The 144,179-nt window shown below is 38.4% G+C and overlaps 1 protein-coding gene across 1 annotated transcript; it reads left to right on the top strand.

Moving 5' to 3' along the window:
- Positions 1-42,348: 42,348 nt before the first annotated feature.
- Positions 42,349-105,735, top strand: galnt14 (UDP-N-acetyl-alpha-D-galactosamine:polypeptide N-acetylgalactosaminyltransferase 14 (GalNAc-T14)). The gene is made up of 16 exons (XM_079831260.1): positions 42,349-42,663; positions 60,836-61,005; positions 75,052-75,150; positions 83,927-83,994; positions 84,118-84,183; positions 88,815-88,936; positions 89,820-89,907; positions 90,182-90,266; positions 95,787-95,890; positions 96,768-96,894; positions 98,632-98,724; positions 98,832-98,915; positions 99,437-99,581; positions 101,227-101,346; positions 101,733-102,048; positions 105,511-105,735. Exons 1-15 carry the CDS (start codon positions 42,529-42,531, stop codon positions 101,889-101,891), a joined length of 1,665 nt encoding a protein of 554 aa, XP_079687386.1. The 5' UTR covers positions 42,349-42,528; the 3' UTR covers positions 101,892-102,048; positions 105,511-105,735.
- Positions 105,736-144,179: the final 38,444 nt, after the last annotated feature.

The raw sequence follows: 144,179 nt of genomic DNA, 5'->3' as shown, positions 1-144,179 counted from the left end.
TTTACATATCATCTCCTATTTGGTATTCAGAAAATTTGTGGGGGTGTTGCTTATAATTTCATACGTGAAAAGGTTAGCCAATCATAATAAACATAACTTACACTACTGTCCACAAGTTTGGGGATGGTACGATTAAAAAAAAAAAAGTTTTTGAAAGTCTCTTTTGCTTACCAAAACTGCATTTATTTGATTAAAAAAAAATACAATAAAAACAGTAATATTGTGAAATATTACAATTTAAAATTCTATTTGAATACATTTTAAAATGTAATTTATTCCTATGATGTCAAAGCTGAATTGTTAGCAGCCATTACTCCAGTCTTCAGTGTCACATGATCCTTCCAAAATCATTCTATGAAACATTTCTTAATATTATCAATGTTGAAAACGCATGTGCGGCTTAAGATAACCAATACATTATTCAGGATTATTTGATGAATAATATGTGTGTCAGAACAGCAATTATTTGAAATAGAAACATTTTTGTAACATTATTTGTTTAATTTTTTTTTACTGTTTTTACTGTATGATAACACAAGTGACAGTGTTTACTGTCACTTTAGATCAATTTAATGCGTCCTTAATATGAATATCAATAAATAAATGTGAAAATTCTCACAAAAAGTGTTTATACAGATGTACTAATAACTATTTCACAGTTTTTTTTTTAAAGGCAGCATAGATGGAATCCTCTAGGATTGCATTAAGACTTGACTATATATTAGATTTATTCATTTATTTTAAAATACTACTGTCAAAACTGATACATAATTTTGTTTGGTTTATGTCAGCAGTGTTTTGTGAGCCAGTCATGATATGACGCATAAACTGCTATTACAAGATGGAGCAGTGCCAAATATTGGATCTGCCAGCAATCCTATGACCTGTAAGTAACCAGTTTCATTTTAATGTTTCATCAGATGACACATTACAAATATAAAAGTCATTTTAGGCTGACAGACATCCGAGTAACTGACACAATGACCCAAACTGTTACAGTCACTCATCAGCACAGTGAACCCAGCAAATAATGCAAAATGCCAGTCACAGACACTTTAACTTATCTGGAGAAACTTAATAACAAGGCTTCACAGGAATAAGCTCTTAGTGCTGTCAGCGCGGTATCACAATAGGCTGATGAAATGGCTTAATCAGCCTCCCTCTAACCATTCATCTGAAACCTTCAATATTATCCCACCTCAGCAGGAATTACGCTACAATTCCATGCAAGAGACAGACACAGAAAGAGAGAGATGATTAGCGTCTTATCCTGCCAGAACACTAGCTTTTACCCAGACTGCCTTGCTCTTCCTGTTGACACGTGTGGTGTAGTCATTCATCCTCCTGTTGGGCACGCTCAAGTGATTCAGTGAGCTGCCATATCCAATATGACTGTGATCTCTTGTTGTAAAACATATTTGTATGCAATTTATTTTCTGTGGCACTAGAATGTCTTGTTTTTATCAGCATATACGGATATATATTTTTGTGTTACACTGTCTTGTAGATCCCTCTTGAATGGGAATATATGAACATCCATCAACTGATGAGCCGAGCTGTTATGTTTGTGCGTGTGTGTGTGTGTGTGTGTGTGTGTATATTGATAGGTGCGGATTCTGAAATCCACTGCCGCTTCAATATATATATATATATATTATATATTGATTCAATATATATATATATATATATATTGAAGCGGCAGTGGATTTATATCTATATCCAAGTTATAATCAAAGCATTAATCAATATTTATCCTCCTATATTATTATAATGATTTTTAATGATTCTATCCAGGTTATTGTTTCTTCATATGTTTTTTAAAGTTTGCATTTGGTCTCTGAGGAGTGACTGAGGGTCTGGCCCATGCCAGGAGTGTCTTTCATTTTATATTATCTCCTTTTACTGAAACACTGAAGAATTATGGTGAATATTGTCTGTACCTCTTACTGAGAGAAAGCACATGTTATCAGTATGTTTTGGGAAACTTTCTGGTCAGAGCTGGGGCTCCACTAACTCCAACCTTGGAGAAACTGTTTATGTGTGCCAGTATTCTGTGTTGCATATCAGTATTGGAAGTGGAGTATATGGGCATCCTAGGAAATGGGTGGACTTGTTTTCTGGGCAAGCTGGTGCCTGCTCCAGACCTGGAAGTTCACTACGTGCCTAATTCCGGGGGTGAAATCATCAACAAGTGATTTATGAAGACGTGCATCTGATTAACTGACAATGTGTGGAAATGTACTATGACTATCTATTTTCTCTTAGCCAATCAGAATCATTCATCGTAATGATGTAGCTAGACCTTGAAAAGAGTATACCTGTTGAGAAATTGTATGTACGAAAGACTGGTAGAGAGTCCTAAACTATATATATAATATTAGTGCTGGGCAAATGATTAATTGTGATTGATCACATCTAAAATAAAAGTGTGTACTGTGTATGATTATTATGTGTGTATATATAAATACACACATATGCATGTATATATTTAAGAAATATTTGCATGTATACTGTATCTATATTTATATAATTTATCTTATATAAATATAAATATTTTATATATATATATATATATATATATATATATATATATATATATATATATATATATATATATATATATATATATATATAAATATAACGCATTTTTCTGAAATATGTATTTACAGTGTATCCGTAAAGTATTCACAGCGCTTCACTTTTCCCACATTTTGTTAAATTACATCTAATACAACATGTCAGAGCACAAACCAAACCATGAAGTCCAAGGAATTATCTGTAGACCTCTGAGACAGGATTGTATCGAGGCACAGATCTGGGGAAGGGTACATAAAAAATTCTGCAGCATTGAAGGTCCCAATGAGCACAGTGGCTTCTATCATCCATACATGGAAGAAGTTTGGAACCACCAGGACTCTTCCTAACTTCCAAACTTGGCGATCAGGTGAGAAGGGCCTTAATCAGGGAGATGACCAAGAACCCAATGGTCACTCTGTTAGAGCTCCAGTGTTTCTCTGTGGAGAAAGGAGAACCTTCCAGAAGAACAACCATCTCTTCAGCACTCCACCAATCAGGCCTGTATGGTAGAGTGGCCAGACGGAAGCCACTCCTCAGTAAAAGGCACATGACCGCCTGCCTGGAGTTTGCCAAAAGGCACCTAAAGGACTCTCAGACCACGAGAAACAAAATTCTCTGGTCTGATGAAACAAAGATTGAACTCTTTGGCCCGAATGGCAAGCGTCATGTCTGGAGGAAACCAGACACCGCTCATCACCTGGGCAATACCATCCTTATAGTGAAGCATGGTGGTGGCAGCATCATGCTGTGGGGATGTTTTTCAGCGGCAGGAATTGGGAGACTAGTCAGGATCAAGGGAAAGATGAATGCAGCAACGTACAGAGGCATCCTTGATGAAAACCTGCTCCAGAGCACTCTGGACCTCAGACTGGGGCAAAAGTTAATCTTCCAACAGGGCAATGAGCCTAAGCACACAGCCAAGATCACAAAGGAGTGGCTACAGGACAACTCTGTGAATGTCCTTGAGTGGCCCAGCCAGAGCCCAAACTTGAGTCCGGTTGAATGTCTCTGGAGAGATCTGAAAATGGCTGTGCACCGACGCTCCCCATCCAAACTGATGGAACTTGAGAGGTCCTACAAAGAAGAATGTGAAAAACTGCTAAAAAATAGGTGTGCCAAGCTTGTAACATCATACTCAAAAAGACTTGAGGTTGTAATTGGTGCCAAAGGTGCTTGAACAAAGTATCGAGCAAAGGCTGAAAAAATACTTTTTTTCATGATATTGTTTTTAATACATTTGATTGCCCATTTTCCCTGCTTCTAATACATCAAATTTGAAGACAAAATGTTCACTTGCTGCCTAATATATCCCACCCACTAACAGGTGCCACGATGAAGAGATAATCAGTGATATTCACTTCACCTGTCATAATGTTATGCCTGATCATTGTATATATATATGTGTATATGGGTGGTTGACGTGACGCTACATTTTTGTGTTCATGGTGACAAATATAAATAAAAATATATAATATTTCATTCAAATATCGGTTGTTATATACAGTTTAATCTTCCAGAACTAATACATCTGTAATTAATGAGTATTATAATTCAAATATGTAAATATTTTGTTTTAAACATGACATTTGTCCACTGGTGTGACTGTCCGGGGTAGCGTTGCTTATCTTAAAACTACTGTAATTAAATGAAAAATAAGTCTAAATACATTAAAATACTTGAATAGATGTTATAGCGGTGTTAACTTAATGAAACTAAAGGTTATAAGTCATAAGGTCCCCATTTAGAATAATTGTGACACATTACATTTTGTCCGCAAAACTGGTGTCCACCTGGTGTGACACCATTCTGTAGATTTAAACGGGCATTCATTTGGGCACCCTATTACTGAGAGGGGGTCTTCTTCAATCCAGGAAGTACAGTAGACCTCACTGGAGCACATGGACTGCCCAGAAGGTAAGTTCTGTTTAAAATATTTTCACAATATTGCTATTTCCGTGCACTGTTGGAAATGGGATCCATTATGCAGTCCTTTGGTGTGACATAATTTAAGTATTGATCTGAAAATTTCCATCAATTTAAATTGATTAACTATTGAAAATAATGTAAACCTTAACACTGTTAGTCAGGATTGAAGACTGTCTCTCATATAGCTAGGCCACAAACTGGCCTTTATCTTGAAAATGTCCACTGGTGTGACAGCACTGTCCTATAGTGTGACATGAAATCAGTGTCACACTGGTGGAAATGGCTGTCACACCAGTGGACGTAAACATTCTTTGTTCAGTGATGTCCGGTTCGTGAACGAATCGTAACCACAGACTGTTAACAATTGTTTTTAATTAGTAGGCTATTTAAACATTATGATAAACATTTTTTGTAAAAAATATTTTAATAACACGGTTTGGCGGTTAGAGTTCTAATGACGGTGTTCAACTATAACCATCGGTCTCACGGTTATATCCTATTCCCTTCGTAACTTCCCTCCCAACCTATAGTAGCTAATTGTAGTAGTGATGTTTGCATTTTCTTACTCTCAGAATTGAAGGACACAACCTTCCTTCTCTGTTTTGTTATGGCTAGTTTGAAATCCACATTGAAAGTGAGAGGCTGAGATGACAAGCAAGGAAAGGACCAGGAAGTATAGGGAGAGGCTGAATAAAGATCCTCAGAGGAGAGAGAACATCCTGAAAGAGAGATGCAGAAAGTAAATTTGACAAGCTACCAAAAGTTATTTAGGCATAAGAATTGAAGCGTTTCATGACATGATTAATGCTTCATCGTATCACAATAGTCATGGTTGGTTTCATAATTTTCCCCACAGATATCAGGAGAAGAAAGCATGTGGGAAAATTGTTCAGCTCAGTGTAAAGTCTATGTTGCCAGCAACAAGGAAGAAGCTACAAGAAAAATGGAGAGAGTCAAAGAGGAGATGTAGGGCCAGGGAAAAAGCCACTAAGGCTATCCTTGATCTAACGCCACAATCACCTCAGGATCAGGATCATGACCAGCCATTCAATCGTGAAGAGATCAATGAGGCCCCAGTGCCAGTGCCTGTTTTGTGTAGCACACCAACACAATCACCTAAAGAGATGTCCACCAGAGACCAAAGGACACCCAAAAGAGTACGAAAAAGATCTGTCAACAAACAACTAAGGAAGCTAAGAATGCAAAATGAGAAGTTAAGGAAGCAACTTAAAGCTGAAAAAAGAAGATCGGATAGGTTTAGAAAAAAGAATAAACGCCTTGTGCAAAGACGGAAGGTGGATAAAAATGCACACACAAACACACAAGCAAAACAGTCAAAACGAAGAAACATTGCTCAAGAAAGGAAGAAACAAGTGGAGTCCTTCCTATTGAGAGACGAGAGCAGCAGGCTTCTTCCGGGGAAAAAGGACACTGTTGGGAGGAAAGAAAAAATGCAAAGGAGAGTACTTGTAAAGTCTTTGGTGGACTTGCACAAGGAATTCTCCCAGACAGCTGCACTAAACCATAGAATGTCTTACAGGCAGTTTCTACGCTATAAGCCATTTTATGTAACAGAAGCCAAGGCAAATGATCGTAATACATGCGCCTGCTACCAACATGAGAACATGCGTCTCCTTATTGATGCCTTGTCACAACGTGGTGTCCTACCTTCAAAAAGCCTATCATATCTTCTTTCCAGCATAACCTGTAATATGGACAACATGAAATGCATGGAGCGCACATGCACTGAGTGCTGCAATGATGAAGTCCAGATTGCCATATTTAATCTAGATGATCGGGCTAGATGGGAACACTGGGTAAAGGAAGATGTGGTTGTAGGAGACAAAACATACAAAAACTGGGTGAAGAAAACTGAAAATGGTACAATCGGAAAACTGGTTGAGGAGTTCAACAAAGAATTGGACGGTATTGCTATCCATCAATTCAACTGGCTTCACCAGGCCCAGAAATTCAGGCATCTTAAAGAAAATCTAAAAGACAACGAAATGGTTCTGCATGTGGACTTTTCAGAGAACTATGCCTGCAAACTGAACACGGAAATCCAGGCATTTCATTTTGGAGGAAACCGGCAGCAGGCATCCATCCATACTGCAGTGGCTTACACATCCACAGGCTCACAGTCCTATGCCACAATCTCTGACTCTGTCAGCCACAACGAACGTGCTGTGTGGGCCCACCTCAAACCAGTGGTACAGGAAATTATAGCAAACTCTGGCCACAAGATTGACACGCTTCATGTGTTGAGTGATGGTCCAGTCACCCAATACAGAAACAAGGCAAACTGTTACCTTTTGAGTAGTGTACCCTACACATGGAGGCTGAAGCGAATCACCTGGAATTACTCCGAGAGAGCCCATGGGAAAGGTGCACCCGATGGAGTTGGGGGATCAGTGAAACGCATGGCAGACAACCATGTCCATGGGGGGCAAGACATACAAAGCCCTAAGGACCTCTATGAGTTCCTAGCCCGAAAAGAGGTCCCAAACATAAAATTCAAATGGATCGATGAGGCAGATATCCAGGTGTTCAACGAGATGTTGCCACCTTCTGTCCCGAAAGTACCTGGCATCTTAAACACGCGCCAAATACTTTCCTTCTCTGCTGGAGAGATCTTCTATAGGTCTCTAAGCTGTTTCTGCCGCTACCCAGAGATGTGCGATTGCTTCTCTCCAAGCAAGATGAGGCCAGACAATCGGTCAAAAGATTCAGAGGAACCACTTGCCTGTGAAGTCCAAAAGACCCAACCTGAGAGTCCCAGAGGTGGAGAGGAAGAGTTTGACGACAAGTACACTGTAGGGAAATTCGTCATCGTCCGCTATGACAAGAAGCCATTTGTTGGCCAGATCACACAACTAAATGCTGAGCACATTGAGGTCAATTGCATGATGCAAATTGGCTGGAAAAACACATTCAAGTGGCCTGCTAGGCGAGACTGCATTATGTACAGCAAGGACCAACTTGTCAGTGTCATCTCTGAGCCAGAGCCCCACCAGCGTGCAGCCCAGCTCACCAAATATGACTGGCTGATGTTCAATGTGGTGTGAAAGGAGTAGGATGAGTCCTTAAACTCTAAAACTACTGTTTTTTTTTTATTTGTTTGTATTTCATGGTGTACTCTGTTGTACAGCACAGTTCCAAAAGAAAATAATCAGTTAACTATGAATTATTATTTGTAAGAACTACAGGATGTTTTGCTGTTTTATATAGGTCAATTCCTTTTAATTATTTATTCCATTATTTGTTTACATGTTCATGTTATGTTGCTAAATGTTATGATAGCTCCCAGGTTTTTTTTATAGGAATGTTGGTTTCTTCTTCTTTATTGTACAAAAAACATTTGAGCTTTAAGCTGTAACTTTATTTGAATGATTTTTTATAATTATTTGAACAAAAAATAATAAATGTGACTTTGTACAAAACAGGGGCATACTGGTACTTTTTGTTGTCCAATGATGTGACGAAATGTCCTGTGCTGTGACAAAGTGAATTATAAGTGGAAAAGGCACTTAAATGCACAAATTTATGTAAAAGGTGTTGAATAGTATAATAATGATATCATCACTATGCACATATAAGGATGGAATGAAGCTTCATTAGGTTTTATACTAATTATAATTAATATAATCCAGACATTTGGGTAAAGTCCCTATGTGTACATCTTATAGTGGGATAATAACATGATTGTGAATTTTTATTGGCTACTTCTGATGTGGGAATGTAATTAGGACAAATTGATAAGGATTGTGCATATTTGTCTTATCGTTCACACAATCTCTGAATTAAATATTAACATAAAAAATTGTCACACCGGTGGACAATATTTGGGACTACCACACAAAAAAGTTAATAAAATGCAAAATAAATAAGGAATTAGAAAGGGACACATTCAGTTTTGAATTATTCACATATTAAGCAATATAATTATAAGACATTTGACATACATTTTAGATTTTTTTTTTTCCCACTTTGGATTTGAGTTCACGTCAACCACCCATATATATATATATATATTCATGCATATATATATATATATATATATATATATATATATATATATATATATATATATATATATATATATATATATATATATATATATATATATATATATATATATGCATGAATATATATATATATATATATATATATATATATATATATATATATATATATATATATATATATATATATATATATATATATATATATATATATATGCATGAATATATATATATATATATATATATATATATATATATATATATATATATATATATATATATATATATATATATGCATGAATATATATATATATGCATGAATATATATATATATATATGCATGAATATATATATATGCATGAATATATATATATGCATGAATATATATATATATATATATATATATATATATATATATATATATATATATATATATATATATATATATGCATGAATATATATATATATATATATATATATATATATATATATATATATATATATATATATATATATATATATATATATATATATATATATTATATATGCATGAATATATATATGAATATATATATATATATATGCATGAATATATATATGAATATATATATATATATATATATATGAATATGAATATGAATATGAATGATATTGTGTGTGTGTGTGTGTGTGTGTGTGTGTGTGTGTGTGTGTGTGTGTGTGTGTGTGTGTGTGTGTGTGTGTGTGTGTGTGTGTGTGTGTGTGTGTGTGTGTGTGTGTGTGTGTGTGTGTGTGTGTGTGTGTGTGTGTGTGTGTGTGTGTGTGTGTGTGTGTGTGTGTGTGTGTGTGTGTGTGTGTGTGTGTGTGTGTGTGTGTGTATATGTATACATGTAATATTTCAGCACTTTAAAAATATGAAAAACCATAAAAATAAAATATTTATTAAGGTACTAGTGTATTTTTTCTTCTTTAAAATTATCCTACATGATAGAAATGGTGTCTTAATTGAAGAATCACTCACATACATTCATTGGTGTATAAATGGATTATGTTTGGACCGACTTTAGAAAACTGCAGACATACGCAGCCTAAGCGGTGTGCTTTATCAGCTTGACAAGTGTGTGAAGCACAGGTAATGTTCCCTGCAATATCTTATTATCCTACTCTAAATTGAAGTTTCATTAAAAAAGGCCCAATGGGTACTCGCTCCAGTGGTCGCAGATTTAGAAGTCTGCCCACCTACCACCAGGCATTTTAATCAAAGTTAAATCAAGGAAAAATGAAATCTCATCAGTGCACGTCGGCTCATTTCTCCGTCTACCCTTCCTTAAATCAGTCAGGGATCCCAGGGCATCATGACTTTGTTCTGTACTGGAGGTTTGTACAAGTTTTAATTTCAGCGACAGCAGACTTTCTCAGCTTTTGTAAGAAAGAAAAGGTTTATTACTGCCTGTGGTATTAGATGTAAGCTGGATTTCTGGGTGAAAAGAATAGGCACAAAGACAAAAACAAGCACAAAGTTAAATAATTACTTATTGTGTTACTTGCTTGGTGGTAGGTGGGCAGAGTTTTAAATCTGCGACACTGAAGCGAGTACAACACCTTGTCACTGGGGCAGTACCCTTCAAAAACCCTCGTTTACCTTATTTACTCCTAAAAGGTTCCTAGTAGTACCTTGAGGTACATTGCGACTCTAATACGCACCTGTTAGGGGTAAAAAAGGTTAAAAGATGTGTTTTTAAGTAGACTGTAAACTCAGCCCGATCTGCCGGCGATTTGATTTCACCCTGCAGCTCAGGCTGGAAACCTGTTACAAATTTGCGGGAACCAATCACGAACCGGCTTATCCACCTGGGGCGCTATTGGCCGGTTTAACACAATGATGGATAGAGAAGCGATGGATCATTGGTCTGATTGGTTGAAGGACTATCCAATTTCGTACAAAGTCATTTGAACTATGCTCGTTGATCATGCCTCTTGTGCAGTAAAAAAAACAATCTTGTTCATTCTTAAAAGATTGAGCTTGAGTTTTTAAGGGTACTGCCCCACAAACACAAGAGTGTAAAGAAAATGTTGTGTTCCAGGTAATTAATACCTACAATTTTAACATGAGGATGAATAAATAATGTCAGAATTTTCAAGTTTAGGTTTACTATTTTTTTAAGGCTGCATTTTCAGGTAAAATGTCTTCAGGGAAAAGACAAAAAATTTTCTGTACAAATGCCTCACTCAAACATCTACTGTACCTATTACAGTACAAATAAGATTCCAGGTGGGAACACTGTCTTCCACAAAACCTGTTCATTTAATATATTGCACTGTCCGGAATATTGAAGAAATGTGTTCCAAGCCTTGGGTTCATCATCTTCTTCAGCTGTCTATAAAGCTATAAACATCAGCATTATGGCCTCAGGCCCACATTAGACCTTTATCACAGATCATACCTATCAGATCAAGCCCTGATTCAAGGCCTGAGTCTCTGATTGGTTTGAATGACCTTGAGAGCACCAATAACCAGGCCATTTCCTGCATATCTGTAAAGGAATTTCATTCACCAGTAGTTTTTTTGTTTTTGTTTTAGCTATTATGTATTTATTTTATTTTGTTTGCTTGCTATTCATTGCCTTCAAAGTATACAGTACACTGTAAAAAAACGTCCACCTATTTCAACTTATAAACTTAAATTCAGTTGCTGCTTTAAATTGAAGTAGAATCAACTTGAGATCATGAGTTATATGAGATTCAACTACATTTTTTAAGTCAGTTTAATATAATTTAATTTGAAATGGCTTGTACAACTCAAGGCATTTCAACTTAAATAATATTAAACGGACTTAAAAAATCGAGTTGAATCTCATAATGCATGAATCTCATATAAATAATTTATTTTAAAAAGTAGAAATTGTTTAAATTATTTTGATGTGTTAGAGTAACGTAAAAACGTACGGATTTTATGATTTTTACAGTGTATGTCATTTAGAACTGGTAGCTTTATAATTATGTTTATACATTTTAATATGCTCTATCATTTGTACAGTCAGTTGATATGACTATAAAAAATGTAAGAGCAAAAAGTTGTGATCAGTGGTTTTTATTACAATGCTGAATTTCTAAAGCCCACCTTCACTCTCAGATTTCCCTTTTAATAATGAAAGGGATTAAGACACCACACAGGTAATCATTGATTCCCGCTTCCAATTCACCCATGCAAACAAAGTCGATACGGACATCTGATTTCTTGACTCGTCTCCCCATCCTCATCAAAATATCTTTCAAAGCCCTGTTGTCCCCAGAGGCTCTTGGTTATTTTTTGTCTCCTGCTTGCAATCTCAAATTTATAACCTCTTATTTCTCTCTACTCAGGTCTGCCTAGACAGAGGAAGGAAAGGTAAGAAGTCTCCTTTCATTTTCTCTTCCCATATTGTTTTTCCGAGTCTAAATGCATATGATGCTCTTCAATATGATCACCTAGGTATCTGCAATAAAGGCGGTACAGTGGCAGAGAAATAACAGCTTTAGTTTGCATTATGACCTGTGCGCCAGAATGATGAAACCTGTTATTGCATGTCACGACCTCTGCAGTGCAAAAGGTAATGGAAGATAGAATGTTATTTTTAAGCCAAGCAGGCCGAGCATTTATGTAACACAATGCATTCAGCACAAGAACTTAGAGAATTGCGGTTGAAAGAAAGGGTTGAATAGCTGTGATTTGGGTAAACACAATTTGATGTGTAACATTTGTCAGATGCTAAGTCAGAATAAAAATAGATGAATGCTCATTTCTGCTTCAAAATGAAGTTTTTCTGCTGTCTGAGCAACCTGAATATGCGTTCAAGGAACAGTTCACTCAAAAATGAAAGTTCTGTCATCGTTTACTCGCCCTCGTGTTGCTTTAAACTTGTAGGATGTCTTCTTCCATAGAACGTGAACAGAATAATTTGGACATATTTTTAATGCAATTGGAAGTTCTTAAAGGCAGGGTAGTCGATTTGTTCCAGAAACATTTTTGTTATGCTGGTTGAAAGTCTCTTCACATCCTGATAGCAATCACTAAGTTAAGTGGTCTAAATGTATATACAGGGAGTGCAGAATTATTAGGCACGTTGATTTTCTGATCATATTTTTTTTCCAGGCACATTTGACCAATTCCAAACCACAGTAATCCTAATAACTACTATTGATTTAGTATTTAATAATGTATAAGTGATATATAATTGTTCATGAAGGCTGGAAATGAAAATCACCTTATATTCAGGTGTGCAGAATTATTAGGCATGTTTTCTTTTACAGATAAATTGAGCCAAAAAAGAGATTTAACTCAGACTGAAAAGTCAAAAAGTATTAAATGCCCATGAGAAGGATGCAATACTAATGCAATACTAGACATTGCAGTTAAGGCATGACCATTGGACAGTGAAATGCTCGTTGGGTCAGCAGGATCTGACAAAAACAGGTGGTGAAGAAAAGACACCTGTTAACTGCAAAAGAATTAAGAATTAAGGTGAAGAATTAAGGGTGAAACCATCAGGAACCCTTTAGTCTCCAGCGCCACCATTTTCCTCTAGTACCACTGTTTGAAGAATTCATCTTCCAGAATCTGGCAGTACGTTTTGGGAGTTCATTTTTAGTCCATCTCTGCAAAACGGACTTCAGGATGGAGGATACTAGAGGATGTGGTGCTGGTCCTTCAAGAGTCACTCTCAACCTATCTGTCCATAAAGCCTATAAAAAAACCTTCTTAATGTATTTTACAACACTTCAGCTTGTGATTCTTATCTAGTGGGGGTCATTTTTTAGGATTCTTTACCTAACTGAAGTCTCTGAGATCCTGACACCTTGCACTTCTGGAGACTCCAGGTAGGTTGCAGCTTTGGAAAATGGTGGCGCTGGAGACTAAAGGGTTCCTGATGGTTTCACCCTTAATTCTTCACCTTAATTCTTAATTCTTTTGCAGTTAACAGGTGTCTTTTCTTCACCACCTGTTTTTGTCAGATCCTGCTGACCCAACGAGCATTTCACTGTCCAATGGTCACGCCTTAACTGCAATGTCTAGGATTGCATTAGTATTGCATCCTTCTCATGGGCATTTAATACTTTTTGACTTTTCAGTCTGAGTTAAATCTCTTTTTTGGCTCAATTTATCTGTAAAAGAAAACATGCCTAATAATTCTGCACACCTGAATATAAGGTGATTTTCATTTCCAGCCTTCATGAACAAATATATATCACTTATACATTATTAAATACTAAATCAATAGTAGTTATTAGGATTACTGTGGTTTGGAATTGGTCAAATGTGCCTGGAAAAAAAATATGATCAGAAAATCAACGTGCCTAATAATTCTGTACTCCCTGTATATATATAGATGGAAACATGCGACCGTCATGCGCGGTTCTGAGTGAGAGTGTGTGTGAGGTAAACCCATAGACTGTAAACCGCGCGTCTACGCATTCATTCGCACAGAGACACGCATGATTCTTATTTAAATGGTCTTTTTTGCGGTTTAATATTCACAGACACTAGTCTATATCACAATATGCGTTCTTAGGTACCGAAATTTGGTACCGATTGATTTAATGGGAATCGGTAGTACCAACGTAATTTGGTCGGTGCCCTTAAAAGTACCGAGTTCGGTACCCAACCCAAATAGTTACATCGTGTACTAAGACCGACGGAAAATTTAAAGTTATGCTTGGTGCAGCGGCGCAATGATATTGAAAATAGTCCCAAGCACACTCTCTGTGCAAGCAGGTTATCATGTTGGTTATGTTGACGGAAGTTAGCCTATTTTCAGGCGCTGCGTAATATCATTGCGCCGCTGCACCCATAGTACGGCAGCAAAGTTCCTCGATTATTACGCAGGAAGAGTATAGTTCCTAGCCATATCGGTCTAGAAAATCGCAACTTTTCATTTTCCATTAGTCTTAGTACACAATGTAACTTTACACATCACAACATGTAAATAGGAAAATGTTGGCGTTATTTTGTCACTTATTGAGCAGTAGGCTAGATGGAGCTGTTTACCTCCAAAACTCCAGCGTTGAGCTAAGCTAGGCTAGCGGTGGGTGCGTCAGACAGAGTTATGGCACGCGCAGAGATGAGAATGTATGGACTTATCTAACTCTGGGGGATACGGTCAATAAGCTAACGTCCCAGAAAGTTGCTGTGTTCCTTTAAGAGAATGATTCACTCATGAATCAGACATTGTAGTGTTAAAATTCCTTTATTGCTTTTGCATGGAAGAAATAATCTCATACGGGTTTGAAATGACTTGATATTGATAATTATCCCTTTAAAGATGAATAGACACAATACTACTGTCAAATATGTACACTAGGCTGACCATTGCTACTTTCATGTTTTATTTTCTTAGCAGTGATGCATTTTCAAAACACATCTCCCACTGAACTTGTTGGAAAAAACAGAAAGTGAACCGATTTAGGTAAAAAAAATACGATGCATTAAAACAAACGTTTGAATACAAACCAAAAAAGTTAATTTGATTTTAATTGGTTTTCCTTCTGAATGCACCAACAAGTGATTGTCTGTCAGTAATTGGACCGAAAGACTGATCCTGACTTTTTGGACTGTCGACCATCATATCTCTCAACCACTCAAAAAGGCGCCTTGCTCTGCCCAGGGTCTGCTGCGACGCCAAATTCAGAGCTTGAGTACCGCAGCTGTGTAGTGCAGATAGCTTGCTGTCAAAAGCTGTTTCTCAGGCGAAGGACAATTATGCTCAATCAGAGATGATGCTTTACTGAGTGTTTTCCTCCCTCTCATGCGCCTCTGATTTGGTTTACGAGAGAATGTGACTGATGGCGATCTTCCAGAGATGTTGAGCGAGTGGGGTTTTAAAATTGCAACAGCAGCCAATTATGGAACAGACAGAGCACATGCTCATTAAATTTGCACAAGAATCTCAGCATTTCGAAACCATTAGCTCTGAGACCTCATTCTCAATTTCAGATGTTTCTCTGGGAGCATACTGATAATAGAAGTAGTGGTGTAAAGCATTATGGAAATTGTGTGTACCAGCAGATGTGAACCGTTGAGAGTGCAGTGATCATGTTGATACACCAGCAATTGAGGCTGAAATTCAGTTTGTTTGTTTTATATGCCGCATGGTGCCCATTGACAGCACTCTGAAGTGCACTAGTTCATGTTTAAATAGAACCTTTAAAGGGAAAGTCATCCAATTCAGCAATCATTTACTCATCTTGGTATGGGAATTGTGAATGATTTAAAGAGATAGCTGACCAAAAAAATTTACATTTTGTCCTCGTTTTCATGTTGTTCCAAACCCATAAGACTTTCGTTCATCTTCGAAACACAAATTAAGATATTTTTAATGAAATCTGAGAGATTTATGTCTCTCTATTGAAAGTCTATTCAACCAAAACTCTTGATGGTTCAAAACAACAAAGATAAATTGAATGAAAGTCTGGGTTTGGAACGACACGAGGGTAAGTAATACTAATTGATAACAGACTTTTCATTTTTGGGTGAACTATCACTTTAGCAATTCAAGTTCCAATTGCTTTTAGTGATTCTTGTTCCTTAACAATCCCATTAATGATGTAAATGATATTGCCGAATTATATGATTGAAGACTTTTCATCTATTTTCAGAGGTAGCTTAAATGCAATGCAATAATTTACCTTAATATAAAAGAAGTTCTGTCATGTCACACCGGATCCAGTATCACTCTTAAAAATAAAGGTTCCTTTAACATCCATGGAACCTCTTCACTGCACAAAAAGTTCTTTATAGTGATAAAAGGTTCTTTAGATTATTAAAATATTTTTGACACTAAGAAAATAACTGTTCACTGAAAGGTTATTTGTGGAACCCCAAAATAGTTATTTTATAGCACTTCTGCGAAAAGAAAAAAAAACCTTTCTTTAAGGGTGTGTTCATACTTGTGTTTGGTATGTTTGGTTAGATTAAAACGAACCCTGGTGCATAGTGTGGTTCAGAATAAGTGTGAATGCTGCCATCTGAACCCTGGTGCACACCAAACAAGTGCGCTTCCAAACTCTGGTGTGGTTCAAATTATATACATTATATTACTTAAAGTTTTAGGACGCCTGCCTTTACATGCACATTAACTTTTATGACATCCCATTCTTAATCCATAAGGTTTAATATGGAGTTGGCCCACCCTTGCAGCTATAACAGCTTCAACTCTTATGGGAAGGCTTTCCACAAGGTTTAGAAGTGTGTTTATAGGAATTTTTGACCATTCTTCTAGAAGTGCATTTGTGAGGTCAGGCACTGATACTGAACGAGAAGGCCTGGCTCGCAGTCTCCGCTCTAATTCATCCCAAAGGTGTCCTATCGGCTGGAGGTCAGGACTCTGTGCAGGCCAGTCAAGTTCCTCCACAACCAAACTCGCTCATCCATGTCTTTATGGACCTTGCTTTGTGCACTAGTGCCCAGTCATGTTGGAACAGGAAGGGGTCATCCCCAAACTGTTCCCACAAACAGCATTAAGAGTTCCTTTCACTGAAACTAAGGGGCCAAGCCCAACCCCTGAAAAACAACCCCACACCATAATCTCCCCTCCACCAAACTTTACACTTGGCACAATGCAGTCAGGCAAGTACCGTTCTCCTGGCAAACCAAACCCAGACTCGTCCATCAGATTGCCAGACAGAGAAGCGTGATTCGTCACTCCAGAGAACAGTGACGGCGTGCTTTACACCACTGCATCCGACGCTTTGCATTGCACTTGATGATGTAAGGCTTGGATGTAGCTGCTATAATACCACTAACTGTTAACCGTAGAATATTTAGTAGTGAGAAATTTTCACGAATGGACTTATTGCACAGGTGGCAACCTATCACGGTACCACATTTGAATTCACTGAGCTCCTGAGAGTGACCCATTCGTTCACAAATGTTTGTAGAAGCGTCTGCATGCCTAGGTGCTTGATTGTATACACCTGTGGCCATGGAAGTGATTGGAACACCTGAATTCAATGATTTGGAGGGGTGTCTCAATACTTTTGGCAATATAGTGTATGAACGCAACATGGACCAAAGACATGTAAATGAACCAAAAACAGGAAAATTAGACCCTAAAAAGTACAGAATGCTCAAGCATATACTGGTCACGATTTTGCCCATCACAGTTCATTACAGGCATCAGAACCACGTCTCGCAGCAGATCTTCGTTTGTGTGTGTGACGGAGGGATACCTGCCACAGTTTTGACACCTTTACACATTTTATAAGCCGTTCACGAGTTCTCAGTTGGTCAAAATATCATCAAATGCAGGCTACGCACATACAATCATTATCTCAACACATACGTCATAAAAGCTGACCAATCAGGTTGTGAACGAATGCCTTTAGGTTCGGTATCTTTTGGTTTGGTGATAAAAATGGCAATCTGAACGCTAAGCAGACCAGGACTGAATGGTTTTTTTTTTTTGGTCCGGACCTAGCCTGGATGCCAGCCGAACTTAGCCCCACCCACAACATTTGAGGTCGGGCAGTTTGGTCTGGACTTGATCCGTTGTGGAGCAACTATGCCCGAACAGAAGCTGTTCGGACCAATCAAATTGTCAGGGCGGGCTTTAGATTATGATAAACAGTAACGTAAGCATCCACGTCACCAAAGAGCGCTTGGGTTGAATTAGTTCTAATCCTAAATGGAGAACTTGTTCCTATATGCATTCACCTTTACTATTTCTCTCAGAAATGATGATCGTGTTGGTAAGTACTCCGTGCATCCTTAAATTATTTTTTACAACACCGGCAAAGATCGTTTACACTCATCTCCTTTTTCTACTTCTTCCAGCGTGCATGCAGTGCAGTTGAGTTCTGTCGACATTTGACAAGTAACGTTATGCGTCGCTCCGTTGCTCTGATTGGTTGTAGGTCTATCCAATTAAGGTCTTTCCTGGTTCGGCTGAAACACGCCCCATAATCACAGCCCAACGGAGCAGTATCAGACTCATATTCTGACTAGAATTGAGTATGACAACGTCAGGCTAGTCCGGACCAAACAAACCAAACTACTAGTGTGAACACACCCTAATAGTGTAGACAGCATCATTGATTATAATGGTTTCTATTGCCTTTTGTCGCAATGTAATGTGGCGTGCCACTCATGTCCGGTGTGTGAGGACTCCGCTATTCTCTTTATATTTATAGTTATTGTTATATTTATCATTCTTGGTGTGAACGGGCCTTTACAATTGTAAGTTGTAGGCTTATAGGCCTATGTTTGTTAAGTAATGAACTGCTTTTACTGTTGTGATTATCTTTGGCTCACTATTTGAGTGATGCATGCTATGCAGAGCGTCACTTATGCTTCCATTTCAGTCAGGATGCTGTCAGCAGCTATGTAGGTAGCGAAGCAGCTCATTAGGTTTTGGATTCTCTTTAGCATATAAAAAATGTCCAAGAACGTCCTTTTTTGTGCAAAAACATCAGCATTTTCTAGCACAAGTTTCAAGAAAAAGTGAGTTTTTCCCTTGCTCAGCAGCGAAAAGGAGGTTTAATATGCGCTCCAATGTGACAGTGACTGTAGATAAGCAGTATCACACTCACCTCGCAGAGAACCGCATGTTTCAATTTTAGATTTTGATTTAATCCTAAAATCCTTGTTCCAAAATCTGTATTTTCAAACTCCACAGTAAAGCAGTGCATTTTAATTAAGATCTTCAAGCAGAGCCAGAGATGAAGATTGATGATACAATCAGTTATAGCATGTCTGTGAAGAATGAGATGTTTTTCTAGTACGCACACTAGGTGAATTATTAAGACTGTGTTTCTGCATTCATAATAATGTTCCATCACACGTTACAGTCATCCAGCCTCATTCGATGCAAATTATTATTGCTGTAATATATTAGCACAAACATCAACACGTTTTTTTTTTGGCTTATTTATTATTTGTGACCCAGCAGAGTAACGTGTACAATTTCACTTCCCGTTGTGAGTCGGAAGAACATCATATTAGATCAATAACAGACAGCCATGGGTGTGTGTGTGTGTGTGTGCTCACAAAACTACCCGTTGCCCTACCCATTGTGAAAGTAGGAGGCGAGACCCCTCAAAGACTCATCTGTCTCTGGCTCCACTACACTGTCATCTGTATTCCTCTCTTTAAGGAATACCGTCATATGCCAGGATCAAATGGCATTCTGTCAGCATTCTGCCATGCATTTCCAGCTTCCCAAAAATCATTGTTATTCTCCACAGCAGGATTTGAAAGAAAAAATAACAGAAAAAGAGTAGAGACTTATTCACGTATAAGCTATTAAACTGCAAAATGTCCGTTGTAAAGGTGATAATTGCATTTTACACCTTCTGTGGTTGGAACAATACCTCAATTATATTATTTCTATTTATATTGTGGTAATTGTCTCTCGAGGAACTGTTATTTTGTTTTACCAGATTGTGTTTCTATGTTTTGTGTGCCAAACTCTGCAAGGATCTCGTGATTTTGAACTCCCACTTCAGAGTGTGAACTCAGCGCACTGCCGTTTTGCATAGTTTCTCTTATAAAGCACAGCGTCACTGAATCTTTTGTCGGAGCCGTAGTCTGCATCCTTTGTACTAGTACAATCAATGCGGTATTTCTGCTTTTCCCTCACATCATTTCATGTTTTTGGCTTTGATTCGAACAGAACAATGGTAAAAAAATATATATAACTGAGCCGTCTCATAACAGACAAGCATTCAAAACAAGATTCATCCACCCACTTGGATTATGTCAGGTTGAAACAGAAGGCTGGAGAGGGATTGCTTTGTTCCTGTGTAGGGGTTTTCCTGACTCGGGTATTACCGGATCTCAAGCAGCGGATCCCAGAGAGAGTGGACTTGAGAGTGCACGACTGAGAGTGATACAATTTCTCATCTTCTTGGTGATAGTGAGAAAGCAAAGAGATACAAAAGTGATTCTGCTCCATTTAACAAATCTAAGCTAAAAATCAGGATGCACGTAGTGCTCACCCTTGCTTCTCTTGAATAGGTTTGTGATTAATGAGTAGCATCTGAAACACAGTATGATGAGATATAAATTAGGTTGTTACCAATCCGCGTAGTGATTGCGACTGCTAGAACCGGAAAAATCCATTAGTTAGGTAAAACACTTCAACAAACATCCAGCTGAAAACCTATGGAGGCATTTCTGAGGAGAGTATTGATTGAGATGTTTTTTGTGCTCAGCAGGTTTTTGCCTTCAGAGGTCTCTTAATATACGAGCGTGTGCCGTTTAATGAAAACCGTGTGCGATGCCTCCCATGCTGTGATTGCTCAGCAGGTTTGCTCTTTTCACGACTCAAAGCCCTCCTAAGAGTTAATGTACGGTCAGAAATGTCCCTGCTTTGTGTTCTTTGGTCCACCCAAGCTTTTACTGCTATTCTGAGATACAGATAATTACTGGATGACTGAATTAGATTTCCTAATGTATTTAGAAAAATGGCATATACTTTTTCGTTTTGTGTAATCTCTAAAAAAAAAAATGCAATTATAAATCATGTATTATATATAATACTACTACCATACAAAACTTTTGGGTCGGAAAGAATTTGAAATATTTTTGAAGTGATGGCGCTCAAGGCTGTTGGACATAGTGGTGTATTAGAGGTAGGGATGGGCGATATTGCCTAAAATCCATATTGCGATATACATTGCAGCCTCTTGCGATAACGATATATATCACAATATATACATTATAATAGAACCATTTCAGAACAGATTACATAGACCCTAAGGAAAGCCAAACCTTAAGGAAACATATTTCAAACAAAGTTTCTTACCTGCAGCCTAATGTAACTTATTTGGTTTTAAACATTTTGTTCTCTTAATGAAATGAAAACTGGTGTCTTGTTAATAAAGGAACGGATACTATGAATTAGGGAATAGGGATGTCGCGATACCAAAATTCCAGTAGTCGGTACCAATACCATAAAAATGTAACGGTACTCGTTACCACAGCAAAATGTTTTATTTTTTTATTTTTTTTTAACTATTAAAAAAAAATCACAATGTTTATTATTTATGATGATAATCATTTTAAGTAAATAATACATAAACATTTAAAGGCTGTATGCTGTTTTAAAGTAAACATTGTTTATAAAAAAGATCAAATGAAAAATAAGCAACCATCTAGGGATAATTATTATTAGTAGTAGAGACAAATTATTATTACACGTATAAAGACGTAGCTAAATCTACTGTAGGCGAGGCTACAAAAGTAGCCTAATATATTCTGTCAATTTCTTCACGTTAAACCAAAATTTTATTTTGACGGGTTGCCGTGAAGATCTTTGAGTGTCTGTGTTCGTTTCATGGTATGACAGTTTTCTCAAATTAAAAGGTAAATTCTCATGAAGTGACGGTTTATGCGTTTATGTCCTCATAGTAACACACGGCAGAGACTACAAAGACAGCGAGCAAGTGTCACGCACGTGTGTGTTTGCTTGTCGGATGGCTTAAATCCGAACCAAGTCCAAATAATGGATGTTGCACTGGTCTTTTTCACCAGCTCCTCCGTTTTGCTTTCAGCCATGTTTACTCAGATGACGAATACGATGATGCGTTGCAGCCAGTTGCAGCTTGTAGCTCAAAATTTCCTGTGTAGATTGCGTCATCAATATGTATTATCGCTATCATAGGCCAATTTTGTGTGGTTATATATTGCATATCGTTTATATCACCCATTACTAATTAGAGGTAAAAAATTATATAAATACTGTACGGTTTCTCGCTCAAACCGTTCGTGTCTTAAGCCATCAATGCGTCGTCACGAGCCGCAGGATTTAATTTGGATTTGTCTGTGCATGTTTACTCTCATAGATTTTGTTACCATTCACATGCATTATACGACTGACAGACTGCAACGGTTGGAGTTAAGAATCTTCATTTGTGTTCTACTGAAGAAACTGAAGATATAAATCACCTATATCTTGGATGCCCTGGGGGTAAGCAGATAAACATAACATTTTCATTTTTGGGTGAACGTTCCAGATCGGGGCAACATTCCATCACCCTCTCAACCTCCCGGACACCACTGGACTAAACTGGAGAGAAGCTGTCATCCGGTGTCTGGAGATCATCGCTTCCCGATCTGGAACACAGCCAGACCCAGAGCCCATATCTACACTCTCGACCGCGGAATACTCGTGTGTCCACCGCAGACGGAGAGCTACCACTCGCCACAACGTGTCAGCCAAAGCCAGAGGAGAAGAGTACAGGGCTGACCTTCACTTCGGAAGTGCAGCTCCATTGCAAGTCTGACTAGGGGTGTGAGCCAGCGACATCAGCAGACGAGGGAGTCATGATGACGGAGAAGGAGGACTGGCTGATCGATTTCAGTGAGGATTCACTAACTTCCACCATGTCCCACCTTATATCTTCATCCTCATCAATGGTTCTGAATTATACTAATGACTGTATGGACTATGTCTCACTCAACAGCATTCCGTCGAGTTCCTCACCACCTTCATCACCCCAGAGCACAGCCAGTCCTCCAGCCACACCGCTGCCGGATGTTCACAGCCCTGCGCTGTCTCCGTGGGAGCCCTGCTATGACATCGAGCCGCAGGTCGGGTTACCATTAGTAGCGTCAGCGTTAAAGGATCCTGCCGCTCCGCCTTCGGCCTCGGAACTCTTCGCTTCATCTCGACCTATCGGCTCTGTCTTGGCTCCTCCCAGCGCCGGCTTCATCGGAGACCCTCGGACTTGCGGTTCTCCCAGGTTCCCTCGTCTCGCAAGCTCACCCTGGGTCAGTCGTCATACCACTTCCGCCACGGACTTGCAGACTTGCGACCCCTATGCCTGCAGCGAGTTCCTCCTTCCCCATGGAGTCGCCTCTGTCCTCGAGGACACCGGCTTCACCTCAACCCTCGGGTACTCTGGCTCCTCGTTCGTCAGGCGTTGCTGTGGCATCGCCTGGGTCTCCAGTAGCAGCGATGCCGCTCATTCCCATCGGCTCTAAGAAATCAACCTTCTTAGTTTTCCTCAATCAATTCATTATAAGAATGTTTACAATGAATGAAAATTTTTACCATAAATTTTTTGTAAAAAATTATATAGGGTCTCTAACTACCCAGGGCATGTTACAGTGCAAGTATATTTTTTCTGCACAACAATAATTGAATCTTTGATTACTGAAGTGCAATTCACCTTTATTCTGTCTGATACACACAGCATTCAGAAAACAAAAGGGGAAGTATCATCAGCAAAACTGCGATTTACAACTGAGCGTAATCAAATATTAGTCACTGTCACTTGATGATGGATCTGCTGAAGAAGCTGTCAGTGATCAAAATATTGAAGAATTTTGAAGATGTTGAAAATGATAGTTTTGAGGATATGTTTGAGATTGCGAATATGAGCCAGATGCTGAATGTACTGGGAAATGAGCTCTGACGAGGACAGTGATGATGGTATAAAACATCTGCTCAAACTGAACCCTTCCAAGCTCCAAAAGGTAACAAAATATGCTTTATTTTATAGCCTACTTCTGTTAATTGTTGGTCTTAAATTAGGAGAGTTTTATATTATTGCGACAGTTAGAGTTCCATCCATGTTAGATATAGAAACAGGTTGCTAAAGACCTGAATATGTATTAATGATTGGCAAAACATTTATGCATTTGAGAGTTAAAATAACCCTCAAATGCCTTTTCTTTTCTTTTTTGATATATTTTAAAATGTATTTATTCTATGATGGCAAAACTGATTTTTTTCTGAATTTTCAGAAATCATACTAATATGCTGAGTTGCTGCTCAAGAAATGTTTTTATCAATGTTTAAAACAGTTTTGCTTCTTAAAGTAACCTGATCCATTTTTTTCTGAATTATTTGATGAATAGCAAGTTAAAAAAAATAGCATTCATTTGGAGTAGATTTTTATGTAAAAATATTTTTGTTTTTAAATGTAATATCATATATTTATTCTTATTTAGTCAATGACACAACATACGGACATAAAGCAGGGGGCCTACATTATTTTATATTGACAACTTTGTTGATATTTGTTTGCAAGGAAACATTATTTTAGTTTCAACACTGGTGAATGTTTTTGTGTAACTAACTGAATGAGACATCTCGGCTCACAAAACTGTTAAAGGTTAACCATGTTTAAACTCAACTGTCATCCTAATTCCCACACAGAGTATTCCCTGTTCTGCTATGTTGGTTCCATTAATTTTAGCTGAAGATAATCGCTTCTGCTTTCTCTTTACCCAGCTGGCCAGCTCCGATAGAAGAACTCAAGCCTCATTTGAACAGTCAGTATGCACCTACTCCATAGACAGTGTAAACCAGAGGAGGCTGAGTTCACCCATCCAGAATAAAGCGTTATTGAGGATGAAATGGGATTTTTAATTGGCTAGGGTTACAGTGCCATGGAAGGGCTCCGACAGGTCCGGTCTTGTCACAACGACACTGACCTACAATACAATGCTGTGGCATTTGGCTGTCCCAAGCACAAATGCGTGTCTCTTCACATTACATGGAATGATGGCATTATAGGACAGTGTTTCGTGGAGCAGAATGCAGGCCTTTCATAAATTACACCCTCACGATAGTGTATTTGCATGTTAGACAGGTTTAGATTACTAGCACAGCAATATCTCATTTGTTTTTATTAAACACTGGAGACGAGATGTTCTGGATTGCATTATGTTCTGTCAGACTTTTTTTCTGCGTTGCGTTGCATTGCATTGCATTAACTTTGCCTCTGAATTTATGATTAATGCAGGACTCCAGGGCTCACCTATCATGCTACAAAGCCTGTTGTTTTTGGGAAATCAATATCTGAAAGGTGCAAGGTGGATTTCTCCCAGCGCTTCATGCATCGCTGGCTACTCATTCAGCACGTGTATGTATTTCTAAATGTATTGCTTATCGACCAGTGTAAGAGCAGATGCAAAAGACACGTAGTATTCATAATGCATCACACCAATTTATTAAGCTGTTCGTTTACCACAGGGATTGAATCTGTTGTAAACAGAAGTTGTCATTATTGAACTCAAACTTTAAGAACCATACGTTTGAGAAGTTGGACATTTTGTGTGATTCAAGGACGTCTTGTATACAAAGCAGCGATGCTTAAAGGTTTATGTGAAGGTTATTGCCAGCATAAGCAGTGGGCAGATGGGATCTAGCCATTAATGAACCATTATACTGATTAAAGCCATTGCCAGCAGAAATTATTGCTTCAATTATTGACAGCCTTTACACTAAAAATTAATTAAGGCAGAGAGAGGGATTCCTGTTAGCCGGTCCTTAACACACTAAATGCTGTCCAGATGCAATTCTGATTATATCTGTGAATATTATTTGAGATTCCAAATCGTAGGGAGTGTATATGTTCAGTACAAAGGGCACGTCAGATGGCATAGGGAACAAGTGGTATTTCGCTTGCCTAACCGAGATATTAATTTGGAATGATATGATGAAATAACAGCTGACTAACTTAATAAATAAATTAATATGTACACTGATCAGGCATAACATTATGACCTTTCCATTCCTAATATTGTGTGGTCCCCCTTTTGCTGCCAGAACAGACTCCACTAGACCCCTGAAGGTGTGCTGTGGTATCTGGCACCAAGATGTTAGCAGCAGATCCTTTAAGTCCTGTAAGTTGCGAGGTGGGGGCTCCATGGATCAGACTTGTTTGTTCAGCACATCTTGCAGATGCTCGATTGGATTGAGATCTGGGGAATTTGGAGGCCAAGTCAACACCTCAAACTCGTCGTTGTGCTCCTCTAACCAATCCTGAACCATTTTTGCTTTGTGGCAGGGCGTATTATCCTGCTGAAAGAGACCACAGCCACCAGGGAATACCGTTTCCATGAAAGGGTGTACATGGTCTGCAACAATGTTTAGGTAGGTGGTACGTGTCAAAGTAACATCCACATGGATGGCAGGACCCAAGGTTTCCCAGCAGAACATTGCCCAAAGTATCACACTGCCTTCGCCGGCTTGCCTTCTTCCCATAGTTCATCCTGGTGCCATGTGTTCCCCAGGTAAGTGACGCACACGCACCCGGTCATCCACGTGATGTAAAAGAAAAGGTGATTCATCAGTCCAGGCCACCTTCTTCCATTGCTCCGTGGTCCAGTTTTGGTGCTCACGTGCCCACTGTTGGCGCTTTTTGCGGTGGACCGGGGTCAGCATGGGCACCCTGACTGGTCTGCGGCTATGCAGCCCCATATGCAACAAACTGCGATGCACTGTGTATTCTGACACCTTTCTATCAGAACCAGAATTAACTTCTTGAGGAATTTAGCTACAGTAGCTCGTCTGTTTGATCAGATCACACGGGCCAGCCTTCGCTCCCCACGTGCATCAATGAGCCTGGTGACCACCTTCACCAGTGGTCATAATGTTATGCCTGATCGGTGTGTGTGTATATATATATTGTAAGAATGTAAAGAACCAGGCCAAATTGTCTGGATGAGGAATTTTCATAAAGACTGTCTGAAAAGAAATGAAAGAGATTAACCTCTGAATCCACTCATACAATTATCACTCTCATCTGAGACAACGTCCCATTGAGTGAATCAACTGAGAATGGCTTCATTTGCATGTATTTACCTTGTCCCAAACTTCCCCCAAACTCCTGATCCCCTCCTGGGAGATCTCACAATATTTCAATGTCAATTTTCACTGTACAATATTATATGTGTTTGGTATCGTTTGAAATGTCTCAGTGCGAATGGTACAAAAATCTCATAAGCACAGAAATATGCAAGAAGTTAATACGAGTTTTTAGAGCTTAGGGGTATTTTACTTATGAAGGTGGGTGTGGCTGTTGGAGCCTTTTGGTTTCCTTTCAATCGAGCCAAATGGGAATCCGACTCAATTTAAATTCCCTTTGTTTTCATGTGTTTCTATTCTATTGTCTTGGTCTGAGCAATATAAAGAAGTGGAACAGAAAGATCGGGGCCTGACACTCTGCGCTGTGTAATATTCAGAAGTCAGGTATCGATATTTTATTCTTTGCTACAGAGTATTTGATGTTATGTACGAATTATCTTTGAATTGATTATGGAAGTGGCATTATACATTTACCTGACTGTTAATAAAATTGTTACATTTTGATCCTTTCTGAATTACTCTGTAATTATTAACTATCTCCAGAACGGAGCTGCAACAAAAGGTTAAACGGAATGATTAAATGTATGATTAACTATCAAATATAAATGACCAAACAACCCATTGGCATTCTCTTCTAAATTCGAAAACTATGATAAATGGAGTCAGATAAAGAATATTATAATTAAATCCCTTTTGCCCAGCTGAAACACTGAACGCGCAAGCGGCCTTCGAGTCGCTATCGCTACCGATCCTTGGAGCGATTTCAGCGGCCTTACAATATATATATATATATTGGTATGATATAAATATACATATAAAATATACATATAATTATACGCTAAATAGCACATAATACATTCATATTAATACTACGTTCATGAGTATTTATATAAAACACATAGTTACATATTTAAAATTATATATATATATATATATATATATATATATATATATATATATATATATATATATATATATATATATATATATATATATATATATATATATATATATATATATATATATATACTTCAGTGGAGAGGGAAATTTACTCACCAGCCATTATGCAATTGCACCACTTGAATATTATACACAGTTCATATTCATATCCATATACAGTTATCATCTCCAAAAAAATCATAAGGACACTGTGGGTTGGAACACAGCTTCTATCGCTCTTTCTCTCTTTCTTGCAGGTTTAACCAGATTCAATTGGAAGCACATGGTTGCCGAGAAATGAGCTGAGAGAGATGACCCCTTTAACGGCTAAAGTTTCAAAAAGTAAGAAAAGGCAGGAAAGTGTAATCTGGTTGGCATGAGGAGATAGTGAGTGTGTGTGTGTGTGTGTTTGTGTGTGTATGTGTGTGTGTCGGATTGGTGTGGTGGGTGAAAATGGAAAGGTGTTGGTCAGTCAAGTGGGAAAAGGCCTTAGTTTTCCATTTCATCAAGCAATAAAACCCCAAAGCCCTTGTGGCCTTTATCTGTGCTGTGATCTAAGCACATTATAAGGCTGAAACTCAATGTTGAGAAAGCAGCTGGAGGAACTGATGATTACTACAGAAAGTCCTGGCAAAGTAATGAGAAAGTAGCACCGGATAACATCAAAACCAATTAAGTCCATCCAGGTTCAATTCAACCTTGAACATTTTCAACCTGGTTTCATTTATCTATTTTGAATCCTGTCTAAATTTACGGATTAATCTGCTATAAAATACATGGGGGATTTTTTTGGAGAATAAAGATGCAGTGTGCCCACTGATTGTTTATTTGCATAGTGTCTGCATTGTTCTAGTGCCCAATTCACTAAAGGAATTATGCAAATCTCGGCAACAGAGCAAACATGCTCCCAAAAATGTGTATTTTTTTAATTGCCAGTGCACAGTTGTGGAGAATGCAGCAGTCTATCACAATCTGGCATACTTTTTTGAAACTGTAGCATTGTTCCATCAATGCAGCCTCTTTAAAAGGCCCAAATGTGCTTGCTTTCTGAAAATATCCCTGGTTATTACACTCTTCTCCATCATTTGATCTTTTTTTGATTCATTAATTCTGCCACGAACAACATAAAAAGTAAACAAACATATCTTTTTAATAAATATCTGTTTACCTTCTGCTGTCTGTGGGCGGTAATAGCCCTGAGTTTTGTAAATAAGGCACGATCTATAAATAATAAGCCTAATTTACATAGAAAGAGGCATATTTGTGCTGTAAAGAATGACAGTGACTTGAACTGATTTTACAGCTGATACTGCTTGGTTAAACTAGATAGCATCGGGTTAGTGAAATGAAATGCCATGCAGCTATAGTGTATAGTCTCATTTAATTCTGAATGCTATCTTACAAACCCAGGACTTGTGATGTGACAGCGATAACTAATGTGGATTTTTGTCAGTTAGATGAGCTGGAGGATGACTCAAAGGGAGCATGTGATAAAGAGATGCTCTGACAAAAAGCGTGACACACATGCAGTGGATTCATACCAAGTTGCGCTCTATTTTCAGTGAATGACACCTTTAATTGATGCAGCGACTGAGGACTCATCCGCAAAGTCAGATGGGTGTGAAAAGACAGAGGGACAGAGAAAGAGAGAGAAGTATTGCTGCTGTTTTCCCTAAGCATGAAAAATGAGACTGAGTCCATCTCAACCATATTATCCCTCTCTCAAAGTGCTTTGTGGACAGCCATTCATCTTTTTGCGTCTCGCCCCCTTTATCTGTCACTCCTGTCTCATCTCTACTCACCTCCTCCACCTGAAAACAATTTGCTGAAACTTTACCAAAGCAACTCAAGGCCTGTAACTCATCTTCATTGGCTCAGATCACTGGCCGTCATGTCACACATCTCCATTGTCTTATCATCACTGTTACCTTCAGATTCATAATAGCTCTGGCAGACTTTTTACAAATGTAGTGTTTAATGACAAACAGTAATCAGGAGGGAATTGGTGACTCATTTAATCTCTGGTTTTACAGCTTTGTCCATGGATGATTTTATCCCCCGAGGCAGATTCTTACGAGCTCACCTACTCAGTCTGACAGAAAGCATGATAAAAAAAAGCACTGCACTGGGGAAGAGGGGGAAAAAAAATCACAATTCGGCATTGTATCTTAAATAAAACCACCAGGCAGATTTTTCTTTGATGGCAACTCATTACTTTTTCATGTTTAAGTTAAATGATTGAATAAAAATGAACATTAGAAAGTGGATAAATGGAGTCTCAATTGGAACTTTCCTCTGTAACTCGTTAAAATGTTAATTCTAACAAGTAAAGGCATGCGGTTGGTACAGCATGGAAATCATTAATGGCCTAAAGCAGCACATCGATAACAGTAAAAATCAGGGTAACACTTTAGTTTAGGGTCCATTTCTCACTATTAAGTAGTTGTTTAATAGCATGCATATGGGCTTTTTATTAGTACTTATAAAGCACATATCAATGCCTTATTCGGCATGACCATATTCCACATCCCTTAATCCATACCCAATACCTAAACTTAACAACCACCTTACTAACTATTAAAGGGGTCATAACACACACAATTTCTGCCAATCTCATGTTCATCTTGAGTACCTATAAAGTATTGCATCCTTCATATCTCCGAAGAGTCTCAAAGGGTTAGTTCACCCAAAAATGAAAATTCTGTCATTAATTACGTACCCTCATGTCGTTCGACACCCGTCAGACCTCCGTTCATCTTCGGAACAGAAATGAAGATATTTTAGTTGAAATCTGATGGCTCTGAAAGGCCTCCATTGGCACAATGCACGGTTCACTCTCAAGACCCTTAAAAGGTACTAAAGACGTCGTTACAAAGTCCATCTCACTACAGTGGTTCTAAAATAACTTTATGAATCGGCGATAATAGTTTTTGTGCGCAAAAAACCCCTAAATAACGACTTACATAGTGATGACGATTTCAAAACACGGCCTCATGAAGCTTCGAAGCGTTATGAATCAATGAGCCGAATCATGATTCGGATCGCGTGTCAAGCCGCCAAACTGCTGAAATTTGGCGATTCAAACCGCTGAATCGACTCGCTGATTCATAACGCTTCGAAGCTTCATGATGCCTTGTTTTGAAATGTGGAGGATTTGAACTGTGACGATGATTGACAGGGCACTTTAAACGGTGACAGGATGCATGTAACTAAGCAACAGAGTTCGTTAAAGATGACGAAATAGTATGTCCCAAAGCTTGCATACTCCTCTGCTACACACTCAAAAGTATGTACTTTTTCTTCACAAAAAGAGTACATAATTTTAGGTCGTAGTATAAGTAGACTAATTGGGATGCAGCATTGGTGCATCCCAATTCGCATACTATCTGTCCTAAATAGTATTCGAAAATAGAATTAGTGTTCCAAATCGTAGTATGTTGAATTGAGTATTCCAAAGGTACCCGGATGGTCTACTATTTCAGGTCAGAATCTGAAGTGCAGATCGATGCCACAACCCATTGTGCGATAGGATGAGGATTCGATTAGAACTAAAGCACAAGTAAAAAGTGTTAAAAACTACAGACATGGAGGTTGTGCTAGTCCGGAGGCTATGTAGAGAGGTTTAGATAAAGGGTTTTGATTATAAAGTGATTAATTATCAGTATCTAACCTGACGAAAAGATATTCAATGTTTTCCACATTATGTTTCATCTGCAGCAGCGCTGTGAACTTTTGTAACGATACGTTTGGCCATTACCTTTTAAATTCATCATTACACTCAAATTGCAAACGCATGAGGAGAGTCTCTGCATGAAAGACGACTGACAGTTACAACATTATTCTCCGAAACGGTAGGAAATGAAATTAGATTGAATGTGGAAGATTTTAACTGTGACGATGATTGACAGGACAGTTTAAACGGAGACAGGATGCCCGTAACTAAGCGACAGAGCTGTCCGTTAAAGATGACGAAGTAGTATGTCCCAAAGCTTGCCTACTTTTCTGCTACACACTCAAAAGTATGTACTTTTTCTTCACAAAAAGAGTAGGTGCATACTTTTAGGGCGTAGTATAAGCAGGCGAATTAGGACACAGCATCATTCCACATAAGCCCTGTTTATTCAGTCACTCATTGCGAAGTCTTGTATATGTCACGCTGCATTTCTGAGCGCTCCCTCTTTTTTGTCTCCTGTGTTTTGGTTCCGACCTTCTGCCCAATTTCCTGGATTCCCCTGTTTGCCTGTGCTTTCTACCCTGTTGTTTCTTTTGGATTGTCTTCCCTGTGGTTTTGACCCTTGCCTGTCATATGGATTACAATTGTGGATTAATAAAAGCTGCGTTTGGATCCTCAACCCAAGTCTCAGAGCAGTTTCATGACTCGTTTATATTCCATTATAAAAAATAAAATATTATCTGAATATACTGTTTATAGGCCTATTTGTTTCATTATTATATTGCACTACCACTATACAGAGGAACAGGGTTTCACTGTAGGCCTGTTATTTATGCCGCTCAATTTATGTGTAGTCATCAGTGAATTTTAAGCATATTTGTTTTTTGGTGGGCATTTGTGGATGCTTGTGTTTGAGGGTGTACATTATTGATAAGAAAAAGGAAATGGAGGATATATTAGAAAATATTCCTCTGTTATTTTGTTTCGTCATTCTTCACCACTCTTATCTGAATTTGTGGCAGGCAAAGGCGCTGCAAGTGTCTCCTGTTCACATCCGTCAAGTTGTATTTGGACAACACCCATCCAAGAGAGCAAGACTGTGTGTGTGTGTGTGTGTGTGTGTGTGAGTACATATCTGAGAAACACATCTCACGATATTACATTCAGAGAGATGAATGTCTCTTCTTTGTTGTTTTACCAACCATGATTATTTGGTGTAGACGGTGGTCTCAAAGAGGATATTTGCTGATAAGTGTGCTAGAGGGAACAGCAGTCTTATTTGCAAGGACGCTAACCCAAAGACCTTTTAAAGTTCCACGCTAATGTGGGATTTTTTAGTTTGATTTATTTATTATTTTATTTATTTATTTTATTAAATCCAACAATCAATTTACCTTATTTATTATTATTATTATTTTATTTATTTTCTATATTATTTAGCATTTTATTTAATATTTATTCATTTTTTTATTATTATTACCAACAATCTTCCAACTACATTTACCATATTTAGCGGTTGAAATCTAAAATGCATTTTAGTCTTTTGCTCAAATCATCATCTTATTTGTATTTGTATTTTATATTTTATTTTATTTATTGTTTATTTTATATTATTTTTAATAATTTTTTTTATATTAATTTATTTAATATTTGTATATATATATATATATATATATATATATATATATATATATATATATATATATATATATATATATATATATATATATATATATATATATATATATATATATATATATATATATATATATTGTATTATATTATTATTATTATTATTATTGTTATTATTATTATTACCAACAATCTTCCAACTATAAATGGTGTAAATTCAGTGCAATTCTTTCTCTTATAGTCACACTTTGCCTGCTTTGCTGTTGATCTTTGCTGACTTTGTAGGGAAGGCTGGCTTGAAAGCCTCCCATCTTCTGGCAGCTCCTCCATTACCTACAAAGTGCTTCATCTTTCTCCGCTGAGGCTGGGGTCTACTGTGCTACTTCTGATTAATGACTGTGCCATTCCAGCTCAATTTATTACCATACATTTCACCAAGCAATATAATCCAGCACTGTATGGAGGCATTAACATTGTGCTGTGATACTTGACACTATAATAGTGAAAATTATAAGAACTTATTTGTCTGGCATTTGAGACAAATCCATTAGGTTGACTTGAATAATAGCTGAGCTGACGCTAAGGTACAACCTACTGACCCTCTGTGCATATATGAACACATTTAATAGTCAAAAGAGCATTATATAATAATAAATCCTTTGAGGGTCAAAAAATAGCTGACAGCACTGAATAGAAACGATCAAACTGTGATATATCATACATTACCTGTATTATACAATACTATGGGTGTAGAATATAGAGGATAAGCATTCTCTTTTGAGAGAAAAGTCATGTTTGTCAGCAGTTTTATGCCTCACGGGATCAGCGTTAATTGTTGGAACTCTGGGTAGCTTATCAGGCCGATTGTGATGGTGTGAAAGTATGTCCTCCTTATTAAGCTCTCCACATCCACTGTGTCTGAACAAACATGCTTGGACTTCTCACCCTCAACCATTTATTCTGTTAAAGTCAGCTTTTTTCCGATCTTCACAGTTCGCTAGACAAGATTCATCTTGCACTTGTGGAATCTGACTAAGCCTCTGCTCCCACAGTCCTGCCTCCGCTTTCCCTTTCCAACATCTAAACACGCAGAACTGCCTCATCACCTGTTGTTCTGCTTTTACTTTCTAGCACATTCACTGCCAAGAACTTTTACCCATTTTTTTATTATTATTATCTGTGCCCACTCGGATAAAGCACTGTGAATAATGTAACCGAATCAGTCTCCCTACACTTTCTGTAAACTTTTGCAGGATGGCATACTCAACTAACTCAGTTTTCAACTAAAAGTTATGTGCATTACATTACATTAATTATATTATATTAAATCCTTTACAATAAGGTTTCATTAGTTAACTACTTTAGTTAACAAGAATGAAGAGTTAACCCTCTGGGGCTCTTCAGTCATTTCTGACCCGAATTTTTAAAAATTAAAAAAATCGTAGCTTCATCGCAATGGTCCGAAACTTGGTGACTTTATTGGTACTTGGTATATGAACACCCAAAAAAATTGGGGACAGGATTTGAAAAGTCTAAGTGGTCGTAAAAAAAATTGTCACACTCAGGACCTTCGGGTCAAAAAGGACCCCCATTGGAAATGAATGGGAAATTGGCAAAAATATTGAGGGTTTTTTTTGTGCATACAATCTACAAATCAGACAGGATGCAGAAAAAAAGTGCTCAACAGTGAAGGGGTGAATCTCTAAAACATGAGTGCAAAACAGACAAAAAACCTCTCACACACATACACAAAAACACAATTAGCTTTTGGAATGGCACGCGTTAATTTGTGTGTGCGTGTGTTTTTGTGTTTATAAGTGTGTGTGTGTGTGTGTGTGTGTGTGTGTGTGTGTGTGTGTGTGTGTGTGTGTGCGTGCGTGCGTGCGTGCGTGCGTGCGTGCGTGCGTGCGTGCGTGCGTGCGTGCGTGTGTGTGTGTGTTTTTGTCTGTTTTGCACTCTTGATGTTTGAGAGATTCACCCCTTCACTGTTGAGCCCTTTTTTTCTGCATCCTGGCTGATTGCACAAAAAAACTAATTTCCCATTAATTTCCTATGGGGGTCATTTTTGATCCGAAGGTCCTGAGTGTGACCATTTTTTTTTTACAACCACTTAGACTTTTAAAATCCTCTCCCCAATTGTTTTGGGTGTTCATATACCAAGTACCAATAAAGTCACCAAGTTTCGGACCATTCCGATGAAGCTACGATTTTTAAAAATCTTTTAAGATCCACTATAGTGGAAAAAATGTGCTATTGCATGATAAAAATGCTCAATGTGTCCACCGGAAGCAGCGATCTCATTAAAAAAAATTGCTTTCATGAGGCCTAGGCTTGACTCTAAAATGAAATACAGCTTTAATAAAAAAAAAAAAAAAAAAAAAAAAATATATATATATATATATATATATATATATATATATATATATATATATATATATATATATATATATATATATATATATATATATATATATAATTTTTTTATGGGAAAAAATGGGTCATAATTATTGCACAAATATTAATTATAAATCATAAAATTATCTCAAAACACCATAAAAGAAAAGAAAAAATATTATTAAACAAAAATATATTTCATTGATTTTACTCAAATCTTTTTTATCTTAATCCCGCCCTCCGGGTCATTTTTGACCCGAAGGCCCTAAGTGTGACCCATAAATGAAGAACCCCAGGGGGTTAACTATCTTTCTATAGCATTTATTGTTCGCACTGCGAACTAGCATGAACAACCAATGAACAGCTGTATTTTTATTAACTAACAGTAACAAAGATGAATAAATACAGTAATAAATGTATTGCTCATTGTTAGCAAATGAGACCTTATTGTAAGGTGTTACCATAATCATTTAACCATGCATTTATATATATAGTATATGTCTTTGGAAGGCTTTTATCTTTCAAATACATTAAAATGCACAAATTCACGCCATTTTGTATTTCTGTAATGCAGGGATTCTCAGAATAATTTTTGTCAGCCCAACCTCTTTGACATAATATAGAGAATGGAATGGAATATTTTTCTCTTTGTATTTTTATATCAATATGGGACAAGATTATCATATTCACAAATCAATGTGATAAATGAGTTAGGTCAAAAGTAATCAAAAAGTAGTTAGATCATATTGCCTGAAATGTGATGCACAATGTATTGGACCACTTTTGATAGATACTGACCACTGCAGATGGGGAACACCCCACAAGAGCTGCAGTTTTGGAGATGCTATGACACAGTCGTCTAGCCATCGCAATTTGGCCCTTGTCAAACTCGCCAAAATCCTTATGCTTGCCCATTTTTCCTGCTTCCTTTCGTCATAATGTTATGCCTGATCGTTGTATATGTATATGCATGCATATTTATCTATTTAAATCCGGTACTACAATAGATCATTTTCTCTCTTAGTTTACTGGCTTCAAATGGAATACAGAGTGTGCTTTTATTTGGGTTATTATTTTTTTACTTTACAGTGCGCTAGTTCAGATACTTAAAGGACTAGCCGTCCTAAATTATGCTCTCGGATGTTGTTTCTCTCTTCACGCTCCTGTTGGCTTCTTTTTGTCCATCCACTGTTATCGACCCATTAGACAAAGCAAAATGGAATTTCTAGCTATCTGCACCCTCTTAGTCTATTGTTTCCCTTTCAGTCACGCTAAGGTAATTCGTTTTTCAGGGGCCGCGTTTCGCTCCCCTTTCACTGCTGGCTGATTGCCTTGTAGAACAGACCTGTCCATGTAACATTATCCTTGGTCTATGCTCTTTACTTCTAAATTATCTGTCTAGTAAATGCCAGGATAACCAGGGCCTCTGACATATACGCATCCTTCTAAAATGCCATGTTCTGTTTGGCTCCTTTTGTTAGTCAGTGGAGCTTTTTTAATAAGAAAGATCATTTTTAAAATCTGTAAAGAGTCAATATCAGGAAACAATAGTTTATGACTGTCTTATACATGTTTAAACAAAAGGGACAACCTTCTGGGCTTGTCTTCTCAGAAACATAAAAGGTACTTGATTGATAAGAACACTTGAGTTGTGATATAACCACTGCAAGTACACAACAACACCTATGTTTCCAAAGAAATTTTTTAATTTTAGTTTGACAAGCATAACAGTTTTATAATTGTATCAATTTCATTTAAACGGCATTTGATCAAATTGAGTTGGACCAACTCAATTACATTTCATTGCATGAATTAGTTGGGGCTACACATATTTATAGGTTGTTTGCACGTGACGTCACTACATGTGCACGAAATGCAGATGGAGGGCAGGAAGCGATTTTCTACGTAGGAATCGCGGACCCACTTTATATTAGGTGGCCTGCATTTACCTGCATCTAATTACATCTGTAATTAATTTCTGTAGTTACATTTATAATTACACAGTTGACACTTCCCTTACACCTAACCCTACCCTTAAACTTACCCATACCAACAAACCTGTCCCTAACTCTACCCGTATCCCACCTCAATATCAGCAAAGGTGTTTTGCAATACAATTTGAACACAGTAAGTACATTGTCATTATTTTTTGATGTAAGTACATAGTAGTTAAGGCCACCTAATATAAAGTGGGGCCGGAATCGCTAACACAAACTCAAAATGCATATGTTTTGCATCGTTTATTGTTGTTCAAATCGATCAAACCGAGAAACCACAAAGAGACTTCATCATTTAAGTAACTTTTATCACTTTTTAACTTTAAAAGTTGTCACCTTTAAGCGTCTGCTGATACTGAACTTAATACGGATATTGGCTTAACTTTGTTTCTGACAATTTTTTCTTGGTATCGTTTGCAGGGAAGAGAAGATATTTAATTGCATGGCATGTTCATTTGATGTTTTCACTGAAGTTTTGAATAATTCGGTTCTCAATGTTGATCTAGTTACCGTGAAAACAGTGTCACACACTGTGCACTCGCTGCTGCTTCAGCCATCATAAGAAATGTAACTGGAGCTTATTGTTGTCATTGTAAATATTCACTTTCCCACGTTGGGCCACGCAGGAGAATCGGAGAGGGTCACATTCAGCAGACAGACACAGACACACTATTTATTTTTTTGTATTCATTTCAACAAATGACAACCAAAATCAAATCCATGGGGGAAGCTTGTAAATAGTTTGGAAGTACTTGCCCTTGCAAGTTCTGCTAATTCACAAGCCAAGTGAAAATCATACATGCAAATGTAATGTTAATTATTAAACCAAGCAAAATACAGAAATTTCAAAAACACTCAGCGATGTGATTATTTTATTGGATGATAGGCAGTTGGTTTAATCAGTGACATTATTACTAGATTTGCTTTCCAGCGTCTTACCGTCACCTCCTCAACATGTGTTTTTACACATAGAAGAGGCAGAAAAGTGTATTACACAAATTATGTGAGTTCCTATGGCAATTCTCGATGTAGCATGAATGACCTACAATGGTGACATTTTTCACAATTACAACAGAAAATCAAAACACTACCCTAAACTCACTAACAGAAATACTATATAAACTAAACCAGACCAGGGGCCAGTTGCATAAACTAAGCCATTATGTTAAGACAGTGTCTTAAGATCTAGTATGAGCCACTAGCAGTTAGGCAAGTGGCATTCAGTCTTACTTTTCGTATCAAATTAGGCCAGTCTATGTTTTTATATAACTGATTTTAAAAAGTTATGAACAGTCTTGAAGAAAAAAATGAATGTCTAACTTGTAAGACTAGTCTTAACGGTGTATGCAACCAGCCCCAGAACTCAACACAGTGTGACAGCAGCTTCACATTCTCATATCTACCGTCTAGATGGCAGGCAAGTCTTCAAAGTTGGTAAAAAAAATAGCTCCTTTTCATAACATAAGTATCACGTCCAACATATGTTGTGATTTTCTGTTTATAGCTTTCTAAACCAGCACAGTACGGACTTTACTCCATCTCGTCCAATCGGAATTTTGCGCGTCATCAGAACCACGTGACTGCAAACAACCTATTGGATGGAAATCCTGCCCTCAATTAAATTGAGTTTGTCCGACACTCTCAGAAAAAAGGTATAGTGGAGGTACAATTTTGTTCCTCGGGGAACAAAACGTATAACTGTACCTTTAAAGGTACACAATTGGTCCTTAGGGTACAATTGAACCATTGGCAGGCAAGTTCGGTCCTAGTGAGTCGCTGTCCTGCACTTTGGCTTCAACCCTGAAAGACATATAGAAGCTCTTATTGAGAATTAACAGAGGATTCAGATGTTGGTTTTATTGAAAATGTTTGGTCACCATTATGGTTATCAGTGTTTCATTTAGTTGGGCAGTTCGACTCTTGACTTTTTATGCAAGTTTGTGGTTTTTGTTACAGTGTTGACAAACACATCATCTGTTTAAAGCCATAAACAAAAAATTTCATGAAGAAAAATGTTTGATTAAACTCATCACTGACTAAAAATATTAATAAATATACGTTCTTGCCACAGATCAGACATTCTGAATTTTCTGAACATTCTAGGGAGAAAAAAGTTCAGATTCACACAGATATCAAGAATCAGCATATGAATCTCAACAATGGTGACATACTTAATGCTGCAATGCATACTGGGAGCCATGAGTTTTATACTGTGGTGGCTTAGGGTTGGAGCTAAACTCTGCAGGACATCAGCTGTCTAGGACCGAACTTGCCTACCCCTGACTAAGAGGTAGAAAAATGTACCCTTAAGGGTACCACCCCAGTGACGGCCACTTGTACCTTAAAAGGTACAATTTTGTACTCTTTTTTTTTTTTTGAGAGTGGGTGAGTTATTTTTCTCTCTCAGTGTACTCCTTTGTCTCTGTTTTATCAGAACCAGGAGACGAGTACAAACATTTCGATCTCGTCTGAAAGAGTGATTTTCCAGTGATTCTGAGGATTCCGGTTGCACAAGTTATTTGGATAATTGTGGAAATATATTGGGTTGAGTTTTATGAGCAGAACTGTATATTCAGCTTTTCGTTCTGAGTTACATGAAATAACCTGCTACATTTTTCTGTTTTCTATATAGATAATCATTGGTCTGTGAAGACTGCCGTGCTGTCTACATCAAATTAAGGGCAATTCGGCCCTTAATAAAAGAAAAAGAAAAAAAATAGTTGTGCATTCCTATTCCTAATACCATGACTGAAATGCAGTGCACACTCAAATGCATAATATTGTGGGGAAAAAATTGGGTTCTCAAAGAGCAGTTCACATTGACTTTAACAGGTTTAAGAGATGAATTGCCAAACGGAGAAACAAAAAGTATAGGCTCATGGTTTTCAACAGGCATATAGCATTAGCAACACTGACATACAAGTGTGTCACGAACACTATTCACAGTAGAGAATATGCTCAAATTTGAGAGTGGGTAGCATAACTAAAGGAGTTTTTCAGGTTTCTGTGAAAATATTCCCTGAGCTGCATATTCAACCTTTGGCATATGGCATAAGAACTAATTAGAACTATGCTAATGTGCTCCCTCAGGCCCAGCGACTGAAGAGGAAACCAACTATGTGCTTTGATATATCTGTCATGCTTCAGCAGGCACTAACAAGGATGAATCTGAAACACTAGACCCGGCATAATATAGGTCTGTATTGTTCAAACTTATTCTTTACAGGTGGTCTTGTCAGTTTTATTTGTGACTTTTAGGCCCAATTTCACAGACAGGGCTTAAATTAAGCCAGGATTGGGTAATATACGTAGATTTTATAAGCGTGCTTTTGAAAAAAAAACACTGGTGCGCATCTTGAGACAAAACAATGGCACGGACATATTTTAAGATATGCCAATGCAAGTTGCTTTCAGTTAGAACAGCTCAAACATACATAGCTTAAACCTTGACTGTGAAACTGGGGGTTACTTTTAACTTCTGCACATCATGTGGGAAAATACTTGTTTTCTAAGAAGCTTAATATTTAAATACAGCTGTTATGATTGCATTGATTTACGGTCATCGATGGTCCTTATGTTCTTTATTGCACGGCAAAGCTGAATTAATAATTTGTCGTTTAGCTGTCACTTTTGTCCTCACTGTCTAACACTGCACTTTTTTCAGGGATAGTCCTCCGGAGGTTACAGTTTCAAGGATAAAATGGTGATGGATCAACTTAATCTCAGCCTCAGACGGCACGTCCACTGACCGCCCACTGTCTGTAGGCTATACTGGCTGTCTGATGCATGTTTTTGTGCCAAAAACAAAAAAATGTCAAGAGCCATGCTGAAATCGTTTGTTCCAATCTGATTGACTGGCACTATGCAACATCCGGGAGTCAGGGGAAAATGTGCACCTGGAAATTAAATGTTTACGAGCTATACACGTGTGTCAGGTTACTGGCATCAAATACATTTTCTTTGAGGCACTTGTAGCAAGTAAACTAGATACTCACAAGCAAAATTGCCAGTTCTGCTTTGTTTGTTGTGGACTGATCTGATTTCAATTCTGGTTTATTATTGTGGACATCTTATATTCTGATATAATGCAATATTTCATATTACTTTAATTCAGATTAAGTGAGTCCTTAACAAACTGTGTTTGCACTTTTCATGCATAGCCTATAATCAGACCTTTCCTGGGAATGAATTTCCATTAATTTTCCAGCCATTCATGATTACAACAATTTTTTTATAGATTGCACACACAACAAACATTTTCTAACCTGTAATATTTAGGTGAATGTGCTTTAACTTTAATTATATTCATTACCTATAGAAATTCATGATTTTCCATGTAGGTTTTTATGCATTTGCATGGCTTTTCCAGTGCTAGAAGAAATCTCTAATCATAAAATCCTCTGATATTTTCAGGCTTTCCATGGCAGTGGGACCCCCTGCTTATTGTAGGCTAAGCCCATTTCACAAATAACGGAGAGAAATTCAGAGCGAGTCGATATTAGAAGCGCATCAGGAACAGGCAGGTCCGTGAAAGCGCCGTTCCGCGGTAGGTGGTGCTAAACTCATTCACATTTTGTCGGTGCCTCGGTGGGTACACAGGATGATTTTAATCTCCCTGGACAGCGTCCAGCGTCACTCACAGTCTCAGCAAGTCAGCGCGCTGCGCACGAGAGCAACAACCTCATTCCTGGATATTAGGCACTACGGGCAAGTGCGCGAGCGCAGCGCGCGGACACAATTCGCCTTTCGCTCGCTGAGAGAGGAGCGCGCGAACGGTTTTCAAACTGAAATGAATCGTTAACGGACGTTTGAAAATGAAGAGGCTTTCTCGAAAGCTGACTTTAGCTCTCGCAGCGCTTTTTTGGATAGGCGCTTTACTCTATTTCATATTGCTGAATAGCCGGAAAATACTACCTGACCAAAGAAACGAGCAACCGAAAGTAAAAGAGGTGAGTGATACATCATACATATTTAAGCTCAAAGACTAAAGAGCTTGAATTGGTTGGTTTATTGATTTCTAAGATCTGCCAGTAACTCTTTAATCTGTGTCTGTTTCTAAGAGAAATATGTGTATAGTTGCGTCACTTAATAAAGGACAAAACTGTCCAATATGTAGCATCTTTTATATTGTTGGGGGTGTAAAATTCAGAAATCCCTTTCTGAACGTATTCTGAAATAGGAGAAATTTTACCTAACATGCTACTTTCCCCTCGGGAGACGAAATAATATGCCTTGCGATAACCTTTCACAATTTGTTTGTTGACAGATTTAATTCTGTAATAGCATTTTTCTCTCTTTTCCTATTCAAACATGAATTCCTATCAGTCAGAATGATGGACGCATGGAAACAGCTTTCATATAAAAGTGCGTACACGAGGGAGCAGATATTCAATCTAGATTATTGAGTGGAAAGTAAATATTTAAATAGTCTGTGCAAAATGCTCGTAATTAAGGCTATAAATGAACCAAGATCATTTTTACCTATGGCATTTGCTCTAGAAACTGTTCAGCCACTTTCTGACTCCCCACAGGAAAGAAAAACACATCTCTGTACTGTCAATTGTTTCTCAGACGAGTTTATTAGGCTTTATTTCACAAGTCTACTGGTTTTGCATGTGTTCCTCTATTCTGGAGTTTCAGAGGAGTCTCAAACGGTTTGCAAAAAAAGATACCAGTCTGAGAAATTCCTCACAAATCAAATTATTTGAGCTAGCCTATATGCCATCCACATTCATTTTATATCTCTATATTCTTACTACATATAAACAGCTGTCTGATTTGCATCTATTTTATTCATCCCAAGAAACATTTGCGACAAAACTGATACTTAAAGAACTCCATTAAGTCTATCAAAGAGCAAACTGAGCAATGAAACCCTTCTTTGAGCCTGGATGTTTGAACTTTTACATACTTCTTTCTGTATAATTCCCCGTAAGACTAATTCAAGATTATGTTTCAAACACTGTGTATTGTATAAAGCTATCTAAATAGTGACTAAGCAATTGATAGTTCTCTTGTTCTGAAGATGTAGTGATTTTACCAGGAAGCACCAATCAATAAATAATTCCACTATTTTGTTCAATATATCTATCACGACTAAGATAGAAAGTAATGGGAACAGAAGGTCAAGGATATTCACAAACAAAATGAGGTGATGGTCATATCTGTTGCATTAATAAAAAATAAAAAGAGCCTAGTTGCTGTATTCTTGCTGTATAGGATGCGTAAATCTGCAGCAAAGTCTGGTAAGTCAGTTTTTCATTGAAACAGCGGCTGGTATATGACAATAAAGTATCACTGAGGGTAATGGTGTATGAAACATGATATATGGTGCAATATATCACAACACTGAACAACACTCTATAGGAACGGAAATATGAAAACGGTTAGCATGTGCTCCTTACATCTGAATGGAGACGATGATAGAATTTGTATGGTATAATGACTGGATTTATCGCAGAAGAAGCAGGAAGAAAATCTTAGCTGGTGAATGCTTGAGTAGTGATGGATTTGACTTTTTTAATCTCAGCTTTTTGTACGCCCTTGTGCGAGTGTGTAAAACTAAAAATAAGTAAACCGTTAATGTGGCCTTGAAAACCGCAGTGTGATAGATTTCGCAGACATCCTCCCTTAAAAATACAACTAAGCGCTGGGAGAGAAATGTCTACTTTAGTATTCTGTGTTGAACAACATGTTTCCATTTGCTGTTTGCTTCAATATCTATTTTCTGTAATAACCCTGACAGGGAAGGCCGAACCTGCAATAGCTGTTATTGGCGAGGAGGAATATGAAATACAGGGTTGGCACAGCGGCTGTTGAGGTGAATGCGGTGTGTGTCACGGTGGCCAGTGTGTTCAAACCATTCATCAAATGGTGGTGACATCTCACTCAGATTCGATGGGAAGATACTCCCCCATCAGCCGAGTGATGCATTATCTTTATAATGGTACGGGAGGACTAAGATATCACCCATGACATCTGCTATTACCATGATTCATGGCAGATATGTCCCACAATACAGATTACACAAGCAGACAGTGTTGTTGTGTGGTATATTGACGGTGGCTTCGTGTCACTGGTTTTGAGGTGTTAGACCGGACAGATGGAGTTTGATGGACTCATCATTTGCTTGCACATGAATTCTGACAGAACATCAGAATGAATCATTTTAATGCAGTACCGCAGACCAGTTTTACAGTCATGCATGACTTCTGTACCTGCGGAGAGTGTGCTGCGGCCCTTAAAAGGGAGCAGGAATTCAAAAGAAGCCTTATGAAAGTTCAGATGTGTGGTTTTGTGCATTGCAAGAGGGCAGAGGCTTTGGTGGTGTAGAACGCGCTATAAAAAGGACCCACACAACCACACGTACAGAGTACAGACGACAGGACAGGGAGGATCCAATTACCACTTCCTCAGTCTGTCCTCCTCCTCTCATTAGAAGGCTGAGCTCTGTGGGAGCTTGGGGAACACTGAGCCCCAAACGTGGCACAGCTCAAAATGCCCTGATCAGTGACTGTGGAGCATCAAGGAGCTAATGATTTCAGCGGGGTGCGCGAACTCTGCCTTTTGAAGGCGAATAAAATTGTTAAGCAGATAGGAAATTTGACACATTGATTCAGGACCTGTCATCTTTCTTTTCACGTGCTAATTAAATTCTGTTTCTATTACTGAGTATGCTTAATCATTTTGCAGAGAGTCATTGTGCCCTTAATCCAAAGTGTCTAGATTAACAACAACGTTACATTTTTACTTGCGCTCTCACCTTTTGTCGTTTAAACATTAGCTCAGCCTGTAGGCTTGACATGTAGCTTTAAAGTTGCTATGCCTGTTTTAGACAAATTCAGAATTGATACATTTCCTGTGTTGTGGGTAGTAAAAACTAGAGCTGGATTAACAATATCTATTTATCGATTCTTATTTTGATAAACTGATATTGATTCGTGAAGGCACAATCTGTGAGTTTTCACCGCTAGAGGTCGCATTTTCAAAACAATAATGAAGGAGATGAAACGATGGGAGATGTTGTTTTCACCATTCAGAGAATTCACGAATCATGTTCACGGATGAGGTAACTAATAGGGATGCACAATATATCAGCCACCATATCGGTATCGATTCTTTTTTTTAATGTTATCGTTATCGGCCCAATAAGAAAATTTGCTCGATATTAAAGCAGATAAATAAATGATTATTTATGAGAAGATTAATACACTTCAGATGCACACTGTTCGTCATGATGGTTTTGAATTGCTTGAAATATGATTGGAATCACTTCAAAAAGGAAACCACAGTTAAGTGCAACATGTGCAGCGCAAGTCTGTCATATAGGCTACATAAAATTATAATGAGAACATCATAATTGTGTGCTTGGGACATGGCTTTCAATTGTGAGACTTTTATTTTGTAATCAGGTTGTCAAAAAAGGATATTATATAAAAATTTGGATTTATATTTATCGGTCAATATATCGGTTATCAGCTTTCAAATGAAAAGGGTTATCGGTATCGGCCGAAATGTTCATATCGGTACGTCCCTAGTAACAAATTAGTTTTTGTACTACCTGTACGATTGATCACATTATTTTATGTCATTGTTAATGCTGCGCAGTTTTACGTGTTTAAAACAATCGTACTAAAAGTACATTTGAACAAACCCACAGTATTTGCAAGTAATGGATAAATATTTTTATGCAATGCGTACTGTATTTAATTTCACCATCATAGACTTGATAAAAAGCATTACTGAAGTTGTAGAAGAGGACTGGCTTCTTTGATTCAGAGAGTGTGAGGATCGTTAAGTAGAGCTCACAGCGGGTGATCGGTCAGAATCACGCAAGATTTTCTTCATTGGAAGTATTTATTGAATGCACAACTGCATGGCTGAATATGTACAGTGAGGAGTGGTTCTGAACAAATAAAAAAATAAAACAAACATAATTAGTTGGATGCAAATGAATGGTTCTCATGCAACAAACCTCTATTTGTATTAACTGCATCCTATTCTAATAATGTAACAGAAATAAATACAATTATATTTTAACATGGCCAAAACTAGCATTAAAGAATGAAAAGGGCTGTACTGTAGGTCTAAGCAGCTACAACTATAACAATGAGTAATTATGAACCATTCGCTATACAATGGCTCCATCTGCTGGTCATATAAATAACTGCATCAGGCCGCTCAGAGAGGTGTCACGTGACGACCAGCGTACATGCGGGAGGTGCGTGCCCTATAACCAATTAACTAGATTGAAGGCGAATATCACCGCAAACTATGCGCAGAGGGTGCTTAACTGGTATTCTACAATGTGTAACCAAAGAATAATGCCCGAGTGGCAACCTATACATTGATAGAAAGAAGTATCACGATACGAGGACTAACCGGGCAGGAAAGCCTGAGCTTACAGTTAGCAACACTAAACAGACAAAACACTACCAATCTATCCTTAGCAATGACAGTAAAAGATCAACAAAATACTGATTCTTACTTGTAAAGACGCACACAGAATAAAGCAGTTGTATCAAGGCGGGTTGCAAGTCCGTGCGGTTAATTTAAACTACTGGCAAAGTCTCGGACAGAATGCTACCAGCGTGCAGCGATCCTGAGTCACTTGTGATTGGCTAATAGTCCAGGTGAAGCGAGGCGTCTTCTAGTAGGAGGGAGAGAGAGTCACAGTAAAGTGTCTGATGCTTAGCGGCCACAAGGGGGCCTTTTTTACAGCCGCCCCCAGATTACTGAAGGGAATCTGCAGAAGAAGAAAAGGCGCCCACTCGTCCAGTAGTGGTCAGTCTGACAACTCTGGAAGCTGGATGAGTCGAGCCACAGGGCGGGTGTACGCCCGGTCTCCCACCTTCACTTCAGCAGATCGTACTTTACCGTCGAGGCCGGGGAAGACGCTGGTCACTGTACCCACTGGCCACAGTGAGCGAGGGAGCTGAGGGTCAATGATGAGGACCGTCTTGCCGATGTGCAGGTCTGGGTTTTCAGCATTCCACTTCTGTCGGGCCTGGAGGCTGGGCAGATAGAAACGGATAAAATGTTTCCAGAAGTGGTCAGCCAACAGCTGGCTATGGCGCCAACGCCTACTGCTCAGGAGCTCGGAGTCAGGATACACCACCTGCGGGAGAGAGGCATCTGGCCGCCCAATGAGCAGTGAGTTGGGAGTTATTGGATCAGGGTCGGCAACATCCGCAGATGTGTAACCTAATGGTTTGGAGTTGAGAATCCCTTCAATCTCAACTAGTAGGGTTCTCAACACTTCATCTGTAACAAGCTGGGCTCCAAGGGTTACTTGCAGGGCTTGTTTTACTGAGCGTATCTCGCGCTCCCAGCAGCCGCCAAAGTGGGGGGCGTTAGGTGGATTAAACTTCCAGTCGATTTGCTGAGAGGCGAGTTGAGCTTTGATGTCTGGAGCAAGGTCAGCGAATGCTTCCCGGAGTTCTCGATTACCACCTCTGAAGTTAGTCCCCTGGTCTGAAATCAGCTCGAACGGCTTTCCTCTGCGGGCGATGAACCGTCTCAGGGCCATGAGGAATGAGTCGGTATTCAAACTGGAGAGCAGGTCGATATGCACGGCTCGGGTGGTCATGCATTTAAAGATTATTCCCCAGCGCTTTTCACTCCTCCTTCCAATCGCCACAGAGTATGGCCCGAAGCAGTCTACTCCTGCTGAGTAAAATGCTGGCTTGAAAAGTCGGACTCTGGATGGAGGCAGGTCTGCCATTTTAGGGATTTGTGGCTTTCCACGCCATTTCTGACACTCTTGGCACTTGCGCTGAAAGCGGCGGATAGCCTCTCGCCCTCCTGGTAGCCAATACTTGCGGCGCATCTCTGCGAAGACCCTCTCTGGGCCTGAATGGTGCAGCTGATAATCATACTCTTGGATGAGCAGCTGCGTGACTGGGTGTTTGGCATCCAGCACCACCGGGTGAACAGTTTCCGGTTCCAGCTGATTACTATGGCGCAGACGTCCACCAACACGGATGAGCTTGTCACTGTGGTCGAACTCTGGTGCAAGCTTGAGAAGTCTGCTGCTTTTGGCGACTGGTTTCCCTGACTGCAGCTGGGCATAGTCAATAGGAAAACTGTCTTGTTGGACCTGTTGTAGCAGAGCCAGCTGGGCTTGGCTGTAGCTTGTGACGTTGCCTGAGGCCGCCCCATGTAGAGTCTTTGTTGTGGCAGTCAGGAGGTCTCTGAAGGACGAGAACTGCTTAGCGTCCGGGAGATGACTTGGCGCGGTAGTGGTGAGGCCGCAGAAATGAGGTTTCTTGAGCTCTTCACCCTGCTCTGCCTCTTTCTGGATCTGAGGACTTTGTGGCCATTTGTCGGGGGCACAACACAAGAAGGTTGGGCCCTGCCCCCAGCGGCTGTCTGGTGTCAATGTGTCGAGAGGTTTGCCGCGTGTTATGTCGTCGGCAGGGTTCTGCGCAGAATCCACATACCGCCATGTATCGCCCTCAGTGAGATCCTGGATCTCTGCCACGCGTGTACCAACAAACACTTTGAATCGGCATGACTCCGACTGTAGCCACTGGAGCACGGTGGTAGAGTCCGACCAGAGCACCACCCGCTTGATGTGCAGTGTGAGTTCAGATTTGAGGATCTGAGCCATTTGTGCTCCGGTCAGAGCAGCGCATAACTCCAGGCGTGGGATTGACTGCTGCCTTTTTGGAGCAACTCTGGATCTTGCAGTGACGAAAGCTACTTGGACGACTCCATGAGGATTCTCGGTTCGGAGGTATGCCACAGAGCCATAGGCTCGCTCTGAGGCATCACAGAACACGTGGATCTCACGTTCACAGGTGGGAGAGTCTAACTCATGGCCAGTGTAACACCTCGGAAGTGCTATGCTCTGTAGATGAGGTAACTCGTCCTCCCACTCTCTCCATGCAGCTAGCAGGTGATCTGGCAGAGCAGGGTCGTCCCAGTCCCGCTTTTTGTCCCACAGGTGTTGGATGACAACTTTGGCTCTGGTGGTGTAAGGTACTAGAAAGCCAAGGGGGTCATATTGGCTTGCCACCACTTTATAGATGGAGCGCATAGTGACGACTTCTTCAGTGGCTAAAGCCTCTCGACACTTGAAGGACAGAGTGTCCTCTCGACAGTCCCACTGCAGGCCCAGGGCTGATTCTTCTTGGCCTGGGTGACCTTGGGCGATCCACTTTTCAGCACTAGCTGATCTTGCCTCAGCAGGGAGGTGACGGATGGTGTCTGGATGTGTACTGGCCCACTGGCGTAGCTCAAAGCCTCCCTCGGCAAGGAGAGTCTGCAGCTTGTCAATGATGGGCTTGGCATCTTCAACTGTAGGCACGCTTTGTAGACAGTTATCCACGTAGAAATGTCTTAACACAGAGTCTCTCACTGCATCAGCTGGCTGAGTATGGTCGGTGACGTGTTTCTGTAGGGCATATGTAGCACAGCAGGGGCTACAGGTAGTGCCGAAGGGAAGCACCTTCCACTGGTAGACTGTAGGTTGTTCATCACGCTTGAGCTCCCTCCAGAGGAAGCGGAGGAGAGGCTCATCCTCTGGAAGGAGCCTGACCTGGTGAAACATCCCCCGTATGTCACTGCTGAAGGCCACACAATGTTCTCTGAATCGCAGGAGAACTGAAAGGAGTGATGGACCTAGGGTTGGACCAGGGAGCAGGAGTTTGTTCAAGTCAGCGGCGCTGTACTGGAAAGAGCAATTAAAAACCACTCTGTGCTTGCCATTGTGCTCGACAATGTGGTGAGGGATGTACCAGCTGCTTGAGGTGTTCTCTGTGCCAGGGGGTAGTTGTGCTACATAACCAGCCTGTTCAAGTCTCTGGATCTCTGCGTTATAAACTTGGGCCATCTCAGGGTTCTTCGCCAGCCGCCTTTCCGTGTTCCGAAGCTGAGGAAGTACTGCCTCCTTTGGTGCGCAGAGCTGGGGAAAGTTCTTCACGCGGAGGAGAGGAGTAGCATAGCGGTGGACACCATTAACCTGTACTCGCACCGTCTGTTTATCCAAGCATTCAATGGCCTCCTTGTCCTGCCGTGACCTCGTACTGGCCTTTTCGCTGCGCCATGGAAGGACGTCCAGCTGCCACAGCCTCTCAACATGCTGGTAGATGTCAGCCGGAGGTGCCCCAAAGGTGGTGAAAAGACAGCGTTGTTCGATTAGGTACTGCTTTAGATTATTGGTTGGACCTTGCAGCGTCCATCCGAGACGGGTGCGGACAGCAACCGGTGCACCAGGGGGACCAAAGATGACTGGCTCAACTGGAGTCACCAAATGAGGGTGGTCTGAGCCAATGAGCAGTAGTGGGACAATGTCCTTGAATGAAGGGATAGAAAGTTTCTTCAAATGTCTGTATTTACTCTGCAGTGCTTTGAAGGGATACGTGTGCTGGCCTAGCCCGAGCTTGGGTGCGGTAAAGGCTCCTTGGATGTTGTATACCATGGCTGGAGAACAGGCTGGAGAAATGCTAAATGAAACAGCCGCCCCATGAAGCGTCTGCAGCTCCTGTCTAACTGTACGCAGGGGCAAGTCCTCGGGCTGGCCTTCAAGTCCCAGTTGTTGGACAGCCGGTTGGAGGAGCAGGGTGCGCTCGGAGCCGTCGTCTAGCACAGCGTATGTCTCTAGAGTTTGGTCACCATGGCGGAGGATAACTTTACTGACCTTGAGAAGCACACGATGGCCCTGCGGTGGCTTGCCAATGTATAACACTTGGTCTGCACTTGGTATGGACAAAGGTTTGCTTTCACTAGACTTCACCTGGTCAGGCCTTCTCTCGCTGACATCGTGCAGAGCAAGCAGGTGTCTGCTGTTGCATGTTTTACAACACATCTTCAGATCACATTCAGCTGATCTGTGTTCTCGGCCGCATCGCCAACATCGGTTGTTGTCCTGAATCCAGTTACGTTTCTGGGTGGCGCTGAGCAGTTTGAAATTTGCGCAATTATTCAGAGTGTGCTTGTAGTTCTCACAGAATGGGCAGAACTTCTTTGCATCTAGAATGGTTGGAGGGGTGAATTTGGCCGACTCCCTAATCGATTTAGGTTCAGCCCCCAGCATGAGGACTGAGGCCTTAGGTGACGACTTGACAGTACTCCTGATATCTTTGGGCTTAGATCCAGTGTCCTTTCTCAAGCGATACTGTGCTATATCCTCCTGGATCTGGAGCTCGTATTCCAACCAATCTGCCAGGTCCAGAAGAGTGGGGATAGGAATACGGAGCGGGTGGATGTAGCGCCTGAAACTGGACCTCAGGTCGTGCGGTAGCTTGCCCAGTAGACGGGTGACATGAGAACCACAGTCCAGCTCAACTTGCCCCTTTAAACCGAGCTGCTCCAACATGCTCACCAGTGATCTGACGTTCAGGGCGAACAACCTAAATGACTTGATGTCTCCACTCTGAATGTTGGGGCCGTCCATCAATTCAGCAATACGCTGAAGGGCGAGTTGGTGTGGTTGCCCGTACTGCTGGTTTAAAGCTGCCATAGTGTCAGTGAAGGGGTAGTCTGAATTGCTATAGGAATCTGCCACCAACAATGCTTCCTCCAGCTTCAGATGATCCACTAATATCTGGAACTTGAAACGTTCAGTGGCATCCCTTGGAAGGAGATTGTCTAGGGCAATACGGAGTCTTGCAAAGTCTCTTGGGTTAGGACGGTTGAAGTTTGGGATTGTAGGAGTGGGCCCTCTGTAGGTTCTTTCCTGTCCACCAGGGGGAGTCACTGAGCGTCGGCGTCTGGGCTCGTGCCGAGGTGAAGGGGGTCTACGTCTCTCACGCTGGTCTGGAGAGTAGCTGTAACGGTGTGCAGGAGAGTAGTCACCTCGGCATGATGGTTCTCTGTATTCTCTGGAGGAATAACAAGAGTCTCTGTAGCTGGCGTAGCGCTCAGGTGAGCGGCGGTGGCTGCACTGCTCATAATTATAATGAGAACTGTAGCGCCCTTCTCTGGACTCATCGCTTCGTCGCGAGGCCTGGTGCTTGGTGCGTATTGGATCGGGAGAGCGCTTAGGTGAAGGAGAGTCATACCTGGTTGATTCCCTGTAGTCCTTTGTCTCTCTACTGTGGCCATGACGCCTGTCAGAGGACCGTTGTGGTGGTGTCTCCCTGTCCCGGAAGTAGACTGATTTATACTGGGTTGAAGCACCTCCATAATCCAGCCCTTCTCGGCAAAGTCTATCTCTGGCAGCTACAGTACGTAGCTCTGAACGGGACTTGCTGGGCTCCGCTCTGGCTTTGAGCTGTTCGTTCTGTAATTTTAATTCCTTCATTGATGCCAGAAGATCTTCCCTTTCTCGCTCTAGTAAGCGGCACTCCCTTCTCCACTCATCTGCAGAAGATTCCCCTTTATCAGTGACTGACCATCGCACTGGGCTGTGGTGCAGCTGACCTTCTGGGGTTGCAGAGCGTGAATCAGATCTACTGTGGTCCTCTTCGTCTAGCCGCTCTCTGGACGGTGACTCAGAAGGCTTCTTGGTTTGAGATCTGGTCGGGAGATCAGATAAGTCATAATCTTGCAAGTAGTTAGGGAGGGACCGCTGCCTCCTGCATCGAGCACTAGACTCTTTATCCGAGGTGGTAGACATCTTGCTCCGCTGCAGGCTCTGGCTCCGGCTCGAAGGACCACTTTTGTAGAAGAGGACTGGCTTCTTTGATTCAGAGAGTGTGAGGATCGTTAAGTAGAGCTCACAGCGGGTGATCGGTCAGAATCACGCAAGATTTTCTTCATTGGAAGTATTTATTGAATGCACAACTGCATGGCTGAATATGTACAGTGAGGAGTGGTTCTGAACAAATAAAAAAATAAAACAAACATAATTAGTTGGATGCAAATGAATGGTTCTCATGCAACAAACCTCTATTTGTATTAACTGCATCCTATTCTAATAATGTAACAGAAATAAATACAATTATATTTTAACATGGCCAAAACTAGCATTAAAGAATGAAAAGGGCTGTACTGTAGGTCTAAGCAGCTACAACTATAACAATGAGTAATTATGAACCATTCGCTATACAATGGCTCCATCTGCTGGTCATATAAATAACTGCATCAGGCCGCTCAGAGAGGTGTCACGTGACGACCAGCGTACATGCGGGAGGTGCGTGCCCTATAACCAATTAACTAGATTGAAGGCGAATATCACCGCAAACTATGCAGAAGGTGCTTAACTGGTATTCTACAATGTGTAACCAAAGAATAATGCCCGAGTGGCAACCTATACATTGATAGAAAGAAGTATCACGATACGAGGACTAACCGGGCAGGAAAGCCTGAGCTTACAGTTAGCAACACTAAACAGACAAAACACTACCAATCTATCCTTAGCAATGACAGTAAAAGATCAACAAAATACTGATTCTTACTTGTAAAGACGCACACAGAATAAAGCAGTTGTATCAAGGCGGGTTGCAAGTCCGTGCGGTTAATTTAAACTACTGGCAAAGTCTCGGACAGAATGCTACCAGCGTGCAGCGATCCTGAGTCACTTGTGATTGGCTAATAGTCCAGGTGAAGCGAGGCGTCTTCTAGTAGGAGGGAGAGAGAGTCACAGTAAAGTGTCTGATGCTTAGCGGCCACAAGGGGGCCTTTTTTACAGAAGTACAAACAAAGTGCAATATAACTGTACGTGTAATTTCATCTGCATAACCCACACAGAATCATATACAATAAATATTTGCTTATACCTGTCTATTAAAAAACATGCGAGAGCGGAGTTTCTGTCAAGTCGAAGTTTATCGCGAAGCTCTCTCCCTCTCAAAAACGCCACGCTGATATTGATCCTTGTTTTATTTCTCCATTTGTCACAAAGCCTGCTTGTCTCAAGGCCAAAGTACACTTCAGCCGTCCGCTTCCGTACAACAGCGAGTGAAATGAGTGCTTGAAAACAAATGTCCACAAGATAGTGCGCAAGCGCAGAACGCGTCTATCCGCGCTCACGGTCAAAGAAGTATACTTTGAAAGGCTCACGCACACACACATCTATGGAAAGTGAAGTATATTGGGGCTTCAGTTGATCTATGTTTACATTTTTTGGGGATTTTCTGTACTCTCCATTGTATAATCGTGATCCATGATGACTGAACGACACAACAGCAGCGTGCTTAAGCATTTGTCCATGTGTGTTGCCATGGTTTCTACCAAAAAAAACTTGGATATTACATAATTTATAGCGACAATGACAAGGGACGAGCCATAATTTAAAATAAGAATTATCGAATTTATAAATCCTTGGTAACTTTTGGGATACACTTTGTTGGTTTTGGGATATTTTATTACAAAAATCTTACACATTGTGCCTTCAAATCCCAAGAATCAATTTATTAGCCTATGCTGTTTTTTATTGATCCATGAACAAAATTTCACTAAATATTATTTGTAGTGTGCCTATCATCCAATAAATCGCAATATTCTTTCAAATTTTCTCACAAAATGTGGCGTGACAGATCGCGGTAGCCGCCTCCCTTCAAGCGCAGAGCGCATGTGAATTGTTTATCTTGTGTGCAGTTTAAATGTTTGTACACACATTTTTTATTTGAGTGTTAATTATTATATCTTAAAATAAATAGCAACTGAATGTGGACTTTTTTGATAATTTTTAACCTTTAACTAAGAACTAAGGATTGTATAGTTGATTCATCCACTGCAGATTATTTCAAGTGTTTCAGGTTATTCAAGTGTTCTATTAGTATACTTCTTTTAAACTAAAAAATAAGAAAGTATACTTTCAGTCTACTTTTTATGTACTTCTCAGAAATATACTTAAAGGTCCTGTTCTTAGTGATCCCATTTTTCAAACTTTAGTTAGTGTCAGAGCCATAGAGAGAGAGAGTTGCGACAACGGAAGTTCAAAACGCTTGATAGTCACGTGATTCATGTAGACCTCGAATAGTTCCAGGAAGTGCTTTGACGGGCAATTCGAATTGATAGTCACAGTGACAGAACTGCGCTTTTTGGTAATTGATAGTCAATAAATGCATTGATTTTCAATAATTTTATTACACATCGACATGTGTATGTAGCATGAGTATGTAGTTACAGCGATGTTGTTTTTAAAATATATATTTTTTTAATGATGAATAATCTACACAAGCAGGCTTTAATGTACAAGTTATTTTGATTAAAATGTGCTGATCATTTAAAATCTTACTGATTAAACGTCTTACCTTTTAAAAGTGCATCACAAACGGTCTGTTCTGCTGTAACTCTATGGCGCGGCTGCTACTTCCGGGAACTATTGAGAGTCTCCGCGAGCCGCCATTGCTGTAAAAAAAACCGTTCCATTGGAGTCTATGGAGTTGTCGCAACTCTCTCTCTCTATGGCTCTGGTTATTGTGTAATGTTGCTGTTAGAGCATAAATAATACCTGTAAAATTATAAAGCTCAAAGTTCAATGCCAAGCGAGATATTTTATTTAACAGAATTTCCCTTTCAAAGCCTACAGCGAACGGCCGGTTTGGACTACATCCCTGTACTTCCTGCTTTAATGACGTCAGTAGAACAGTTTGTTGACTAACCTCCGCCCACAAAAATACGCAAAAAAGGGGGCGTGGTCTTGTTGCTCTCCCACGTGGAGAAGAGGAAGTGTTGCGTTCGGTTGCGTTTGTAGTTTGTTTGTCGCCATGTCGTCGAGACGCTGTTATTTTCATCCCGGAGTCAAATCACCTTAGTTTGGCCTTCAGGGACGCTGTACTTTGAGCACATGCATCTCCCCGTTATGGTAAGAGGCGTGACCTTTCCGGGGCAGGTAATACTTGTACTCAATCTTTTGATCGAGATATACTTAAAAATACTTAAAAGTATAATTAAGTATTCAAAGTATACCTGGCTTGTAATTGTGTTTAATCTTTTGATCTAGTAGCCTATTAATTATACTTTTTTACATAGTTTTACAAACAGTCTTACTAAACTTACATTGTTTGAAAATATTGATTCAAATATTGATATAAAACAGATATGTTCCTAATTCTGCATATCTGAATTTTTGTGTAGGCTAGTCCACTGGTAGTGTACATAGGAATTTACTTAAAATGTACTCTTTCCCTCAGCTATCCATGTTTTCACTGTTATACGGTATACGCTATGATGCATCTTCTAGTCCAGAATCTCCAGATTAAAATACAGGAGAAGAAGAAGCTGAAACAAGTGATACAAGATTGCTCACACAAATGTAAAATAACGCAATCATCAAAAATTAAATGGCATGTAAATCAAAATTGCCTAATGTTATCAAATTAAATGTTGAACCCATGAAGAGGAAACGACTGTGAAGCTTTGGAGGTGCTGATGGACTCGATCTACTCCATCTGTGTTTTGATCATCATTCTGAATCTGATCCGGACAAAGTCTTTGACAAAAATAAAATTTTCTTAGCTTTTTGTTAAAAATGTTGCCTTTCTTTATGAAACCTACCCACATTTAAATGTTGATAAACAAGATGCATGAAGCTATAATAAAATGAGTAAAAATGAGAAACCTAGTTGTGCACTTAAAGTTTACTACTGTTACACTTATTTTACACTTACGTATACTTTTATATACTAAAAGTGTGTGTGATTTTTTTTATTTTTATGGTAGATTTTTACCATTATAGGGTGGTTGTGTACACACACTACCAACACACATTTATGTCCAGACACCATGTAAAAGTGAATTTTGCATATTAGGACACCTTTAAATCGCCTACTTTAAAATTGAATTTGTTCCCATTATTATGTTTTGTGCAATAAAGGTTATAGATATTCAGCCTATACAGTATTTGCTGATATCTGCAGGCTTCTGTTGAAGAAGAGCTTCGCGTTTTTGGATTCAGATTGCATTTCTAAACCAGCAAATCATGTAAAAAAACACGTTCAGCTTTGTAAAAACTGTCTGTGTTCTGTTCTATTCTGTAGTACTCTGTCCAGTTGTGTTTGAACACAAAAAGGACTCCTGTGTGAACACCTCCTGAGAGACTCATTTGATTGAGGTCCCTAATTATTCACATGATCCCCCCCCCCCCCAAACTATTTCAGTGCAAACTCCTTCCCGCATCCGATCCTAAAGATTGAATTGGTCATGTCAATCACAGTACTGATTGCTTACACCAGGGCTGCATCTGAAATCGCATACTTCCCGACTAGTAGACGGAAAACAGTTTGTGACAAAAGAAGTACAGTATTCATAAAAGAGTAGACAAAAAGTACCCGGATGACCTACTTCCAACAAGATTTTGAAGTGTGCATACGATGGACATGAGGCCACGGGATTGGATTTGTGAATGGCGGTGAAACGGCGCAACTGATGCTGATAGATAACTTGATATTGACAGCATGGCGTAAGTACGTCCGGATTATATTCATATTATACAAATTCATACTATATTGAACATACATTATTAGCGGTCGTGAAGTAATTACTTATTAAAAATAAGTACCTACTCAAGAGTGTATACGATTTCGGATGCAGCCCAGGTGTTTTCAAACCTGTGCTGGATCATTCCCATTACTGTACATTTTGTATGGCTTCTTTATCTGACACACCCACTTCAGGTCTTGCAGTCTCTACTAATGAGCTGATGAGTTGAATCATGTGTGTTAAATGAGGAAGACAAAATATGCAGTGCTGGGGGTGCTCCTGGACAGGTTTGAAAACTCCGTGCCTACTCAACATCAAATACTAAAACCTAGGTGTTTCTCAATCAGCTCTTTAGTTCAGTATCAGGGCACTGATCAGGGAGTCAGCCATTTTAAGGGCTATCTCAATCGGAAAATCCTACCAGTGCACTGAAACGTTTGCTCTCTAAAAAGTCCCACAATTGGCTGTGAAAACCAGGGAGCATCGATGCTAACTAAGTTCCCTTAACATAACTTGTGAAGCGTGAAACATAAATCACGTGAACCAACTCACTACACATAATGACACGCACTATATGGTTTTTTTTTTTTATACAAAACATTATTTAATTATTTCAGAATATTTTGAATACATACTCTGCTAAAAGACGTCTAATAGCCATCCAAACACAGCCCTGACGTCTAGGCTAAAACATGGCAAAACTTGGGCTTTCAGTGAAAATTTAATAGACGTCTAACCATAGCCAAAGAATAGACTCGTCGTTTAAAACATGAACATGTCAAAGAAATGAAACCAAACACTTTGTAATCACTGTTGACTCTGCTTACATGATAGAATATCATATATCTCGCAAGTTACTTTGGCAAAAATTACATGTTACCAAATTCAAGGTTATTTTGGCTGGAAGTGGGTTACTCATAACCGGATCTATAGTAAATATAGAAGATATAAAATATAGAAAATATAGAAAATCTATAGACGGCTATTTCTTGCTGGGACAGGTTGTGAACATAATCTAACATTTATAATTTAACATTTATAATTTATTTACGGCTTAAATGTATCACATATATGTAACATGCAAAGTATTTACCATAATGTACTTTAAATAATATTTTAAAGAGAGATATCAGAAAGATATTAGTTCTTCTTTTGGTCATAAATACCTGTAGTGATGTTGCATAATGAGGACATTGTCATGTCGCCGGAAATAGTCATCAGTGTGTATGAGCCAGGGTCCCTGACTGTACCCTACACCCTACTTTATCCAGTGAAATTGGCTGCAGGACAGGATTGTGCTGAACTGGTTTGAGGGGATTTTTTTTTTGCAGGTTCCTAATGAGAACATTTGCATATTATTTGTATTATCAGAATGTGTCTCTACATTTTAATATCAGCCTGACTTTAAGACAAACAGAAACCAACAGTTTCTGAGAGAAAAAAAAACGTCAATATTATCTGAAACCAATATGGCTGGGAAACTGAATTGGCGAGCTGAATTAAAAGCCCAGCCATTATCATGCTAAGCAGTCTAAAGAAACAGATCTGTGCAATTATACACCACTATTACTGGCTGTAAAGATGCTGTTGTGGCTGTTGTAAAGCAGCGGGCCATGACATTCCGACCACACACCGACACACGCAATACTGTGAAAAGGCGTGTGAGCTTTTTTTACAATGCCCTGAAGCCCACTTGGTCCAGAAGTACAATGTTATAGCTTAATATTAATGTTGTTTTATTGCAGAAAAAGTGCATTTCTTAACATTACTCCAAGTGACAGGATTGTGGTTGATGTCTTTTCAGGTATTTACATTTTTTGGGTACTTTGTTACATTACAGATTACTTTTTCTAATTATATTTGTTAGATTTTTTACATGTCTGTACACAAGCCTCACTAAGGCTTATATTTTTAGAAAATCTAGGCTTTTTAAAAAAAAAAAATTCTCTCTACCCCCTTAGTCCTAAATTAGCAATACCTCTGAAACATGAGCATGACGTGCGTATGGGTTATTGATTTATGATGTGTGTTTTCAGAGTAACAACCCTCTCTATTGTTTTAAGCAGAATCTCTACACAAATATGAATGCTAGTAGCAATTATTTCCATGGAGGGCAGTAGCTGCATTTGGAAACGCAGGAGAGAAGGAAGTATCATCATCAGTCAGCATTCATACAGGCGTCTGGGGAGAAACTAGCAACCTGCTGGCATGGGTAATCACTAGCCCCAACCATAACCAACAGCCTCCAGTCCCCTTAATGGTCTAACATCAGCAAAAAAAGCTCAAGGAAATAATAAGTGGGAAAACATGGAAACTCTCAAGCTGCTGTCGGTGCAAAATGTGGAGGTTTATTAAATTATGATTGATATGGCCTTATGGATTCCAAGACGTAGCGTGTTCCACCCTCAAAATGTGTGACTACAGCTTGCCATGTGCTTTATATTTCAAGGGGTTTGGTGCTGCAGAATGCTGAAATATTAATGACTTTCTTATGATAATTGGGAATATTGCCTACAGCCACTTTATTTACTTTCCCCACTTTTTAACAGAACGTTTCTTTTCACAGAATGAACATGCCCAGATTCTTGGATTTTGCAGTGGATTGTTATTTATTTGTTTGTTGCCGATTTTAGATTCGAAACTCAAAGATGCTAGGCTTTTTGTTTGGTCAGACCTGTAGGGTTAACTTATGCAACTGATGTGTCTTTGACTTCCAGTATTTCTGTGGAACAAGACAACAGACAGTGAAAAATGAATAGACTAAATGATTACAATACATCTGACTGCTGCGTTTCCATTATGTTGTAGATTTCAGATGCTGAGTGGGATGACCTGCTGGAAGAGTTTGAAGAGAAAAGCTACCTCAATGCTCACAAATGGAAGCCAGGCCAGGACCCCTACAGTCTGTATGCCTTCAATCAAAGAGAGAGCGAGAGAATCCCCAGCAACAGAGCACTTAGAGACACCCGACATTACAGGTAAGCCGTGTGTGTGTGTGTGTGTGTGTGTGTGTGTGTGTGTGTGTGTGTGTGTGTGTGTGTGTGTGTGTGTGTGTGTGTGTGTGTGTGTGTGTGTGTGTGTGTGTGTGTGTGTGTGTGTGTGTGTGTGTGTGTGTGTGTGTGTGTGTGTGTGTGTGTGTGTGTGTGTGATCTATATATAATATCCACACGGTTCATATTAAATTAATGAAGGTGCATCTGTGAGTTCTTGAAAACTTTTAGAAACTGATGAAAGGTGTACTGAGATAAAAAAGAATAAGGATTTTTTCATGAGTGGTTCATGGCTGGGTAGTGAGTGATTCTCAGGTTCTTTAAGGTCGGCATGCTATACTTGATGCATTTATACTACAGTTCAAAAGTTTGGGGTCGATAATATTTTCAATGTTTTTGAAAGAAGTCTCTTATGCTCACACAGACTGCATTTATTTGATCACAATTATAGTAAAACAGTAATAATATATTATTACAGTTTAAAATAACTGTTCTCTATATTAATGTATTGTAAAATATATTTTATTCCTTTAGTGTCTTTAGTGTCACATGATCCATCATTCTAATATGATGATTTGGTTCTCAAGAAATGTTTCTTATTATTATTAATGTTGAAAAGAGTTGTGCTACACATTTTGTGGAAACTGTTACTTTTTTCAGGATTATTTGATCAGAAAAATATTTTTCTTATATAGAAATCTTTTGTATCCTTTATAAAGGTCTCTTTTGATCAATTTAATGGTAATAGAATAGTAATTTCTTTAAAAAGAATGATACTGACGCTGACCACAAACTTTTGAACAGTAGAATAAGATTTTGGCAGGATCATTTAATTGTTTTGGTATTGTGTTGCTGTTCCATCAGCCACAACCACATTTTGCTCACCCTCTGCCATATGCAATGCTAACAAATTTATAATTTAAACAAAACAGATATGGTTTGTGCTCTTTCAGATATTCAGCAGATACAATTCATTTAAGTGTTAACATGCTTTCTCTTGCACTGGTTATTGTATATAAGCTTCTTAATGAGACAGATGTCTGTGATATTTGGCAGCTCTTGGTGGCAACATGACCTCATGGTATTTGTAGCTCATGAAATGAGACCGCTCTTGGCCACAGTACATTTTCACCCTCTGCAGTGCTGTGGGAGGTCGCTCACTCATTAGTGCATGTCACTTCAGTCAGGCAGAGGGCCCTATTTAATTTTTCAGCTATTTCTGGATTCTTTTCATGTTTACCCTGTTTACACCTGGTATTAACATCCATCTTGGGTAATTAGTTTGCAATGATCAGCTTTGACAGATTTTCTCATATGTGCACCTCATGTTACCACTTGTGATAATATTCATTGAGGGGAAGGTGTCATGTTGAAGAATGAAAGCCAACACACTGTTGCTTCCAAGTATACTTGCATTTTTAAGGGTTACTTCAGCGGTTTAGCATTAAGCTTTGTATCAATAGAAACTAGGGGTGTAACGGTACACAAAACTGACGGTTCGGTACGTACCTCGGTTTTGAAGTCACGGTTTGGTACGGGTTCGGTACAGCAGTTTTAAAAAATTCCTTTTTAATTATTTTTTATTAAACAGTGGTTTACTGGAAAAAAGTGTCTGTCCTCAAATTAATTAAATTATAACTAAAAGTTTATTGAAGATATTGCTGTAAACTATATAGGGAGCCCTTACTTGCACATTAATATTAAAGTTTAACAACAGAGCCCAAACTATTAGCCTAAATTCAGTTGCTATTTATTTTTAGGTATAATAATCAACACTCAAATAACAGTACACAAACATGAAAACTTGAAAATGAAAGCAGTTTTTGCAATAACTTCTAAATCTAATTATAAAAGTTTTTTTCTCCAATTCGTTGTTGAAATATAATCATTTATACACAGTGTCTGTCATTTTCATGACAGGTTTATTTAAACATACATGAAATAATCAAGACATCACTAACAGGTTAAGTAGAATATAATATAATGTATATATAGGCTAATATATAGTGCATATACAGTATTTAATGAAAGAGTTGATTTTCCTAGTGAATCAAATTCTGTGGACACTGAATGACTGCCTGAGTTAAATGTGATGCTACATTACATTGTTTACAAGCAGTTATATTTAGGTCTTTCCGCCGTTGAATACTGATTGAGCGATTACACCACATATGATATGTGACTGTAAGTTGTATTGTATCCTCAACATACCTTCAGATGTTTGTTCATGTTTATTCTTTAGGAAGAGATGATCGATCGCGTTCACACTTGAACTGTGATCAGTGATCAGTCACGCCACATTAAAGAGCGTCAAAACTGCATTTATCGTTTGAATTTCGTGATAAAATGAACTGAATACTTAATATGTCCGTGTGGGAACTCGGATTGAAGTGTGTTCCGCGCTTAAAACAAGCCTGTTAACTGTTAAAGATTGCATCCGGATACCGTTCACCGTGCACCAAACCGAAAGCCCTGTACCAAAACGGTTCGGTACCAATACGTGTACCGTTACACCCCTTGTAGAAACCCGGTAGTATATTTGAATTATCATACTTTCCCCCCTCATGTCCCCCTGAGACGAGAGAACTTTGCATTTTATTTCTGGAAAAAATCTTTAGATGACTTAAATATCGTCATTTTGCATCATCTGAGGATTTTTTGGCCAGAGGCTAGAGACTACAGCCAGTAGAAGGAGCTAGTTCCGCATGTTATCAACCCGCCCATAGGGGTAGGATCTCACTCACAGAATGCGCGCTGCCGGTCAGCTCGGGCATTCATAACGGGCGGTGCGGAGCAAAGTGAGTGTTTCAACTTTTCAATGAATTCTTATGAAAGTTAAGCTTCCAAATGTGATCTGAATACGCGCCAGACTGGACACGCGTCATGAAGGACTGCCGCGCTCACCTCAGCTCTTCGCTCTCGTGATGAATGAAATCTGACTCCTGCTGCGTTTGTGCCGTGACTTTCGTTCGGCTCACTCACACTTTATTGAAAAGACACGTTCAGTTTTTAATTGTAGTGTCTATTCTCTAACTGAACTAAATAATTGTATTACTATGAAAATCAAAACAACGGTGGGGGCGGTGTAATGGTGGGAATGTGATAACCAGTAGCCGTGGCTTTGGGAGTGGCCTCGTTGGGCAGCGAAGCAAGTGCATTCTGGGAGTTGTTGTCTTACATCCACATGAGACAAAAATACATTTTCTGCCTTTTCTCAGTCTAGAGGGCACCAAATTCAAAAATAATTTCACATTTCTACTACATAAAGGACCCAGTTTAAATACACATTCATCTTCCCAGCACTGAAGTACCCCTTTAAGCTCACTACAAATGTTATGCTTACAGGGATTCCCAGGAATTTGCATGTATTGTATTTATTTTAAAGCTACACTTAAGAGTAGCTTTAAACAAGTTTAAAACTCTTTGTTTTATTGCAGTGGATGATTGATAGATGAGTAAGCTGTCTTTCACTGTTGTCTCACATCAGGACGCACAATCATTTACACTATATGGTCACGTGTTTCTGACTCTAAATGTGTATCAGAGATCAGTGCTGTCCACATATGATTATATATTAAATCCAGGTCTAAACAGGGTCAAAGTCTCGTGTAAACATCTGAAGAATCTTTTATTTGCATTCTTTGAATAAACAAGAACTTCGATCATAACATTCTCAACATCATGGCTTGGGTTCAAAATACGAAAATGAGTCATTTATTTTTACATAAAGTTTTGTACGATTTTGTTCAAGTTTGTGCTCAGATTAAATCTGTAGATTTTTTTTTTGCCTTTCTGCAAGTTCTTAGTTTTAATCACTTTTTCATTTTTATTGGATTAAAAGTAATATACATATTAATTCCATTATATATTTCAATGTTTACTATTAATACAATTTTATGAATGTATTATTTATGTATGTATTACCTTAGTAGCAGACTAGGCTTAGATTACAGATAAATTACAGCTTGTACCAATAACAAATAACTAAAAAAAACTTAATTAGGGTTTTCTGAGAATTGCAGACATATTTCATAACATGAGCCACAGACCCACAACAGAAAAGGTTTTGTCAACATAAAATTATTGATGAATGTGCCTTGTCAACTAAAACCATGGGCTATACTCAGTTACATGTCTCCAAAAATATGTAGGCTAGGTATGTCAGGTTTATAAGAAATCATCTAGAGAGCTGTTGGGGCCTCTATAGTGGTGCAATATTATTCTCTATAAAATAATTCATGCAGGGGCTGGGAGACAGTAGAGAGAATCTCCGATAAAAGGTGAGGAGGCGGCTCATTATGCAGGCTCCAATGCTATACTCTCTCTCTCTCTCTCTCTCTCTCTCTCTCTCTCTCTCTTTTTTTTCTTCCCCGGTGTCGACTATTTTCTATGTAGCCCTCGTTTCTTCCTTCCTCTTACATGACTCAAATGCCTTTGTAATTACAGTAAGAACACCACAGTCATTGTTCATGCCGTTGTTGACCAGTAGCACAATATTGAAATTTCCTGGGAAATGCAATCAAAGTGCCAACGTTACCTCTTAATTAACTTAAGCTGAAATTGGACAAACAAAGGATAAGTCTAGTGTTCCAGCAAGAGCCAGTGTTTGATTGTGGCTTTGGACTTCAGTATACATGCAAGGTTTTTGTGTTAGTGTTGTGTTGACTATATTTAGTCAATAAATAAATATAACCTTGCTGGATTTATATGTTCTCTTTTAACAAGCTTCTGTTGAATCTTGGTGCATTTTCAATACAGCATGATCAGATTAAAGTACATTAAGCAACCTAACATGGTGTCTTATAAAGTTATATTGTTTGAAAATATTGATTTATAAAGAAAAAAGAATTACACATTCCTTCAGGTGTTTTCAGGCAAGCTTAGTCCTATCAATATGGGGAAGGCAAAAATGCTACGTCTTAGTATAAACTGGCAGAGCATTCAATCAAATGCAGAATGAAACTTTGACAGCCATCTGTGGCAAGACCCTGGTCCTTTCACTTAGCCTGGTGCCTGAACCTCATTTTGCTTCAGAGAAAAGAGCCACCACCAGAGGAAATTAACATGAACCTCAATTCAGAAGGACTTCCATTCCTCAAGGGCTAATAACAGATAAGCTCAGGCACCAGGAGCTTTGCAAATGTTGTTCATTAAAGCTGCCATTTATTCAATTCAAAAAGAGGCTTCCGAGTTGGCTTGATGAAACACCAGGGAGGGGGTGGAAATATAACCATGGCAAAGATGGCCTGTAGTTTTTAAGATTATTAAAAAACTGCAGACTGACTTGATGATTTTCTTTGAAAAATTCTGTAAAGGACACTGTCTATGTTGCACCTTCTTCCAGAAAGCAGGACATTATCAGGATTTCCTGTTTTAAATTGTTACATTTTATACAGCAGTTAGTTTCAGGCCTTGAATCCTCAAATGATTGGTCAAATAGAGTGCTGATGACAGTCCAACAGCACTGGAACTTAAGCCTTGTTCAGACTATCTGTCCAAATCCAATTCTTGTGCATATACGCTTGGAATCCGTTCATATTTTGCAAGTGCGAACGGCAAAAAATCACATGAAATCAGATTTTTACAAATCTGTTTCAAGCTACATTCAAATGTGGTTTGAAATCTCTCTGATCGGATTTCATGTAGCTTACATGTGCACTTTCTCACGCCATGTGAAACGTAAACACATCAGACGTCATTGCAGAAACAAGGTTACATTGTGTTGTTGTCAATGTGCAGGTCATGCAGAAAATTAGAATATAATGGAGACATCTCTGTGGACCAGTGATGAGGTGTCTTCACTTCTTTCACTGTGCGGCAGAGACGGCAGCACGGAATAAAGCTGCTCATGGCAACCTCTGTTTCTGTCTCTGCTTCATTAGTACCCTTACAAAAAATAAGTATTCTTCAAATTGGCCCACTTTTTAGTGTATACAAGTTTTTGTTTGTACTACAACTATACGACAAGTGAACTTATAGGTATACTGATAGTTACTAGTCAAATACTATAAGTATTTTTTCAGTAAACTAGTAGTTATATACTGCAAGTATCATACATAAAGTATATTTCTGAGAATTACATAAAAAGTAGACTGAAAGTATACTTTCTAATTTTTAGTTTAAAAGAAGTATAATAATAGCACTCTTGAATAATCTTCTTTTTCGTAAGGGTAGCACTGCAGCTACATTGTCATATTCTAAGACAACATTGCAAAGCACCCCATGTTTTTTTTTTTATGTAGTCCTACCACCTTAACGTCATTGCCATGGAAACCAACGCAGATATTCCACAAAACGAAAGAGAGCCACATGAAACACAAATCAGATCTGAACAGTTGCGATACACAGTGTGGACAGTTTATCATGTAGATCAGATTCCAATCGGATAAAGGAATAATGGGATTTGGACTGACAGTGTGAACAAGGCTTTAGTGGTAGGGATTTTTCAGCGACTCTTTCTGCTGATTAAATTCTGGTCTTTATCAGTGAGTAATTGAATCATTAATTTAGTTTTTGTTCAAAACACTGATTCTTTCAATTCTGAATCAAGAAACTGTCTTTGTGAGTTATTGAATCATTTAACCGATTCATTCAAAACCTTATAATAAAAAATGTAACCTTAGAATAAAACAAGTGACTGTCTTTATCAGTGAGTCATTGAGTGAGATGAATACATTTCAATATGTGACTGTCTACATTTTGTAAACTCCTCCCAATATAATTCAGATAAAAACATTTTTATTCTAACGAAGCAATTCTAGCTCCATTATAACACCATAAGTGCATCCCAGTGGACAAAATTTATGATATGACCCATTTAAACTTCAGATTTGGTCTATGGTTATTCTAATGGCCATTCTTAGACATCACATTTGGCAGAGATTCGACATTTATTGTTGTAAATCTACCTTCATTTCTAGATGAATGCAGTCAGGGACTGGACCCTTTTATAGCCAGTTATGAGTGAAATGTTACTGTAATTCAGTTGTATTGTGAGTTATGGCTGCTGTATAATGGAATTCAAATAGCCTACATGGCAATGGTGAAACTATGAATTTGTAAATCAATACAGTGTTAGCAACTGCAATCGATAGATCCCCGCAATGATAGGAAACCATTATGCTGAGCACCCCAGACATTTTTAACATTGCAAGGACACTGTCATGAAAAATCGAATACATGTAATTTATTCAGGTGTATGTCATATGACAGTCACTGAAAATTTACTCACACATAACAGGAAACTGAAATTCTTGTATTTCCTAACTGATATTTGTAGTGAAACAGTTGCAGTGTTTATTTTCTGCCTTCCAGAAACAGTTGACAATATTTCTTTGATGTTTTTATGATTTGCGTTTTAGGCTTTAAATCAGACTAGTGTCATTTTTTCCTCTAATTAGAGTCAACCACTCCGTTTCTCCTCCCACTGTTTAGTAATGATGGGCATGTGCATGTGGCAGGCCTGAGAGGAAGTGTCTCAGATCATCAGCAGTAGCCAATTAGACAGTGTCCTCACACTAGCATCCTTCCAAATCAAGCACAGGCTGATGATCTCATGCTCATTACTTGAAGAACCATGATACAGTATCTTATTTCAACTGCTTTATCAATAACATTTACAAGGCTGCTTATTTTTGGAGGTCTTTGGATATTTTGGGACTGTTTATTTCTCAAGCTTAATAAAAGGCATATTGCCTTCTGGGCTTTTCTGCCTCGCCAAGGTTGGAGCAGTGTCACTCGGTTCCCTAGAGCTCTTACACATCCTATTGTGTGTATAACAAAAGGAGCACCTGAAGGACATTTGCATCTCCGCTGAGCATCTGAGACATGAATACATATTTCCGCGATAAACTTCCTTGTCGGTTCCTATCATTGTTCTTCGTATATCAAACAATAAAACATATGCAAAGCATGCAGAGCAATTACTCACTAGAGCAGCTTATTTAATGAGCTTTTCCTGCCTTTTCCTATTTGTCACTTGCACTATTTCCATTGGTGTGGCCAGAGGTGGGTAGAGTAGCCAAAATCTGTACTCAAGTAAAAGTACAAGTACTTACTGAAATATTTACTCAAGTAAAAGTAAAAGTAACAATCGTAATATTTACTTGAGTAAGAGTAAAAAAGTATTCGATGAGAAAACTACTCAAGTAGTTAGTTACTAGTTACTTTCGATCTGATTGATAAGCGAAAACCCTGAATTTCAGGCTACTTGGAGAGCTTTCACACACCTCTCTGTAACACTTTACAATAAGGTTGTATTAGTTAACATTAGTTAATGTATTAGTTAACATGAACTAACCATGAACAACACCTCTGTTCAGCATTAGTTAATCTTTGTCAACGTTAGTTCATAAAAATCCAGCTGTTCATGGTTTATTTATGATACAGTATCATGTTAGTTCACAGTGCATTGACTAATGTTAACAATATTTTAATAATGCATTAGTAAATGTTTAAATTAACAAAGATAAATAAGTGCTTTATAAGTGCAGTTCATTATTAGTTCATGTTAACTAATGTAAACTAATGAACCTTATATATATATATATATATATATATATATATATATATATATATATATATATATATATATATATATGTATATATATGTATATGTGTGTGTGTGTGTGTGTGTGTGTGTGTGTGTGTGTGTGTGTGTGTGTGTGTGTGTGTGTGTGTGTGTGTGTGTGTGTGTGTGTGTGTGTGTGTGTGTGTGTGTGTGTGTGTGTGTGTGTGTGTGTGTGTGTGTGTGTGTGTGATTAATGGTTAAACAGTGTAAATTAATGGTGTGCTGGGCTAACTAGAGCTCTTCTTAAAACATACTTTGTTCTTATATTTGTATAAGTATATAGGCTATTCTTTAGGTAGGAATAAAATACAATACTGTTTTTATTTGTATGTATTTTCTACACTTCAGACAGGTGTCTGTCCGGATTTGTGTATAAATGCAAGACGTCACATTAGGCTATTCAATTTGTTTCGTTTTGTGAAGAAAAGGATATGTAAATGTGAAGATGAGAACGTTTGTTCGTGGACGTGTATTGTTTGGAGGATTCAAACGATTCATTGCTTGCACAAGAGCGCATATGAGGAAAACACTCGGACAGTGTGTGAAATAGTATTATAATAAGGGAAAATTTCCCATAGTTACCAAATGACCGTTAATAGTGTTCAAATATAGGCATCATTGTGACACTTACCGCTACATGTTCTTTTCAGGGTGGAATTATTGTATGCTGAGAGATGTCAGTTCGTTTTGGTGCACACAACATGCATCGCATTATGAAACTATTCTTTTTGACATCTTGGAGTGAAAACATAGACTGAACTTGAGGCCACGGGCAATCTGCCTCCCGTAGCTCACACACATCTTCCGACTAAACGCGCGCTAATTATAAGCGGGTGATGCGTAGCAACCTCTCGCGAAGCAGCCTCTCCAACGTTTCGCGAGACTTGCGAAAGTTATTCACTTATTTTAATATATATAATATAATTATTACCATTTGACAGTAACGGAGGAACGCCACCGAATGTAACTAAGTAAAAGTACAGTTTTTTCACAAGAAATTTACTTGAGTAAGAGTAAAAGTACCCATCTTTAAATCTACTCTAAAAGTACAAGTTACCCAAAAAATGTACTCAAGTAAATGTAACGAAGTAAATGTAATTCGTTACTACCCACCTCTGGGTGTGGCCATATGTTGTGATTTTGTCCAGCAGTAGCAATCTTAAGGAAAGCGAGTTGGATACATCATAATGAGAAACGCTAAGACCAAATTCCCAGTTCCCAATTTTCTCAGGAACGCATCCATCATTTTGGCGAAATATCAAGCACAGAGCAATATGCTTCCCCTCTCCCAGATGTTGTTTTCTGACAGAAACCCTAATGATGTTCTGTGTTGTGCTGTTTAAAGCATCCCCCTATCTCAAAAGACCTTGGGCTATAGCTGCATTGAGCGATGAATCCCGCTCGCAGGCTGGCTTCAAACAGCATATAAAGCTGTGAACGCAGCCCTTAGCTCATAAAGTGTGTTTAAGGCTGATCTAACTGTATTCATGAATGAATAAGCAAAAACAGGATATATATGCTACTTCATTTCAAAGTAAATTTATCATGACTGTTTAACCCCCAAAAGTTTTGACATTACGCATAAATACATCTTCACTTTACAGTATGTGTTGCTCCAACAGAGCACTGATGCTCTGATTAAATCATTTTAGAGGCTAGGGCTTGTCTAATGAATGGTGAAATCTATAGCACGTTATTTCACAGTTTGACTCAATATTTAAATGATCGCATTAGAGTGAAAAAAAATATGGAAAATCCTAAATTACACTCCGCTAATGCAGTAAACAGTCAATTTCAGTCACTTTCAATTGCAGGCTTTCGAGACATCTTGGCTCTGTTCCAAAACCAAGTGAACTGCCTATGTAGGCAGCATTCTAAAACATCATTTACAAGCTCCTTGATGCCTTCTGAGGCCCTGTTTACACTAGTGCGTTTTCGTTTTAAACGCAGAACTTTTGCTACGGCTATGCCTGTCGTCTACACTACTCTGGCGTTTTTGAACCTCAAAAATGGATACTTTTGAAAAAGAAATAGCCTATCTAAAATTATAACCATTTCAAATAACCCAGAGTCGATAATGTCGGGCATTGCATTTGAAACTGAAGAGTGAATGAGCACCAGTCGATATAACGGCAGCTACAACTTTAACTATAACTATAACTTTGCTAGCTGGTTAATAAACTCAACCAAACGCATCCTGTATGAGATTAATTAGATATAGACTGCATAAATGTAATCTTACAACTTGCATCTGCAGAAAAGGATCACTACACTGCAGGCTTTCAAATCCAGTTTCACTTTATTTTGCCGGTCTGGAAGGCGTGCTATCTAACGCCAACCAATCAGACCTCAAGTACCGGCCAAAATGCCGTAATAACCAAGAAAAAAACGTAACAAATATATTTTTTTAAAGTCAGGGCGATCATCATTTTCATGATCGATCATTGACATCACGTTCGAGTATTCGAGTACACTTGCCCATCACTAAAACGGATGAAAACGGACACTTTTGGAAACGATGGCATGGCCGCCCACATTATGTTACCTGAACATGACAATTTCAGACCAGGGCTGTGTCTCCCAAAAGCATTGTACGCCTAAGTTGATTTTAGAGAGCGTTGGTTGATATTGTATTACAATGCTTTTGGGAAACGCAGCACAGAGCCGTCTCTCTCAACGGCTCTGTAACACACCAGCCTTGACCGTGTAAACAATAACACGGAGACAGAACCGCATGCTTTGCTGACTTTGTGGTCCTTTTAGCAGCCGTTCTGCAGTTAGTTCTGCAAAATGCTGTAGCCTATTGTATAATACTGCAGTTGTCAACATGCGCAAGAGATAAATGTTTAGTGTTTACACTTTTATGCACATGCCCAGTGTGCATGAACGGTCATGTGACATGCGTTTTTGGTTGTGCAGGGAAGACAGAGATCATTTCTGAAACGCAATGGAAACGCCAGTGTAGACGAGGATCGTTTTCATTTTAAAACGAAAATGCACTAGTTTAAATGGGGCTTAGTTGACCATTTTGCATTTTGTATGTCCTTTGTATTGTAATGCTTAATGTAACTTAGTACAGTTTGATTGTTAGCTTAGATGCATGTTAACGGTAAACTTTTTACAATAAATACAGATTGAGTTGAATCACCTATATGTGGTTTGTGTAAGAAGTACTATAAGACTGCCTTTGTACACAGCAGACAGCAAGGCGGCTCACCAGGTTGGAGCAGAGCCATTAATTAAGCAAGCCATATTGAGCACAAAAGGCATTCACTTAGGTGATTATGATGCAAGTAGTCAATGCTGCTACTAATATAACTAATTTAATAAGGGTTTTATATTGTGTATTTACATGAGACCACTTAAAGTTTGACTTGCTAATGCTTGGTCATGTTTAATGTTTACTAAAGCTATTACTGCAGGCAATAGAGTACAATGACCACACACTTTGTTTAAGTGGCATTGGTTCTTGAAATGTTTTTGCCATTCATTTTTTCATAAGGATATTAAAGAAATCTTTAATAAAACATTCTCAGTCATGAACCAAACCAATAGCTCCAGGATAAAAAAAAACTCACTGAAATTGACTGTTTACTGCATATAGATAGATTGTGAACTCTTTTTATGAGTGGAGGAAGAAAGAAACAAATGCTACAAATCTAAAACTACAGTTGATATAAACAATATGTTTTAACTTTAGCCCCTTTCACACAGCAATACCGGTAAATTACCGTAAAATTACCAGAGCGACTTTACCGGTAAATACAAAAATGTGCTGTTCACACAAGAGACGGCGTTCAGGCTTTTTACCAGTAAGGGACCATTCACACAGCATCAAATTCTTTGATGATATCAGTCATCGGAAATTATCTTTAAACACTGTGCTGTTGTCTTCATTCTCCCGCATGAGGAGAAGCGCCTTTTCTGTTTAATTTGACAACATTGGGGCAAAACCCAACACAGCGGTAGATCTACAATATTAGCCTAATATCAGTTCACACATCGGCTTATCGCCGTGTTAGTTGTAGTGGGAGACTTACAACAAGCTACCGAACAATATCGCTAACATATTGGGAAAATACATCGGTTATCATCATGTTTGACTTATCGTGAGAGAAAAACAAAAGTTTTAGACTCATTTCGGTTAATGGAAACGCTGTCATTTCGCAATCGTTTTTTATCGACATTTAGAAAATATCACAAAAGTTTTGCGTAAATCTGTAATGGAGACGCAGCTACTGTTTTTCATAAAAAATCGACATGAACGTCTCGGTTACGTATGTAACCTTTGTTCCCTGAAGGAAGGGAACGGAGACATCACGTCAGTTACTGACGAAATGGGGGTTTCACATTTCGTCAGTAACTGACGTATCTCGTAGTGTACTGACTGAAAGGGAACTGAAAATACAATTTTAACAACAACAATTTCTAAAATTTTGACCTGTTTCTAGAGATCATCTTGCACCCCATCTTAAAATGTAGACGTATTTTATGCCATCTGTGTGTGTGTAGAAAATAAATTGATCAGCTGAAGAAAAGATGTTTAAATGGATTGGAGAATCCCATCCTGTCTGAATCTAGGACTCAAGCTCTCTACAACGACCTGACCTCTGTCTGTTTTCACTTTCTCTATAGACGTTTCCCATACACCAAGGCCAAGTGGCTCCATGAATAACGTGTAATTCCACTAACTGTTTTCCAGTAGTTTTGTCTTTTGAGTCAGGAAGACTAAGGTCCAGAATGACTAAACATGGCAAATTAACGCTATTTTTTCACTGCGTGCCTTTAGTAAATCCTGTCAGTATTTTTTTAATGCCTAGGTTTGCACTGACGCACACTGTTAAACTGGCCCTATGTGTTATATATACATAGCTGGTCATAGCAGTGATCTTTTTTTTTTTTTTTTTTCTTGTCCACTGACACTTTTTACAACCAAAACCTAAAGTCTCCTGTTTTTCTGAGGTGGAGCGCTGCAGGGTAATGGTTGGTGTTTACTGCAAGTCAGAATGTTCATCCTCAAAACAAAGTGCTTTTTTGCTTGCCCACTCCTGCTGTTGGGGTGAAGCGAAAATGCTATTTATTTTTAATCAGATCCTCCATTATTGATGCTCCCACTCTGGGTTTTGCCTGCTGCCCTTACCATTCTGACCACATGCTCCCTCCTCCTCCACACAATGGGGTGCTGTTAGCCTGTTAACACAGGCAACATCTCTCTTGACCACGGCTGCTGTTTTATATTGTCTATCCTTAACTGCTCACTGTTTTCTAAAGCACTTTAATAAACAGTTGCTTTACGCATTTCAGCAGTTGCTGTTGTTCGCCATATGCTTAAGGGCTGTCTTGACCTTCTCTAAGTTTGATTATTAAGTACGTGTAAATTTAGCAAAGGTTTTGCCACGCGTTAAACTTATGCTTAATTAGTACCACAGAGTCTCATTATTTTGACTCCCTCCTGTCTCTCCCAGGTGTACAACACTGCACTATGACCCAGACCTGCCATCCACCACCATAGTGATCACGTTCCACAATGAGGCACGATCTACCCTACTGCGCACAGTTAGAAGGTAAGGCTTGGACATAAATCCATCTGTTCCATTCCCATGTGTATTTGTTCTTTTTTTTTTCTCTTTGTATCACAAAGCAAATGTACCTTTTAGCCCCCATTGTGCAACATAAAACTAGGCACTATTATTTCCTTTTGCCTTATTCACTTTCAGAAAAAAAATTGCAAAAATGTTATCCTTTGGGGTACCGGGGAATTACCCTCAAAAGGACATCTTTGTATGTTCTTGAGCACCTTAAAGTGGAAATGAAGCAGTCACTCAAGGTTTCATTTTTTAGTAAACTGATTTCCACTAAAATAAAAATATGTATATAACAAACATGATTAATGTAACCATTTTTAAGACAAAAGGATGTTTTTTTTATAGCTTTTAGAGCAAGGGTGCCACTTGCAATACCACAGCGTTTGTCATCACGGTGTTGGTTTGCTCCGTTGGCCAGTGAAATAATATAAGCATTTCTTTACTTTTTTAACACACACTTGTCTTGGAGAAAAATTAAATTGAAAAGACGGTTAAACCCATAATTAGTCAAATTGCTTATGCATATCTCCGGGCAGAAACACTGGGTCCTGTTAACAGCAGGTATTGTATTCGCAGGTGAATATAATATGTTACATACCACTACTGGTGAACGAGCCAGTGTAATGCAAATATGTCTGAAAGGTCTGACATAACAATAAGATGCCACATGAGCGATATATGAAGCGTTGTTTGTTTACATCATGCTGCGCCTCGCGTTATGAAAACAATACAATGTTCAAAACTTTGTAATGTAGACAGTTTGATGTCGAATATTCATCCAAATTATAACAGGACGCTCCAGTGTTTCCGCTCGGACATCTTTAAGAGAAAGCATTCCCACCTCCCACATGTCCACCTCCCAGCACAGTGTGCTTAATGTACGCACCATGGTGAAGTGACTGCGCAATACATGGTCCAGATCAGCCTCCTGACAGCAGATGGACACGTTGGACATCTGCGTACACCATCCACACTTACACCAGGTAATGTTTCCGACCTGCTCTTCACCCCAAACCAGCAGGTTAACGACTTATTCCACTCCTCGCTGTATCGGCATAAGCAATCTGACTTATTATGGGCTCAACAGTCCTTTCAAGTTCGTCTTCCTCCATTTTAAAACACGTGAGTGTTAAAAAAGTAAAGAAAGGCTTCACTGGCCAACGGAGCAAATTTCACTGCCCAATGGAGCAAACCAACACCATGATGTCACATGTTGCATGTGGTATTGCAAGATGGCAGCACCCTCCAAAAGCAATAACAAAACATTATTTTTTCTTTAAAATGTTCACATTGATCGTGTTTGTTATGTAATTTTGGCACATTTTAAATTGAACACATATTACTACTCTAAGGCACTAATGGCTCTTTTCCACCGAGCAGGGGTGCGTTTCCCGAAAGCGCAGTTAGCCAACTTTGGTCGCAAGTTCCGTTGTTGGCAGCATAGTTCAACGAGTCAGTGTTTCCCGAAACCAGAGTTCCACTGAACGTTCGCAAACAGCATCGCAATGTTGCGTAGTTGGAACGACAGCTCTCGACCTGTGGTTAGAATCATAGTTTCTTGTTTGCATAACATGTGGACTTAATAAATCCTTATCTTGAGCTAAATAAGCATGCTGACATTCAGTACAACCTATATCTTTTATTAAGAATACATACAAATGTAATTTACGTCTTTTAGTTTGTCAAGAGATTTTAAGCACTTTTAAAGAGCGCGCATGTACGTACGTGCTCTAGTACGTGGACGAGCCTTTGATTGAATCTGCAAATAAAGCAAAATAACTGAGAATTAGTCCTCAGATGCCATGTTCATGATTTATAGCAAAAACATCTAGCATTAATTCAACCTTAAACGGATTCATTAAAAGAAGTTATCACTCCACAACCTGCATGACATCATTAACCAACGTGGTTGAACGACAAATTTGCGACAATACGCTTTCGGGAAACAGTCGTCAGTAGCTAGTTGATTTCTTCAACTATGCATCGTACTATGGTAGTTCAGCAGTGAGTTACGTCGTTGTTTGGGAAACGCACCCCAGTATGGTTCAGTACAGTACAGTTCAATTCAATACGATTCGGGATGCTAAACCACAACAGCACCCTTACTTGATAGGCGTGGTGTAGTGATCAACGTCATTCTCACACGAAGAAGAAAGCGACATAGTAAACAACAGTGGACGACATACAGCAGATATTGTTGTTGCTTCTCAGGATGTGGCTGTTTGTCACAAGAAGAAAACACGCTTTGTTTGAGCCAAGGCTGCAGGGAAAAACACAGCCGAAAAAGTGACGATTCTCTGTCAACCAATCAACGTTCTGCAGTGAGTCTAGCTCCACCGGACTACTGTGCTAGGTACCCCAACGGAAGGGTGCCAAAAAAGTGGTACGGTATGGTTCAGAATTAGGGTACCATTCACAACTTCTGACAAGGGAAACGGTTAAAATTGTGTACTGTACCAAACTGTACTTAACCGTACCGCTCAGTGGAAACAAGCCATAATATGCACATTTTAAGGGTGAATAAAGAAGGTGCCCCTAAAGGTACTGCCCCAGTCACAATTTTTGCAAAACATTTTCTGTCAGGGTTTGGTGCAAATGGTTTTCTCCTTTCAATGTTAAAATCCACTTCACTTCCAATCCTGACCTTCGACCTATTGTAGATTGATAGAGCACTGGGCAAGTCTTACTGTAGCTGCAGGTCAGGGTACATATCAATATAGCTTCAGTATAGCTTAGAGTAGGCCACAAGAGACGAGGAGTCCATTTTAATCATCAGTTTCTAAGCAGTTATTTCATTGGAGTAAAGCTTTGTGAATATAAGAATATATTGAGAATATATCTTCCCCATCTTCTAATTACCATAATGCAGAGGTAATAATAATGATATGTATATTGCAGTATTTATATTTAAATTTTACTTTTAATTGATACTTTTAGGTTTGTTTGTATTTGTTGCACTGCCTTAATTTTATGTTGAGTTAAATAAAATAAAAACATTATTAACAAATTTAATAAATAAAATAAAAAATCATTATTTTCATGATTTTTTTTCATGCAAATACGACTCAATTTTCCTACGGATAGGTTTCGTTTTCTTATTGGTCCTAGAAATATTACAGTTGAATATTGTCAAAAACTCAGGATATTAATTAACACATGATTAAAAAATATTGATTCAAGCACCTGAAGTTTCAATGCAATAGTGATGCATTTTCTGTATGCTAACAATAATATGAAAATGAAAATACAATTTATCTCTTTTTTGGGGGGGGGATGAAATATGACCCAGTAGTGTTGTAGTACTCGAGATCGGTCTTGGTCTCGAGACCGGTCTCGAGACCACTTTTTAAAGGTCTTGGTCTCGTCTCGGAATCGACCGCATTTTTACTCGGTCTCGTCTCGGTCTCGGACTCAGAGGACTCGGGATTTAATTTCAAGACCGGTCAAGACCACAACTGAGAGCATATCACGAAATTATTTGTTAACATCATTACTGTGATGATTAGACAAAAAACTTCAGACCAAAAGCTTGACTCGTCTCTAATTTTAAATACTTTTAGTTTTTACTCCCCTCCCCTCCCCTCCCTGCGCTGCGCCGCGCCGCCAACCCCCACATCGCATCACACACACTCCACACGTGAATGCTTGAGACAGGAGAGCAAGCTGTGCCGTCACGGTGACCATGGCTGTTGGAGAGATGTCAGCCAAATCTTCTGTTATACAATTTTGCTACCTAAACCACAAAGAGTTCATCTGCAAAAATGCATCCAAAAGAAAACATACAGCAGTGTGTAAGTTCTGCAACGCGACGCTTACTGAGACGGCTGGGACCACGTCAAACTTCTATCGATATTTGCACTAATATGCATTAATTCATACTTAACTAATGCACAGATAATCATGAGTTAATGTATTACTAATGGTGAACTAACCCATTTATTAATGATTACTGCATCAGCAACTAATGAAGATTCAGCATGATTAATATATTAAGTAATCATTTAATTGTTATTAGTTAAATGTGTCAATGTATTAATTCCTTAATAACATATTATATGAACTAATAATGTAAAGCAACGTGTTAATTACCTCAATGGGTCAAAGCCATGCATTTCAACTTGTTGTCTGCTTTAATGAATCATTAGCTAATGATTTACAAAGGTATCATTGTGTTATGACTTTACTTGTTGGGGCACATGACTATTAACTAATTCAAAATTAATTCAAAACCCATTACCACAAGTAAATATTACTTAATCAATTAGTTAATAGTCATGTGCCTCAACAAGTCATAACATAATGACACATTTGTAAATCATTAGCTAATGATTAATTAAAGCAGACAACTGGAAGTTGAAATGCGTGGCTTTGACCCGTTGTGGTAATTAATTTAAATGATTAGTTAGTATAATATGTTATTAAGGAATTAATACATTATGATATATTTAACTGATAACAATTTAATGATGACTTAATCTATTAATCATGTAGAATCTTCATTAGTTGCTGATGCAGTGATCATTAATAAATGGGTTAGTTCACCATTAGTAATACATTAACTCATGATTATCTGTGCATTAATTAAGGATGAATTAATGCATACTAGTGCACCCGTATTGTAAAGTTTTACCCACTTTTCCCATTGATCAGATTTTATTTAATTTTTCTCATTAACTACAGCTTTATGTTTTGTCCTTGGTGGCAAGCTTGTTAGAAGTGTTTTGCCACGGCAGTTCATTCAGGTCTGGCATATAATGTCATCAATGTTTGAGGTTCTCCCAATTACAATTTTTGTAATTTTTTTGGCCAAAATGCCTGCATCGTGTTAGGTGGATGGCAAACCATTGAAAAGGAGTTCTGAATAAATGGTTAAGTTCATTTCAGCTCTTAAGTGTTTATTCGCATTTATTTGCTTATAGAAGAAAAAGATCAATTCCCACATATCAGCAATGCCTGTTGATTATTTTATCAAAACTTCTCTCTTACACACCCACACACGAGAGAAGTGCCAATCGTATGCATATTCCACATTTTATCAGAAGTGTCATGCAATGTGGGGATTTGCACTGGTCTTGGTCTTGACTCGGTCTCGGCCTGTCTTGGTCTTGGTCTTGACTCGGTCTCGGCCTGTCTTGGTCTTGGTCTTGACTTGGTCTCGACCCTTCAAAGTCTTGGTCTTGTCTTGGTCTCGGTTTAGGTGGTCTTGACTACAACACTATGACCCAGGCATGTTTTTGTTAGATTCAGCCAAAAACTGTTTTTGAAGCATTAGCAGGATCCAGGTGCGGTTTGGCATTGAAGCAATGTGTTGTGAGGTGTTTTGCCCTCGAGTGTGTGGAATCTAAACTACTCTCATCTCACATTAGTCACGGTAGCTCCTGTGCACAGCAGAAATGACTTTGGCCCTGCTTAAACCCTTTACCTTTGTAAAAGTTTTCAGCCATTTAACAATAGCTTTGATAATAACGTTAAATACCCTGTTGACTGACTAGATATGCTAGACACCTTGTTGTCAAAGCTGTATTAAACCTTATCTTTCTATGACCTTTCCACTACGTGGGGAATCTCTCTCTCTCATGCACACAAACACACTCAAACATCCCTTCACATGAACGCTCTCATAAACTAAACATTCACACAGAGTGGGTTTGAAGTTTAGACCCCAGGCAATTTTTGATGGGTGTTGTTGCTGACAGAGATTATTACTACAGGGGAGTCCTAAGAGGTGGAAGAGAACTTTCTGAAGCATTTCCTGGTTTTCTCAGACTCTCCTTGCAGCTACTTATCAGGCAAAGGAGAGAGAGCGAGAGAGAGATGTGAGAGGAGGTATGCGGAGAGGCTGTTTGTTTTTCTTTGCCCCTCAGGTAAAGTGAGGTCAGAACAGACCTTGGCGACATCTACAGAACACAAGCGCTATTTCCTCCTGTCTCAAGATGAGCAATTCGTACTGTAGACTAAAAAAAGCAGTTCAGGAAATGGATTAGAAGGGACATGAATTGATTTGCCAGAAGGGCCTTAAAAAACTTTTAACATTCCTGTGTCAGTGTGATGGATGACAGGCCGCTATGTTGCATTATTTGCATCTGAAAGCAGCACAGAGTTTATGCCAACTTGTATAAATTCTTGTAAGAATTATTTTAAATAATATCATATACTTTCACCATTTTATAAAATGAATGAATGAATTATGTCTTTTAAAATCCTTAAATCATATAGCAGGATATATAGCACTATATCTTTCAGTATGGCAAGAAATTACATTGGTCATATCATATCATGTCCACTTATGGTAGTAATTTTTTGTATACATTCAGAAAGCTTAAATGTGAATCCTCATATAACTATTTTTTTTTTTTTTTTTTTTTTTTTTATAAATGTTTTATTTTCATTAAACACAACAGTCGTACTGGTATCTCATAACAGCACATACAGACAAATGTGACAAATATTGGCGTACAATCTTTAGATATACATGCTCATACATATGCATATAAAACAATAATAATACAACAGGGCATATCTGAGTAAATAATAACAGGGACATTTTAATGCCAAAAATTAAAAGGATATATCAGTCACTGAGCATCTTCAAATAAGTTCCACAGAGAAGACCAAGTGCGCCAGAAAGCATCAGACCTTTGATGCAGATTATAGGTTCGTTTTTCCAGAGGTAAAAGAGTAGCAGTCTGACTCATCCACATATTGACTGAGGCTATCTGAGGAGTTGACCATAGTAGTAATATAATTTTTTTTTTGCTAAATATATACAAAAATTCAGTACAGTTTCTTAGTCACAGGCAAGGCACATAACAGCATTACAATTCAGAAGATATACATTTGGGAACAATGCAAAAGTCTTTCCAATATTCTTTTGAATAATTTTGTGGATCTTTTTCCACTATCACAATCCCAAAACGCACACATCACCATGCCAATGTCTGCTCTGCATTTGAAACATAATTGAGAAGAATTGAAGAACATTTTAAGGTGGCGAACTGGGGTTAGATGTGTATAATGTATAATTATGCAAAATTTGAAACACCTTTGGGGAAAACATATGTACAAACAGACAACCACTCCTCATCACTAAAATTTGCATACAACTAAGAATAGAGAACTTTTAAATAGATAATTATTATAATTATTATTTTGTCAATGTGTTTTTCCAAATGCTGCACAATTTAGAGCCACATTGACCAGTTGCCTTACCCTGTTTTATAATTCGGATTGGTTTCAAAGCCTTGTTTGGGTGTCAAAGCCAATGCTCTATAGTGCTATACCCTGCTTCTACAAAGCCACCTACAAAACTAAGAATCAATAGACTGACATTCACTCCCACAGTCAGTACAGCAGTGATAGGAAACAGCAGGAGAAGTTGGTATTAAAAGTGCTTTGATTTTTAATTAGTCTTTAGGCAGGTGTAAAACGATAAGAGGGACAGTATTCCACTTCAATCAAAACAAATCAATCGAGAAAAGTTACTGTCACTTGAAAGTTAAAAATATCTAAATGAAAACCAGTTAAATCCAAGTATATATATATGTATATATATTTACATTTAACAGATGGTTTTATCCAAAGTGACTTACAGTGTACTTATTACAGGGACAATCCCCCTGGAGCAACATGAAGTAGGTGCCTTGCTCAAGACAGTGTTCAGTGGTTTAAGTGCGCATGTGCAGTACAGGGAGAGCTGAGATGAATGTGTCTCACTGACTCAGACATGTGGAAACATACCAGTGAGTGTGAGTGCAATGCAATCAGTTACCTAGCGTGAGGACGAAGAAAAGAGGTTTAGAGGAGGTCTGTGCTCTTCAACTGCACAGCACTGCATGCACACATCACCCCAGCATCTCCTCCATACCTGGCTAACAACACAACTGCTTATTTATTTATGGCCTTTTTGTAGGCGAAATGACTAAAACTGGCCCGAAACAGCTGCACATTTGTATGGTCCTGTTTTACAGTATTATGCATAGCATTATTTCTAAAGATATATAGTATAATAATAATAACAGTTTTACAAATTAACTATTAATAATTCAATATTGGTATACCTAATAAGACTTTCTCTTCAGAAATGGATCTCATGTGATATGTTAAACTGGATATGAAGTGTGACCCATAAAGAACTCAGCAGTAAGTTTTGGTGGATGTTTTGAAATGAAATGAAAGTACTTCTGCTGGATATATATATATATATATATATATATATAATTTTTTTTTTTTTTTTATTTTTTTTTTATTATTTTAGTTATTTGAGAATTTGTAGAACTTTCTGTATGTGAATACACTAGCCATTATTATTACAGTTTCTGTATATATAGTCCAGTTGTTATTTTAGTATTAATATTTTGAGCTTTTATTTTATAATTTTCATAAAATTCATATTTAAGTTTTTTAAGTAATTTTGTTGTTGTTGTTTTTTTGTATTTTTATTCGTTTTATTAATAAGACTTTCTATTAATAACAAATATTTATATTTAGCTTAAACTTATTTTTATTTCTGTTTTAGTAATTTTAGTACTTTAGTTTAAACTTGATTTCAGTTACAATAGGCATGGCAACAATTCTTATTTTCGTTTTTGAAGTTTAAGTTTTTAAGTTATATTAATAATCTTAGTTTTTAACAGCACTGATATAGACCTCAAGAATGATACATTTTATAGCCTACATACTAAAGAGATTTGTATTACAGTTTTCTGCTGGACAGAAATTCTGACTTTCTATCTCTGTTAATTCTTTTTTTCTTCAGTGTGTTGAATCGGACCCCTGTGCATCTGATTCATGAGATCATACTAGTGGACGACTTTAGCGAAGATCGTGAGTACCAGCACTGTGTATTATGACATATTAGAATATTCATATTCTAATATCATGGCTGCAGTTACATTAATATATTTGATAAATAAATAAATACATTTAAATCCATTTTTTTCTTTTCAGCAAATGACTGCCTTCTTCTCACCAAGTTGCCCAAAGTAAAGTGTCTTCGCAATAAACGCAGAGAAGGTAGGCAAGTGATGACATCTCTGTTACTCTCTCCCTTTTCCAATGAATTATGTGGTGTCTGTCAGGAGTTAATAAGTAGTGAAGCACGAGACAGGAGTAGCGAACTTCATCCATCTTGTTTACTCATTTACTTCCGCTCTCCCACACCTTATGTCATTACACAACAGTTTAGACTTCCTTTTCAAAATAGTAGTTGTGTGCTCTAATATGACCAGTCATTCACATCGTCATCACCCAGGTGTTCATAGCACGAGAGTGCAGTTAAGACTCGAAATAGAACACATTGCCTTCTGTGTTTAAACCATAGACTGTAAAAAATATGGACGGAGTGTCCGTGACGTCACCCATAGGATTCTGAAGAGCAGTTTTGAAGCGTAAAGTAGGGACGAGCTGGCTGTTGCCATCTTGAAAGCGTGGGTGGAGCTGAGGTGATGTGATGACTAACAGACAGAAGATAAATGGCTATCCACCTGCAGAACATTAAGGCTGTATATATTGTTTACGAATGAGTTATACAAAAAATTCACCCCCCTCACAGTTGTCATGAAGGGCAAAATGAGCCGTATAGACCAAAACCACAATTTGTTCCAGGCTGTAAACATATTTTTTTCTGCGATAAAGTTGGGCATTTTAACATGGGGCTCAATGAGTTTCTGCTCCGTTCTGGAGCCTGACCCTAGCGGCCAGACGATGAATTGCAGTTTAAGCCACTTCCGTATTGGCTTCAAGAGAAACTGCGGGAGGTTGCCGCTTGGTTTAAACTGAACACAAAACAATAATGAAAGTGCTGGGCAGGGCTCAACAATAACTGCCAAATTGGGCCGGTGCTGCATGGTCACAAAAGTTTATCATATGTGCGTGTTTTTAAGCCTTGTCAATATAAACATTCAAGCGCAATGAGATAGTAAAGAGAACTCACATGCACTGTATGAGAAGTTTTGTGTGCGCACACATCAGATCTGAAACATGTACTCAGAAAGCGGCATCTCACGGCTTCACACATACTCCGTTTGCAGTGCGTATACGGTACGTATTTTTTTCTGTGCCCATGTTAACAGGTTAGAGCATTTACACTGCACATGGAAGTCTATTTTTACTGCGCTGAATGCACTGAAACAACAGCACATTTGTTCACATAAAAATAAACATGGATTGACACGAAAATGTACTTATTTCACCATAAATTAATATAATTAAACTCTACGGTGTTTTACAGTCAACACATGCCCAGGGTAAAGCAAGGAAAACTACACCCTCACATTTAGATAAACAAGGCAACATAATGGATGGCAATCGTCTTTTTGTGGAGGTGGGAAAAACAAAGTTCTTTATGACCCACAGGATTTCTTGTTAAAGATTTAAATGCAAAAGAAAGAATGCTTGGAGTACAATCTGCGTGAAATGGTTTAATATTCCATGTACAGTACAGTAACTTAAGGTAATTTAATTTCACAGACCTCACTCATATTTGATTGGGCTGATTGGCACAGTTTAGCGTAATGTCCAATTTTTCTACACTTCCTGCGTGTTGCAGTTGCAGTCTGATCCACAGCGAAAGCATGACTTCCTCTTCCACACCTGGACAGAATCAAGAGATGCATGTGATGGTTTCCCCGTGCATTTTACAGTGTGCTGCACTGCTTGTACAGGGGCTGTAACTTGGCGGGAATGTACGATCAGTTTCTAGTAAAAGTCTCTCACGTATTCGTGGGCTAAGCTCATTCTCAACTAACTGATTGCAAATCGTGTCATCAGTACTGACAAACCAAACTCACATGAAACAACAAGCTTTAGCAAAGCAACAACATACTGTAAAACTGTCTCGTGAGGCACCTGACAGCATTTACGGAAGGCACAAAGTAGGCTTTTAATGCATCCTTATATGTTGTACTTGTGTTAGGCAATGAGTAGAAAATATGTTGTCCCTCTGTACCAAGTCAGTGAAGTAGTACAGCTCTCCGTCTTTTGTCCGGCCAGGCATCCCCTGTGGCATCAATAACTCGTAGATTATTTTCAAAAATCCGCAGCCATGTGCTGAATGGCATGCAGGCTCAATGGGGCAAGGCAAGAAAAAAACTTGGGAAAGGCATGTTAGCAATAGCCATCTTTTGACCAATGATAGACCAACAATATTTAAAAAAAACTAATCCTAATCCCGTCTGTCAGGAGTTAATAAGTAATGAAGTACATGAGACAAGGGTTCAGGAACTTCATTCCCTTCTGTTCTCCCACACCTTACGTCATTACACAACAGTTTAGACTTCCTTTTCAAAATAGTCCCAATATAATTCTACACACGAACATAACAAATTAAATATTTCATTTAGGGCTGGCAACACGCCTGTTTGTAATACCATCCAGATTCTAAAAGCAGCTGTTTGCTTTTCGGCTGTGTGCTGGTGAGTGTTTTAACAGCAGGTGGTGCGTTACTGGGAGGGTGACTGTGAACAGACTGTGATGAAGATTACTGCACATTGACTGAAGCTCTGGCCAGTGTTTCACCTTACATGTACTGGTTGCACAGGTGGAAAACAGAGAATACAGTTCCCCCACCATGCACTCGTGCTGTCATCCACATCTTTCCATTCGGATGAACAGATATATTGAGTCTAGAGGGTGACGGAACATGGATTAGTTGGCAAGCAGCTTGCATAGAGATAGATTTAAACTCTTGATAAAAAAAAAAATAAACATATAAAAATCAATTTGTAAGCAGAGCATTTCGATGTGCATCTAACTGAAAACATTGGTCTTAAACCGTTATAGCAAATATTGATTTTGCTACTGCTGTACAGCCTGTGGCAGATTTTATGTCGGCCGTTGTTCGGAATGGCTGTCCGAGCCCTTAGAGATTGACTTTGGATAAAATGCCCACTTAATGTTTAATGAAATCCTATTAGCACGGTTTAACAACATTATGGATGTTGAAAGGTTAAGTCATCTTTATGGCTGGTTACCTTTTTGGTAAATTAAGCAGGTCAAGCTTTACATAAATTTCCATGTCCAATTTGGATTTAAATTTCTCATTTAGTTTATTAGCTCTGTGCTCTTAATGTCACTGGGCCAAAATGCATTCATACGTTAATAACTAGATTTTCTTACTTTCTGAAGGTAATATGAGTAGGGCTTCCTTGTGCAAAACTCGCCGCCACAATGCAGTTGATAAAGTGTTCTGAGCAATGGTATTTTAGTATTATTTATATACTATTAAAGTACTTATTCATATTTGTATTTTCAGTTTCCATTTTCATTTCAATTTTAATACTTTTGTTATTTGCTTTTGTCATTTTTTATATTTCTATGTGGCTATAATTTCTTTTTATTTCAGTTTTAGTTTTAACATTTTTCATGCTTTAACTTGTTTATTTCAGTTAGTTGCCAAAACAACCTTTCTAAGTTTTTTAAGTTTAAGTTTTTAATCTAATATTTATGTTTTATATTAGTTCGGCTTTATTTGAATTACAATTTTTTATAGTTTTAGTTTACAATAACAACACTGGTTCTGGATGATTGCTTGGCGGTCAAAAGTCCCCCAAGTCACTATGACATTCTTCTCCATAGATAAGGCTTGATTCCCTTATTTTAAGTCTGTTGGAATTATTTGCTAATTTCATCATCTGCCAGGCAAAGTCCAATCCCTTAGAAAAGTAATGGCACAGCTCTTCTAAATAAGCTGCAAATAAGTCCCTAGCTAGTTATGCACAAAAGATTAATACCAGGGCTTTGAGGTTTGTTCCCTAAACCAAAGTATGAGCAAGCTCCACTAATAATGATAATATTAATAAGAATAATATAACATTCAGTCATCGTCACCTAACATGAAGAAAGTAACATTGCAAAGTTCTTATTAGTAATGATCATCCACTTGCTGCCCCCTCCCTGTTTATTCCAGCGCTCCGAGGTTCCATTACACACTGTCACACATTGTCGCTTAGACAGCATTGATTAATGCATAAAACCCCTGTGCAGCCAACTCTGTACAAGAGAAAATTGTTAAAAGGTTTAAGGCATTTAAACCTCATTGTCGTCCCGGAGCTACAAACAGGGTGTGCGGTTCTGCTATGTTAACTCTATTAGCTGTAGGTGAATGTAATCTCTGCCATTCACTCACTTTCTCTCTCTCTTTCATTGTCTGTCTTTCTCGCTCTCTCTTTCCTTCTCCATCTGCCCGGCGCATTCACAGAGGGACCACACTGGCCCAATATGCATGCACACACAAACACAGCCTGCTCTCAACAACTCTGTAGAGGGTGCGCTCATCCATCTGGAAAATACAGCCTTATTGAGGATGAAATGGGATTTTTAATTGGCTGAAGTTGCCATGCAGTGTGAAACTTTGCACGAGTCTTGCACGTTTACAATTATTATGCATCTTCAGTCAGGCTCTGCCGATTTAACAGCCTTGCCTTCATGGAAAAGCTTCTTGCTCTGATTGGATAATAAACATAAGGCTTTAATTGTCCCTTCAACTAATCCGATTTAAATGGCTCTTCTCGTATCTTTTTCTATGAATGAGATTGTTGAGATGAGTGTATTTGTCAGTTTAACAGGCTTCTCAACAGATGTAATGTGCTGCTCTGATGGACAGCGAATTCTCCATTGCCCCCGATCACCCACTCTGTGTTTCACAGGACTGATCCGATCCAGGGTTCGAGGGGCGGATGCTGCAGGAGCCGGGATCCTGACCTTTTTGGACAGTCACTGTGAGGTCAACAAAGATTGGCTGCCTCCACTGCTGCAGAGGGTCAAAGAGGTACAATTTTGCACTCATCGTGGCTGTAAACTTTTGAGTATTTTTGTCTGGCTTCTGTGGAGTCTCCTTTTTCAGTTCATTTTCAATGGGAGAGAGTCAGCAGGCAGAATGGAGGGGGCACTGAATGCTGCACCGCTTGCCAAGCGCATGCACAAAAATACTGCCGCTTTGTTCTGTCTGACTGTTAGCAGCACTGTCATTTGACATATTTTAGCAGCAAAAATAAATATTTTGAAAAAAAAAATTTTATTTGAAATATCTTAGTAGTGCCCAACATTTAACAGCACACGGCATAAAATAAAATGTCTTTTTTTTTGCATCAATAAAAAAAAATTCTCAATAAAATGGGGATTTATTCACAACCACTCAGCATGTCGCTTTTATTGGATCAAAAAACAACATGGAGGAGAATTGATTGTTAGTTTTTCTGAGCACTATGACATTTTACTGAGAAATAAACACCATTTTAGTTATGTTAGATCACAGAGGCCACTTATCGTGTGGTGTGTAAAATACCCTTTAGTGTGAACACACTCAACTCAGAAGTGATTCAGAACAAAATTAATAAAATCACTTTTCTCAAAATGCATTTCATAAGCAGTTTGAAGTAGTTTGAAAGCCCAGTTGTGCTGACACATCTCAAGTATTCTTTTCTTTCAGCAGGACTGTAATGTGAGGCATGAGAGGGTTGAGCGATGAGGTCAGAGCGTCTGGTGTAATGATGTTGAATGAGTGTGTGTGCACAGATAATCCCAGCTCTCGCTGATTTTTCACCTCCTTTGTTGTGAAATCAAGCTGAACAGACAGAGAGTCAAGCCATTCACATACCCTTTCAAATCTCTTGTGCTCTTTTGTCTCAATTTGTAATATTTTCATTTTTCAGGACCCGACCTGTGTCGCCAGTCCTGTGATTGACATCATTAATATGGACACGTTTGCCTACGTCGCTGCTTCTTCAGATTTGCGAGGAGGTAAAAGCTGCAATTATAATTCTCCATTCAGTGTCCCACCACTGACATCAAGGGGCGTCGGTCATACTCCCCAATCAGCGGTGTCACCCAGAAACAAATCTAACAATTAGCTGTGATGAAAGGCCTGGCCTATCATCAGCAGTACACTTTAATTATCACCGTCACTACGGTGTATAATTATAACTTATAATAATTAAAGTTACAAGAAATCAGAGCAAAAAGATCTTCATTGATCTCTCTCTTTCTCCTGTCTCTCCCTCCATCTCTGTGGCAGGCTTCGACTGGAGTTTGCATTTTAAATGGGAGCAACTATCAGCTGAAAAGCGAGACAAGAGAGCTGACCCTACAGAGCCCATTAAGTAGGTGAAGAGAAGGGTGATTTTTTTTTTAAATATTCTGCTAAATGAGGACAGAGGTTTGCTCTAACACCTATTGGGCTTTTGCTTGTTTTTTTTGTTTGCTGTAAGTTCAAATTACTTTCCGAAAAAGGTTTAAAAACAACATGAAATGGCATTCACATGTAACTTCTGTAAAATGAAGTGAAACAGGATTTGTATCCAAGATTTGATTAAATTGTGAATTATATTTTATTCCTTTTATTAATGGTGTTTGTTAGCATCGTAGTAACGGTTTTGTATTTGGACTTAGGCCATGTGTCCACCAAAGCGTTTTTAGAACGCCATGAGCGTAACGAGGCGTTGAGCCTCTATTTCACGCTCAAGTGCTGAGCGCTCTGCGTTTTTTACTGATCGCCAAGAGTTGAAGAATGTTCAACTTTGAGTAAAACGCAGTGCTCATCACTGTCACTTTTCACCCTGCCGTCCAATCACAGTGGAGGAGGGGCGAGAAAAATACAAGACCAACCAACCGCCACATTCTGCTTGTACAACGTCAACAGATGACAACAAGCAGTATAATAACGGAACAAAATCATTTAAGACAAGAGCCAGAGCAAATACTTTACATTGTATCGGCATTTTATATAGAATCAATGCAGAAAGAAACTATCTGTGAAATGAGATAACACTTCCGCGGATATTCCGTATCATATCAAGCAAAGAGTCTCAACTGAAAAAACGCTGCACTGCCAAAACGCTCTCAAGCGCCCACAGCAAGGTGTTTTCATCAGAGCGCCTAGCGTTTTCAGCTGGATAAAAACACTTTGGTGGACACGCGGCCTTAGGGTTAGCGGTTAGATCAAGTTTCTAACTAGCGCAATGGTTCTCAACCAGGAGGCCAGGAGACACTAGGGGTCCTCAGGAAACTTCCAAGAGGGCCAAAGACTTAAAATATTTAAATGAATATGTTATCATTTATATATTAAAATAATCTAACTTTAATCTAAAAACATCCTCCCTTGTGTGGCCTTGATAGCAAAAAACAAAACAAAAAGTTGTTTCAGATGGGGAGAAATGCACTACATTTAGATTAAAACAAACAATCAAAAAATCTTCAAAATAGCATGCTGAAAATCATCCCTAGTTAGAATAGGGGCATTTATTAGGAACGTATATAGGATTTGAATTTCATGTTGTCTTTGAAGGGAGAAAAGGGCATTTGAAGCATTGATTTCCACTGAGAGGTTCAGCCTGGTTGATCATTAAGAACTGAAGAATTATATCATAATTAAAATATTGAGTTGCTATAAAATTATTTAATTAATTATTTGTGATTGTTTAAGCAAAGCAATATCAACCTTTAAATATGAGGCGCCACGTAGGATTTAAATCAAACTTCACTTATCAATACATACATAACATGTGCATATACACCTATAAATTACTCGCATATACATGTATACTATTGGATGTTCAAAATACATATATGAAATACACGTGCACACTAATATGAAATCCATACCAATACATTTTATGTTAGTAATGAATGCATACACACTTGTGAATAACTTGCATATACATATAAACTTGACGCACGCATAGACCTATAAATACTCGCACATACATATAAACTTCCATGCATATACACCTATAAACACTTGCACATACATATACACTCACTGCACGCAGATACACCTATAAACACTCGCACATACATATAAACTCCATGCGCGCATACACATTCATAAAACACTCGCGCATACATACAAAATAAAACGTGAATGCATGCATTAGTTGTGTATATGTATATGCGAGTGATTTCATATGTGGATGTGCGTGAACTTTTCAGTGCAAACGGAAGGCATTTCAGTGTAAAAGGAAGTCATTTCAGTGTAAGAGGAAGTCATTAAGGGATGTCTTCCTCATGCAGATCGACATGAATTTCAGAGTTACCTTATAGCTGTTACGTTTGTTAGTGTTTTATTTGCTTGTGCAAGGTGCAATGAAGACGATATCAGGGCTCTCAAGTTTTGAACTGAGTTCAGAGTGAGATTTTGGCGACGGCAGGAGGGGTTTGGACGGGGACGAGGTTCTGATCTGAAAAATGACACTAATTTGTATAAATAAATAATATATTTTTTTTATTTAATTTAACATTTCTGTGTGTGTGTGTGTGTGTGTGTGTGTGTGTGTGTGTGTGTGTGTGTGTGTGTGTGTGTGTGTGTGTGTGTGTGTGTGTGTGTGTGTGTGTGTGTGTGTGTGTGTGTGTGTGCATAGTATTAATTCTTGCATTTCTCTATTTCAAAGAAAGATGTCAGGGAAGAGGCAAATTAATAATCCATAATAATTTTGAATTTTTTTTTTTTTTTTTTTCAGAATTTACTGTGTTGTAAATATAATTTATTCTGAAGCAATAGTCTCACCAGTGTTCAATCAGCTTTGATATATTTAAATCTGCATATCTTTTATATTTTTACCTTTTATGAAGGGCATTTTCCCATAATCTTTTTAAATATAGGCTATGCTTCAGCTTTCATTTTATATTCTTAAATTTGATCTATAAATAAGACACTGTAGGGCTGTTGCCAATCAAATTAAATCATTTACACTGAAAAATGTTATTATATTTTTGAATATACAATTAAGAATATTTTTGAATATACAATTAAGAATATTTTTGAATATACAATTAAGAAATGTTGGAAAGAAAACACTAAACTAAACCACCAGTAGGTGGCAGAATGTAACCGTTGTTGTTGCGGGAATATCTAAATCTTACCCGGATACAGCAATGCTATTTTCTTATTGGCTGTTCGGTGGCTGTATTTTTTATTTGATTGGCTGGTGCGTGGCAGGGCCTTCCGAACTCTATGTGGAACTCACTTGATTCCTCTAACGCTGCCTTCACGTGCTCTCAGAATTATGGTAAATACGAGTTTCCTAGGTAAAAATTGCACATGAACGCCCTCGCATTTTGAAACTTGAATGCAATGAGCTCGTAATCACGACTTCAGAAGTGGGAATGATCCCTGCGATATACTTCGCCGGCAGATGATGTTGGCCTGTTATTTGTACAGCAGGCGCCGATGGCCGACACAAAGTGCGCAATTCAGTTTCTGATTCTGACTGCAGTTGAGCAGAAGGCGACACATTCGATTCAACTGAATTAGCAATTGATCTTATAGTAGTGGGCAAAATGATAATTGCTTCAGTTGTAGCACGATCCCTCTCCATGATTGCAAAGTTGCAAATGTGGTAAATAGGCAGGTTACTTCCGTGTACACACAGATTATTTCCTTTTACACTGAAATGCCTTCCTTTTACACTGAAATGACTTCCTTTTACACTGAAAAGTTCACGCACACCCACATATGAAATCACTCGCATATACATATACACAACTAAAGCATGCATCCACGTTTTATTTTGTATGTATGCGCGAGTGTTTTATGGATGTGCATGCGCGCATCGAGTTTACATGTATGTGCGAGTGTTTATAGGTGTATATGCATGTAAGTTTATATGTATGTGCGAGTGTGTAGGTGTGTCTGCGTGCAGTGAGTGTATATGTATGTGCGAGTGTTTATAGGTGTATAATGCATGGAAGTTTATATGTATGTGCGAGTATTTATAGGTCTATGCGTGCGTCAAGTTTATATGTATATGCAAGTTATTCACAAGTGTGTATGCAGTCATTATTACTAACATAATATGTATTGGTATGGATTTCATATTAGTGTGCACGTGTATTTCATATATGTATTTTGAACATCCAATAGTATTCATGTATATGCAAGTAATTTATAGGTGTATATGCATGTGTGTTATGTATGCATTGATAAGCGAAGTTTGATTTAAATCCTACGTGGCGCCTCATATTTAAATCCTGACTGTTTTTCCTTCTCCTCCTCAATTGACTCGCTCTTCTTGTTGTGGTGTAATTCACACTGTTCCTAGCGCTCTCAGAGGCTGTTGTAATGAAGGCTGTTAATAGCTCAGATAAGCAGGCAGTCAGGCTGAGAGAAGCTCAGATCCCGTCTGCTCCTGCGTGTGCTGTGCACCGGTGCAGCACGGTAGGCGGCCTGGGTCTCTCACAGCCTATCCGCCAACAGATGCAGAATAGATCGGTGATAACTGAGTGACTGAAAGCTGTGTGTGTGTGTTTGTGTACATATATATATATATATATATATATATATATATATATATATATATATATATATATATATAGATATATATATATAGTTTTCTAATGTGTTACATTCACTGTCATTCAAAAGTCTTTGGTCGGTAAGATTTCTTTTTATGTATTTGAGAGAATTGTTTCATGTTCACTGGGGCTAATTCATATTTAATATTTTATTAATTTAATAATTTATTCCTTTGATGGCAAAGCTGAATTTTTAACATCATTACTCCAGTCTTCAGTGTCACATGATCCTTCAGAAATCATTCTAATATGCTGATTTGGTGCTCAAGAAACATTTCTTATTAGTATGTTGAAAACTGTTTACTGTTTATTTTTGTTCCTTTTGTGAATAGAAAACTTTTATTTGAAATATAAATCTTTTGTAACATTATAAATGTCTTTACTATCAATTTAATGTGTGCCTGCTGAATAAAAGTATTAATTTCTTATTCTTATTGACTCTTAACATTTGAGTGCCAATGTATGTACAGGAAATGAATCCAAGCACAGCAGGGGTGTGCAGTCCGCATCCGGAGTTGGTTTGGTGACACGTTTTTCATGTTCTATGTTCTTCTATGAGCTTTATTAATGGTATTTTCTAAGGCGTACTTGGGATAAATGTCTGTTCAAACTCGTAAATGGTCTTACATGTTTGCTATGGACACTTCCAGTTATGCCACTTGTTACTTTTCTAAGTGATCCGATTTAGGATTATTACATGCTTTCAAGTCTGTCAGTAACGTAGGCATTTCATTTATTTGCATACCCTTACACATGAAATTCATTTTATTGCGTTATTTAAAATTCATTCGCACTCTCATCTTTGAAACCCTTGACAGGTTTTTTCACTTTACACTCATACACTGTGCCCAATTGTTGAAGCTTTTGGGCTTTGTTTCTGCCTACGAAAATGAGATGAGAATAGCTGTGTGAAAAGTAAATGAAACTGAAATGAAAGTACGTGAGTGGCTCTGAGGAGAGGCAGAGGAAACGATGTGTCCTACCACTTCACAATGAGAGATTATGGCTGATGCAATTCAAATGCTTCCGATAATACCGGAGCCACTTTCTCCAGTGTCCTTAGTGCTTGAAGGAGCTCTCTGGGTACGGTGATTTTGAAGGGCAAGCTGAGCTTCATCAGGAGAATGAGAAATGGGCCACACACCCCCACTTCAGTGACCTTTTTCCTCTTTCCTTGTTCCAATACTCTTCACTCAAACCACATTCAAAAAGAAATGCTTTCTTCCATCAATCCTGAGTGACAGCAGGATTTTAAGCAGTCACCTGGATTGAAGTGTTTAATGTCAAGACTTAATGTTTCACTCTTTTTTTTTCACTTTTTCAACCCTCAGAACGCCCATCATCGCAGGAGGACTTTTTGTGATTGACAGATCCTGGTTCAATCGCTTGGGAAAATATGACACAGCCATGGACATCTGGGGAGGGGAGAACTTTGGTGAGTTATTACGATGCATGAGAGCACCTGTCCGATGGCACATAAACCTTCAATCACTTTTCTTCCCTGATCGAGCACTGGCAGAGGAAACTTAGTGTTGTTGTCTCATCACAGAGAGGAAATGGCACGCAAGGACAATGACAACCTAGAAATAGATTCTCTCGATCTCTGGAATCAATTTTCTCAAACCGTATCTACAGTAATTTGGTGCTTTTATTTAACTGCTAAGGGTTTTCTTTTCTTGACTTTGTAAAATCCTTAAGAGCAATGTACTGTGGGGAATTGGATGGTTCTCTGAGTTAACCCATCATTAACCATGCTTATACGGTATGACAGAATTAGACTGGAGCTGCAGCAGCGCTGGTTTTTCAGACTCAAGTATGCTACTGTGCTCATAATTGCAAATGAGCGTTGGACAGTGGCATATTTAGACAGGAGATTTCAGCCGTATGATCTAATTCTTGCCATGAGAGTGAGGCTGTATCCTGGAGGGCTAGTGTAAATCACATACACGTCAAGTTATTTTTCTCTGCATGACATATGCATATATGCATTTTCTGCTGTACATTTCTGCAATATATTGTGTCAGGTGAGCCATCTATTAATGTACACTACTGTTTTTAAAAGGAATACATACTTTTATTCAGCAAGGATGCATTAAGTTGATCAAAAGTGGAAGTAAGGTTTTACTGTTTTATGTATTTTGGGTCAAATAAATACAATAATGGTGAGCATGTTAATAAAATCTCCCAAATTTTGAACAGTAGTGTATGCTCTCTATTGCTATAACGGTTTTGTTTGTAAAAAAAAAAAAAAAAAAAAAAAAAAAAAAAACTAAAGCACACTGTGATTGGTGTTTATTGTATTGTGTTTGTAGAGATTTCTTTTAGAGTATGGATGTGTGGAGGAAGCCTGGAAATAATTCCCTGTAGCAGGGTCGGCCACGTATTCCGCAAGAAACATCCCTACATCTTCCCAGAGGGCAATGCCAACACGTACATTAAGTAAGAGTCCTGAGAAGTGCACACACTTATAATATTAATTTCTATCCAGCTGAGTTTTTAATAAAATATTCCGGCTGATAAATGATGTAACATTTTTATCAACATTATAAGACTTTGTTTGTCCTTAAAGGTTGTTAACCTGTAAATTTGAATATGTTAATGGATATATTTTTATCTCTGTTGAATGTTTTCCTGTGGTATTTGATAGATGTTTTCTTTTTCTTTTTTTGGCCAAAGATAGAGATAATACTCCAACTTCTGCCTGGAAGAAAATCTGCTGTGTAAAATTTGTTTGCTTTTATCACGTTTCGCCTCTGGGGAAAAACCTCAGCATGAAACCGAATGAAATATTAAGAGCATAGCACAACATTCTTTCTGAATCTGAATTGCGATGCAGTGTGCTCAGTCAACAAAATCTGTTTCCTCGTATAGTTCAGAGGCTCTAATGAATAATTGCTGAAGGCATTAGCTGGCTTACTAGATACTCTTTAAAACCATGTCATTTTACATCTGTTAGCAAAGTTATCTGTTAGATAAGTAACAATCAGTTTGGTTATGTGTAGTTTTTAGTGCATAGCCTACAATAAAATGTCTTGACGAACTGAGAGGTGCAATATATGGTCAGTTTTCATACAGAAACAAAACATTAATATTTATATAACACCTCCATACCTTCTGAATATCATTTATACAGCTGTTGGCCACAATCATGCCACACCTATGGCCAAATCAAGGTACTTTAAAGGTTGTAAGGTACTTTTTTTTTTTTTTACATGTTTTTATTATTGCTCTGAAATTGATTAATTGCAATTAATCACGTCTAACATAAAAGTTTGTGTTTAAATAATATATATTTATAGGCCTATATATATATATATATATATATATATATATATATATATTGTACACACACACATGTATGTATGTATGTATGTATATATATACACTGTACATATGTGTATGTACATGCACATATATACTGTAAACACAAACGTTTATGTTAGATGTGATTATCTGTGATTAATCGGTTTGAGAGCACTAGTATTTATGCATTAATTTAATATTTTAATTATCAATTAAATAAAACCAATACATAAATTGATTAAATAAAATGATCTACTACATAAAAGAAAAGAAAATGTTAAGTATCTTGATATTAAATTCCCAGTAGCTGGATTACAGTTAGTGCTTTCTTGGAGTTCCTCTTAGTAAACCCCTTAATATTACACTTTGCTGTGGAATTTATTCTGCTCTGCTTATGCCATAGACATGAATAAGAGCTCAATTTGTGCGACTTGTTGAAAAGAAGTGTGCTGGAGCAATTGGACTTTAATGTGTGAAAAAAAAATCTCACTTACAGTGAGAGACATGAGCCATATCTAGGGATCAGAATGTTGAGAGAGGTCTGATCTTTTGACTTTCGCCAGAATGAACCACCCAGAACACCCTTGCAGCTGCATAGCAATGTGCTACAAAACACTCGGAATACCTTAGCAACTGCATAGCAATTACCTGACAAACACCCACAATACCCTAGCATGTGACTGCGAGTTTTCCCCACATTTTTTTCAGAATCTATATTGTCTGTTCAATAACTGGCTGTACAGACAATATTTTTTGTAAATGTACTGATGAATTGGCAGGTCGTCATAATGATCTTCTTGAGGTTGAAGTGCGTATTTTTGAGGAAAGTGTTTAGCACACTTTGGTGTTCACATTCAGTGCTCTTTGTTTCAGGAACACCAGAAGGACTGCTGAGGTTTGGATGGATGAGTTCAAACTGTTCTACTACTCAGCTCGACCGGCTGCTCGGGGGAAGTCCTATGGAGAGTGAGTGACTGATAGCATGTGTGTGTTTATGTGTGTATCTATAATGGGGAGGCATTAGGGAAAAGATTCATTTTCTTATTCCGCTCATTCTCTTCCTCTCTTATCAGCATTCACGGCAGGCAGGAGCTCCGCAAGAGTCTCAAGTGCAAATCCTTCAAGTGGTATCTGGACAATGTCTATCCAGAGCTCAAGTGAGTCAGTGTGATGTGTGTATTTGAGTGTCTGCGGGTGGTGATGGATGATTGTAAAGTACCATGTTATTATTTAGCATGGCAGTGTATGAACCCTCTGTGTCTAAAGCTTGTTTGTTGTAGGCTAGCTGCTGTCCATCTGCTCTCATCTGTCTCGAGGGAAAGACTTTCCACCCACTATGCTTTTTTTATCCTTAAAGACGATTGTTTTTTGTGTTGTGCTTACTAATTTGTCATATAAAAGTCGACAGAAGTCCAGCACACATCTTCAGCGAGAAGTCTCTGGTTTTCACTGGAATATCTAGTTATAATATTTGTATGAATCATTCACATTAAGATCTACCACATGCATTTACTAAATAGATGGGGTGAATATTTATTTTTCATTTGCTACACATTGCTTTCTAGGAGAAACAATTAATATATTTAAAGAGTTAAATTTGTGTGTGTGTGTGTGGGGGGGGGTATTTATGGGGTATTTATTATCATTACACTATGATATTTCTTTCTATGAAATTCAGAGTTCCTGATGATTCTGATGCCAAGTCTGGTGTGATTCGGCAAAGACAGAACTGTCTAGAGACTCGAATAGTTAAGGGACAGGATTTCCCAGTGCTCACACTCGCACCCTGCATCATCACCAAAGACGTACCAGCAGCCAACCAGGTACAAGACTCTCTGGCATAATATTTGAGCAATCAATCATTAATTGAGCAATCAATGTTGGTACTGCCATTGCTGGAGGAATTAGCGCTGTCTGCATTATCCTTTGGTAAGACATATAAAGTCTATCCATATCTTGCCTTTAAGCATTATGGTCACATATTCTACTGAAGAGTTTGGTCAAGATCAGAAGAGGAGCAAAGATAGTGTGTATTTTTACTCTCACGGCAGGAATCGGTGACATCTCACACAGTTAGGCTGCGACTCTGAGATGCTAGATTACATTAAATGCTATGCAACCAGGGGCATGTTGAAAGGGCAGCTTTTACAGCGGGGTAATGGGATTTAATTCAGGTCACATTTGTGCACTGCTGTGTAATTATATTAAACAAAGAGGTGCCCTCTGGTCTCTGAGCAGCTAATCTGCCCTACTGTCACCCTTCATGGCTCTCTCACCTGCACATGAGCCTGGAAAAAAACACGGTTGTGAATTGAATCCACAAATGGCTATTAAATTCTTTGATTGATGCAGCAAACAGGATACAGAACTGAATTTTGAATTTAAAGAAATATTATTAAAGTGCAATAAAATTCAAATACATTTGCATAACTTCAATTTTGCCAACATGATTAATCATAAACAATGTACAGTATGGGGCATTTTAAAAGGAACGATACATTATTTTAATGGTAATCAATGTTTAATAATTAAACTTATTTTATGTGTTATTATATTTTATAAATGACCTTTCATTTTATGGACCATGATGGAAAAATTCAAAAGGAGCCAATTAATACATTTATAATTTAGTTTAACCAAAGCCAGGAGCCATAAAGCCTTAGAATCTCATTCCTCTCAGTCTCTCTCTTGTTCCTCTTTGCATTTGTAAAAGTTTTTTCAGATGTTTATTCTCTAAATTATAAAGCCCAGAGAAGAGGGTAGTCAGTAGATTTGGTGGCTGAACACCACAAAAGTGATTTCAGAGCACTTAAGTGTGTTCATAACACCACAAGAGCATGTTTCCCTGCTGCCTGCTGCGTGTGACCTTGTTAAGCGTCTGTAAGACTCACCAGATGGGAAGCGGTTCATCAGCATGGCTCACAAAAGCACATTTTCACACTGCCCTCGTGCGTCATTCTCTCTACATGTCTCAGAACAGCAAATGAGGCCACCTTCTCAGAGGAACGCAGAAAAGTGCCCGTTTTCTTCCAAGATCTATCTCTGTTTACCATTTAAGTGGAGCTGATTAGAACAGACATCTTTAAATTAACATGTCTGGGAATGCTCTAGCTTGTTTCCTAATCTAGTTTTCTAATAAACCTGCCATTGTATACTATGAATATTGTTGGCTCTATGTTACAAATTGCTTATTTTCCACCTGTGTTGAATCGATTTAGATCAGTGTTTGCTAAATGCATGAATGTAAAAGCAAACCTATGAAAGATGGATTGTGAACTAAACCCTTGGCATTACCGTTCAGAATAGTAAGAACTACACTAATTACAAATTAGGATACTTGCTTTAAAAACGTTGAAAAACATGGAAGATATTTTCTGTTTACAGCAATAACATGAAAATTGCTATTGTTTTTTCATTTCATTATATGTTGCTTCAGCATCAGAAAAGCCTGTGTTCTTTCCTGCACAGGAGTGGATCTACACCTACGGACAGCAAATCCGCCAACAGCAGCACTGTCTGTCTGTCTCCACCACTTTCCCTGCCTCCCAGATCCTGCTCGTGCCGTGCAACATCAGCGACGGCAAGCAGGTACCTCCACTGCAGTCACTCCAGACGAGAGCACAGGAGACATCTGTGACAGACCATAAATCAGGCCGCACTTAGAAAGCTCCAGGAGGAACCCACTGACATCAGCTCTATGAGTATCAGTCCCAGCATTAGACAGCCCCTCAGGAGAGGCTTTACTCTCAGGCCGATGTCAGCGTTTCCACATGTCACATTTGTCATGTCAGTGACATGCAGAATACTGTAGCATCAGAAAACATCCGATTTGTTTGTTGTGCAGGGAGGCGTACGTATAAGTAGATATGTGTAAAGTGTGAATGCACACTATACATTTTAATGCATGATATTGTATACTGTCCGTTAGGGAATGTGTACTTAAGCATGTGTTTATGTCTCCTGTGTTACTGCAGCGTTGGCAGAAATCTGGCACTCACCTGGAGCACCTGGCGTCTCGTTTCTGCGTGGACAGCGAGATGGCTCTGGACGGCATTGAGAGCAGTAAAATGCTGGTGATCAGCCCATGCGAACTGTCAGCGCACACTCAGAGATGGGAGATGCCTTTCTCGTGATCCTTCCTCCTTGGCCTCTCCTCACCTTTCAGAGCTCAGCTGGAGTCAAAGATGGATTGAGAGGCAGAGAGAGCGAGTGTGTACCTCCAGGAGGGGCTACATCTGTGTCCTGCTGTTCTGCTATGTCCACTCCCTTTGTCTCTTCAGCACACCCCAGGTATGCCGGGATTGCAGAATTACTGAAATGACCTCATAACTGTTGTTATATTAATGCTACACTCTACATTAAAGGGTACATAACACACACGGTTTCTGCCAATCTCATGTTAATCCTGAGTACATCAAGAGTATTGCATATCTCCGAAGAGTCTTTAGTTTTATCATATTTATAAAAGACAAATGCGCTGTACCGATTCTTTCCGAAAACAGCCGAACTCGTGGAGGCGTGCAGTGGTCGGAGATAAAAAGTCACAAGCACACACACACAATACATCATGGCATTATCCCTGGATAACATTCGATTCACTATACGTTCATGTTGTTTACATTATATGCACTTACACACCGAGTACCAACTAAACACAGACATTTGATGCAGTTTCACTCACCGCCTGCGGTTTCAACTCGTGACTGGGAACAAACAAACACACTTGCAGAACTCTGATGCTGCTCCGGAAAAACAAACTGCATCCACTGTTTCCTTAACACTGGGTTATTTGGGAAGCTGAACAAGGTTATCTTTCCCTCACAACCAGAAACAGTGACATTGTTGATTTCGTGGTCTAAAAACAAAATGACAGCGCTGCCGACGGCTTCCTTAACCAGAACGAAGCTCGTTGATGGCCGTGCTCTTGCTCTCGCTCTGGTTGATGTGTGCACACTCATTCGGGAGTGCCCATACAAGGAATTAAAAATTTGTTTGAATCCTGAAGGAGTGTATTTGGCCCAGAAATTCTCCGTCATACGTCCAACTATTTATTATTTTTTTTTGGCCATGTTTAGCATGAGAATCCAACGCTTTAACAGTGTAAATAAGTCAGAATGCATGAAATAGCATTAGACCCCCCTTTAATTGTTTGTCTGACAAAAAAACAAATGCGGTTTTATGCGTTGTTTAAATGTTAACTCTTAAGCAAAACCAATTTGAATGAGCTTTAGAGATAACCATGAAAATACTTAATGGTGAAGTGTGTAATTTTCTTCTATCACAGTTTAATATGCAAAATCAACTATAAGTAAGCTGCTTGTTGGCTGATTCCCCTAAAGACACTGTAAATATCAAAACATTGCTTGTTTATTTGAGTATCCCGACTAGGCCTGTGTTTCCCAAAAGCATTGTAAACCTTAAGTAGACTTTAGAAATCATTGGTATTAATGGTCAGCTTAGGCTCGCAATGCTTTGGGGTGGCATTGTTATAGTTAACTAAAAATATATTGGTTTTGTTAATTTAAATAAAGCAGAATTAAATAATAAATTAAACAAACAAAAAAATTAAAATGTTGTCTTTGCAACTAACAGAAATAAAACAGTTGAAGTACTAAAATTGGTACAACTAAAAATAAATATAAAAAAATGACAAACACATAAAATTAAACAAAAATTAAATTGAAAATATAAAAATAAAAGCGTATTCAAAATATGAATAAATGAAATACTATAATTACTCTGCTTCTGGGAAAGCAGCCCAGGATGACATAGCAACAGTGACTCAACCAATGGTGTGAGATTGGGGCGGGACTATCCTTTTTTTCCAACCAATGGGTGCAGTATTCAGAATACTTGTTTAAATACAATTAATATCATTTTTTTTTGTCATAATTATGTTTAGTGGCAAAGAAATTACACATCTCACCTTTAATCAATGTAATCTATGCTCTCACATTCAGTTGGCTGAGACTCCTCCTCTTCCAAAACATCAACGTTGTGCTTGGCTTGCAGGGTTGTTGTTTTTTTTTTTAATTCAAAGTGGTGTTTTTTGCTGTGTTTGTCCTCCTGACAGTCTTGCAGTGTAGACAGCTTTGTTGATTATAATGGGGTTGGCCTAGTTTTGTTGCTTTGCGTTGTGCCACTCGCTTGCAGTGTAGACACTTTTTCTCATACAATGGGCAAGCCTGCTTGACTGCATTATGGGGAAGGGAAACAGTTAAAAAAGTTAGGTATTGCTATATTATATATTCAAGAAGTATCACATAACTTTACTCATTACATCCAAAGCGTAATCTTGATATGTAATTGATTTGTAATATCCCCAATTATTACAAATTCTTTTTTGGTATAAATACAATCTTAAGTTGTAAAACATGCATTTCTAAATGAATGTATAAGGTGTGTATTCATTTAGAATTTAAATGAAGTCAGCACAAGATAAATTAAGGTTGCCTTAAAAACCTTTGGATACTACCTAATAGGGGTATAACGATATATTGTTAAACGGTATATCGCGATATAAAAATGTGACTATATGTATCGTTGATGAAAACAAAATTATTTGCGATACAGAGTTGTTTTATCCAAGGCTCAATCTGCTGTAGTAGGCCTATTTATAAGGTATAATTCACCCAAACACAAATTTACAAATGTAGGTAACCACAAATGTAAACTCTGTCATCATGTACTCACCATCATGTCGTTTTTCGTTTAACTTCCAAAAACAAATGAAGATATTCTATATCCCTCCATTTAAAGTCATTCCTCTCAAACTTAAAAGATCCAATAAATGTCATAAAGGCATCATAAAAGAACTAATCGAGTAGTCTAATCCAAATCCAAGTCTTCTGAAGAGACATAAACGATGGTTTATGATGAACAGATTTACAACGACACGCATACTGTAGTAAACACGGACGTTCAAATGATTGCGTGACGTGCGAACACAACATGAGAGTAAATGCAGAATTAAAATTCTTGGATGAGCTAAAACATTTACAGTTTGAGAATAGTCATTTTGACATGTTTTCTTGCGATTAGAATTGTGACTGATTGCATTGATCATCTGAAGTGCACGCGCTGCTGGAACGGCACTCCTCAAATTCAAAGCGCAAACAGTATTTAAAGCGGCACTCCTCAAAGTCAAAGCACAAACATAATTTAAAGCGGCACTCCTTAGTGAAAGCACAAACATCATTTAAATCACCAGATCACATTTAGTTTTAATAGTATGATTATTCAAATTCTTATATGTGTAGTGCATTAATAGCCGGAGAGGCGGGACATAGCGAGCACTGGGAGAGAATGCTGCCTGCATTGAAAGCGCGAGTAATGCACGAGGGGAAAAAATTTACGTTTACGGAGTTTCAGTGACATTATTACATTAAACAACTATATATAATGTTGAATATAATGTATAATAATGCAATGGGGGAATATTTGTGGGCCCTGATAATAATACACTAATAATAATATTATTTTAATAAAAAATAAAAAAAACTCTTCTTTATTTTGGCTCAAAATATCGGGATAAATATCGTATCGTGAGTTCAGTATCGCGATTCATATCAAATCGTTACATGAGTGTATCGTTACACCCCTACTACCTAATCAGATTTGGACACTCAATTTCATAAATGAATGAACCTCATATTAAAGTTGAACATACATGCATAGTAACCAGTCTAGCCTACCCAGTCTCCCTGTACAGAATGTTCCTTGGCTGATCTTCTCTTCTGTCTTTCTTTCAAGGTTCCCCAGAGTGTCAATCATACTGATGCTCTCCAGAACAGAGTTTGGCAGCTGGACACACACAAACTTGCGGGGCACTCACCGAGTGCGATACACGCTCACACTGGAGAACAACGCACAACCTTTCTATTTCTGTTTCGCTTGAATTTACCCCAGTACGAAGCACTTGTGAGATACTACATCTGCTAGCACATCGATATACAATAAATACCCTATTTTTTATTAATGGCCTGCTGCTTGCATTTATTCCTGATTGATCGTGTAAGTAAAGCGTGATCCAAGTGTATTTAAGGTAGTTGCTGACATGATCATCGAAAATAGACAAATCCCAAACGGATTGCAGAGGCAGCCTTCTTCAATTAGCACGTCAGCACAGCCTCATTAGTCCATAATGTAATGGCATAGCTGTTGCATGCAGTTGCAGAGAGCAAACTTCTGTTCTGCAAGCAAATGAGCTCAAGATGGGAAAGAGTGGTTTGTTCTCACAAGCTCTGCATTCACTGCTGGCAAGTGGAGAACTGAGACTGTTTGCCTAGAGGATCTAAATAAAGCACAGCCACATCGCCACACATGCCCAGGCGACAGGACAGGGAGGATCCAATTACCACTTCCTCAGTCTGTCCTCCTCTTCTCATTAGAAGGCTGAGCTCCGCAGGAGCTGGGAGAATACTTAGACTCAGACGTGGCACAGCTCAAATGCCCTCATCACTTGCTGTAGTCTAGTCTAACCCGGCAATTACATCCAATTAGGTTCTGCTGTTTTCTTACCTACAGCTTCCTGATGCTGCACTGATTTCACCACAGGTCACCATCGGCTTTGCAGAGTTGGAGCCCAAAAGCTTTAAAGAATCGACCATTGAGTCGTTATGGGTTTCCTGATTTGCTAAACGTGTGGACTGAATAGTATGCACAAGTCTCCACATGCCTACTTTATTTCAGTAAGAATGAGTCATTATGAGGGAAGATCGAGATGAGAGGGGTGAGAGCAGAGAGTTTTGTCTCAGACATGTTATCTAATGATATGTGTAGGAGAGCTGCGCTAGTCAATACAGTCTATTTTTAGGGAATCTCGGAATCCTGGCGGTTAAGAATATGTCAAAACAGAAGAGGTTCTTTATGATTAAAATCGTTATATCATAGAGATCTTTCTTTCACCTACAAATTGCAGCACTGTAAATGTGGCATTTTAAAGCTGAAGTGTGTCATTTTCTCAATGTTAAAATACTTTTTTAGCACAGCTTAATGTGCAGAGACAATTATAAGACTTTTATGTGTCGATTTCTCTGTAATAAGTAATCACTGTGGCTCTATGATGGCTTTTTTGGCCATCACAACCAGCCTATACAACAACACTGGCTCAACCAGTAGAGTCCCACAGTTAAGTTGCAGAAGTAAAAATCCCATAATTTCTCCTAAATTGTTAGAGACAGACCTGTGTGCTAGGAGGTTGTAAATAGTGTATGCTTTTGTTGAAGCCATCAGCCTGTATTATTTTTTTAATAATCTTGTTTAAAATATGAAATAATCATGGTATTGTAGGCTAGTTTTCCCCCTCATCAAAGCCATTACATACAGTCTTTATCTTTTTATCTCATTTACAAAATCTGTTTAACTGATTCACCTCGTGGCTGGTTGGTTTGGTTCATGGTTTATAATCTTTAACGAAGATGTTTTAAAAACCCCAATGGGAAAAATACTTCCGGAACCAAGGGTGGCGAAAAAGTGGATTTGGCTTGTTTACACTGGGACAATTATCGCACGCTTATCTCTTACATTTAAAGCCCCGGGTATACTTAAATTTTCATGTCCGGACGCGTCTCATGCGCAGTCGTGTCCGCACACATTCTAAAAAATGCTGGGTTAAAAATAACCCAAGTTGGGTTGAAAATGGACTAACTCAGCAATTGGGTTGTTTTAACCCAGCAATTGGGTTGTTTAAACCAGCGGTTGGGTTGTTTTAACCCAGCAATTGGGTTAAATGTTTGCTTAAAACAACCCAATTGCTGGGTTAGTCCTTTTTCAACCCAACTTGGGTTATTTTTAACCCAGCATTTTTTAGAGTGCAGCTTTCAAAGTATACTCAACCGCGAATGAGCGCGGATGGCCGAGTTCGACACACGTGCTGTTGTACGTGCACCGGCCACACTTGCAGGGCTGCCTTTCACTCTAAAAATGCTGGGTTAAAAATAACCCAAGTTGGGTTGAAAATGGACTAGCCCAGCAATTGGGTTGTTTTAAGCAAACATTTAACCCAACCGCTGGGTTAAAACAACCCATTTGCTGGGTTAGTCCATTTTCAGCCCAACTTGGGTTATTTTTAACCCAGCATTTTTTAGAGTGTTCTTGCGCTTGCGCATGCGCTGCTGTACGCCTCGAGACGTTGTGACTGACGTCTCGTGACTAAACAAAGGGTGCCAATGTGAGTGTTCACAGACGCGCCAAACGGCAGACGTAAAAGCATAATTTTTAAAAAACACCTCGGGTTCGGGTTTTTTTGGTTTGACACGCTGCGTTAAAAACTGGCCAACCAATAAGATTGCCACTTTTGTTCATGTGCCTGGAGCTGCTGACGTTACCGTAAAACACAACTTCTTGGTGGCGCTCAAGCACAAAACTGTCTTGCCGAGCACACATTGATACCTTAAGCATTGTTTATACTTTCGTCTGGCTCCGAAGCGCGAGCCTCAGCTGACTGCGTGCGCGCTTCGTCCCTTTGGGGAGGTGTTTATACTCGACTCGCTCGCCGTTGTATGATTGTATATCTTTGAAACAACAGAGGGCAACTCTGAGTAAAGAATACAAAAGAATCGTATAAAACCCAGTTAGAACAAAGTATATGGATAGGGGAGCATGTATACAACTAAATTAACTATCTCTTAAACATTTTCTAAAAAAAATGTATTAAACATGGACCTTTATTTTCATTAAAGTTGCTTATTTCTTCTATTGTAGGCTAATTTTGTAAATATAAGCAACTAATTTAGATAATGCAAACCAGATGCCGGTGTGATGAGACGTCATGCTCGGCCAGATTTGCCTAAAACTCGTGCATCTTCGGATGCGGAGCCACACGGAAAGTTACAAAATTTGACATTCACACCGGCAAGCGGAATGGGGTCTTGCACTCTCAGCACGCCAGACCGCCCACTCCGCGATGACATCATTTTTGCCGTGCACACCTTCGCGCTTGTGTGGACGCGTCAAGTATAAACAAAGCTTAAGAAGACGACGAAGAGGAAGTAAGTAGACGAAGAAGAGGCAAGATGAATATAGAGCAGCTGGTCTCTTTGGTGTCTGAACACAAAGAAATTTATGACAAATGCCACAGCGACTACAAAAATCTTGATAAGGGGGAGTTATGGAGAGGAATTGCAGATCAAATAGGATTCGATGGTGAGTTTCCATCGAATCCTATTTGATTTCCATTCAAATCAAAAGTCAGGGAGTGAATTTGCACGTTCCCTCGGCGCATTGCCAGTGAAAATCGTTCGGACACAAAGATGCATCAGAAAACGCTGGCAATAAGCAGGCTTAAAGGGGTGGTAAAACACATTGTTTTGAAGGCTTGATTGTGTTTGTGGGGTGCACTGTGTTCATGCTTCGTTTTAAAAAAAAAAAACATTATTTTTCATATATTTGACCTTTATTCTACACTGCTCTGTCCCTCCTTGTAAAACGGTCTGATGCTTTCCGGGTTGTATGAAGCCAGTCCCTCAAAAATACGCAATGGGCTCAGATTGGTTAGCTGGCCCAGTGTGTTGTGATTCGCTAACCGCAGTGTACGTTTGTCGGAAACGTCACGCCCCTTACCTTACCGGTAGACTGTGCTTTGGTCAGTATTAGAAACGATGGCGTCAATAAAACCATACCAATCTGAGCCCGAATCAGACCCAGAACATTTTAGTGAAGATGATCGAGCAGAACCTGTTCAGTCCTAATGAGTAAAGACTGCGGATCTATAGTGATCGCTACTGAATGGCACTGTTACTTTTGTATTTTTAGAACGATTATAGCCAAATATCTGTCGCAAGAACTATTAACCCAAAACACTAAACACTGGCTTTACTATAGTAGCCAAATCACACACAGAACCATGTTTAGCATGCCTGTAGATAAATAATACATAAAAGCTCTAATCAAAGAATCATTTACACTAATGCCAAGTTCGCTGTTGAGATTTTAATGTTAGTGTTTGTAACGATAGGTGTTCGTCGGATAACGTTAAGTATGAATAAGCATTTAACAGACTGGTTTGCAGAACAGTGTTGTCATCTGTTTACTTCCTTGCTACAACCTATTACAGGAAAACACATCGATGAAAAATAAATCAGACTTACAGGTTGTGGCCCGTAAACAGCTTCTGTTTGTAAATCCAGCTTTCAGGTCAAGCCGTTGTGCATATCCTGTATTGAACTCGCGAACATTGTGAAAGTTTTCCTCCGTGAAATGTGCTGCGGGAGGGAGCCCCGCGCGCGCCGTGCATTCACACACTGGCAGTGTTTGTCTTATGCAGCTGACGTTGTGCAAATCCGGTGTTGAACTCGCGAACATTGTGAAAGTTTCCCTCCGTGAGATGTGCTGCGGGAGCCCCGCACGTGCCTGTTCCCTTCTGTCTCATACACACGTGCATATAACATGTTGTATGTTAAACGCTCTGCAACGCACCCCTGTCCCTATGAAGGCTGAACAAAGCAAGTACCCCAGACCTGCAATCCGGATGAATATAACAGCGTTTCCTCGGCATCGCGGCAACAACACTCCAGCCTACTATACCACAACAGCGCCGCGATACAAAATGGCGCCCCCGACCCCCCTATTTAATATTCTCGGAGGAGGGGTTTATGTAAATATTGAGCCTGGTGATGTCACCAACCCTGGAGAAATATGTGTAGTCGCCTACTGGCCGTTTGCTGTAGTTCTTAGAAATGGATTTCTTTAAAAGCAAATATCTCCCTTTGCTTTAAACTTTGAACGTTGTAACTTTTCAGATGTTGTTTATGCTAAAGCAGCAACATTACACGCTAGCTAAAGTTAGAATAGTGAAATCGTGGTTTACCACCCCTTTAAGGGTGAGCAGGGCTCTCTGTTTATCGTCCAATGACAGATGGAAGGAGTGTTCAGGAAATTGTATATTAAATGGAATGATTAAAATTGAAGCTGTTTTGAAATTTGCATGGGGAATTCTTAAAGATCACATAGATTCAAATTAAAAGGATGTCACTAAGAACCCACATGATTAAATCAACAAATGACAACATGACACAAGAAACTAGGGAAGCACATGACAACAGGAAACATAAAATAAGAACATGAAACTCGCCTGGGATCATGTAGAGCCCTTTGAAGCTGCATTGAAACTGCAATTTAGACCCTCAACCTGTTGGTTGACGTTGAAGTCCACTAAATGGAGAAAAATCCTGGAATGTTTTCCTCAAAAACCTTAATTTCTTTTCGACTGAAGAAAGAGAGACATGAACATCTTGTATGACCTCGGGGTGAGTAAATTATCAGGGAATTTTAATTCTGAAGTCAACTTAACCTTTAAATGCAACACACTGTAGTGACTATAACCTCAATAGACAGTATTAATATGTAATATAGTTGCATTGTTCACCTTGTTGCCAATAGTAAATTCTTTTGTATATTGTAGTGGACTATTTTTTTCTTAGCGGAAGCTTTAAAATTAAGCTTAAACGATTTTCATGACCGAGAGAGGAAACACTGCATCACCGGAGGGCTGGAAACTGCAACTCTGCATTAGCCTGATAAAAACAAATTCAGGGTTTCTCTGATGCTAAATAGAGAGAGCAGCCCCTGCCACGACCTTGAACATCATTCAACCAAGGTGGATTAACTTCCACTGTATCGAAGGAAATAAGGGGCTAAAGTCCAGATAGAGAAACATATTAACCAGCTTTATTGTGTCTCAGTGGACAACAATTACTCCAGCCTTGGCATTGCATGAAAATTAAATGTAATCACTGAATAACAGCAGCAGGTGTTTCATTCCTCTTGTAAGTTCATGCAATCGACAAAAGCTTTTGTCTCCATGTGCATCCCTCTGTCTCTCTGTCTCAGAGAGATTTTCCTGTCTTCAAGACACATGGTGTGCAGGGTCATCATTATCCAGCTCTCAGAATGGTTATCAAGGGTCCACTAGCAAGCTGCCACTGCGGGTTATTGCAGCCAGTGACCAAATAACTCAGACCTACAGCCCTAACACTGCAGAGTGCTTCACAATTCACAATATAAAGAACATACAAACACGAGGAATGATGAGTGATTAAAAAGAAAGGTATAGAAGAATAAAAGAAGTTTAAAATATTGATTGTTTATACATTTTACCAAGAAAACATGCTTTTAGCATTGTCAGGCTTTACAGGGTTAAACATACCTCTCACTCTGCACCAATCAGATCAATCTAATCATTATTGCAAACAGATGCATTGGTGTGGGAGAAGAGCATAAAGCTCAGGCTGCATCTGAATATGCTTACTTCCCAACAAGTAGGCTGTGTGAAAAACAGTATGTAATAGAGTAGTATGGACATCCACAGTATTCATAAAGCAGTAGGCAAAAAGTACTCAGATGACTTACTACTACCAGTGAGATTTTGAATTTCGCATCCAGTGGCCACAGAGGAATTGTGAAGGGCAGTGAAGCTGTAAGTCACTATGCAAAACGAGGATAATCCACACAGGAGGACTCTGGAGAACATGAAACAGAGGTACAATTGCAAGAACTGAATCAACTGAGGGCTAGAAATATGAGGAACTGAACAAGAGACAGGTGAAACTAATCAATTAACTTTTAGGTAACCATAGAAACAAACAATCACTGGGAACACAGGCACACACAAGCAGAACAAAACCAAACCAAAAAGGCCCCTGTCCACACGGAGACGCGGTTAGGTGTATCGGAGAGAGCGGGGCACAACCTAACGCTTTTGACTTTCTCAGTTTGTGTAAATCCACTTGGGGTTCAGAGTATTTATTTTTTCCCACATTAATTGCACACATGTCTAGTAAAATGATGTGGTTTTGTTTCATTAATACAGTGTATACTTTTTTCTTGATTTACCCCGAAAGAATAGAAGTGAAATGTGACAACATGCCCCATAGGTGGGGTACATTGGAACATGTGGTGGGGCACATTGTAATATGACCAAATGACAGCTTAAAATGTTATCTAATAAAATAAAATAAATATCCAAGACAAACTAAAATATTTTGTCAACAAAATACAATTATTAACTTTTTTAAATAAAATAATGGCATTTTTTTAATCATTAAAAATATACAAATTTTTGAGTTTGACAACAAACGCATCGCTAAATACAGCTAAACAGCATAGTTCAAAACATAATAATAATTAATAATTTCTGAGCATTAACTCTCAGCCATTATTCACCCTTTTCTCATGGTTTCTTAAAAGAATTCATAAAAGTATAGAATACAATGGCATATTTCTAATAGGTGCTCATTGTAACGCAGTGTTACAACGCACCCCACCTGCACAACTGGGATTTAAATCGCGGCTCGTGTCTTCTGCTGTTATATCAGCATTAAAGAACGATCTCAACTGTTAAATAACATATATAAGATTAAAATAATATCGGATTTGTCTTATTTTAAATAAACACAAAAAACAGAGATGAAAACTAAACTTAAGTAAGAAATGTACTTTTGCTATGGTTAGATACATGTTCAGTAATATCTTCCAGAGATTTGTTTAATATTGGCGCCATTTTTTCTCGAAATAATGTTGATATGGCAACTAATAAATACACTAAGTTTCGTCATCCTGGCATGTGTGGAAAGGGTTAAAACATGCGTGTTACAACTAACCCCGCGTTAGGTTGTGCCCCGCGCTCCCCTACATACAAAATTTGTATCGTATCAGCGTTTCGTCCAGACGGTTTAGGAGCCTGAAACCAGTATTTTTTGAAACCGGGTCCCAGAGTGGATAAATCTGAAACCGAAACCCTTGCGTTTTCGTGTACAGCGGCCAATCCATAGGCTATATTTTGTGAAATGGTGATGTCATCACACCACATCCCGCACGGTAAAGACTAGAAGGGATACAGCTACGGCTACTGGGCATGCGCACATCAATATTGCGTCATTTAATGACTGTATTTGCATTATTGTAAAGGTAGGTTTAGGGTTGGGGTAGGTGTAGGCATTGATAAAACACGATCTGGTAAGTAGCACATTTATTTATTATTTTATCATGAGATTTTGCCTCACTTCCGACCGTCGCTGTACCCCTTCTAGCCATAACTCTTCTTCTCCATTTTTAGAGTATTTCTGTGGCAGAATTACAGCGCCACATACTAGTCTGGCATGTATACTACATCGTTTTGAGTCGGTTTCAGTGGTTTCGTGTGTTTGCAGATATTTCTTGAGATGAGGGGGAAAAAAGATTGGATAAGGAAAGCTCTGGCTTCGTGTGAATGTGGCCTAAGGGGCCGTTTACACAATACCGTTTTCATCTAAAAACTGAAAATTTCGTATGCGTTCTGGCCATTCGTTTTCACGACAATCGCGCTTTGAAGGCCTGAAAACGCAAACCTTTTGAAAACAAAACCGTTATTGTCTCTGTGTAAACTACAAGAACATGAATGTGGGAAAATGGGGATGCCATGCGCATGCGTATCACGCGTTCAGTCTATCGCCAACTTCTGGCCTGGCAGCATAATACAGTGCTTTCACAAAAGAGAGTATGCGATTTCAGACATGATCCTGTCCTGGGTTTTGTGAATAGAATCTTTTCTCACATCTTGGTTTCTTAATTATTTGCTATTTCTTTTTCTTCCATGCAGTAAACTTGGGTTGGCAATATAATTATTTTTTTTATCTGTGGCCGCAGTACTACAGGCAGAAAATTGATCCCATAGTTCTGGGACTAATAGTTCAATATTGATAAAAGGGAAATCATTTCCAAAGTCATCTGTATTTAGGAGTAAACACTGGGATGATCTATTGGCAGACTGTACAGAGAAAACATAGCTTGCCATTCACAAATAGAAGCCGGGCTGAGACCCCTACAGTCTGTATGCCCTCCGTCAGTCATAAAGGGAAAGAGAGAGTGAAAAGATCCCCGGTAATAGAGCACTTAAACACTCCACGAAGAGTCTACAGCCTCTGGCCACAGCCATTTTAAATTCCACTAAAGTAATTGTTGGCTATTTGCAAAATCATCACAACTGTGCTTCTTAAGTAAATATAATTTGAACACCATTTACATTATTTGAAAAAGCTTCTTCATATAAGGGGCAGCCATATTAAATATTGATTTGAGAGAAGATTATTTCATAATTTTATCTGTGTATAATGTGCCTTCAGTAAAAAAAGTCCATTATATTGTAGGAGGGAAAAAAAATCACAAGAATATATATATATATATATATATATATATATATATATATATATATATATATATATATATATATATATATATATATATATATATATATATATATATATATATATATATATATATATATATATATATATATATATATATATATATATATATATATATATATATATATATATATATATATATATATATGATATAGGAGAATATGCGCTTATATTGGACAAAAAAACATCTACATTTTATTTTACTCATTTTATTCATATAGTGGGGCAAAAAAGTATTTAGTCAGCCACCAATTGTGCAAGTGAGAGAGGCCTGTAATTTTTATCATAGGTACACTTCAAGGAAAGGAAAGAATGAATGTAAAGGAAAGAATTAATGGGGCCATGTATTGTGAGATTTTGAGTAAAAACCTCCTTCCATCAGCAAGGGCATTGAATATGAAACGTGGCTGGGTCTTTCAGCATGACAATGATCCCAAACACACCGGCCGGGCAACGAAGGAGTGGCTTCGTAAGAAGCATTTCAAGATCCTGGAGTGGCCTAGCCAGTCTCCAGATCTCAACCCCATAGAAAATCTTTGGAGGGAGTTGAAAATATGTGTTGCCCAGCGGCAGCCCCAAAACATCACTGCTCTAGAGGAGATCTGCATGGAGGAATGGGCCAAACTACCGGCAACAGTGTGTAAAAACCTTGTGGAGACTTACAGAAAACGTTTGACCTCCGTTTGAAATATAATGTTATGCAATACAATGATGATCGAAAGATGTACACATGAAATTTCCTCATAAGCCTTACATTTTAACACAATTATTTCTAAGTGATGTATGGAAAATCCGGTAAACCCCAGTTGCCTCAGGCCCATAATTGTTCATCTTGAAACATTACTAACAATATAAAAGTTATTCTCATGTTTACTTTATAAACAGACAGTAAAGGCTTATAGGAAAAAGACACATCGCACCACGACCTGAAGGTGGACATTTTTTAAACGCTTGATTCGTCTTTCCAGAATCCTTTCTTTGTTTTAGCCAGTGAAGTTTCTATTATAAACTCTCCCCTGCGAACACCATCAACGCAGGGCTCCGTGCACTTGAGGGGGAGGACACAAAAGATTCTCCTATGGGTTTGTGTGTTAGCATAACCCCACTGACTCCAAAATGCTAGTCCCTCAAAAGGTCAACAATGGAGGATCCACGGTTCCACTTGTGCTCCAGCTCTGTTCAGCATCGCCAGCACCCACATCTCCCATCAGTCCACATCGTTTAAAAGATCAGGAACAGTGGGGCCATTATCGATTTTCTCTGTTATTGCTGAGTTCATGTCTAGGAGTTTGGCAGTGCTTGTTATGTGCTGGCTCCTTTGTCAACTGCATAACCCCGCTGATATTTCTCTCTGATATTGGATGGAGGACGATGAAATTGCTCTGCCAGAGACAAAGGTCAAGGAAATTACTGCTGCAAGAAAATGTGAGATCCTGCCAAAAAGACTAAGATGAGCGGGGATGAATTGCTGTCAGGAAATGAAGAATTGAGGATTTGGCAATAATTTCTCTGCCTTTGTTCTTCGCCCCTTCTTGCTGATCCCTCCGCTTGTAAGCGTGTACATTTTCCCCTCATTGATTTTGCCTCAAACTGTCAGTCACTCCTGAGGTTGACAATTATCTTCTTTAAAGAGCTAGTTTAACCAAAATAATGGTATTTTCCTCCATTATCTTTTCACCCACATGTTGTTCAAGAACCAAAATGCAATATTTTAAAGGGGTCATGAAGTGCATTGTTTTATTGTTTTATAATGTTTCCGGTGGAGGACATATAATGTTAGTATGATTTTTACATCAAAAATTTTATATAATTTAGAAATATAATTTAGAAATTCAAAGATTCAATGATTCCAACAGGAGTTTTGGCAAGTCCAGAATTATTGCGCTCCACCGATTGCAAAGGGAGCGTTCTTTGATCGGTTTCTATATAGAATTTAATCACAGTTTAAATGACAGATTATTTTCATCCTACTAAGAGAAAAAGTTGACCACTTAGACACTGGTTTGATTTACTGGCACATATAGAAAAAGAACATCTGACTGTACATTAATCATTGTATATCAGAAATGATTGTGATTGCCAAAGAATCCAATAATGAAGTAGGCGTTGATTTTCTTCTGCAGAGGTGGTCTTTCACCTATCTATTAGGCACATTCTACAACGAGTCGTTCGCTGGGCTTGGTTACAATAAAAGCTGTTTTTGGACTAACAAGAACGTTTTCAGTTCTAAAAACGTACAGGATATTCTTATAGTATGATGATCTCTTATATGTCAAAAGATCAAGGAAATGTGACTTCTCAGTTCATGACCTCTTTAAATAATACACATTTTTCAAATTCAAGCGCTCAAGCGCGAAAGAGAACTTGATACTGGTACGCGCCTTTCTGTGTGTTGTGTGTGTGTCACATAAGCCGTGTTTCCACCGCAGGAACTTTCCCCAGGAACTAGGAACTTTGGGGTGGTACTCTGTGTGTTTTGACTGCAGGAACTAGGGTCTAAATGAAGTTCCGGGTAAATATTTCCCCCTCCAAACGGCCCTGCTCGCGAGGTAGTACTTTTTCAAAGTTCCGAAACTTTCGGAGGTGGGACTTGGGCGCTGAACATGCTGATTGGTTGACTCCACGCAGCATTTTATTTCAACCGGCATTTTTGCGAGGTTCGTTCTGCGTTCAGTAAATATCAGCCTTGCTCTTTCTGTCCGATGGCGCGCGTTGTCTCAGCAATCTCACGATCAATGTCCGTAGCTGATTATAACATACGTTGTCTTATTTTAAATCTAGCTTTACAAGCTTTCAGAATACGCTTTAGTATCAGTGCTCGTCTCTTTTCCGCCGTTTTGTTAATTACATCTTTAGTAAACCAATATAACCAGCAAATGCAGCGCTGCTTGCATCTCCTCCATACTTGATATTGTTGCAGACAGTGTCGCGCAAAAATGATTACTGTCCGTCGCTGACTGGGAGGAGCAGTCGCGCGCAGTCCTACGTCACCGGACTAATTTGAATAATCTTCACGGTACTTTAGACCGCAGTGGAAACGCAGACAGTAGCAGGTCTGGGGGGAAAAAAGTTCCTGTAAAAAAAGTTCCTGGTACAAATTGTTCCGGCTAATTTCGGTGGAAACGGGGCTATAGACAGGAAATTCATAGACAACATATTCTCTTTTGTCTTGTCGCTCTTGAATGGTTTCAAAAGCATTTGCATGAATAAGAGCGTGATCATAATGTAGCGCTAGGCAAAGGATGCCAGAAAAAAAACGGATGCTGCGTTAATAGAGTGGTGCAGGTATGACATCACTTTGTTGGCCAAAACGTGGAAACAAGTTAGCATTTTAGCACTTCAGGTTCCATGGTCCTGAAGTCAGTGGGTTTATTGAATGGGATTTTGGTGAAATGGCTAAAGTAAGGTCTGAGGTGAACACAAGCTCAAGAAACGTTCACGTTTTATTCTAAGACATAAAATACATCAGTAGGCCTATTACCTCACTCATGACTTTTTTAAGTTGTTACATGTCTTGAAAAAGGCGGTTGCTAACAAGTGGCTAAATGGGATTACAGAGACTGTTGAGGAGATTAAACGTCATCATGCTGAACAGGTAAACTCAGTCCACTTTTACATCCTCTTTATGCTTATAATTGTGCTCTTATAATCTATTCTAAATCAAACTTTCTGGGAAATTTTTTTAAAAGAAAAATTTAACGAGTTAACGGAAGCTTAGTTACGATGACATGGAAATCGTGGTGAAGTTCGTTTATAGCCTACCTTTAGCTTTTTACTTCTGGTGACTGCATTTGGGCTTAAAAATTCCTAAAAGTTGTGTTTATCTGTGAAAGAAATTATCTTGATGGACAAAACGTGTAAGTATCATAAACTTTTGTTGATCCCAGAGCTTGTTTGAGCCTATTGAAAAATCCTATTGGGTTCTTGTCAAGGGAACCAGTGTGACACTAACTGGCGATTGGCCTACAAAGTGACGTCACACCTGTACCACTCTATTGCTGTCCCGGTTGGTGACCCAGCAACAGGCTGAAGTCTTAGAAGATCACAATCAAACATAAACTTTAATCTTAACTTCACAGGAACATGCAGACAGGCAACAGAAACACAACCTTACATAACAGTGACTAGACAAAGACTGAGTTGACAAGAGGAACTTAAATAGCAGACAGAAACAAGATAATTAATTAGACGCAGCTGAACTAAATGAACTCGTAATGACGGTGACCATGGAAACAAGGAGTGGCGGGAAACTGAACAAAGGAACAAATCAAACACAAGCAAAACAGACTGAACGTGTGACATATGCGTTAAATATTGTTAACGCATTAAAGGTGTCATGAACTGCGTTGTTTTATTGTTTTATGATATTTCCTGGGGTGCACTTATACCGTTAGAATGCTTTTTACATCAAAATTAGTCATAATTTATAAATAAAAGGCATTTTTCTTACCCTGATTTTAGCCTCTGCTCTGAACGCTCTGTTTTAAGGGGTGTGTCCTCTGGGAGACTTCAGTGTAAACACCCACAGCTGTGATTGGCTAACGTCTTTCCATTTGAAATAGTATTACTCTCTCTTTTAGCGCGTTTTTACTATTAAAGCTCTCATGGTTAACTAATCGTGAAAATGCATCACATTTAGATCTATGGCATTATATTAAGATCATGGCATGAAAGGTTGCAGTGATGATCATTGTAGCCTATCGCACACATGTTGAGCGCATGAAATCATTGATCTCATCAAATGCACGAATCGGTGGGCGGGGCTTAACAGGCAGTGATGAAGTAGGCGTTGTTCTTTTTCTGCAGAGGCGGTGTTTCACCGATCGTTTGCTGGGCCTGGTGTCAATAAAAGCTTTTCTTTGACTAACAAGGAAGTTTTCAGCTCTGAAACTTACAGGATATTCTTATATTACCATGACATTTTAGAAATCAAAAGCTCAAGGGAAAGTTGATTTCTCAATTCATGACCCCTTTAAACAAAAAAAATTTAATGCATGCATTAACGCATTACCGTTGACAGCACTATATATGTATGTAGTACATCATACTGTACTAAATAGCGCTGACTTAATAAACAACACTAACGTGCAAATCAGCTGAGCCGATTCAAAATCATTTTCAAACAACAATTCGCATTTCGAATTTATCATGGATTTACTGTGGTAACACCTGTAACCGTGGTAATTTGTCAGAAATGTAGGTTAATATCTATTTAATTTGTAATGCAGACATGTATTAAATGAGTAATAAAGGCCAAATTGCAGACTATTTTTTTGTCATAAACTTGCAGTTTTGTGCTTTTGTATTTAAATGTCTACAGACTAAATAAATACCATTCTAGATATACATGGTAAAAGTAATACATACATACATACATATATATATATATATATATATATATATATATATATATATATATATATATATATATATATATATATATATATATATATATATATATATACACAAGGCAAAAAGTAATACATACATATATATATATATATATATATATATGTATGTATGTATTACTTTTTGCCTTGTGTGCACTGCAAAAAATGCTGTCATTTAGTATTTTTGTCCTGTTTCTAGTTTAAATATATCTAAAAATTCTTAAATCAAGATGTTACGAGAAGTTAAATGACATTATATATTTTTTCTCGTTTTCTGGAAAATAAAATTTAATTGAAGTGAGTTTTTGTTTAAAACAAGCAAATATATCTGCCAATGGGGTAAGAAAAATAATGTTTCTGTTTGGAATCTTTAAGAAAGATTTTGGAAGATTATTTTTCTAATCCATTGGCAGATAATTTAGTTTGTTTCAAGCAAAAACTCAATTCATTTTTATTTTTCCCCCCAGGAATCAAGAAAAAATATGTCATTTTCCTTAGTAAAAGCATCTTGATTTAAGAACTTTTTGATATTTGGACTGGAAAAAAGACAGAAATACCAAGTCAGAAAAGCATGTTTTGTAGTGTGGTTTTACCTGTGGTGATCTAAATAGAGCAATTATTAAATTTAAATAAGAATAGAGCTCTAACTCCGTAATAATATTAAAATTTCACCCATTAAAACTTTTTGGTATAATAGAAAAGGGGCCGGCCCCCGGGTATGTCCACAACATCGAATCCGGCCCCCTTTAAAAAAAGTTTGGACACCCCTGCTGTACATAGTGCACATATAGCCTACTTCTTCATGCATGCATACATACAGTATATGAATGTTAATTTCCAGTTTTGGGTGAACTACCCCTTTTAAATTGTTATTCTATAAGGTTCTATTTCGTGATTTAACAAAATGAGAGATGATAAAGTGTGTTCTGCAATGCATTTAGCCCTATACATAACATTATGAGAATGAAAAAGATGCATTTCACTGATTTGCACCAGCTTCTTTTTCTGTGGCTGCCCAAATTCAATTAGTTAACCCCAAACTCTAGGGAAAGAAACCCCTCTTCATTCCCCATCAGTGCTCCTTCTAGAGTGAAATTAATACTGTCTTGATTCACCCTTGCATTACCTCTCTCTCTCTCGTTTTCCCTCTTTTGTAGCTCTCCCCACCAAATTTGACTTTGCTTGATGTCTGAACCACAGTGAATCTTCCATGCTTGAAGCTTTTCCCCTTGCATGGCTGGCTATACATGTATCTTGCGCTTTTGACATCAGGTAATCTTGTTTTGCGGCAGACACGCTGTGTTGTGACATTTTATTGCGCAGACATGGTATTTCAGATGTGCAGCTGAGCGTAAGCCTTTTCTCTCTCGCTCTGTGTTTTCATCGCTCTGCCTCTCGGTCAGCCATCGATCTCCATTTGGCTGCTGTGGTTTAGTAATTACACAGCAAGCACAGGGGCACTAAATGAGTTGATTGCGCTTTGATGCCTCCTGGGTCCCTCCGACTAATGCGGTTTTCATGCGCCCTGATGTTTAACTGCTTAGAAACCAAGTCAAACAAAGAAATCATTTCATAATTGCATTATATGATAAGTTCATTTATCATCCACCTACACATTGCTCAGTCGAGGCCCTTCTAATAGAACACAAATACAAAGGGTGGATTTTTTTTGTTTCTGATGAAATGAGTCCTGATGAAAAAGACTGCCGGAAGTTTATAAAGTTTTAAATATGCTTATTTTTCTTACAAAACCCCATCGCTTTGCTTCAGAAGGCTTTTATTAACCCCTTGGAGTCGTATGGATTACTTTTATGATGGATGGATGCGCTTTTTTGGACTTCAAAATCAGGTCCGCCATTCACTACCATTATAAAGCTAGGAAGAGCCTGGATATTTTTTTTAATAACTAAGACGCCGTTAGTCTGAAAGCAGTCATATACACATGGCTTGAGGGTGAGTAACACCCTTTTTGGGTGAACTATCCCTTTAAAGATTTAGCAGAATCCTCTGCCAGTATTGAAATTGAAAAAGTGGACAATTCCGAAAAAAAGAGACTCCAGTCCAGAATAAGCCGCACAAGAATGTTCTGTAACAGGAACCGTTCTTTCCTAATACCGCCAGGAGACAATGCAAGCATGTACAGTATGAACCTCAGTATATGCTTGCCAGAAAACAAGACACCGGCCTGACAGACATGAAAGCTTTTTTCTTCTTTGGCGCTCTGTCTTTAGAACAAACATGCGACATGTTCACGCATCTACAGATCACAGCTCATGTGTCAAACTACACGTCCACCTTCTGTTCTGTGTGGCGGCGGCTGCACATCTCACAGGACCTCATGAGCAGGAGCTGTAGAGGAAAAAAATTCAAGAATATAGATAAAAAATAGTAGTTATAGAATCTCTCTCTCTCTTTATATATATACACACACACACAACTAAATCTGTCTGTCTATTGTTATGCAAGGGTAAGCATCATTAACTGCAGGTCTTCACCTTCTTCATGAATGCTGATTCTGTCCTCTACTGTTGCATTGTTGGTAAAAATGTTCTGCGATTTAATTAGGCTATCCATTTAATGACTTCCAAATGTCCTTTACGGCTCTTTTTAAATCTTGCATTTGAAATCTATACACTGCCTCTTCCTTTAAAATCCCACTAACAATAAGACCTGAGTTGGGTTCAAATTAAACTAGGCAATCTTAATAACGTTTGTCACCTCTAACGACACACAATGGGCAGAGGCTCAATGGGTGAAAAATACTGTCTGCCTAACCACTGTCTGCTTGACATTGAAGACTGTTCTGTCATGTACCCCAGTCTGTCAGGTCCATGTCATCAGCCGCTGCTCCGCTCCTGCATTATTTAGATCTGCTCTATGAGTGATGACTGGCGATATATGGTGTCTATCTCTCTCTCTCTCTCTCATATATATATATATATATTTATATGGCATCTTCTGTGTGGAATTTGTATGTTCTCCATGGTGTTTCTGGTTTCCCCCACAAACCAAAAACATGCATTATAGGTGAATTTGATATATATTGGTTAAACGTACCTATTAAGCACACTACTATCTTTGAGCTCAGCTTATAAAAAGAAAACAATTATTTATCATCCTACTTGATGTCTTAACCAACTGATGTGTTTGTTACTATATACCTCCTATAATTCCAAGCTAATCAGTCCATTGCACACTGAGATATGGGTATGCATGTGTTCACACTGTCTGGTGGCCATTTTGAAAGCTGTCTGAAAACTTTCACCAAAAGAGTAGCCCCATAAATGTGCTTTTTTTTTTTTTTTTTTTTTATGTTTAAGCCATTATTTTCAAACTTCTTACTGCAAAATTAAGAGATTAATGTTTAGACTTTTGAATATTATAACATGTAACCTGGATGTGGGAAATAATTACAGATATATCAAAAAGATAGTTTTAGCAACATAGCCCAGGTGCTACGGAACATTGTTAGCTTCTTTAGCTGTATAAGGATGTGCGCTACACTAATATATTACTTCACAGGCATTACTAGCTTGTGCTTTTAAATTCATTATATTATAAATTTACAGTTTATTGATGTTCTGTTGTTTTACACTGCTGATTTTGTAAAGACTTCATATTATTGTAAGGTAAGGTTAAAGGGTGCACTATGAAAATCTCAGCTTCAGTGTGATATCAATAAGAAAAAGTATAATTTCATAGATATTTTCAATAATAGTTATTCATATTAAAATATGTATGAACTTAATACATTACCTAGATTATTTAATTTAATAATATTTATTAATTAAAAAAAGCTTTGCTGTTCCAATAAAGCTCAGTGTGCTCCCTTTAAGCTCATCCACAATAAACGTCTATGTACATACTTCATAAACAGACTTTAAATATTAACTGATGGTTGTCATTTCAAGTTAACCTTTATACAATTATTCTTTAAAAATTTTGTTTAAATAAACAAGAATTTCCCCAAAAAAACATGTTGTGAGCTTAATGGCAACAGGGGTGTGCTTAACATGTACCCATTAAGCACAGCCAGACTTTTTGCATTTAATTATGTATATTTTAATTTAAATGCTTTTGACATTTAAAATCAAATAAAATATTATTGTGTGAGAGATTAATATTTTATTTTAACATAACTTCTTGTACTCAAACCAATACCCTGTGCACTACAATGTCTCAATGTAGATTTTGGTGAGCTTAATAGGTACGTTTACCCTATATATATACATATACAGGGAGTGCAGAATTATTAGGCACGTTGATTTTCTGATCATATTTTTTTTCCAGGCACATTTGACCAATTCCAAACCACAGTAATCCTAATAACTACTATTAATTTAGTATTTAATAATGTATAAGTGATATATAATTGTTCATGAAGGCTGGAAATGGAAAAACACCTTATATTCAGGTGTGCAGAATTATTAGGCATGTTTCTTTTACAGATAAATTGAGCCAAAAAAGAGATTTAACTCAGACTGAAAAGTCAAAAATTATTAAATGCCCATGAGAAGGATGCAATACTAATGCAATACTAGACATTGCAGTTAAGGCATGACCATTGGACAGTGAAATGCTCGTTGGGTCAGCAGGATCTGACAAAAACAGGTGGTGAAGAAAAGACACCTGTTAACTGCAAAAGAATTAAGAATTAAGGTGAAGAATTAAGGGTGAAACCATCAGGAACCCTTTAGTCTCCAGCGCCACCATTTTCCAAAGCTGCAACCTACCTGGAGTCTCCAGAAGTGCAAGGTGTCAGGATCTCAGAGACTTCAGTTAGGTAAAGAATCCTAAAAAATGACCCCCACTAGATAAGAATCATAAGCTGAAGTGTTGTAAAATACATAAAGAAGGTTTTTTTATAGGCTTTATGGACAGATAGGTTGAGAGTGACTCTTGAAGGACCAGCACCACATCCTCTAGTACCACTGTTTGAAGAATTCATCTTCCAGAATCTGGCAGTACGTTTTGGGAGTTCATTTTAGTCCATCCTGAAGTCCGTTTTGCAGAGATGGACTAAAAATGAACTCCCAAAACGTACTGCCAGATTCTGGAAGATGAATTCTTCAAACAGTGGTACTAGAGGATGTGGTGCTGGTCCTTCAAGAGTCATCTGTCTATCTGTCCATAAAGCCTATAAAAAAACCTTCTTCATGTATTTTACAACACTTCAGCTTGTGATTCTTAACTGAAGTCTCTGAGATCCTGACACCTTGCACTTCTGGAGACTCCAGGTAGGTTGCAGCTTTGGAAAATGGTGGCGCTGGAGACTAAAGGGTTCCTGATGGTTTCACCCTTAATTCTTCACCTTAATTCTTAATTCTTTTGCGGTTAATAGGTGTCTTTTCTTCACCACCTGTTTTTGTCAGATCCTGCTGACCCAACGAGCATTTCACTGTCCAATGGTCATGCCTTAACTGCAATGTCTAGTATTGCATTAGTATTGCATCCTTCTCATGGGCATTTAATACTTTTTGACTTTTCAGTCTGAGTTAAATCTCTTTTTTGGCTCAATTTATCTGTAAAAGAAAACATGCCTAATAATTCTGCACACCTGAATATAAGGTGATTTTCATTTCCAGCCTTCATGAACAATTATATATCACTTATACATTATTAAATACTAAATCAATAGTAGTTATTAGGATTACTGTGGTTTGGAATTGGTCAAATGTGCCTGGAAAAAAAAATATGATCAGAAAATCAACGTGCCTAATAATTCTGCACTCCCTGTATATACAGTATTATTAGGAGAGTTTTTAAGGACGGCCGTTAAATGTAGTGTGTGGTTATAATCTCTGTTTTTCGTTACTTGCTACTTGTTTATTTCACAGCCTCAGATTTTAATGAGACTTTTAGCTTTAAGCGCCTCCACTGAGATTTTGTGACCTGAATTTCTAAGTCAGTATTCACCTGTGATCTTTTAATAGCTTGTGCTTAAAGTAATGCATGAAAGGATGTGAGCCACATACTGAATCCGAAAAGATTTGAGAGCCATTCTCTGTGTGGAGCACCTTATCTGATGTTGCTCCCATGGGTTAGTGGGAAATCTCACGCGACCCCCAGCTGTGTGTCTGGAAAGAGCGCGCTGTCAGATCAGTAGAACAGAGGATGTGTTCTTTCACTCCACCAATTTGGAAACTAGGACGCATGTTTCTCAAAAGAGCCCACCAGTAGCACCACTACGCTGTTGTCTGTAGTGTCTCCAGGGTTTTCTCTTCTATGCCAGGATCTGACATCATCTTGGTGCACTTTGTTGCTCGACTTCACTAAGTCTGCTGGTGTGATCAGCCAGAGAGCTGCTGTTACTGTCCCTTTTGCTTCTTCTAAAGGTTTATAGGCTTCCTGCTTACATTGGGTGCAAAAACTCAAAATTTATATAGTGAACACATTTAGTATATAAAAAAGGGGTGTCCAATCCTGCCCCTGAAAGGTCACTGTCCTGCAGAGTTCAGCTCCAAACCCAATTCAACACACCTGAACCAGCTAATCATGGTCTCACTAGACATATTATAAACTTCCAGGCAGGTGTTGAGGCAAGCTGGAGCTAAACTCTGCAGGACAGTGACCCTTCAGGACCAAGTTTGGACATCCTGACTTACTATATATGTGACCCGTGCTAGCGAGTCACAATGAGCACATTTTCAAAAAAAAAAAGTTATTGTTATTATCTTCAAAATGATGTATGATTTGTTGGAATCAGACACAATAAAACAACTGTGCTACACCTATTTGAAGTCTATAGAGTCAGCATAGTCAATTTTGAGAAAAATCGAGTTAAAGGTTCCAAAACAAAATCACCTAGCAACCATACATTAAAACCGTAATTGTAATAACACCAAATTTGACACACACCAAGTCAACACCAAATATCTATAGGACAAATATATATTAAACTTTTTTTTCCATGATACCACAATTGTTTGACTAATATTAATGAAAAAGACAGCCTATATATATATATATATTAAAACCTACTGTAGCTACCACACAAATCTAAAATAATGTTACACATCAGGGCTGCGTTCAGTCCTGACAAAACGTTTTTAAATGGAAACGGTGGTGCGTTGAACCCCCTGTTCTGATGACCCAGGAGTTGCAACTATGGCAGCTGAGAAGGCCATTCTTTGTGTTCTTTTTTTTTTTTTAATTCGGAGTCTGATGAAATCGGTATAAATACATGTTTAATACTGCAAAACACACTCGATGTTACAGTCACTGCCCTTGCAGTCCAGAATAAAAGAGTGAAGGGATTTGTGGAAACTGTGGTTCCTAATTATTGTGATCCAACATTTGCCTCGCATTTCAGGATGAAAAGACAAACATGTCTTCTAGTATCTTCAATTGTTGTGTATACCGAGCTGTAGCGGACACATTTGTAAACGACTTTACTTGGACCCATTGTGCGAGCTGTCTCTTTAACACCGCACGGTTTATATACATGTTGTTGCTGATTGGGCTAACATTTTTGACACACCCACCAAACAAGAGAAAACGTATCTCAAACCCCGTTGCAAACCGTCCAGGAAACATGACGTTCAACCCGGAAAACGTAGCAAAAACGTTGCGCACCGGTTTGAGCTTGAACGTGCCCCAGATGGTTTTCCCCAAACAGTTAACCAAACATTCACTTAAGACACAACAGATAACGTTTGCTATTTGGAGCATTGGGATCGCTAGACAAGGGCTTAATGAACACATTTTTGTGAAAACCTCAAAGTCAACCGAAATCAACATTTTTCACTTGTTTTGCCTGTAGCTTGAAATTATCCTGTGCGCATTCTGACTCGTTTTGCCAGCACGGGTCCCATATATCTGTTACATTTATGCATTTGGCAGACTCTTTTATCCAAAGCGACTTACAGTGCACTTATTACAGGGACAATCTGTGGCGGCAAGGAAAAGAAGGGACAAGGGTCCAATTGCAGCAAAGTTTATTCAATAAACACAAACAAAGATAATCCAAACCAGCAACAGGAACAAAAATCCAAAGGGGTATAAATACACAGGGAAAAAAGTAGCTAACAAGGAATATGTGTGAACAATGAATCATTATGAAAACTGTTTGAGGGTTACTATAGGAACAAACAAAGGCAAACAGGAACTACATACAGGAAGTGAAACACTGGAACACACACTTCAATATAAAAGTCCATATGGCAAAAGCGAGAAACACAAAGCTCAAAGAACACATTTCATATTTATATGAAACAATACATTACTAAAACTACCATGGAGTATATGATAACTTTAATTATAATAATTGATTGTAGTAAATATGATATTATTAAAAATAAATGTTTGGAAAAAAATCCATTATAATTTCATTATCTCAGTGTATCTATCCATTGTATTTATCATATCGGATGCATTCAGATAACCTCATAATCTTTCTTAAAAATCTAATGCTCTCTATCAGGAAACCTGAACCACAAAAATATAGAAAGAAGATTCTTTTAATTGCGCATCTGATGGGAAAATTATGATAATTGTGAAAAAAATATATATATCATCATAGATGTACATCCAGAATGTGAATAAAAATAAATATAGCTCTACATTATTCAAGAGATTATGATAATTTATGCAACATACGTTGAGGGAATGAGAGCGCTAGGCCTATGCTATGACACTAATTGCATCTCAGTTGATGGTTCACAAGTGTTTGCTAAAATCTCAGCATCATCAATCGAATGTTAAAAAAAAAAAAAAAAAAAAAAAAAATATATATATATATATATATATATATATATATATATATATATATATATATATATATATATATATATATATATATATATATAATTTTTTTTTTTTTTATGTTTTATATCATTGGACCCTTTACATTTATGCAGACCTATTTATTAAGTTTTATATCAGTATACGGAAATCAAACCATGACCTTGTTGCTGCAATGATGTTAAAGGAGTAAGACTATATGTACAGTATGCATGCATATAATGCAATATATACTGGAAGATACAATAAATAGAAGGTACAATACATACATGCCTATAAAAAAGTGTACATCTTAGGTCCTGTAACTGTCACTATTTTTGCCTTCACTAATTAATGTGTAAAATGTCCTGCAGTGTTACCAATTATTTTTTAAAGTACAAATATTCTATATAGTCTCTGAAGTGTTATCTGTACTGAACTTATGCAGCTCATAGTCGCAGCAAGTGCATGCTGAAGATTGCTTCTTAAAATTTTGACAACCCATTCTCACTCCCAAGGCATCAAAATCTGAAGCATAGTCAAGTGCCTTCCCAATGAAGATGCTAAAGGTACCGTCACTATATCGACGCACAGGGTACTCCATTGATTTCAGTTGTTTGCCCAATGCATCAGATCAAGACGCATTTAATTCTTTGCATTTCTGAAAGCAGACATGATTTTATTAATATTTATAGGCTACTTTTATATTTTGGAGCAACTAACCCAACTCCTACTCTAAACCTATCCACTTCTAAACAATATAAATCACCTAACAGGCAAATAAAAGTACAGTCACGGGTATTTATTGCAAAAACTGACCAAAAACAGTATAAAAGTAGTAACTCGTGTTGCATTCCAAGTCTTCTGAAGTCGTACGATATCTTCATGTAAAGAGTTGATCTTAATGTTTTAATCGCTGAAATGATGATCCCGCCGCTCAGTGAAAACACACACTCCACTCAGTCAGTCATATCTCATTCAAATGATACACCTGACTCTTGAGCATGACACAATCGGTCACGAGACACACAAGAGCCAATGACATTTTACAATCAAAGCTGCCGTAATTGGTCAAGAGACATACGAGAGCCAATGCAATTTCACTATGAAATCTGACATAACGTTTCCTCGGGTGGCAATTTTTGAAATTTGAATGTGTGCATGATCTTCTGTATTTTATATCATATAATACACAAATGGGTAGGTTTAGGGATGGGATGGGGTTGGGTTACATGTTCAAACGTGTCTAAATAGCATAAATAAAATAAATGTAAATAAAAGTATGCTGGCTGATTAAATTGAGAATCACACTCCAACATGTCATAATTGCAAAATCATAACCCAATATAAAATTTCATCATGACGATAACATTCCCATGCACAATGTGTCTGTGTATGATGCCAAAGGTTTCTCATTGAAATCAATGGAGCACCCTTTCGCCTCGAAAAATTACGCCTTCTTCATTGTGGCCATGTGACCATGCTTCAGATTTTGACGCCTTGGGAGTGAGAGCGGTTTGATATTGAACATTCTTCTCTTCTGCTGTCTATTTAAATTACGTTTGCTTTATTTTTTCCTTGCCAAAAATAAAAATAAATAATCCCTTTTCAACATATGTCTGTGTGACAAATTTCCTCTGTTTTGCACCTTTTGGCAGGTGATTCATGACTGCCTGCGTGCAACTGGATTTTAATTAAAAACTGCCTCAACTCAACTGTCAGTGGAGCTGTTGTTTTTGAGAATATGAACATACACAACATCTAAAACATGTTGACAGCTGCTTGCTGAGGACTGGAACATTAATAAGGTTGTCTAGCTGTCTTGGCCACCATCCCAACATTGAGGGTCCAAAGTTTTCCCACCATGACAGCAAATCTCAACCCGAGTTCTCCAGTAACTGTGAACACATTCAAAAACAGTGCACCTTAAATTGGACAGAGAGTTTGAAGAGCAGGCCTTGGGTGCTGTTTGATGGGTGTAAGTTTTGACAGTAACTATTACTACACAGCGAGGTGCAAGGGAACATTCATGTAGTGTCGGTACATCCTTTCTGTCGGCTTCAAACTGCTGCTGGATACAGATCAAGGAAAGGAGAGGGGTGGTGTGGGAAGGTGAGGTTAACTGAAACTGGAAATTGAAAGGCAATTTTATTCCTGGTTTGAAGAACAAAAGCTAATAAACAGACAGCTTTTCTTCCCTATTGTGACGTATATCCGAGTGAAACGCGGCGTCATCAGAGAATAGATGGGAGAGGGAAGTTATTTTTATTAAAGATTACGAGGGCGCATGACTACAATATTCCATACAAAACAAGAATTGTTTATTCCATGGTAACTTTAATAATCAAATCCTGTTCTCACCTTTCCCTGTTTAATGAACGTGTAAAAAGTGTAACGAGTCAAACACCCACATTTTAAAGAAGACATGAAGAAAGCAAAAAGACTAATTGTTTCCTCTGTTGCTATCTTTATCATCTTTAAGGCTAGGGTCATTTTTCTTGTTTTCTGTTGTGTGTGGAAAAACAAAAAAATGGGCTAAAATGACATCCAGTTGGCAAAGTAAGCTGTGAAAAGCTGAAATGCTTCAGTTGAGTGCTTCAGAGGGGTTTGAAGACATTATGTTTCCACCCACTCTAATTGTGCTGCACTCACAAGCTGTCTGACTATTAGGCTTATTACGCAGCTCTCTAGAATACTGGATACTGATTGGTCAGTTGCACCAGCGGACTGATATTTTGCAATACTCATCGTCGCCCACGGCACATGGAACACAGTCCTAAGGTTGACACTTCAAGTACTTAAAAAAATTAAAGTGTAAAAATGTTAAAGTTTAAGTTTACTGTAAAGTTTATGTATTGTACTAAACATTGTATTATTTTATACCAAATATATATTAAATCAAAGCCATATGTCTAATCAAGATGTGTTCCAAATTTGAAGTTCAAATCACAAAAATCAAGGTTCCTATGAGATGTTTAGGCGCTATACCAAAAATAGCCACCGGGTGACACCCACATTCCTGCCACAATATCACTTCTGTCACAAAAACAGTCACCAAATATGGAACCTTGAGTCTCAGACCTTATGGGTTATGGGATATGGGTTTTGTCAATATTATAAAACATTTTTATTATAAAATATATAAAATTAATTTTGTAATATGAAACATGGCACCACCCATTAGGGGGAGGAGCCTGCTAAAAGGATTTACAGTAACGTTTCCATGTCCGATTTCAAAATAGTGAATTTTGATGAATTTTGAGTTAAGCTTTCGAATGATCCCTTTGATTACTAAAATATTATAAAAAAAAATATTTTAAAATATATAAAATCAATTTTGTAATATGAAACATGGCACCACCCATAAGGGGGAGGAGCCTGCTAAAAGGATTTACAGTACCGTTTTCATGTCCGATTTCAAAATAGTGAATTTTGATGAATTTTGAGTTTTTAAGCTTTCGAATGATCGCTTTGATTACTAAAATATGTAATCGAAAAAAGGCAATTAAAAAAGAGCGCCAAGCATCCCGCTAGCGGGACAGTGACAGTTAAAAGTGCAGTGTGTAATATTTATGATGATCTATTGACAGAAATGCAATATAATATGCATAACTATGTTTTCAGTGGTGTATAAAGACCCTGAACCGTTACGTGTTTATTACCTTAGAATGAGCTATTTCTATCTAAATACACTGCGGGTCCCCTTACAGTCACCATTTTGTGCCGCCATGTTTCTACAGTAGCCCTAAGGCCGTGTCCGTGTGGCGTATCCTATTGTTTTCAATGGGAGCGCCGTGTTTTTAGAACCCCATGAGTGTAACAGGGCACTGAGCGTCTATTTCACCCTCAAGTTTTTTACCGGCCGCCAAGAGTTGAAGAATGTTCTGAGTAAAACGCAGAGCTCATCACTGTCACTTTTTAACCAGCCGTCCAATCAGTCAAAAATACAACACCAACCAACAGCCACAATCTGCGTGTACAACGTCAACAGATGACAACAATAAGCATAATACAAGAGCCAGAGCAAATACTTTACATTGTATCAGCATTTATATACACAGAAACCAACTATCTGTGAAATGAGATACTAGTAACTCTTCCGCGGATATTCCGTATCATAGCAAGCAAAGCGTCTTAACTGAAAAAAATGCTGCGCTGCCAAAACGCTCTCAACCGCTCACAGCAAGGCGTTTTCAGATGGCTAAAAACGCTCTGGTGGACACGCGGCCTTAACGGACAAACTGCTCTAGCTACTCTCTGCTGTCTCAGGCGATGGCATCTTTGTCCTGTGTCGGCCACCGTAGCTTCTCTATGTGCTTTCGAAAGGGAGGGGTAAGCGGTGGACAGTTGCAATTCACAACCTCACCACTAGGTGCCGCAAAAATTTACACAGTGCACCTTTAAAGGACGTTCAAATGGTGCTATATGACAGGAATGACCCTTGTATTGCTTGCTTTGTTATACCTCACTCCGTCTTTAATATTAAACACTCAAACATGGTTATTCTTCTGTACTGGAGGACCACTGAGATTTTTCCATTAATTTAATTAAATATACAACAGAGAGGAAAGAAAATGCAATCTGCATGGTCTGTGGTCACAGCTTGAAAAGATTAATGGCTTGCAGGACATAAAAATAATCTAATAATAACCTTACATTCTTGGGAAAGAACGTTCTTATCCATGACCATGCAGCTCAAATGAAATATGCAATCTGTGGCTTCTACTATTTCTAACCTGGCAGTACGCCTTGTTGTAATTTTGTTATGGTTCTCCAAAGCAGCTGCGAGCTTGTGAAGTGATCTAACAGCAGGTGGGATTTGGTTTTGGAGAGATAACACCAGTCTGTGGTGCTGACTGCGGTGTGTTGGCAGTAGATGCTGTCAGTCCAGTGTACTCACAACAAGTCAGTGTTTCAGAGGATGGACTTTGTTTCATTTGCTGTTTCCTCTCTTTTGTTGGGATGGCTTTTGTCTGTCTGCAACAAATATGTATCCAGTATCGCTCAGAAAACCTTCATAAAAGCTCGCTTTTATTAAACGATCAGTAAAAGAATCAGATCTCATTAAAGGTGAAGCCAGCTGTCTCTGGTGATAGTGGCTGCCTCCTGTGCAGTCCAGCAGATTTAGGTCTTAATGAGTATGTAGATTGCTGTATGTAGAGGTGTCCATAAAAAGTCTTTGAAGTTTCCTGCAGAGAGCTCACCAGCAGAATTAATCAGATGAACTTCACACAACCTTCTGCACTGCTGAGAAAGGAAAGAGAAACATTGCATTGTGCCCTAACAGTTTAGACAGTACACACTTTTATCAAAGAGAGTCTGGGGGAAACATATGCGGTTCCTATGTCTAATTTTATTAGTTTGTTATGAATGTATTCACGATGTTCTTCTTCAAGGTGTTAAAGGCATCAAAATATGTATCATTTATAGAGATCATAAATAATTGTTTATATTAAAATATGAATCATTCTGCAGAGATCTACAAGTATAACATTGGTTATACCCTCCAAATAAACAAAACAAATAGTCAGTGAAAGATGTTTAACCTTGAAACATTGATTTGTCAACCTTAGGATGTCAACATTCATTTATGATATTTGGTTTGCTATTTTTGCACTCCTGTTGGCACATAAATACAGTGTAATACTGTTTTTTGTTGTAATTTTCTAGCAAAAAGTATTAGATAACAAAAAAGAAATGAAGTTCCAGGTCTGCAGTGGTCAGTATCAAAAGTGGTCCAAGGAAGTAACAGTGGTGAACCCAAGGCTCATTGATGCACGTGGGGAGCGAAGGCTGGCCCGTGTGGTCTGATCAAACAGACAAGCTACTGTAGCTTAAAGGGTTAGTTCACCCAAAAATGAAAATTCTGTCATTAATTACTCACCCTCATGTCGTTCGACACCCGTAAGACCTCCGTTCATCTTCGGAACACAAATGAAGATATTTTTGTTGGAAGCTGATGGCTGAGAAAGGCTTCAGATAGGCCTCCATTGGCATTCAGTACATTTACACTCCCAAGACCCATAAAAGGCACTTAAAACGTCGTTACAAAGTCCATCTCACCACAGTGACTCTACAATAATTTTACGATGCGACGACAATAGTTTTTGTGCGCAAAAAAAAATCTAAATAACGACTTTATTCAACCTCTTCTTGTCTTCCGTGTATGCCTCCACGACGCATGCGCGAGAATATGACGTAGCGCCGGGGTTCGGGAATCCATGAAATGCACACTTTAACCCCATTTTGAGAACTACGCCGAGACCTAAAGCATGATCAATGTAGAATTCAACAGCTTAGATACGCGCGTCTTCCTCTGCTTGTAAACAAATCGCTTCTGGGTCATGTGTTCGAACGCCGGATCTGCGTCATATTCTCGCGCATGCGTCGTGGAGGCACACACGGAAGACAAGAACAAGTTGGATAAAGGTGTTTTTTTGTTTTTTTTTGCGCACAAAAACTATTGTCGTCGCATGGTAAAATTATTGTAGAGCCACTGTGGTGAGATGGACTTTGTAACGACGTTTTAAGTGCCTTTTATGGGTCTTGGAAGTGTGAATGTACTGAATGCCAATGGAGGCCTATCTGAAGCCTTTCTAAGCCATCAGCTTTCAACAAAAATATCTTCATTTGTGTTCCGAAGATGAACGGAGGTCTTACGGGTGTCGAACGACATGAGGGTGAGTAATTAATGACATAATTTTCATTTTTGGGTGAACTAACCCTTTAAATTGCTCAAAAAGTTAATGCTGGTTCTGGTAGAAAGGTGTCCGAATACACAGTGCATCGCAGTTTGTTGTGTATGGGGCTGCATAGCCGCAAGCTAGTCAGGGTGCCCATGCTGACCCCTATCCACCGCCAAAAGCACCAACAGTGAGTATAAGAACTGGACGATGAATCACGTTTTCTTTTTACATCATGTGGATGGCCGTGTGCGTGTGTGTCGCTTACCTGGGTATCACATGGCACCAGGATGCACTATGGGAAGAAGGCAAGCCGGCAGAGGCAGTGTGATGCTTTGAGCAATGTTCTGGAAACTGGTCCTGCCATCCATGTGGATGTTACTTTGACATGTACCACCTACAGAACCTAAGCATTGTTGCAGACCATGTACACCCTTTAATGGAAACGGTATTCTCTGGTGGCTATGGGCTCTTTCAGCAGGATAATGCGCCCTGCCACAAAGCAAAAATGGTTCAGGAATGGTTTGAGGAGCACAACAATGAGTTTGAGGTGTTGACTTTCATGGCCTCCAAATTCCCCAGATCTCAATCCAATCGAGCATCAGTGGGATGTGCTGAACAAACAAGTTCGATCCATGGAGGCCCCACCTCGCAACTTACAGGACTTAAAGGATCTGCTGTTAACATATTGGTGCCAGATACCACAGCACACCTTCAGGGGTCTAGTGGAGTCCATGCCTCGATGCCTCAATGTTATGCCTGATCGGTGTATGTTTTTACATCGCTTTTACTCATCAAAATAAGTTAAGCAATTTTACACGATTAAACAATTTTTTTAAGTCATGTAATTTAAGTTGAAATGACTTAAACATCCAAGTTAATTGAATTGAACTTAAATTTAAGGGAGCTTTTTTTAGAGTGTTGCCCAAACAGCATGGTACTTTTTTGTATACAACTTGGCTTCAACAACTTCACTCTGAAAGGAAAATGCTGGATGCTTCAAAGTGTGTCTGGCACTGCTAAGCAAATTAGCGGTTGTGGTGAGTGGCAGTTAGTGGGCACGGAACACAGTAATTTGTGCTGTTTTGTTGTGTTACCTCATAGTAGGAGGATCAATCTGCCACCGGCTCTGTCTGGCCAGATTAGACCTCTTAAACTCCATCTGATACAGCACAGCATGTACTACTACACAAAGTCAGAGTGTGCAGAGGAAGGGGAAGTCATCCAACCAAATAATAAAGTGTTATTGAGGGTGAAATGGGAATTTTAATTAGCTGGAGTCAAAAGTGCCATGTGGAACTTTTAACAATGGTTGTGCACTTTCACAATGACACTGCGTCCTCAGTCAAGCCCTGGTGATGTGACTGCTCAGCCCAAACGTACGTCCTTCAGCCATTAAATGCTTTAATAGGGTAAAATCCCTTTATATTGCAGTTATCAAGATGCCACTGCCCATTTATGAACTGAAAGGTCCATTTTTACTAATTACGAATTTGTGATTTCGCCAACACTTTCAAACAGAGTGACAGCTACAAGGATAATCTGCCTAAAGGGGCATGAGATGGATACAGTATATGGAAATGTAACGTCTTCACCAGAGCTGACCTCATCTGGACAATGATATTATTTTCTTATTAGAGCCATTTTATAGCAGAATCAAACTGTTTGCATCAGTGAATCATTATTTAATATATATTAGCTGCTTTGAAACAATCTGTATTATATAAAGCGCTATAAATAAACGTGACTTGACTCATTCACAAGCTGCATGCACAATATCTGCTTCATTGTTGACAAACGGTCAAAGACATGGTCCAAGTTTTGTTTTCTAAAATGGATTGTAGGTAAATATCCACCTCATCCGGCACTCTTTGGGTTTTCTGTCTTATAAAGTCCTGTTACTATTTTATAGAAGCTTGTTCCCGCCACAGAATAAAAAATAAGTTAAAAAAAGTAATTGCGACTTTTTATCTCACAATTCTGACTTTATATCATGCAATTGCGGCTTTATATCACACAATTCTGACTTTATAACTCACAATTCACCCTTCGCCGCAAGTTTGATTGACAGGCGATCTGACCAATCACATCGCTGAATCTTATTTTTTCCTTCAGAATTGGATTTTATAACTCAAGTCAGAATTGCGAGATATAAAATTGCAATTGCGTGTTATATACGGGATATAAACTAACAATTAATTAAGAGTTTATATCCCGCAAATTGCCTCAGAATAAAACATTTTAAATGATAATTGCGACTTTTTATCTCACAATTGCGAGTTTAATTTTTTTCTCAGAATTGCGAGTTATAAAGTCACAATTGAGTTTATATCTCACAAATCTGACTTTCTAACATGCAATTGCGGCTTTATATCACACAATTCTGACTTTATAACTCGCAATTCACCCTTCGCCGCAAGTTTGATTGACAGGCGATCTGACCAATCACATCGCTGAATCTGCCGTTTTGTCCGACAAAGCAGTCAGGAGAGTTAGTAGATTAACGTCGGTGGACTTGAACTTGGAAAAACGGTGTGTACTGACGTGTTTCCGCGGTTGAAACAACATTTCTTTTAGTGTTCATTCATGTTTATTTCGTGCTTATCAATGAACTAGAAGGAAGAGATAATCGGTTCACGAGCAGCTTTAACCGAGGTGCTACAGTGATCACGACACATTCAAGAGCCACAAAACGGTATTTATTGTTTAAATTTCTTTGAAAAATTACAATTTCAAAGTTGAGGCTTTGTTTCATATCAAAAGTAACTCGCTCTGTCCTGTCTGTCGGTGTGTTGTCAGTGTCCTCTTTGCTCCGCAATGTATTTTCTCTATGAGAGAACGTGTGTGGCGTGAGAGCACCATGGCTTGTCGGACATAGCAACAGTAACTAAAGGGGGCGGGTCTTTGCGAACGGTCAATTGTGGCTTTATTAAATAATTGCGACTCTGAGAAAAATTGTTACCCCTCCACAAACAACTCTATGCTAGTCTAATTTTTTTTGTTTTACATTTAAAACAACCCAAACACACCTATATACATATAGAATGCTGCATTAAACAATTTCGTAGGGGAAAAAATAATAATAATAAATCAACTCCATAGTGGATTCCAAGTGATCAAGGGCTTAGGCCCTGTCCCAAATGGCACCCTAAACCCTCATGGTCTTCCTCTGAGTCTGCACTTTCACGACGTAATCTCGCTTTGACTGCCGGGTTGAAGTCCTCTGCGTAGCTTGTGAACTTGTGGGCTCAGCTGAAGTGTGCATCGAGGGCGCATGGCAGCCGCAAAGGGGGCGCTCACGAGCACCCTTCTTTAAGCTTAAATGACGAATGGGACACCCTACGGTCTTGTGGACACACGCACGCAGCGGCCATTGTAAGTCCACAAGACCGAAAGTGCACATGAAGTGTGCCATTTGGTACAGGGCCTTAGGACGTTCCAGTTCAGCCCATTGCAAAGGTTCCGCCAGTAGTGGGCACTCATGTAACGTAAACAATGACGCACATCCGAGTGAACAAGACGGAGGGAAGTAACCGAGTAAATAAAAACGAACTGGAACGCAGCATTAGAATTACTTTTTGACAAAATAATCCTACTTATTTTTGCAGTGCCAATGAAAATAATTTCAAATGAAGCCATCGGGAATTAACCGCTTGAGTGTCTCCATGAATGTATCAGAGTTTTGAACGAATCGATTGAGTAAATCATTCAATGACTCATGAAGACAGTCGCCTGTTTCGCTCCTTATGATTCAGTGTTTTGAACACATCGACTGAAAGGATTCACACATGAAGATGGTCTCTTGTTGCCACTTACCAATGTAACCTGCAGAACGAGTCACTGAAAGGTCCCCACCACTAATCCACACAGCAGTCTATTGACAGGCTATAAAACTATGCAATAGGCAAAGGAAAGTAAAAAGTTACCCAAGTAAATTTCCTGCTTTATAATTCTAGACTGGGCTATATCAAGCACATGTTTGTGTATTCACTTGAATTGGTGTGTTAATGTGTGAGTCATAAGGGATATAAAGAGAGAGACATTACGAACAATGAATGAGCTCTATAAAGTACACAGGCTTATGCTCGTCTTGTTGACCCATGCGGATCATCCAGCGCTCATTGATTTTCTACTCTTTAGTTGTGAAATCAAGCTGAACAGACCTGGGGCAGTCTGACCAGCCCATAATAGCCAAGGTTACCGTCTGAGTTCAGAGTCACTGCGAGGTCATGTGAGAGATTTGATGCAATGACCTATATCACTTCATCTTAATTAGGTGCAATTAAATACAGCAACAAATGTTGAGCTACACAATTTAAGTTGAGCTTAGAACAACAACTGCAATGCAATACTGTCTGTATAGGCTATTTTCTAGTTGGGGAAAAATTAAGGAACTGTGATTTTGTTCCCTTTTTTTACCTTTTGTAAGGAGATAAATAGCTTGAACCGCAGCTACAACAACAAAATGGTTATTACGGCTACATAAGTTCCTATGCTTAATTAAATTAATCAAGAGCAAGGACATATGAGTATACCCTAAAGCCCCAGTCTGGTTCTTGGTCATTTTTTATGTATTAATACTTCAAATTCTAATTATTTTTTAGCCCAAAAAAATGTAAGGAATGCAAATATTTGAGTTGAGTTGATTCCAAGCAAAATGCTTAATTAAAGCTGCAGTTTGTACCTCAATTTTTGAGCAAGTACATAACCAGCCAGTGTTCAAAACTATCTCCTTACCACACCTTCAATTCAAGCATGTCTTTGCATCATTACATCACGTCTGTATACATAAAGAAGGAGTCCGGCTAGTAGACTATATCGCAAGGATGCTGCAGGTGGCGGATCATTTATAGCCTTTTCTCACAGCAGCTGGAATAATTCAACTTTTGATGGTGGATTGTAATCCAGAAAGACCCAAACGACAATCATCACTGACAACTGGAGATTCATCTGTAGTCAAAAGCAAAAAATTAGACTGTACGGAAATTTAAATCTACAGGTAACACTAATACACACTAAATACGCATAGTCACGCAATGCGGATGTTGTCAACATTCAAAATTTGAGAACAAAGTATTACAATAATAATAATTAGCATGGTTTGATGTTATGTGAGCAAAGCGATCGTTAGATTAATCACCACTGGTAGGTAGCGGGATTTACTGTAATGCTTTTTTTCTCAGTTGTGAAGAACAAAAGTGGCAGACATGTTACTCACTTGTTCAGATTACATTTTGCTTTGGGGAAAATACTTAATTTGGTCATACATCCAAGACATAGAATCTGTGATTCCGAAGTACAGTATCCACACCGGTGCGGTGACTGACAGCCGTGCCGATGCACAACCCATGTAAATATCTGCTTCATTGCTGACAAACGGTCAAAGACATGTCCAAGTTTTGTTTTCTAAAATGGATTGTACAATCTAAAAAATGCTGGGTTAAAAATAACCCAAATTGGGTGGAAAATGGACTAACCCAGAAATTGGGTTATTTTAATCCAGCTGGGTTAAAACAACCCAATTGCCGTGTTAGTCCATTTTCAACCCAACTTGGGTGTAGGTAAATATCCACCTCATCCGACGCTTTTTGTGTTTTCTGTCTTATAAAGTCCTGTTACTATTTTATGGGAGCTTGTTTCCGCCACAGAATAAAAAATTAAAAAGTAATCGCAACTTTTTATCTCACAATTCTGTGATTTCCCTCAAGTCAGAATTGCGAGAAATAAACTTGCAATTGCGTGTTATATACGGGATATAAACTTGCAATTGCGTGTTATATACGGGATATAAACTAGCAATTCGCCGCAGAATAAAACATTTTAAATGATAATTGCGACTTTTTACCTCACAACAGGGAGTTTATATCTCGCAATTCTGACTCTCTAACACGCAATTGCGACTTTATATCAGGCAATTCTGACTTTATATCACGCAATTCTGACTTTATATCACGCAATTCTGACTTTATATCACACAATTCTGACTTTATATCACTCAATTCTGACTTTATATCACTCAATTCTGACTTTATATCACTCAATTCTGACTTTATATCACGCAATTCTGACTTTATATCACGCAATTCTGACTTTATATCACGCAATTCTGACTTTAAATCACGCAATTGCGACTTTATATCACGCAATTCTGACTTTATATCACGCAATTCTGACTTTATATCACGCAATTCTGACTTTATATCACTAAATTCTGACTTTATATCATGCAATTCTGAATTATATCACGCAATTGCGACTTTATATCACGCAATTCTGACTTTATATCATGCAATTATGACTTTATATCACGCAATTATGACTTTATATCACGCAATTGCGACTTTATATCACGCAATTCTGACTTTATATCACGCAATTATGACTTTATATCACGCAATTATGACTTTATAATTCCGCAAATAACTGCAATTGCAGGTTTCAAACAGAGATGGTGACAAAGAGGCAAAACTTACGGACTGCAACTTTAAGACCACTTGGTTATATTTATTAATCTTTTTTATTAACTTCATGGGGTTTCAGTCAGTGTAACGGTAACTTGATAAACTAACTGACAAGATTAGCATTTATATATTTTTATTTTATTTTTAAAACATAAATCACATCATGATACTCTTTTTATTTGAACAATGTCATAAAACACATACAAATTTACAATAAGATGATTAGATCAGTTCAGTTACTTTTTTCTCCAATATCTTGTTGTGTAGCTTCCACTGATGGCACAATTAATACAAACGCATGTCTCAAAAATCCTGCTCTTCATACTGTCTGAAAGAGACGATCTCACCATCTATTCAGAAGCTCAAACAGTGCCCATAAAGAAATGTCAGAGTCAATAGGGATAATAGCTCCTGCCTAGCTTAGATTGATCAGTTTAATTATTCATGCAGCTATAGCTCATGACATGAAAAAGATGTGGTGTCAATAGAGCTTCATTGATCCGCTGAGCTTCTTAGCTGCTGACTGCAGCAGAAACATTATTGTGCGATACTGCCGCATTGTACCTATTTTTACATTTTGACTGTGCTTTAATGCATCGGTATGAAGCAATACACTTCATCTGACTTTTTAATGTGTTTTGGGACTGGCGCGGTACAGAAGGAAAATGTGCAAATGGATTTCTTCTTTTTTGGACGTGGATGTGCATTATTCTCCTAATGCAGGCCAAATTATTGGGCTTTAATAATCTAGAGGTAGCCTCAAACACACGCATGAATTTTACAGAGCTCACAATGGACCAGTTCACAACATTCTTAAGCTGTACTTGATAAATCTATATGCATGAGTTCTGAATCATTACCCTATCAATCCCATGCCGAGAAACTTTTAAAGAAAGCCATATAGCAACTCTGTCAAAGTGAGTTATTAGACCTGTGTATATTACATCCTATAGCACTACTGCAGTTTTAAATTCAGATTTGCAAGCCTATCGTGGTGGAAAAGCAGTTACTGCTGGCAATAATAGCAAGGAGTGACATTCATGCTCTCAATACTGAATTGCCCGGGAAGAAACTCTTTTGTTTATTGTAGACGCACTTACAGGGGTGAGAGTGAAAGAAAAGGCTGCCTATCTGTAACATATGTTAAACAAAATGATAGAGGGAATATTTATAAGCAACCATAATTGTTAAATATAGTTTTTTTTAAAGGGTTAGTTCACCCCAAAAGTGAAAATTACACCATGATTTACTCACCCTCAAGTCATCCTAGGTGTATATGACATTCTTCTTTCAGACGAACACAATCAAAGTTGTCCTTGCCTTCTTCCAATAGTGCATCCTGGTGCCATGTGTTCCCATGGTAAGCAACGAACATGCACCCGGCCATCCACGTGATGTGAAAGAAAACGTGATTCATCAGACCAGGCCACCTTCTTCCATTGCTCCGTGGTCCAGTTCTGATGCTCACGTGCCCACTATTGCCGCTTTCGGCGGTGGACAGGGATCAGCATGGGCACCCTTACTAGTCTGTGGCTATGCAGCCCCATACGCTGTGTATCCTTACACCTTTCTATCAGAACCAGCTTTAACTTCTTCTCGTCTGTTTGTTCGGACCACACGGGCCAGCCTTCGCTCCCCACGTGCATCAATGAGCCTTGGCCGCCCATGACCCTGTCATCGGTTCACCACTGTTCCTTTCTTGGACCACTTTTGATAGATACTGACCACTGCAGATCGGGAACACCCCACAAGAGCTGCAGTTTTGGAGATGCTCTGACCCATTCGTCAAGCCATCACAATTTGGACCTTGTCAAACTCGATCAGATCCTTGCGCTTGCCCATTTTTCCTGCTTCTAACACATCAACTTTAAGGACAAAATGTTTACTTGCTGCCTAATATATCCCACTCACTAACAGGTGCCGTGATGAAGAGATAATCAGTGTTATTCACTTCACCTGTCAGTGGTCATAATGGCATGGCTGTTT

This window comes from Gobio gobio, assembly GCF_949357685.1.
Source record: "Gobio gobio genome assembly, chromosome: 12".
Lineage (NCBI taxonomy): Eukaryota > Metazoa > Chordata > Actinopteri > Cypriniformes > Gobionidae > Gobio > Gobio gobio.
Note: the sequence above shows the minus strand (reverse complement) of the source record. Positions and strands in the feature narration are given on the sequence as shown.

Bases quoted from the DNA above. Each gene is read 5' to 3' on its own strand.
- galnt14 (XM_079831260.1), top strand. From the start codon at position 42,529: ATGAAGAGGCTTTCTCGAAAGCTGACTTTAGCTCTCGCAGCGCTTTTT. The intron at 75,151-83,926 runs GTAAGGCTTGGA...TTTTTTCTTCAG, and splicing joins CTACTGCGCACAGTTAGAAG to TGTGTTGAATCGGACCCCTG. The intron at 101,347-101,732 runs GTACCTCCACTG...GTGTTACTGCAG, and splicing joins ACATCAGCGACGGCAAGCAG to CGTTGGCAGAAATCTGGCAC.